Source organism: Osmerus mordax, chromosome 8 (assembly GCF_038355195.1).
Source record: "Osmerus mordax isolate fOsmMor3 chromosome 8, fOsmMor3.pri, whole genome shotgun sequence".
NCBI lineage: Eukaryota > Metazoa > Chordata > Actinopteri > Osmeriformes > Osmeridae > Osmerus > Osmerus mordax.
The window spans coordinates 17649394-17777343 of NC_090057.1; the positions used below are offsets into that span (position 1 = coordinate 17649394).

Consider the following 127950-nt stretch of genomic DNA (forward strand, 5'->3'; position numbering starts at 1 on the left):
ATCTAAAAAGTCAGTGCTGGATCTGTGCAATACTAGTCATTTCAGTGAATCCCCATTTAAGTCATGGTTATCTTTCCCTTTTATCTTAAAGCTCAGCATTTAGCCTATCAGTTAATAAATGTGTGTGGCAAAGTTATTTTGAAGTAATTTTTGATTTTGTTCAAGATGTGAAGACAAAAACATTATTAGCCCACATCAAGTGCAATTAACCATGGCCTTCTTCAGTGTTTTGAATTTTATCCTACAATTTTCAATTGCTGCCACGTTCTTTTTTGGGCTATTATTCTCAATCTCCTGTTGAGAATATCGACCATAGGCTAGCCTGTCAGAACGGTTTCAGACAGCTCATCAAATTACGCTAATTATCAGTAGGCCTAAATGCATATATATATATATATATATATATGTTAAGTAGATTTGGTAGGTCTACAATTTACGCATTTTAACGGTCGTAATGGTTTGACAAGTTGTCTCCCTTGTCATGTTAATTGCAGCAACATTGCCCTTTTTGGGGACAAAAAAACTCAAAAAATCAATTTACGCTGCTGAAACAACACACCTCTGCTGCTTTACGCTATACTTTTCGCGACATAACTCCTCTTTTCGACGATCGCCTGATCTGGGCTGCACAGTCTAAGCTTATTGAGGTCTAGCTTGAATTAGCGTTGCCTGTTAGTGGAACGGAACGTTAGTGGAACGGCTTGAGGCTTAAGTCTAAGTTGACGTTTACCCAAGTGAGACTTATTCGTGTAAGCGTGACTTGCGTTAGCTACGTCATAAATAAATATAAATAAATATAGGGACCTAAAATTTAAATATGTGGACTATCTATAGTAAGGGTACATAAACTCGCAGTACTAAGTGGAATTTGAATTAAATAAAATATACAATAAAATAAAATATAAGTTGCCGTAGAGGAAGGCCGGTTTACCAAATCGCCCAAGAGCAGTTGCAGATGTTGTTGTCCTTTAACTTCTCTGCTAAACAGATTGCGGAGATCTTGGGTGTCTCAAGAAGAACAGTGAACCGACGGTTATGGTATGTGTCAAATGAAGGACTAGTTCAGGAGAAATCTGAATAATGTAACCCCTTTCTCACTGAGCCATACACAATTTTGTTTTTCTTTAGAAAGACAAAAACACTGCAGAATTAACCTTTCTATACATTTCATAAAGAAATCGATATACTGTGATAGAACTCTTTCATATCCCATATCTTTTGAGAAAAAAAATGTCATGCGCATGTACCACATATCTGCCTTGTCACTGTTCCTTAAACGCATTGTTTTGTTTAGAGTTACTACTATGGATGAATGTAAAAAATATATCTAAGTTCTAATATGTATACATTGTCTTCCATAGACAGTACACATTTCTCTTTTAGAGGTCGCTACACGGATCTAACAGATGATGCTCTTGATCTGAAGGTGCTGCTATTTGGAGTATGTCCTACAGGCTTCGGAGGAGAACATATGGCAGGGTCAAATCTGCTGTGGCATCTTGATGGCAACCACAAGCTCATAAAGTAAGTGGCTTGTTTTACTGTGATACGTTCATTTGCCCTAACTGTGTCCCTAGCCAATGACAAGCTGATTATTTTATGAGTTTTGAATTGAAAATGATATTTTCTGCTTCACATGAATGCAATAGAGGTTAGGACTTTTCTTTCTATTAAACACCCAACATGTTGCACAGAAATGTACAGTTACATACAAATCATTTTAGCTGCATTCAAGACATTTATATATTTTTTTGTTATTTATAAAATAAGATGTGCAAGTGAAATCTTTTATTTTCCCTTCCTTCATCTCTTAGGTGGATGATTGTAATCCATGGAGGAATCGATGGGTTCAGCCGACTGGTGGTTTTCCTGAAGGCTTCTAAAAACAACAGAAGTGACATTGTAATGGACCTGTTTTCGGAAGCAGTCGCCCAGTTTGGAGTCCCATCAAGAGTCAGATGTGACTATGGAGGGGAAAACAACGCCATTTGTCTCTTCATGGATGTCTTCCGAGGATCAATCCGAGGGAGTGCTTTAAGAGGGATGAGCACTCCTAATCAATGCATTGAAAGACTGTGGGGCGATGTCTGGAGAGGCGTGACAAAAAAAACGCAAGGTCCTACGTGGTGTGGTCAGGTCTGCTGAGTTTATCATCGGCAGGCCACCACTACATTTACATTACATTTACATTTACTCATTTAGCAGACGCTTTTATCCAAAGCGACTTCCAAGAGAGCTCTTGTGGTTACCACTAACCACAAGAGCAACAAGTCTCTGAGCAAGAGTCATTGTGATCCTTGAGGAAACTAACATCGGGTCAAGCGAACCATTCCTAAGTACCGTTGTACTCCCGGAACAAGTGCGTCTTGAGCCTTTTCTTGAAGGTGGAGAGACAGTCAGTGTCTCTGATGGAGGTGGGGAGTTGATTCCACCACTGGGGGGCCAGACAGGAGAAGAGCTTGTGTTGGGACCGGGCGGTCTTGAGCGGTGGGACCACCAGGCGGTTGTCTGAAGAAGACCGTAGGTGACGGGTCAGATGTGGGTGTAAGGGGTGTAAGGCTGCAGGAGAGACTTGATGTAGACGGGTGCAGTCCCGTTCACTGCTCGGAAGGTCAATACCAGGGTCTTGAATCTGATACGGGCCATGATAGGTAGCCAGTGGAGAGAGATGAGGAGCAGGGGTAACATGGGAGCATCTGGGTAGATTGTAGACCAGGGCCGCTGCGTTCTGAATCCTCTGAAGAGGGCGGGTTGCACATGCTGGGAGACCAGCGAGCAGCGAGTTGCAATAGTCCAACTTAGAGAGGACAAGTGCTTGGACTAGCAGCTGGGTGGAGTGCTCAGACAGGTATCTCCTGATCTTCCGGATGTTGTAGAGGGTGAATCTACACGACCGGGAGACCGCAGCAATGTGGGCCGTGAGGGAGAGCTCGTCGTCCATGGTAACCCCAAGGTTCCTGGCAGAGGATGAAGGGGTCACCGTCGCAGATCCCAGGGTGATTGAGAGATCGTGGGAGATGGAGGGTTTAGCCGGGATGATGAGAAGTTCTGTTTTGGCGAGGTTCAGCTTGAGGTGGTGCTCGGTCATCCAGGCGGAGATGTCTGTGAGGCAGGCCTCAATCCTAGCTGTGATCCCCGGATCGGTCGGGGGGAACGACAGGTACAGCTGCGTGTCGTCAGCGTAGCAGTGGTAGGAGAAGCCATGGGAGGTGATGATTGGTCCAAGTGAGGTGGTGTACAGAGAGAAGAGGAGGGGTCCAAGGACGGAGCCCTGTGGGACACCAGTGGAGAGCTGGCGAGGTCCTGATAGTTTGCCTCCCCAGGAAACCTGGTAGGATCTTCCCGACAGGTAGGATGAGATCCACTGGAGTGCAGTGCCAGTGATGCCCATCTCAGAAAGTCTGGCGAGCAGGATCTGGTGGTTAAGCGTATCAAACGCTGCAGAAAGGTCCAGCAGAATGATGACGGATGACCTGGAAGCCGCTCTGGCAGACTGGAGGGCAGTGGTGACTGAAAGGAGGGCAGTCTCTGTGGAGTGGCCAGTCTCGAAGCCAGATTGGTTGGGGTCAAGCAGGTTGTTAGACAGTTGGTTAGATACAGCACGTTCAATTGTTTTTGAAAGGAAGGGTAACAGTGATACCGGTCTGTAGTTCTGGAGGACGGCAGGGTTAAGGGAGGGTTTTTTGAGTAGAGGGGTAACTCTAGCCTGTTTGAAGGCAGAGGGGAAGGTGCCAGAGGTAAGAGAGGAGTTTAGGACATGGAGAAGAAAAGTTATGATGGAGGGGGAGATGGTTTGAAAGAGAGGGGAGGGGATAGGATCAAGGGGACAGGAGGTGGGGCGATGAGAGAGAATGAGATCAGAGATCTCTGCCTCAGACAGGGGAGAAAAAGAGTTTAGACAATTAGTTGGGTCAGTCATGGAGGGTGAGAGGGTAGGAAAGGTGGGTTTAGGGAACCGACTGCTAATGTCGGCGACTTTTTTCTCAAAGAAGGAGGAGAAGTCGTCTGCTGTCAGGGTGGAGGGAGGGGGTGGGGGAGGTGGGTTAAAAAGGGTGGAGAAGGTAGAAAAAAGTTTGTGGGGGTTTGAAGCAGAGTTAATTTTGTCCAGAAAGTAGAGGGTTTTAGCACCAGTTATGTGAGAAGAGAAGGATTCGAGGAGGGAGCCACAAGCCACTTTACATTGATGCATTTCTCACTAGTCACTTTACACACTGTCACTTTCAGCTATTGGTTGCACTATCAGCAATATTGCACTAACTGTACCCCACTTGTCTTAGGTTAGTATAGGTCTAAGGTTAGTATAGGTCATTATCTGTATTAGAGGTCTAATATATTGTATACTATTTTGTATATTTAGGAGGTTTATAATTTGTTATTATCATTTATTTTAGCTTATCATAGATGTAATCTAAGTACTTATTATGTTATGCCAGGTTGCTTTGCATTATCCTGTCCCAAAGATGTCAGTGCCCAGTCTGACTTTGTGGTGTTCTGTGTACCTGACAATAAGACTTGAAACAGATGTCTACCACTCCTTGTTTACATATCTATAGAGAAAATGAAGGAATCATTATTGCCAACAACGAAAGGCATCTTTGGGCTCTTCACTTCGTTTACTTGCCTCGTATAAAACGTGACCTTGGATTGTTTTGCAATCAATGGAATCACCACCTACTGAGGACTGACAGATACATGTCCCCATATCAGATTTTTGTGCAAGGTTGTCTTGACACAACAGTTGTAACATCAGACTGGTTGCACTTGCCTTTGACTGGCTACAAAGAGTTGTGGTTCCCCTAAACCAATTTCAACCAAGTGGCGAACAGTTGGAACACCTCAGGCAACACACAATCCTTTGGGTGGAGATACAGTTTGGGAACTGATCAGGTCCTCAATGTCCTTTCTTAAATACAGTGCACACACACAACATTTAACTGTTGTAATCACATTGTCAATAGGCCTTGGAATGAGTAAGCAGTCTCAATCACGTCAATGTAATAAAGATTGGCAGACCAAATACAATTTTGTGTGTGTTTAATGTTATTGCATTATGTAACTATGAAAATAGGATACATGTAGGACGAACAATATTCAGCCCTCCCAACGGATCAGCAGATCACATACATAACAAATTCGAAGATGAGTATCATGCCTTTGAAATCCATACATTTAAACAGAACAAAATACATTCATGTGTTCATCTAAAATTAATTTACGACTACATTTAGCCCTCCCAAAACTGATCCGCAGAACCTATTCCAAGCTCCACCTTTCTTTTAAAGTTGTCATAAGTCTGGCCCACAGGTAAGTATAGCACCAGCGCGCACGTGTTTGCCTTTGGGAACGTGGCCAGTCCATCTTCTGGGTAGAGAAAGGAGAGCTCTGGGTGTACCGGAAAAATGCAATATATACATGTTATAATAATAATAATTAAGCCTCTATAGTGCATAGGCGAATTAATTCCTAGTCAAGTCAATAGCCTATATTTTGCTGTAGCCTTGTTTTGTGGTGTGTTCGGCCTCCGACAGTTTAGAAAAAAGCAGAGAACTGATGTTTAAATGTACAGTGCATTATATACACTGCATAATATACTAACCCCCTTGGGTTAGAATATTAAGCTAAGCCTACATAATCTAAATTGACCAACTTTAGACATTTCATAAACAATGTGTTCAACTTTATGCATAAATATATGTGACTCTGTAGCCTACACATAGGCCTACAATTTGAGACCATTTAAGACAAGCATTTCATGACAAACTATTCAGTGTCATTCATTTTACGAAAATGATGCACCTCGACTGGGGAACAGGGATGAATGCAACCATAGCCTATAATGAATCTAAGCGCAGAGCATGGTGATTGGCTGCAATCTACCTACCCTCGAGGACCTGCACACCTCGAGGACCCTGAGGTGAGCGAGGAAGATTGTGGCCGACTCCTCCCACCCTGGACACTCCCTGTTTCAGTCACTCCCCTCCGGCAGAAGGCTGCGGTCCATCAGGACCAATACCTCACACCACAAAAACAGTTTCTTCCCTTCCGCTTCCTCTTCTTGCTTAAAACACACTGCTTTTTGCACTGCATTACAAAATTGTATCTTGTACATTTGTATTTTTTGTAATATTTGTATTTTTGTATTTTTATATTGTAATTTACGGCAACTTATATTTTATTGTATATTTAATTCTATTCTAATCCCACTTAGTACTGCTAGTTTATGTACCCTTAGTATAGATAGTCCACATATTTAAATTTTAGGTATACAGTTAGGTCCATAAGTATTTGGACATTGACACAATTTTCATCATTTTGGCTCTGTATACCACCACAATGGATTTGAAATGAAACAATCAAGATGTGCTTTAAGTGCAGACTTTCAGCTTTAATTTCAGGGTATTTACATCCATATCAGGTGAACGGTGTAGGAATTACAATACATTTTATATGTGGCCCCCCCCCCTTTTTAAGGGACCAAAAGTAATTGGACAATTGGCTGCTCAGCTGTTCCATGGCCAGGTGTATGTTATTCTCTCATAAAGGGAGTTCGTTATTTCATTGACAAGGAGCAGATAAAAGGTCTAGAGTTCATTTCAAGTATGGTATTTGTGTTTGGAATCTGTTGCTGTCAACTCTCAATATGAAGTCCAAAGTGCTGTCACTATCAGTGAAGCAAGCCATCGTTAGGCTGAAAAATCAAAACAAACCTATCAGAGAGATAGCAAAAACATTAGGTGTGGCCAAATCAACTGTTTGGTACATTCTTAAAAAGAAAGAACGCACTGGTGAGCTCAGCAACACCAAAAGACCTGGAAGACCACGGAAAACAACTGTGGTGGATGACAGAAGAATTCTTTCCCTGGTGAAGAAAAACCCCTTCACAACAGTTGGCCAGATCAAGAACACTCTCCAGGAGGTAGGCGTATCTGTGTCAAAGTCAACAATTAAGAGAAGACTTCACCAGAGTAAATACAGAGGGTTCTCCATAAGATGTAAACCATTGGTGAGTCTCAAAAACAGGAAGACCAGATTAGAGTTTGCCAAAAAACATCAAAAAGAGCCTGTACAGTTCTGGAACAACATCCTATGGACAGATGAGACCAAGATCAACTTGTACCAGAATGATGGGAAGAGAAGAGTATGGAGAAGGGAAGGAACTGCTCATGATCCAAAGCATACCACCTCATCAGTGAAGCATGGTGGAGGTAGTGTTATGGCGTGGGCATGTATGGCTGCCAATGGAACTGGTTCCCTTGTATTTATCGATGATGTGACTGCTGACAAAAGCAGTAGGATGAATTCTGAAGTGTTTCGGGCAATATTATCTGCTCAGATTCAGCCAAATGCTTCAGAACTCATAGGACGGCGCTTCACAGTGCAGATGGACAATGACCCGAAGCATACTGCGAAAGCAACCAAAGAGTTTTTTAAGGCAAAGAAGTGTAATGTTCTGCAATGGCCAAGTCAATCACCTGACCTAAATCCAATTGAGCATGCATTTCACTTGCTAAAGACAAAACTGAAGGGAAATGCCCCAAGAACAAGCAGGAACTGAAGACAGTTGCAGTAGAGGCCTGGCAGAGCATCACCAGGGACGAAACCCAGCGACTGGTGATGTCTATGGCTTCCAGACTTCAGGCTGTCATTGACTGCAAAGGATTTGCAACCAAGTATTAAAAGTGACAATTAGATTTATGATTATGTTAGTTTGTCCAATTATTTTTGGTCCCTTAAAAAGGGGGGGGGGCACATATAAAATGTGTTGTAATTCCAAAACCGTTCACCTGATTTGGATGTAAATACCCTGAAATTAAAGCTGAAAGTCTGCACTTAAAGCACATCTTGATTGTGTCATGTCAAATCTATTGTGGTGGTATACAGAGCCAAAATGCTGAAAATTGTGTCAATGTCCAAATACTTATGGACCTAACTGTATGTTTATTGTATTCACCTTCCTGCCAAAGCAAATTCCTTGTCTGTGCAAACTTTCATGGCGAATAAATAAATCCCATTCTAGCATGCAAGGAGATTGTGAATAATTGATGAAAGGTCATATACACATTTATTAAAGATTTGTTTTGGCATGAAAAAGTATTATACTGAAACTTTACAACCACCAAAGTGTGAGTGAAAAAAGAAATGTGTGCGCTATGCCCCATGTATGGTCAGAGGGGATTCAAACATTCAATAGCCTACCAAATAGGCAAAGGAATGCACCAGATATCTGGCCAAAGGTGCTCCTCAGGCAATGCGACTAGCGGCATGGAGATTAAATCTGTTCACAGTCTCAGAAAAACCTCTCTAATTCTCAGACAAAACGCTCTCAAACCAAACGCCATCATTCTCAGACAAAACGCTCTCAAACTAAACGGCGTCATTCTCAGTAGTGATGGGTCGTTCGCGAACGATCCGGCTCTAAGAGCCGGCTCTTGAAGGTGAACGTCGGGAGCTGGCTCGCATATCTGAAGAGCTGACTCTATTTTTAATAGATTAATACAGCCTATAAAAACGAAATTATTATGAAATAATGAATTTTAATTGTATTTAAAATAATTGACTAATTCAAAGAACAACAAAAAAATACTTGTAGGCTTAAAGGCGCACACAATCATCCTCACATTCTGTTCCTGTCAATCCTGCATGAGGGAGGGCCGAGCCAACTCACACACAGTCAGAGAGTAGTCAAAACTCGGAGGAGAGCCATGACAAATCAATGCATTTTTAAAGATATGTGGTTACGGTCGAGTATGATTTCATTTCATAATTTAATTCAAATTGTTTTCACACCCATCATAGTCAAATTCATAGTTAAAACACGTATTTTTTTAAGAGCCGTTCGGGAGCCAAAAGAGCCGGCTCTTTTTGGTGAGCTGAGCCATAGGAGCCGGCTCACGAAAAAGAGCCGGAATGCCCATCACTAATTCTCAGACAAAACGCTCTCAAACCAAACGACATCATTCTCAGACAAAACGCCCTCAAACTAAACTTTGTCAGAATTTTTGTCAAAGCTAGCTAGATGAGGGAGCTGTTGACTAGCTTTCTGAAATAGCTAAAGTAGCAGCTTTTAAAGTGAATGGTGTTGTTTCTGTTAACTGGTACAGCAAGAAAACCTACTTTTGATATAATACGAAATAGTTGTTTTCTGCAAGCTAGTTCACTCGTGTAAAGTAAACCCATGTGTAGTCCCCTGGTTGCCATGGATACTACAAACAAACTTTGCTAAAGAATCATAAACGTCATCAACACGCGGCGCGACGATCTGAACAACTGTTCCGCCAGTACCTGTGGTTGCCATGTAGAATACACGGTATAAATACACGGTATGAATACACTGGTTGCCATGGAGAATACACGGTATAAAAATAAATAAAACTTGCCTGTAAATTAATTAATGTCATGCAGAACTACTGTTAGATACTCGTGTTCTTTAGGGAAATCTAATCTGTAGCTCTGAAGCTCTGATTGGCGCCGCCGTGAGTCAGAGATAGGCTACCTAGCAGCAGTAAGGACGAGTATGGCGAATGGTGGCGACCCACGACAGATAGAGGACCTGTCAGCCTTTTTAAGATTGCAAGTTTGGGAAAACTTCGGTTTCCCATTCAGTTACAGTAGTACAGGCGAGAGAGTGGTGGATAAGACAAGCAAGGTGTGTTGGCGTTGTTCTATGGAACGCCAACTGTGCCAAAACGTCTGAATTGTCGTTGGTGTACAGACGTTACATTTTGTACACGTTTTGACGTCTGTACACTGCCGTTTTTAACGTCTGTACACGTTTAAAATTGGGTGCTACCACTTCATTTGTTTCTGAGGGGAAACCAGATAACGATCATTGCAAGAGAAAAAACCTGTCCGCACTCAACCGATCTTGATTGAATTAAGGTTAAGAAATAGGCTAATATAAATTGGCAGTGACATTATCAACAACTGTAGGCTATTGTAAGCTACTGAAAAAAAAATTGTATACTATATCATATTCACATTTTGAAAAAGGTATACATTTAAATTCGCTAAAGTGGCCACTAGATGACAGTGTGAGAGCACAAATAGTAAGGACAGAGCCTCTGGTCAATTTGATGGGTATACCCAAGGATAAATTGTGGCGCAACAGCAAGACAAATAACATTACAATAAAACAGGTTAGGAATACACAGGGTTGAAGACAGCTGGACAGTACATAGAGTAGCCTTATTCAAGAAATAAAACACGTAATACCCATGGCAATATACAAGTAATATCCAACACAGCACAGGGAATGTACAAAATACTTTTAATGTAATTTAGAGTAAATGAAAATGTACAGGGTCTGTTTTTTTCCCTCTGAATAAGGATGGGAACCTATCAGTAGTGGTGGTGGTTCCCAACCCTGGTCCTCAGGGCACCCCTGTCCTGCATGTTTGAGATGTTTCCCTGCTCCAACACACCTGATTCAAATGAATGGTTATAAGCAGGCCCCTGCAGAGCTGGATAACGACCCATTCATTTGAATCAGGTGTGTTGGAGCAGGGAAACATCTCAAACATGCAGGACAGGGGCCCGTTCTCCGTACGTCGCTAACTCAGTTAGCTGGATTTGATTGTTGACGATTTGTCATTATCTTGGATTGTTCGGTTCTTCGAAGCTCATCCTGGACTTGCTGTCATAGAAACAGGTCCGTAAATTTAAACCTGCTCGGGAGCAGGTTTATTTTATGTAAACACGATTAGATTGAGGCTTTACAAGCAGAGGTGATACAGTAAGTCTGTCACAGACATGTCTTGTCCGTTTTTACTACAGGAACCTGTTGCAGAAGGTGCAAGAATAATTAGCAGAATTTAACATGAAACCGAATTAATTGCTCATTGCGTGAGGCTCCTTAAGCACAGCGCGATATGCTAGCCTATACTTTTTGAGAGGATAGCCTATCGTTTTTTTGTGAGGGTGTCATTTACATAATACATTTGTTGAAACCACATCATATGACATTAAAGATGATAAATGAAAGTATGAAAATAATAAAAACATAGGCCTATAGCTTACTGTAATAAGCGATAAAACGCGTCACTCCTCTACATTTAATTTGGTCTGCTACTTTTTGCCAGCCCTCTTTCTTGGATTTTGCAGACTTTGAGGTGTTCCATGGCGTTCTGATAAAATCTTCAAATCGAAGTAACCTTCCAGCAAGCTGTTGCTCTGTTGGCTCTGTTGCGGAAAAAACAGGGCGCTCATTTTGGCCACGGTGAGCAGCCATAGACTTATGTGAGCAGCCAATAGCAGCGTTGCTGATCAAGGTTTCTACTATCGATACATACCCCCTTTTAGACCAACGTATAACTCAATCCAGCTATACTAATCATAAACAACAAGTGTGTTCGAAGAACCGAATTAGCCAGATCATGATAAGCAAGATGATGTCATCTTGGATGTGTCATTTGATCTCGGATGTAATAAGCGACGTACGGAGAACGGGCCCCTGGTCTATAGGATAGAGACCTGTGTTATGCTGGGTACACACAAAAATGTGTTTATAATTATAGAGGTTTTTCTGAGACTGAAGCCGTTTCGCCTGAGTCTGACGACTTTTGGTCTGAGACTTGACGCCTTTTCGTTTGAGTCTGACACTTGAGTCTTACTTATCATTCACACAGTAACTTAACAAACTTAACACATCGTTGTATTCAGTGTGTGAAAAAACAAAGAGAAAGCAGGCGATCTGCCAGCCCAATTTATGAGCTGGCAGAGCGGACCACCGGTAATTCTCCCGATTCTCCCGATGGCCACTCCGGCGCTGAGCCTTGTGTTCAAACAAAACAAAGCGGTGCATCTTTTAAAAAGTAAAAGTATAAAAAGCAAAATGAGAATTCAAAGTACAATAATTGTGTCCAAGATGCAGTGGACTACAAGTATATAACAGCAGACAATACTCAAGTACTTATTATAATTAAAAACGTATAATTACAGTCCACAAATGATCCATGATCGACCATCAGTAAACGTGGATACAAACAGAATTGTATAGGCTATTTTAAATTAAGCTTGGTCTCGCACATGCATACTGGACAATAGCTCTATCCAAGGGTCATCAGGCTTCTGAAAGGACATTGACATGGACATTGATACATTTCTCTCTAGTCACTTTACACACTGTCACTTTCAGCTCAATATTGCACTGTTGCACTAACTGTACCCCACTTGTCTTAGGTTAGTATATATGTCCTGTCTAAGGCTAATATAGGTCTTGTTTTAGGTTAGTATAGGTCTATAAGGTTAGTGTATAGGTCATTATGTGTATTAGTGTATAATGTGTATTATTGTATATTGTATACTTTATTTTGTATATTAGGATGTTTATTACTATTATTTTATTTTTATTCTATTTTATTGGAGCTTATCATAGATGTAATCTATGTTCTTAGTACTTAAATGTTATGTTATGCTAGGTTGCTTGCGTTGTCATGTCCCAAGAATTTCAGTGCCCGGTCTGACCTTGTGTTGTTATGTGCACCTGACAATAAAAATCGAGACTGAAAAAGCTGTTCTTGTCTTTACTAAAATCAAAACAAATCAAAGGGCAGAGTGCTCTTACAAATCACGAGGGAGCGATTTGACTTTTGGCTAACATAATAGACTCGCTGTTTTTGCTGATGCTGAATCGTCTTTAGCATACATTACATTCATTACCAATGTAACTGAAGTTAAACATGTGTGTTTAAACTTCACCTGGGGAAACTGACTTCACCTTCAGAGGCTCGGGGGCAGCTCAGTCGCTCCAGTCTTTGCCGGGATGCAGTGTCACCGCACCGCAGCAGACTCGCTGTGTGTGAGCGAGACTGTGTGAACGCCGCTCTGCACGTTTGATGCAGTAGCTAAGTATTTGAGGGGCAGGGGGCTAAGAATACATATAAAATTTAAAATTTAATCGTTCACTTTCGGTAAATGTACAGTACAGTTTTTGGATCACCAAAGTTAGGGGGGAAGCTGGGGGGGCAAGGCTCTCGAGTGGGGGGGCAGCTGCCCCCCCTTGACCCCCTGTAGATCCGCCCATGTGTCTACGGGCTCAAGATATAAAGAACATCACAGAGTCTGCTACCCCCCATTCTCCTTCTTCGTTGACTTTGTCCACTGCGAGGCAAAGGCCAGGAATGACCCCAGCTTTATCTTGACCAACAACAGCTACAGTCATCACCGCAACGAAAGGGCTGCAGGGGGACAGGAGAGTGTGAGTGTTACGGTCACAGCCGTGCCCCCCCTGTTGTTTTTGGTTTTGCCCTGCCCTAGTGTTTCTCTGTCATTGTCTTCACCTGTGTCTCGTTCTCCTTAGCGTCATTGTGTCCACCTGTGTGTCATTTGGTTCTGTATTTAGGTTCCTGTTTTGTGTCCAGTCTTTGGCTGTGTCTACTACCGAGCACTTGTGCACTTCGAGCACTGACTTTCAGTGCTTAGGGCGCTTACACTGACAGAACCAGCAGAATTCAGGGCACTGAAAGTACCCGGATGGCACACTGCAAACGGTCAAAAAATGCAGTGTACAACGATGGACACTACTCGCCGTAAACGGGCTCCATCTTGGCTACGTAGACGAAAAGGAGGAGCCCTTTCGGCAGCTTTTCATTTCATTTCTACAATAATGGCGGACGAAATTACTCGCGAGCAGATTTGAGTCCGTCTCTTCCGCCCTAGATTCGCGGGTGCCGCGAGCAGATTTGCGTCCGTCACTTCTGCCAAGTGGTTAACGTAAGTGTTCCATTTGAGACAGCACTAATCAGCAACGGAGTGCACTACAGATGCAAGTGCACTGTATTGCAGGGCACTGTATTGCAGTGTATTTCGTAAAGTGTTCGGTAATAGACACACCCTTTGTCTTGTCTTTACTACCCATGTCCCTGTGAGTACCCTATCTGTTTCCTGTTTTGAGTAATAAACCCCTTTTGTTCGACAATGCCTGCCGACTCTCCTGCTCTTGGGTCCTACCCCACCACTCACCATGACAGTGAGGACCGCCATATCTGTCCTTGAGGGTTTAGGTTGGTTGAGGGGCAGTTCTATGGGCGTATGTGAAGCCCATAGAACACATACGTAGGAAGATGCTGTTGACTCAAAAGCCAGGGGTGTCTGCTCCAGCCGGCACTTTCACTGAAAAGGACTTGTTCAAGTGTCAGTGGAGACAGGTGCAGGCCCTGGCAAATGAGTTCGCGATGGAGGAATGAATACCTCCACATTTTTCAGCCGAGGCGCAAATGGCGCACAGCAACACGAAATCTGCACCCCGGGGACGTTGTGTTGCTGAAAGAGAGTCAGTCCCCCTGCAATGAGTGGCCTATTGGTCTGGTCACTGCCGTCTTTCCAAGCAGTGACAAAAAGGTCCGAAAAGTTTAAATAAAGACTGCATCACAAGACAAAGTAAAGACATAATTTTGAATGAATTTGAAAAATGAATGACACTGAATAGTTTGCCAAATGCTTGTCTTGTTGACTAGAAAAACAAATTGTAGGCCTATGTGTAGGATACAGGGTCAGATATATTTATGCATAAAGTTGAACACGTTGTTTATGAAATGTCTAAAGTTGGCCCAGTTAGATTAGGCCTAGCTTAATATTCTAACCCAAGGGGGTTAGTATATTATGCATGTACATTTAAACATCAGTTCTCTGCTTTTTTCTAAATTGTCGAAGGCTGAAAACACCACAAAACATAAGGCTACAGCAAAATATAGGCTATTGACTTGACTAGGAATTAATTAGCCTAAGCACTATAGAGGCTTTATTATTATTATAATAACATGTATATACAGTCATGGCCGAAATTGTTGGCACCCCAGAAATGTTTCCAGAAAATCAAGTATTTCTCACAGAAAAGTATTGCAGTAACACATGTTTTGCTATACACATGTCTATTCCCTTTGTGTGTATTGGAACAAAACAAAAAAAGGGAGGAAAAAAAGCAAATTGGACATAATGTCACACAAAACTCCCAAAATGGACTGGTCAAAATTGTTGGCACCCTTTCAAAATTGTGGATAGATAAGATTGTTTCAAGCATGTGATGCTCCTTTAAACTCATCTGGGGCAAGTAACAGGTGTGGGCAATATAAAAATCACACCTGAAAGCAGATAAAAAGGAGAGAAGTTCACTTAGGCTTTGCATTGTGTGTGCCACACTAAGCATGGACAACAGAAAGAGTAGAGAGAGTCTGAGGACTTGAGAACCAAAATTGTGGAAAAATATAAACAATCTCAAGTCCATCTCCAGAGATCTAGATTTGCCTTTGTCCACAGTGCGCAACATTATCAAGAAGTTTGCAACCCATGGCACTGTAGCTAATCTCTCTGGGCGTGGACGGAAGAGAAAAATTGATGAAAGGTTGCAACGCAGGATAGTCCGGATGGTGGATAAGCAGCCCCAAACAAGTTCCAAAGAAATTCAAGCTGTCCTGCAGGTTCAGGGAGCATCAGTGTCAGCGCAAACTAATCCGTCAACATTTAAATGAAATGAAACGCTATGGCAGGAGACCCAAGAGGACCCTACTGCTGGCACAGAGACATAAAAAAGCAAGACTACAGTTTGCCAAAATGTACTTGAGTAAGCCAAAATCCTTCTGGGAAAACGTCTTGTGGACAGATGAGACCAAGATAGAGCTTTTTGGTAAAGCACATCATTCTACTGTTTACCGAAAACGGAATGAGGCCTACAAAGAAAAGAACACAGTACCTACAGTGAAATATGGTGGAGGTTCAATTATGTTTTGGGGTTGTTTTTCTGCCTCTGCCACTGGGTGCCTTGAATGTGTGCAAGGCATCATGAAATCTGAGGATTACCAAAGGATTTTGGTTTGCATTTTACAGCCCAGTGTCAGAAAGCTGGGTTTGCGTCCGAGATCTTGGGCCTTCCAGCAGGACAATGACCCCAAACATACGTCAAAAAGCACCCAGAAATGGATGGCAACAAAGCGCTGGAGAGTTCTAAAGTGGCCAGCAATGAGTCCAGATCTAAATCCCATTGGACACCTGTGGAGAGATCTTAAAATTACTGTTGGGAAAAGGCACCCTTCTAATAAGAGAGACCTGGAGCAGTTTGCAAATGAAGAGTGGTCCAAAATTCCGGATGAGAGGTGTAAGAAGCTTTTTGATGGTTATAGGAAGCGACTGATTTCAGTTATTTTTTCCAAAGGGTGTGCAAAAAAATATTAAGTTAAGGGTGCTAAGAATTTTGACCAGCCCATTTTGGGAGTTTTGTGTGACATTATGTCCAATTTGCTTTTTTTCCTCCCTTTTTTTGTTTTGTTCCAATACACACAAAGGGAATAAACATGTGTATAGCAAAACATGTGTTACTGCAATACTTTTCTGTGAGAAATACTTGATTTTCTGAAAATATTTCTGGGGTGCCAACAATTTCTGACAGTGCCAACAATTTCGGCCATGACTGTATTGCATATTTCCGGTACAGCCAGAGCTCGCCTTTCTCTACCCAGAAGATGGACTGGCCAGGTTCCCAAAGGCAAACACATGCGTGCTTGAGCTATACTTACCTGTGGGCCAGACTTATGACAACTTTAAAAGAAATGTGGAGCTTGGAATAGGTTAGAATAGGTTCTGCGGATCAGTATGGGGAGGGCTAAATGTAGTTGTAAATACATTTTATTTTACATGAACACATGAATGTATTTTGTTCTGTTTAAATTTATGGATTACAAAGGCGTGATACTCATCTTTGAATTTGTTATGTATGTGATCTGCTGATCCGATGTATCCTATTTTCATAGTTACATAATGCAATAACATTTAACACAAACAAAATTGTATTTGGTCTGCTCATCTTTATTACATTGACGTGATTGTGACTGTCAATAGGCCTTGGAATGAGTAAGCAATGTGATTACAACAGTTAAATGATGTGTGTGTGCACTGTATTTAAGACAAGACATTGAGGATCTGTTCAAGAACATCAGTTCCCAAACTATCTCTATCTCCACCCAAAGGATGTGTGTTGCCTGAGGTGTTCCAACTGTTCGTCACTTGTTTGAAATTGGTTTAGGGGAACCACAACTCTTTGTAGCCATTCAAAGGCAGGTGCAGCCACCCCCTGGAACTGGCTGCTCGTCTGCTCCAAATATACCTTGGATACCAGTGTGATGTTGCAACTGTTGTGTCAGACAACCTTGCACAAAAATCTGATATAGTGACATTGAAGGACTTTAATTCTTTGTGTCTATTCCAATATGTAATGATGGTATTCAATGACACAAATCTGTGTTCTAGAAAGAGTGGTCTGGAGTCGCAGAGGTCCGATAATATCAGCTTTAATGCAGCAGTTAGAAATCAACACGTCCAGAGCTCTGGGGTTGTCTACGTTTCCCTATCCGCAACAGAGTTTGGGTTGGTTCACGAAGTCCAACTGGCTATCTGTCCCTCCCCAGCATATATTTATAGAGTGCAATTAAAACAGAAAGATGAAAAGAGGGTTGAGCTTGTTCTCTCGTGCATCAGGGAGTTGTTCTTGCCTATGCGTCCCACCTGCTCGGGTGCCATCTCCACCCGGTTTCAAGGTTGTTTCTGAAAATGAAGAGATAGAGACACAAAGAACAGCCTGCTTCCCACACCCAGTGTGAGACCCAATGTTTAAGCCTGAGCACACTTCTAAGTTCATAAGACAGAACTTTAATGAGCACAATGCATAACTTTACTAAGCACAATATATTCTTTAACATGTATCTGGCAGTCCTCAGTAGGTTGTGATTCCATTGATTGCAAAACAATCCAAGGCCACGTTTTATACGAGGCAGGTAAACATTTACATTTACATTTACATTTAGTCATTTAGCAGACGCTCTTATCCAGAGCGACTTACAGTAAGTACAGGGACATTCCCCCGAGGCAAGTAGGGTGAAGTGCCTTGCCCAAGGACACAACATCAGTTGGCATGACCGGGAATCGAACTGGCAACCTTCGGATTACTAGCCCGATTCCCTCACCGCTCAGCCAACTGACTAAACGAAGTGAAGAGCCCAAAGATGTCTTTCGTTGTTGGCATAATGATTCCTTCATTTTACATTACATTACATTTTACATTTAGTCATTTAGCAGACGCTCTTATCCAGAGCGACTTACAGTAAGTACAGGGAAATTCCCCCCGAGGCAAGTAGGGTGAAGTGCCTTGCCCAAGGACACAACGTCATTAGGCACAGCCGGGGAATCGAACTGCAACCTGCAAACCCGACACCCTCACCGCTCAGCCACCTGACCTCCCTATTTTCTATATAGATATGTAAACAAAGAGTGGTAGACATCTGTTTCAAGTCTTTTATTGTCAGGTACACAGAACAACACAAAGTCAGACTGGGCACTAACATTTTTGGGACAAGACAATGCAAAGCAACCTGGCATAACATACATCTATGATAAGCTAAAAGAAAAATGATAATAACACATTATAAACCTCCTAAATATACAAAATAGTATACACTAACCTTAGACCTATACTAACCTAAGACAAGTGGGGTACAGTGCAATATTGCTGATCGTGCAACCAGTAGCTGAAAGTGACTGTGTAAAGTGACGAGTGAGAAATGCATCAATGTAAAGTGGTGAGTGAGAAATGTATCAATGTCCATGTCAATGTCCATTCAGAAGCCTGCTGGCCCTTGGATAGAAACTGTTCTCGACTCACGAGGAAAATGATCCAAAGATCCATATCCGAAGACCCAGTCAAAATGAACGAATCGTTTCTGTTTTTGCTAGCTACCAGTACTAAGCCTATGCAGGGCACGTGAAAAACGATCCAAAGATCCGTATCCGAAGAACCAGTCAAAATGAACTAATCATTTCTGTTTTTGCTAGCTACCAGTACTGAGCCTATGCAGGTCACGTGAAAAACGATCCAAAGACTCGTACCCAGCAGATGAACGAATCGTTCACCTCCCAACCGTGTCTTCGGATCAATGTTTCGTTCTTCTGACAACCGGGTCTTCGGATCAATGATTCGTTCATCTGCCGGGTATGAGTCTTTGGATAATTTTTCATGTGACCTGCATAGGCTCAGTACTGGTTAATAGAGGTAACAGAAACGATTCGTTCATTTTGACTGGGTCTTCGGATACGGATCTTTGGATCATTTTTCACGTGACCTGCATAGCTCAGACGAGGAAACAGAAAGGATTTGTTTACCTCGTTCACTTTCGCGTTTGGCTAGGTTTAGTGAGACGTGAATGATATTCGTTTACAAGTGATAATTATAGGTTTACTTATTTAAACTTTTTTTTTTCTCGGCCACTAGAAAATGAACGAATCGCTCTCTGAGACTACTCGTTACTCCCGAGTCATACTAATGATTCGTTCAAAATGAACGAATCGTTCACGAACGACACATCACTATACAGTGGTCGAAACTTTGTCGGTAGCTGGAGAGATGGAGTCAACTGCCAATTCACTTTTTTTTTTTTACATCATATTGAGAGCTTCGCTGAAATTATAGCAATGATATCGGCCCTGACTGACACAGACATCAATGAAAATGTGTTCACGATCCTCGGCGAGATGGTACAGCATAGGGGTGGGCGAATCGACCTCAAGACCGATAGTATCGATACTAACGTTGGTATCAGTAGCCTATTGAGTGATATTGGCGTGATAAGATCGATACTTAAGTTTCAATTTCTGTTCTCTACATTCAGTACACAATTCCCTTTACATCATAGCGGTTGTAACTTGTGCAAACACCGTCTAACTTCGCTCAAGCTCACTTTGCCCCTCCCCTGCTGTGAGTTGTTGCCGGCGTGTACGTGCAGTAACGCGACTCAGCGGCACACACTAACAGTATTTTTGAAAAAACTCTTTGTCCTGTGTTTTAGTATGATCATAATCATGAACAAGTAATTAAAGGAAAAATCATTAAATGATCATGAAAAATCTAATTTTTAATTTTAATTTTAAATTTGTATTCAAATTTTCATATTGATGTTGCATTCCCTTCATAAATTATGAGGCATTGCGCCCTCGACAAGAAAGTAGTAAACTGCTTTTCTAAGTAAAGTAATATTGCAAATACAGCAATATTGGTATTGGCAGGGGCGCCGTATGGCCCTGTATTTACTCCTTGGTATCGGATCAATACCACATTTTGCAGTATCGCACACCCCTAGCAGCTGCAGAGTGAGGCGATAGAGGATCCCTCTAGATCGAAGAGAGCTTGATCGACTGGTTGAGCCTACCTGGTGTGTAATACTGTTCATTCACCAATCAGAGGCTTAAACCCGCCCCCTGACTTGGTGACGGATTTATTTTACATTTACATTTAGTCATTTAGCAGACGCTCTTATCCAGAGCGACTTACAGTAAGTACAGGGACATTCCCCCCAAAGCAAGTAGGGTGAAGTGCCTTGCCCAAGGACACAACGTCAATTGACATTGCCGGGAATCGAACTGGCAACCTTCAGATTACTAGCCCGACTCCCTCACCACTCAGCCATCTGACTCCCCCATTTTGCTGCAGCAAGTTACACTGGGGATAAATGTAAGGATAAATAAATAAATGTAAGGATAAATAAATAAATGTAAGTATAAATAAATGTGAACACATTAAAACTTAAATATATATATATACACAATGCATGTAACATTTATATATTTAGTGTCTCATTTAATTAGTAATTTATATATTGTGTATGTCAATTAGGCATTTCATTATATAACTAGAGAGGGTACAATTTCTGAGGAAATTGTAGGGTGTGCTTGCTTGCGTCGGTTGCACGGGGGTCCGTTTTTTAATGAAATTTTTACAACTGATATTTCTGTATATTTTATATAAAAATGCATACTTATTATTTATAAAGATTACATAGATTTAAAAGCATTTTTTTGCTGCTCATTTACAACTCAAAATACGAGTGAAGTGTAGAATGAAACAGATGTCTTCTCATTTCCCCTGCAAGAGGCAGCCTCATCGTTGAATCAAAACGAATAAATTTGGCAGACCGGTTTAAAAATTGACCTAATCTCTATGACTTAAACGTCCTTTTAAGTTTTTCCCTTCTCGTGATATTTTCATGCATTTAGCCTACTCATTGCATTCATTCATTAATAAAGAACCCCCTTTGAAGATTATTCTACGACGTTACCGGCAGTAGAAGATGGAATCGCGATTCAACAGTACTGTACCATCTGCTAACTGAAAATATGCCCCCCAAAACGTAAATAAGCTTGACATTTATTTAGTGGAAAATCGCTCATTCATAAAAAGCTCGCTGGTAGCGATCATTGTCAGTAACAACGCAAAATGCGATATAGCCCTGTGTGGAGAAGCTGCCCCGGTAAATTGTACTACTACGGTACAGTACTAGAACTAGTACTAGTACTGCTGTGTTCGTCTTGGTAGCGATTGCGTTGGTTGAATTGGATTTAACGTTCCGTTGTACGGTTTAGGCTGAAATTAATTATTTTCATGAACAGATTGACAAAGTTTAGCTGTGGCAATGAAGTTCAGGTTAGTAGTTAGATAGACTTTTGATTTAAGTAAGGGGAGTGCCGAACATGTTCTGTCGCCGTTTGACTTCCTAAACAGCTGTGTAGATGTTTTTGTAGTGTCTCGCGTAGGCTACAGCGTTGCAGTCAGAGCCATAGAAAAAGTATTTTTCTATGGCTCTGGTTGCAGTGATACACTGGATTGAAACCACAGGTAATGATCATTTCACCCACAAATCGTTTACTTGTAATCTAATGTCATAATAAATCCTACAACGAAAATGTATTTGTGAGGAATGTTTATTTTAATGATTGAAAACAGATGCATCATAGACCACTGTAGTATGTGTTGCCCGGGCAACAGAGGCTAATGTCATGATGCTAATACTTCAGTGACACAGTAGACTACTGTTTCCGAAAGTAGATGTACTTTCTTAATAAAATCAGCTTATATTGTACATTACACGTCACAATTGTGTGTCATATCACAAAGTAAAATGAGTAAATAGTTATCACCCTGGCCTCTTTGCTTGTGGCGTTTCTGCAGCTGCCTTGCAGTAAAGCAGTTAGCTTAGCTATCTCCCAGAAGTTAACGAGCTGCTAAACTAATGTTCTTCTAGAGGTAGTCACGCGAGTTTTCGTGACGTTAGTGACGTAAGTAGCGTCATTGACTGTGGCTAGCAAGTTAGCCACCGTTAGCTTCACTTTTCGCAACAAAAACTTAATTTCCACTTAAACCATGCAACGGAACGTAAATCCCAATAGAAGCAACTCAATCGCTACCAAGACGAACCTTTTGACACCTAGGTTGTCTATGTAGGCCAAATATTGACTGAGTTTTAGGGGGTCAAAAAGAATAATAATAATAATAATATATATGTGAGAGAACAAAGGTTGTGCCCTTGCCGAAGGCAAAGCACACCCAATTAGTCATTTATTTAAGCTTTGTGTTATATAATTATTTATTTATCCAAGTATTTATTTATTTAGTTTTGGCCCCTTTAATCCTCCATAATTACCAGGTTGTTGTTGTCGATCGTTGGCTTCCCAAATTGAAGCAGTCGCCCTCTGCTCCAGCGAACGCTCATCGCCATGATCTCTAACCTGTTAGCATGACAAAATATGTCTAACTACAACAAAGCTTGTTAAACAACTCTTTAAGATTGCTGGCTACAGTAACATAACCACAACGCAATATTCAAAGCCTTATGGTCTAGTTTAGCGGCGTTAATTTGAGCTTGCTCAAACCCTTTCACGCATAGTGATCACTACAGTGGACAGCTATTCAAAACTCTGTTTCTTGTATATGCATGGGTTTTGGTGGTTTAGTTGCACATCAGCCACTGTAGTGGACGCTTTTGCGTCATCCCATACACTGCTATCCATTGGCCAGTTGTTGTAAGTGAAACAACGGCTGTTTATCAATCCGAAGAACGCTAAGAATGTACTTGCGTTCTTGAGAAGAACGTCCTTGCGAGAACAGTCTTGCAAGACTGCAAAGACGGACAATGAATTGAGATGCAGGTTTTCTTGGCTATTGCGCAATACCATGGACTCGCTAGCTATGTTATTGAATAGTCTGAGCAAATTTACAAATGAGCCCTTTCATCAATAAAATAAACACATTTTCAGCGACTACACTGCCCATTTTTCGTCACATTTTAATTCAGATGCTGATTTTCACTAGCCTGGCTCTGCCCTCCTACGTACTTCCGCTCAATTTTGATTTTGCTTCTGTACTAGGTCTGGCCATGAGGTAAGTAGGTCAGATGTCTCAGGTTAATTTTCTACCGGACAATCAGCGAACAGAGGGAGTGGCTGAGAACGATGACGTTGATGTCGTGCACTAGTTTGTGTTGTAGTTCCGTAATGGCGGCGGAGAAAGATGCGAGCGAAGCCATTCGGTCCGTTGTGGCAACGCTGCCGAATATCCAGAAGCTAAAGCCAGAGCAAGAACAAGTTTTGCTGAGTTTTGTTGGTGGCCATGATGTTGTGGCCCTCCTCCCCACGGGGTTCGGGAACAGTTTGATTTTCCAGCTACGGCAGCTAGCTCTGTTACAGTAGTGTAACAGAGAAGGAATTGGCAAACGCTAGCGATTTGTTATGGCAGATCAGAGTGGCTCTGGGCAGATCCAATAAATTTAAACTTCAAAAGAGTGACGCAAGCGGTTCTTAAGGCCGATATATGCTTCTGCGTTTTTCGAAAAACGGACACACGGGAACGCCCTCGTCTCCGTGGAACGCCCTCTACGAGCTCTCCGTCAGCCCTCGGAGAGCCCCGGAGAGCTCGACGTGCACCTCCTGAATTTTCTAACTATCCGTCGTAATTTCGTAGAGCGACGGAGAGCTACGGAGACCCCCCTGGCTGTGATTGGTCAGTATTAAGAAACAGGCGAACAGAATCCTTTGACCGCCATTGCTGTAAGTTTTTACAATTCATATTTCAGCTAAACAGTACATGTAAATCAGCATCTGAATTAAAATGTGACGAGAAATGGGCAGTGTAGTTGCTGAAAATGTGCGTATTTTATTGATGAAACGGCTAATTTGTAAATTTGATCCGACTTCTCGATAACCTAGGTAAATAAACACTCCACGACGACTTACAAAAAACCGTTGCGCCACCTACTCTTCTGGCGGTGAATTGTTTTCAGCACCCACAGCCTACGGAGAACCATAAACGAAGTCTATCCGTCCGTATCCATGCGTATCCGTGCGCCCGCCCATCCATAAACGGAGACGCAGAAGCATATTTCGGCCTTTAATACGGACCAATCACAGCCAAGGGGTATCCTTAAAATGACGGACGGACAGACGGATAGTCAGGAAAATCAGGAGGTGCACGTAGAGCTCTCCGAGGGGCTCGAAGAGGGCACGGAGAGGGAATTCCTCGTCGGAGAGGGCGTTCCCTGAGTCCGTCTCCGTAAAAATGGAGAAGTATAAATCGGCCTTAAAGAACACGAGTTTGAGATGCGTGTTTTCTTGGCTATTGCGCAATACCCTGGACTCGCAGCAGTATGACAACACTGGCTATATCTGCGCAACATTTTATAAACTTTTGCTGTATAGGGCTTGTGTGTTACATTTTTGTCAAATATAGGCTCATACTTAATAAAGTTCAAAACAAACTCAAAATTTGTGTCTGTTATTTCACTCATTTGATAGGATTATGATCAAATGCAGCAACTAGTGTCTGCACTGCACTGCGATGCTAGCTAGGTTATCGAAAAGTCAAAGCAAATTTCCAAATTAACAGTTTCATCAATAAAATAAGCACATTTTCAGCAACTACACTGCCCACTTCGTCACATTTTTAATTCAGATGCTGATTTACACGTACCGTTTAGCTGAAATATGAATTGTAAAAACGTACAGCAATGGTGGTCAAAGGATTCTGTTCGTCTTGTTGGTCCCGGTAACTCCGCCCTGACGCAAGCGGTTCTAGTTGTGGTGCTAGTTAACCCTTGTGTTATCTTCGGGTCATTCTGACCCATCAGTCATTGTGACCCACCTTCGTATTGCGACAAATTTACCTCATACAAAAATAAAGTGAAGCATTTTCTTTTAACTGTCGGGCTGTCTCAGACCCCCCACATTGGAATGGTTAAAAGAAAATTATTTTTATTTGTTTTTGTATTGGGTAAAATTGGGTAAACACAACGATGGTTCGTTATGAACCTTTGGGTCATGTGACCCGAAGGCAGCACGAGGGTTAAGAACCACTTTCCCTGGTTGTGAGCCGGTTCATAAACTGTCGAAAGAGAAATAACTGGTTCGAGATTAAGCACTGGCTTCAAACCAGCACCCAAAATGCGTTGGTGGAAAAGGGGTATGAGACATACACCTGGGGCCTCATTTATTAGCCTGGCTCTGCCCTCCTACGTACTTCCGCTCAATTTTTATTTTGCTTCTGTACTAGGTCTGGGATTTCGGTGTATTAGTCGGTTTTTGGAAACAACATTTTTGTAGGTCCAATCAGCGAACAGAGGGAGTGGCTGAGAAAGATGATGTTGATGTCGTTCGCTAGTTTGAGTTGTATTTCAGTAATGGCGGCGGAGTCACTGCCAAATATCAGGGGAGTCAGGTGGCTGAGCGGTTAGAGAATTGGGCTAGTAATCAGAAGGTCGCCGGTTCGATTCCCGGCTGTGCCTAATGACGTTGTGTCCTTGGGCAAGGCACTTCACCCTACTTGCCTCGGGGAGAATGTCCCTCTACTTACTGTAAGTCGCTCTGGATAAGAGCGTCTGCTAAATGACTAAATGTAAATGTAAATATCCAAAAGTTAAAGCCGGAGCAAGAACAATCTTTGCTAAGTTGTGTTGGTGGCCATGATGTTGTGGCCCTCCTCCCCACGGGGTTCAGGAAAAGTTTGATTTTCCAGCTACGGTGGCTAGCTCCGTTACAGTAGTGGTGAAGAAGTTGGCTAAGGCGAATGCTAGCGATTGGTTATGGCAGATCAGAGTGGCTCTGGGCAGATCCAATAGTCAACAGAGTACCCGCCTTCAAGGAAGTTAACGCTTGTCAATGGAGAGATCCCAGACCCTCTGTACAAATGAAATGTACGAGGGTCTGGTTAGGACCAGGCTACTCATTTATAACCATGTTAGTACAAAACAGGGCTCGAAAGTAACCAGTCTTGCTGTAAACATAGAAATAGGGCTGTGACATTTGTGCGTAATGCACCCATGATGATGACGATTTAGATTCCCTACGGTGATGCTCTTGGATCTATGAGTTTAACTGGGTCCAGGATTAGACAAGCCAAGCTGGACCAGTGCCACCCTGGTACAAATACAAGCACTGGCCACTTTGGGTTTCTGGTTACAAGTGACAATTAGCAGTTAACACTTTTTACCTTTCTGCCTAAAGCCCCTTTTGGAAACGATAATAATGATTCTCAAATTCTATCATATAGCTGGGATATCACAGCATCCCGATGAGCAAGTTCAGTGATGGACGCTTTGAATGGGATTAGTAAATTGAGTAGTCAATACATCAAGTTCCCTTATACTAGGAGAACAAGCAAACATCAAAAGACAATTTGGAGCAATGTCAGATTCAACTGACTACACATGTTGATATATGGGTTCCATATGAAACCAAATTTGTTTGCCAAAATCAAAAGCATGTGCATTCAATAAATGGCTCCTCACCCCATTTTCAAAACCCCTAAGCAGAGAAAATGCTCTACATTGATGCTTATGGTGTCTTTGTCTTGACTGACCCCATACTACACAGATACATCATGTTCACAAGACCTACTGGTGCTGGGGATGGCCGCACTCAGTTAACTTTGATTTGAGAAGTGTGTGCGCATAGGTCTGTCTTGAGGTATGAGTCGTTAGGCATGGTACAAACTGAGGAAACTAAAATTGGGTACAAATGTATTTATTTTTTGCTAAAGTATTGAATGCCAAGCATTGGTTAGGGTCACAACCAAAAACCCAATTGTGTAACAAAACTTGAGAATACCTTTGCATAGACTGGAGAACCTGCAATAAAAATGGCCATCTCTGCAGCAATCCATCAATCAGGTGTTTATGGTAGAGGGGATTAGAAGTCATTCCTTACAAATACATAACAACCTGCCAGAAGTCCTGCACTTAAATCTAATCTGGTTTAATTGCCATGAATGCAGAAAAAACTCCTAATCCAATTTGACAGTGAGTCTACCTGAAGGAAGTCCAGGGGTCTGAAAAGAGAGGCATACTAAAAAAGACCCAGTTGTAGACACCGTTTACAAAAGTACTAAAGGATCTGAATACTGTATACATTTCATGTGTAATTATGTGGTATTGTGTAGGTTAACAGTTGAATAACAGGGGTAGGGTCAGAATACCTGGCATAGTGTATCCAGTTTTTCTTCATTTAGAAACACCTGCTAATCAATGCCTCAAAATGACAATTCATAATTCCACGACCGCTAACCTCAAATCAAATTGCGATGGTATACCAAAAAACATTATTCACTTCACTGAATAGATATTGTAATGGTCTATAAAAACTTTATTTGAACATCAGAATGGGTCCTGATGTGACATGTTCTGTACTGTCCCCTTCTGAAAACGCACGTCTTTGACCTGCCAAGGTGGATAAAAAAATAAAAAGAATAGTTGTTTATTTAACATTATTATTAGAATTTGTTTTACATTTTTAAAGCATACCTTTTGTTTTCTTGTTTACACACTGCTCACTACAGAGTCCATCACTGGGAAACTTGTCATCACAGATGACCACGTCACAATGGACATATACCTTGAGAATTGGTGAAGACGTGTCCATAGAAATAATGTCAATAACTTCACTCATCACCATGTTCTTGTATTGGTCCATTATTAAAAGGGTAGCTCACATCAAACATCAATCTGTACAAAATGTAAATTATTCATCAGTAGAATCTATGTTCAAAATGGTCTGTTGTGGCTGCTAACATGGTGCAAGGCAGTTGCTATGCAATGTACATACTAGCAGCCAGCATATTTATTTTCTCATCACTGGCTAGCATTGTATTGATTTAATTACATGGGAATTTGGTTAGCTAGCTATTGCCAGACTGTGACCATTTTATCAAAGCTTCAGTCTGTGATATATGGTTATTAATTATTACAGATAATGGGCTTGGCATGGGCTGAATAACACCCCTTGGCTCTGATATAACCATATACCATGGCCTGTCGCAAGCTACAATTATGCCATTGTAAGACCAAATCAAATTCTGTAAATTACTGACCAGGTAACTTGGGTTGTCCTCATCCATGAAGGAGAACATCTGGACCTCAAATCGCTTGAAATGAGAGGGGTACTGGACTCGAGCATCCGCTGACACAGGGTGGAATACAACCTGGAATGGGTCTTCTGTGTTCTCACAGCTGGCAGGGGAAAGGGGAGTGGGGAGAGGTGGAGGTCAGAGTTCTGACAACAAAAACATTGGGGAATTTATATTCATCTGGCTGGAATTAAAATAACCCATTAATGATGAGGTTCCATCTGGGCTGGGATTTCCTGTCCTCTTTGAGGGTAGCCCAGCAATACTCCAACTTCAGCACCACCCTAGGATCAGAGTTCATGGGCACCTCCACCTCTACCTCAAAATACAGCGGCTCCCTCAGATTCATTACAAGTGGGAATTCCTCCATCTCTTGGAACAAGTTGTAAGAGATGTCTGAAAAAGGAAAGGTGCCCACTGAGTCAGACTTACAGTAGGTTTTTGTAGACAAGTTTGTCTCAACTAAATAATAATTCAGTACACTTGTACCTTGAGCAAGTCTCATTATGACCTGCAGTTGGCTTCTGGTGGTATGAACATGGGGGTCATTGTTGCGTGGGTTGGTGAGGAAGGCTGCACTGTGCGTTGCATTTACCATGTAGTAGCAGAAAACTTTCAACCTACAGACACCAACAGGACAGGAGTGACGTGTCACAATCCAAACCAATCAACATGATCTACATTGTGTCAAGCACTCACATATATTGTGGCTCTTCCATCTGGACTCCATTTGCTGCAACCGGTTTAGAAGGTAATGAGATTTCATTCTCATACAGCATGACACTGGATATAAACTGCAAAAAAGGAGGGCAAGTTACTGGAAATGACGCAAACAAATCTGCTCATTGCCAAAGACTCCAAGGTCCTACTTGTCTAGTGGTGCCACAGGAGCGTCCAGTGAAAAGAAAACGAGCAATGCGGTCATCGCTGTAGGCTGGTCCACAGGCAGAGTCTTTTAGGGTCAGTTGACTGGGAATCATACTTGGAACAGATTCAATCTTTGCAGCCACTGCAGCAATCGTTCCATTGGCAAAACATTCTATACAAACAAAGGCCAAGTTGGAAAAAAAATCACAAGTATAAAAAGCAGCTGCGTTATATTGAAGGTATACCAGTCAGTGCAGAGAGGAAGCTGCAAGACAAGGAGAAGTGTTGGATGTTCATAGTGACTGGATCTCTCAGAGACACGTGTAGCTTGCTTCGGATGGACGACGACTCAATCACCTGACCAGACAAGAGTTACTCCAGACAGCAAGAAATGTATTATGCAGAACCTCACCGGTTGCAGAATTTCTATGAAACGATCAATCTGCTCAAGTGCACCATACCTCAAATACAGTATCGGGGGCATAGAACGGCACAGTGATAAAGATGTGTGCACCCTCTGTAACAATGCGATACTGCTCAGCAATCTCAGGTGTCAGCAGACGCTGCCCGACTACAATTCTTAAGTTCTGGACTTGATTCCCAGACTTGACAGTGACATGAAAGTTCTCATGATCACAGGTTCCAGTGATATAAGCTGGAACTACAGAAAGAAAGCATTTTAAGGACAAGTCTGTATGATCTACAAAAGAGAATTAAAACATTGCCTCTTAGGTGTATTGGAAGACATTTACCAATTCCCTTCACTGACACTTCTGTAACTGCAGTGTAAGTAAATGAAGAATACTCAGGCAACACCACCAAGCCAAAGACCATGTGAAGAGTGTAGATGACATTCCGAGCATCCATCTATTTAAAATGTAAAAACAATTGTAATGGCATAATTTCACAAATCACCACATCAATCATCATCAAGTAGGCTACATGTCTTCCTTTGCAGTGTAGAGAAACATACCTTATTTAAGACAGCACGGTCAGTGAAGGGCACGGTAAGTGCAATGGACTTTGACCCATTGGGGAAACTGAGTTCTTCAATGTTAAAACCTCGGTCATTACACTCAGCTACAGAAAGGACCCCATCAAGAAATGTGATGTTTATCAGCTCCACATCTTGGAGGAAAGTCCCCAATTCCACCTTGAACACCCCCTCTTCAGGAACAATACCTGAGCAACACAAGAAGCAATATTGTGCGAGATCCTAGCATCAGTCCTGGCTCACCATATGGCAAAATGCAAAACACAAAGACAAAGACTCACGGTCAACCAATTGTAGAGGGCTGATTATAAAGGGAGTGGTGATTGGGAAGAGGACTTTGTATCTAGTGTCTTTAGGAGGATCATCCTCAGTCCACAGAATCTCAAGCATGGGCTCAATAGAGTATGTGGTGAGGTACTGACCATTTTTGACATGGCTCTGCAATGAACACAGGTTATTTATAGTACAAGTAAGCCAGATGCAGGAATTAAATCAAAACAATATATCCCTAAACGAATAACCCATCATCCACTGACTTTAAAGTAACCTCCAACAGCACCAACTGGAATCTGAAGGATAATATGCATCTTGTTCAGCGACAAGGAGTATCGTCTGGCCATGACTTCACCGGGGCTCAGCCTCATGCCTTCCACCCCTAAGAACACTTCCTTGAGCTGGAAGTTGCAGGAAGATACCAGAGGGTCGATGCGCCGGGGCACAGACCAGGTGATCATATTTGGCGTAAAGGAGACACTTCCTAAAATCAAACACCAAATCAGTTTTAACAAAGAGCTCTAGTTCTTTTTGTTTGTTAATCGAACAGGATAGGGAAGGGACACAAGATTAATTATACCTGGTGTTGGGCAAGCAACAGAAGAATCTATTTGAGTAGACAACAATGTATTCTCCAATATGGTGGAGGTTTTGAGCACAGCCATTGGTACCCCTGCTACCTGTAAAGACATCAAAACTAGACATGGGACCATCAACAAACTTGGGAAGTTTAGAGCATACTAAAGGGCTTACATTCTGGAAGAACATTTCTGGTGCGTTAAGTGGGCTTCGCAGAACAAGTCGTGTGGGAGTGTTGGTTATACCATAACCAGTTCTTTGGACTTGGTCAATCTTCATGACCCTTTGTTCCGGAATCGTGAAGACCACTGTAGTGACGCTATAACCTGAAGCAGTAGCAGTCTGTCGCAAGAAAAATACATTAACCATCTGTCATGTCAGGACAGCCTGTGGTTGGAGTAGTGTGAAATGGCTCATTAGTAACCCTGCCCAGGATATCGAAAGACTAAATGTCCCCTTTAATCTGTATTTTGTGGCCTAGTCATTTAAGTGAAACAATACATTTCCCATATGTCATGCCCCAACATTTAAGAGTGCTACCCATGCACAGTCTGTTCCAGGCAATTATAAATATTCAAAAACCCCACTTGTGACACAGCACCAACATATGACAGTAGCAGGCATTGCCTTTCGATTGGCTGCTCTTCGGAAGCGTCCTAGGTTCGTGTAGCTCTTAGCGTTGGACTGTTCTGGCAGGGGGTTGTCGAGGACAGTTCTTCTGACAGAGACCTAGGGATGATGTCACCATGTCCAATTAGTTGCAACCCATTTCAACCCTTAAATTCAAAAGCACGAGCCCGGAGGCTACAGAACCCACAAAAAAAAGAGATAAATTGATACCATTTATAGTTTTTTCCTGAATTCACTTACTTCCATGTAGTTGCGATCGCAGAGAATCTCTCGGAATGCCCAAGGAGTGTATGTACAGGTCTTTTCTACTGCGTATGTTTCATCATTGGTAATGTTGTTCCCTTTTAGTCTGAGGTATGTGACTGTGGTAAATGTCTCATCATCCTAAACGCATGACAATAACGTCATTCAATGCTGTGATTCATGTCTACAAAAGATTAGCGTCATCTTCAGCACAAGGCAGCCACCGCAGCACACCCAACTTTACTTTCCTAAATGCAATTGACAATTTATAAAAAAATTAAGGAAAATGTACTTATTACTGTGAGTTTGTATACCGAATTTTGGACAAAACAATTTTGAAGGGAGGCAAAGACCATGGCATTTCCCATTGAATCCATTTTTACACTGAATCCACACTTAGAGGCCAGGTTTGGTGTCAAGGCCAGGATATGAGAGGCATCTGAAAGTGAGTCAAGGTGACACTGTAGTAGTAATATCATACATTAAAACAACGACTGGTTTGTATCCAACTAAAACAACCATGACAAGTGTCATATAAATGTCAACTTACTCTTTGCATCAACTTCCAGAGCTTTCCCCTTGAGAGGTCCGATACTCAAGCGAAGCATGTTGCCAAGGCAGACGGAGTCAATATCTGAAAAAGGGATTGCTTAAGATTTTTTGTTTTCACCGTAAACTATGCGAGCCTTGATCAGTCAACACGATTGCCTTACTTGGAGAGCGCTTGCTTTGCACTTGTATGCTCACGACTGTAATCATGAGGAGTAACCTGAAAACATTTGTAATTGTCAACATTGTATACAAAACATAAGGTTGAAAAGTATTTACACAACACCAAGCAACAAACCCTATTCCAAGATTACGGGCCATAGCAGTTGAGCTGAACTTCTTGCCGCTTTTGTGTGATTAGAAGGAAATATTGAATATACTCTGGTCGTTTGCAAAGAAATAATCTAGAGAAACCCCTTTTCATCCAGACGTTGTTTTTTATTTAGACATAAGCGAACAGGTGAACTCCATTACCGTTTAATTAGCTGGCTGATCGGGTCCTCCTGGTAGGTTGTCTTTAACGTAATAGGCCCACATTCTTATGAATTTCTATCCATGAAAAGAGCTGTTAAAAATAGTCGGTCTGTTTATAGAGATTCGATTATTTTAGCATAGCTTCTGTCCCAAACTGAATTCAAAATACAGGATGACAATAACCAGTCTTACTGTATACGCCCCCATTCATGCCCCTCCCTAAGCAATTGACTAAAATGCCTGGAGCGTGGACGGTGGGACAGTAAAATTGAGGTTGGAATTGTGGGGCGCGTGCCTTGGTGTCGCGCGCTGTGTCCAATAGTTCGGGTCTATCGCTCATGCGGTGCACAGTGCACTTCGAGCTCATTCAACACCAGACAGTAGGAGACCTCGAGCGCTGCGAAAAGGACTCCAATGTACTTTGACTTCTAAATGATATCAAACATACTTGGTGAGGTTCTTAAATGAATACTGAAGGATCAGGTAGGTGCTCTAAAATGATTTGCTGAGTTGCCGTTCTTTACTTTGTAGCGTTAATTGTTCCTTTTAATTTGTTTGCCCCAAGAACATTCCTGCACTGGTAACAATGGAAATACATTATTACATTTGTGTGTAACAGTCTGCTTGGTATTTTGAATCATTTTAGATACGTAATGTGCGAGTCCAGTTTCAATCTACTGTCAATGTTTTATTTATTCTGCATAGTCCCGGGCCATACTTCGATTCTTGTATTAACAGTCCTATACTTTAGCTAAGTGAGATCGCAGAAAGCTTTTTATATATATATATATATATAAACAAATCTAAGTCAGACTAAAGCCAATTTTTCGTTGATTTGCTCATTTAAATGTCTACAACTGAAGACGAATATATTTATTGTAAATTCAAAAGCAGTTGCATATCTGTGAATGTTATCCAAAAGGATAAATAACAAACGTTGAAAGAAATTTGCTTAAGCCAGTGTCCTTTTTCTCCTCAATAGAACCTTGGTGTCAAGACTAGTTCCCTCAAACTGCTGCACACTCATATTCCCACTACTGTCTTCATATCCATTCAACCTATGGATTTTCAGCAACATGGGGTATGGACAAATCCTCCATCGTTGTGGGAATGAGGAGAACCAGGTCTACCTCAATGTGGGAGGCGTCAGATATGAAGTCAATCAAGAGACAGTGCTCCGCTTTCCTCACACACGCCTGGGCCATCTGCTGCGCTGCCAAAATGAAGAAGCCATCCTGGAACTCTGTGATGACTATAGCCCCATGGACAAGGAGTATTACTTTGACAGAAATCCTAGAGTCTTCCTATGTGTTCTCAACTTCTACCACACAGGACGTATCCATATGATGGAGGAGCTGTGTGTCTTCTCATTCACTCAAGAGATTGAGTACTGGGGCATTCAGGAGCTTCACTTGAGTTCCTGCTGTAGCAATTGGTACCAAGAAAGGAAGGGATACATTGAGGACAGGGACTGGGACATCAGAAGTGATGAGCAACAGGTGCCAAGCTTCGAATCGTCTTTTGAGGAGCTCTCGGCCTTGGATAAGGACATGGCCAAGTTCAAGGGTGCGTGGTGTGCAGAGATCAGGAGTTACGTGTGGCTAAGGCTAGAGGACCCAGGTTATTCATGTGCGTCAAAGGTCATTGCTGTGGCGTCTCTCAGTGTGGTGCTGACTTCCATTGTAGCCATGTGTGTTCATAGTATGCCTGAGTTCCAGCTGGTGGATGAGAATGACAGACCTGTAGAAGACCCTGTTCTGGCGATCCTCGAGGTTGTCTGCATAGTCTGCTTCTCACTTGAGTTTATCATCAGGCTCATCGTAGCCCCTTCTGCCAAAAAGTTTCTAGGGAGTCCCTTAAACATCATCGACGTTGCCTCCATTCTACCGTTCTACGCCACATTAGCATTGGAGACTGTGGACGAGGAAAACGCAGAGGAGAATGAGGACCTGGAGAACATGGGTAAGGTGGTCCAGGTTCTACGACTGATGAGGGTCTTCAGGATCTTGAAGCTGGCCCGACACTCTGTTGGCCTGCGGGCACTGGGTGCCACAGTCCGCCACAGCTACAACGAGGTGGGACTGCTTCTGCTCTTCCTCTCAGTGGGTATCTCCATCTTCTCTGTGCTTATCTATTCCGCTGAGAAGGAAGAGGAGGGCACCGAACTAGGCACCATCCCCGTCGGCTGGTGGTGGGCCACCATTACCATGACCACTGTGGGCTATGGTGACACCTGCCCTGTAACGTTGCTGGGGAAGCTGGTAGCCACTCTTTGTATCATCTGTGGTCTTTTGGTTGTTGCCCTGCCCATTAGCATCATCTTTAACAAGTTCTCCAAATACTACCAGAGGAACAAAGCCATAGATGAAGGCCAATGCCTGAGTAAGCCTGAGAGACAGGACCCAGACCTCCCATATTACAATATAAGAGACCTGTATGCCAACAGCTTCTACCCTTTTATGGGAGGTATCTCCTTCGGGAACAGTGACAGCAGTGCTGGAGATGGAACGGATGCCTTTAGTCTTCAAGACATAGAGGAGGTGTGTGGCACTGACACTTAAAATAGGGCAGCAAAATGAGTCTTGTGACTGTTAACATCATCTGTCTTTACTCGTTTAGAAGCTCACCACACTGGGAAGTACAGTCCAGTTCTCTTCCATCATTACCTCTCTTTCTGTCTTCCTTTCAAAACCTGTTGAAGATGTGTGCCTGTGGAATTTAGTACTCACCAAAATAACTAAGATATAGAAAGTGAGGGACATTCTCACATTTTTGCTAAGAGGTTTCTGCTCATGCTAATGTATCTGGTGCATGTATGGTTTTGAAGTATTTAAGGGTTCTGAGTTAAGGGTGAGATATACAACATCGAAAAACAGAAAATATATATTATTGTACATAAGGGATGTAATGTATTATATAGAATGGTTCATTGCTTTGGGATTGCAGCTAGATGAACAAGCAGCCAACTGCTCCTTAGCTCTGAAATGCAGGCTATAATGATTAGAGACATTGTCTTATACATTTATGTTGGCATGCTAGCTCCCATGGTTATGCTGTGTGGACATACTAATAAAATAAACCCTGTTCGATAAGCCAGATGATTTATGTATTGGTTGTAACATAGTCTGAGCCTTTAGTCTCAATCATTTATTTTAACTGTGAAGCAAGTCATATTGTACAGAAGGATTTTCCTCTATATGTTGCCTGGAGATAGACATGTACAGTATCAGATCAACTTTTTCTACAGGTGTTTCAGCTATGGCCAACATCTTTCAAAATATATATATAATTTGTGTAATTATAACTGCAGGAAACCAATTAAAGGAGCCAAAACTGCAGGGTCAAATAAAGGATATTTAGAATCCTAAAATAGGAAAGTGTTCCATTCTGTAGTTTCCTCTGCAATTGAGGCTAATATTGATTTGCAGTCATCTTTCATCATCTTTGAATGGAGGAGCTGCTGTCCTTGCTGACAGGAATTTGGGAAAATTGTCCAAAGCTGTGGGTCTAAAGATGATGCATTTTGCTTAAACAGCCAAGGACAAAATCAGTAGAAATGAGATCTAGTGAGAAAGAAGGCTATTACTCTTTGCTTCTTCATTAGCACTGTGACATTCGTATGCATCTCTCAACATGGTGGGTCACCACAAGGCGTAATCTACATTTCTGTTTTGCTGATGTCAGATCAGGCACCCTATACATAGAATCAAAGAAAATATTTGCGGCAAACGCCATTGATTTCCCCTCTGCTTAAATGTTTGTCACTGCTTAAATTAATTTGATCTGAAGTGGGGAGAAATCCTAGCCTGGTTCTAACCAGACTCTCGTACATTTCATTTGTACAGAGAGTCTGGGCTCGTTCCATTGACAAGCGTTAACTTCCTTGAAGGCGGGTACTCTGTTGAAGTTTAAAACTATTGGATCTGCCCAGAGCCACTCTGGATCTTCCATAACCAATCGCTATAGTTCGCCTTAGCCAACTCCTTCACCAGTAACAGAGCTAGCTTGAAAATCAAACAAACCCCGTGGGGATCAAAGATTGTTCTTGCTCCGGCTTTAACTTCTGGATATTCGGCAGCGTTGCCACAACGGACCAAATGGCTTCGCTTGCATCTTTCTCAGCCGCTAAGTTGCTAAGATTGAACTTGAACACCATGTTTTCTGTTTTAAATCAGGGAATATTTTCTGCTCTGAGAGTTATTACTTATTGCTAATAGTGTCTCTTATCAAATATAGCATGTGGTACAGTTCTGTGATGTGCTATGTCTCATCCAGATAACAAGGGATTCTTCTCTCTGCCTCAAGGCACAACCATGTATGTGCACACAGCCCTGTGGACATACCCCCCCCCCCCCCCCAAGGATGTGGGTCAACATATACATGGGTCCATATGGATTTTTTAACATTAAGACCAGATTGACATTGTGTCATGCTGAATCAGAGATACATCTCTTTGTTTTGATATCGAGGGCATAACAGGGCAACCTCATTTGGAGTGCACTGTTGTGGGCTTAGATTTGAAAAGAACTTATTGTACAGAATGGAGATATAATACAGATACTGAGAGAATATTGTGGAGACTATATTGTAGTTGAGTTCTGACTTTTGAAAGGAGGAAAGTGGCTTTTAACAAACTTTTCTTGAAGGTGAAGATCACTGAAGGGTATTTCAAATGCAACTACAGTACACATTTTAACATTAGGTTTGTTTCCACGGTGTTAGCAACCCTGCTTGTGCACAAACCATATCAGCCCTCTTGTGATGAATGGATGTGATGGTGCATTAAATTAACATAATGTTTCATTTACTAGAGCTTTAACATTGATTAATGTGCAAGAAGAAACAACTCTGATGGGGTCTCCAGGGCTGCACCACAGTAACAGTCCACTGTTTAGTCTAGATCACTGTTTCTAAATCCTGGTCCTCGGGACCCCCTACCTTAGATGTTTCCCTGTTCCAACACACCATTCAAACAAATTGTTATTAGGCTTCTGCAGAGCTTGATGAAAACCCATTTATTAGAATCAGGTGTATTGGAGCAGGGAAACATCTAAAACATGCAGTGCAGGGAGTCCCGAGGACCTGGATGGAGAAGCATTGGTCCAGAATACCCTTATTCATGCACGATTCTTAACTATTCCAGTTTCCTGCCACAGATCCATGTCAATAAAACATTACAGCTACAGTTACATTGTCATACACCAAGTTTTACAATGTTGTACTGTACATCCACTGTTGTTTTGTCTTATTTAAATGTTGGGAAATGAAGGCAAGCCTGATATCAGAAAAAAAGCTATTATCCTTACTTTCTGATTTTCCCTCAGTCATGGAGGTAAGAACAGGAATTCATTACTGTAAAAAGTGTCCTGAGGTCTGTAAAGTTGTTGACATGGATTTTTTAGATTGCAATATAAAGGTCACTGCAAAAATGAAGGCAATGTGGGGTAGGAGGGTTTATTAATTCAGAAAGAAGGAAATGCAGAGACTTTACAGCATAGCCTGACATAACTGAAACACACAAATCAAACATTCATAGAAGACTGGCGATACTACAATTACTCAAATACTGAGATAACCTTTCAGTTGTTGAAAATGGTTGTTTCACTGAATGTATGCAAGTGGCGAGAGTAAGGCACATTGCAGCATGCACATCTTAATAGTACATGCTGCAATGTATGGTTTCGTTAATGCTTTTTATGCCACAGAGAAAACCCATGGTAAGATAATGGCCCATTTAGCAATGGAAGACCAGTTAGCACAATTATGTTTATTACTTTTTAAAGCCTTAACAAGGTGGTTAGGGATTCTATGGTGTTCTTGAGATGTCATTATAAAAGGAAATGGGAGGTGAAAAATGGCATATGATGGAATCACATTGTTAATTAATTTTTTATTTGATCTGTCACTCTTTTTTAATCTTTTAAAAAAAATGTGTTATATTGATGAGACTACAGCATGCAAACAATCATCAGAACATTGATCTGTAATGTGTTTTGTTCATCTCCCTCATCAGTGGTAATGAGGATTTGTATTTCCTTTTTCATATTTGGCCTTTTATTATAGTTTTTATCTGCTTGAATGCAGAATCATTGATTCAAGTCCTGAGGTAAGGGTGTTTAATATTGGTCCTGGCTTTACATTATTTTTGTACAAAATTGAATGTCCTATTTAACTGGTCTCACCTTCTCTCCTTTAACTGGAAAGTTGAGGGTGGCTTATCTCATTATGCATTTTCTATTAGACTCTTTGGCCACGTACATTTTTCTCCATTAGAGGCATGTCTAGGAACCGTCACCAACTAAATGGATGGAGATAAGAACCAAATCCCCTGTCCCAGGTGGACTCCTCTATCCTTCATATGGTGGGGGGAAGGACACAACAAGCACATAGAAGGCTATACTCATCGCCATCCAGTTTTAATTCCCCCTCTCTTGGGATATTTTATGCTTCCACCAGACTGGTTTAACTATTATTTTGAAAAATTAAAGGGTATAGGAAGTTGAGATTAAAAAAGTTGCAAGGTTGTTGGTTTTTATTTGTCACAGCTGGTATCTTTTCTGTAGCTATATGTAAATGCAACTAAACTGAAGCCAAAGGAAGTACACTAAAGTAACTAGTATGAGGCAAAACCTCATATTTCATAAAATATTTTATTCCTTTGCCTCTGCTGTATATCAAATGCAGGTCATGGATAGACTGGCTATGCAACATATTTCTTACAGTGCAGGCATCAGCCGTCAGGCAAGGTATACTTTTACACACCATCCATCTGGCATAGACAATTCGGCAGTCAATCTGAACGACAGAGAGCTTGGCTGAGCCAGGTCAGGCCAAAGCAAATAGGATGAAAAATATCTGAATGATATGGCTGTTAACTCAAATGATGGAGTGGAACTCTCTCCATGGTGGTCTCATATGGAGAGCAAGGCATTAATGGAGGCTGTAAAAGTGGGTGGCGGCACTCTGGGCCCTTGCTAATGACTCAGTGGAATAAGATGATGGACACAAGTGAAAGAGAAGAGGTGGGGCACATCAAGAGAAACCAGATGACAACCACACCACATCCTCCTTGAGTGGAGGTTCAAGTGATAAAACAACAACCACACAAGCACGAATGAGAAGAGACCACCTAATTCCACCAGCTAAGATAATTCACCATTCGAGTGGATATATTTACAGTAAAGGTTTTCCACGGACAGTCTTTGCACAGTCTTACAAGCAACGTAGTAGCCTACAGCATATCATAAAGGACTGCATGATTGAAATAAGTGAATGTGTTATTTATTGCCTGTAACCCTCCAAGCTGTTTACTTATGATCCATGCATCCATAAAAACTTATCAGAAACAAGAATGTAAAATATCAACACAGGATTTGTGAAAGAAATTTTGGGCCTATGTACAATGAATGTGTTTTGGGAGAAGTTTACAGTTGGTTAAGAAGCTTGATACAATGAATGTTGATTCAACTCCATTTGGTAGAGATGCCATTTGCAGTTTTATGACACCTACCTAGGAGACAGGAAGTCTGGGTGACCTGGGAGAGATCTTGTCACCTGGGGGAAAGAGACAGTTGGTCTGAAGACAATGTGGATTCAACTGTATTGTTATAAGGATTTAACCAATGACAGAAGAGATTTGGTATAGCTGCATGTCTGTAGGATGGACCAATGACTTTTGAGAACTGTCGTATCTATAAAATGGTCTGTTGAAGAATGTTCTGGGGGGTTCAGGGCCATCAGCTGGGTAGTGCTGGTGGGCTGGATTCTCCCGGTTCCATTCTAGAATGCTAAATGGAGCTGTATGGAATTGTCTTTGTGTTATTGTCTTATGTTTGTGTGTCGATGATATTATGTTGATAACGTTATTAAGTTTACATCTATGTCAAATAAACATTAACTCTGTACTTCACCCGACTTCAGCTTAAACGATTGATTCTCTCAAAAACTTCCACGACAGATATTAACAGGATTTGGATTTTGCAACCATACCATGTGGAGTATGCATGAGTTATGTACAGGAGATAGTGTGTGCAAGGAGATTGTTGTAATTGAACACTCAACCTTTTAGAACACCTAATAAACCAATGTAGTGACAAATCCATGACAAGCAAGATTTTCTATTGCTTTTATACAGATAAATACCATTATCTGTACAAAACCATTTTGATGCTACATCAATGAAGGGCATGCCCAATACTTTTAAGTTCACTTGACATAATTAACAGTCCTTTGTTCTCTCACATATATATTTTTATTATTATTTTTTTTATTTCTTTTTGCCCCCCTAAAACTCAGTCAATATTTGGCCTACATAGACAACCTAGGTGTCAAAAGTTTCGTCTTGGTAGCGATTGAGTTGCTTCTATTGGGATTTACGTTCCGTTACATGGTTTAGGCTCAAGTTAAGTTTTTGTGGCGAAAAGTGAAGCTAACGGTGGCTAATTTGCTAGCCACAGTCACTGACGTTACTAACGTCACTAACGTCACGAAAACACGCGTGACTACCTTTGTCAGAACATTCGTTTCGCATCTGTTAACTTGGGGGATAGCTAGGCTAACTATAGCTTTACTGCAAGGCAGCTGCAGAAACGCCACAAGCAAAGAGGCCAGGGTGATAACTATTTACTCATTTTACTTTGTGATATGACACACAATTGTGATGTGTAATGTACAATATAAGCTGATATTATTAAGGAAGTACATCTACTTTCGGAAACAGTAGTCTACTATTTCACTGAAGTATTAGCATCATGACATTAGCCTGTGTTGCCCGGGCAACACATACTACAGTGGTCTATGATGTATCTGTTTTCAATCGTTAAAATAAACATTCCTCACATATACATTTTTGTTGTAGGATTTATTATGACATTAGATTACAAGTAAACGATTTGAAATTATCATTACCTGTGGTTTCAATCCAGTGTATGCAGCGAGCTTTTTATGAATGAGCGATTTTCCACTAAATAAATGTCAAGCTTATTTACGTTTTGGGGGGCATATTTTCAGTTAGCAGATGGTACTGTTTGAATCGCGATTCCATCTTCTACTGCCGGTAACGTCGTAGAATAATCTTCAAAGGGGGTTCTTTATTAATGAATGAATGCAATGAGTAGGCTAAATGCATGAAAATATCACGAGAATGGAAAAACTTAAAAGGACGTTTAAATCATAGAGATTAGGTCAATTTTTACACCGGTCTGCCAAATTTATTCGTTGATTCAACGATGAGGCTGCCTCTTGCAGGGGAAATGAGAAGACATCTATTTCATTCTACACTTCACTCTTATTTTCAGTTGTAAATGAGCAGCCAAAAAAAAATGCTTTTAAATCTATGTAATATTTATAAATAATAAGAATACATTTTTATATAAAATACAGAAATATCAGTTGTAAAAATGTCATTAAAAAACGGACCCCTGTGCAACCGACGCAAGCAAGCACACCCTACAATTTCCCCAGAAATTGTACCCTCTCTAGTTGCTATTATCTTAGCAATTAACAAATGACAGAATCAATGAAATACCACAAAACTATAGTAAATGTGTCGGAAAGTACACGCCCTTTCCCCACAGAGATTCAGTCACATGAATCCAGGCTTGTATAAGACTATGGTCACCTGGGTTCCATTTTAACTTGCATCCACTAGATACTGATGTTCATCAGTCATGTTTTTGAGAGAAATACAAGCACGATTTGGTCCATGAGAACGGTTAATGTTTACTGGTGACAGGCAATCAAGTATATAGCAGTTGCATTATTACTGAAACAGTACCGTTGACACTGCTATGGGGGAGACCAGATACTCCAATAAAGTAAGAGCACAGGATCAAGAAATGTGTCACAGCTGATTTGGAAAGATAGTGAAGAGATACATTTTATTTTAATGCATTATGTCCCCGCATCCCTGTGCCCCCAACATCATTACTTGTTTTTATATCATCGTTGGAAGAACCTTGACACTCAGGTGGAACAAATCAAGTCGCTAAGTCATTTTCCGCTGTCTGTTGTGCTAACTGTCATGACTCAGCATGATTTTTAAACCGATAGTGCAGCTTTTGTTGCAAAGTGTCAACATGAATTACATGTACCATTATTTGCAGTTGATTAGGCCTGTAGTGCAAATGACCAGAGTGCACTGTCATGACTGTCAAGTGTAGTAATTATTCATCAAATAATTGCCTAATGCATTCAAAGAAAATTGCACTCAGTTAAATCACCTCTATATTGCCACAGCATAAATAGAGGCCCTAAATGTCACAGCAACATTGTTGCTAATATTCATGCTACTATTATTTATTTACTATTTATCCATCTTATTAGCTTAAGATTTTCTATTTTCTTCTTTGCTGCATCTAGTGCAGCAGTTGCCAGTCCTTATTGTGACATCAATAATGTATACTACATGCGTTTCCCCAACTGTACACATCTGCTGATGGGAAATCAATGTGACCGTAGCCAATGAGAATGGGATTGTTATCTGAGATGTTGGAATTATATAAATCAATATAGTTTAATGACCCAAAGAGCTCTGAAAGATCAGCACAGTTCCTGTTATTCTGAGCTGACTGTGTAAGTTTCACAGACAGAAAAAGGAGAGAAACAGAGTACACGCGAAAACCTGCACTCTGTTGGCTATGGCATATAAAATTAATAAAAAGGCAAAGTAATACAAACCTGACTGCCAGGCAGATTGTGAAAGAAGTTCCTTGTATGCAACCATTAAAGGGAGTATAAAACCATCCTGATTTATTCTGTTTTCAGGTGGCAGATCCACATTCATAGTGATGTAATGGTCTTAAAAGGCAAACTAAGAGAGTCTTCATATGAGCAGTAGCGCCGTCATGGTCCCCACATTTTAAAACACATTTTAGCCTATAGAAACCAGAGTATACGATTGAAACATTTCATCATAGAAATCCACGTAACTACACACTCAGATCCAGTCACGTATCTCCACACTCTGATCCTGACACTCCTGTGTCAACCCCCCCCCCCCCCACAAGAGGTTGCACTGGGCCAGGTGAGAGTAGCCTGGCTCTGCCCTCCTACGTAGTTCTGCTAAATTTTCATTTTCCTTCTGTACTAGGTCTGGACTTTCGGTATATTAGTTGTTTTTTCCAGCCACATTTTTGGCGGTCCAATAAGCGAACAGAGGGAGTGGCTGAGAACGATGACGTTGATGTTGTTCGATAGTTTGAGTTGAAGTTCAGTAATGGCGGCGGAGAAAGATGCGAGCTAAGCCATTCGGTCCGTTGTTGCAACTGCCGAATATCCAGAAGTTAAAGCCGGAGCAAGAACAATCTTTGAGTTTTCTTGGTGGCATGATGTTGTGGCCCTCCTCCCCATGTGTTTGGGGAAAAGTTTGATTTTCAAGCTAACTCCGTTAATGGTGAAAGAGTTGGCTAAGGCGAACGCTAGCGATTGGTAGTTAAATCCTGTATTTTGGGAGGGCTGACTGTCTTACCTTGCTAGCTAGTTTAGACAAACTAAAGTTTACTTCAGTCTAGAGCGGGGGTACTCAATAGGTGGGCCGCGGTCCGGATCCGAACCCAGACGCAATACAATTTGGACCGAAGCCAAAATCAACATTCTAATTTAGTCATGATCCAAGCGAGTTTTCATTGGTGCGTGATTTCATGCCTATATTGTTTTCCTACTAGATGTGGTCTCCAACGATCCAATCAGGAGCTGTAATAGTAATCACCTTGACAACTCACTCAACGTTGTCCGCAACCTCTGTGGGTCACGCAGGGTGTGTGTGTCATTCGCAACAACGCAGGCTAATCGATTTGCTAACGGTAGCCTACTTGTTTCTTCCTTAGCAAAAATCATGGCGTGACAAAAACCAGCAAAAAGCAAAAAGTTGGTTCCGAAAATCGCAAATTTCAGACAGAATTGACTAACAAATATGCATTTGTGTTGCCGGTGGGGAGCACAAAACCGGGAGTACAACGGTACTTTAGAATGATTTGCTATACCTGAAGTTAGTTTCCTCCAGGATCACAATGACTCTTATTGAGAGACTTGTTGCTCTTGTTGGTTAGTTGTAACTGATAAAAAATTATTGTACTCACTGTGAAATATTTTACTGTTGCTTGCTTTTCTACAGGTTCACTCTTGCACTTTTTGAGGTTGATGTTGTTTAATTATAACTTGTTTAACTACATGCTCTTATGTTTCTTTCCTTTGGCACTTATTTGTTTTTTCTCAATGTATGCTTCATGTTTTGGCTACCCGCAATGTTTGTGGCTATCTCGTTGTTATGATCAGTGAGTCACTTTTGTAAAGATCTCTCTTGGAAGTCGTTTTGGATAAAAGCGTCTGCTAAATGAATAAATGTAAATGTAAGGGCCAAAAAAATAAACCATGGTCCTTTCCGGACCCTAGACTGAATGGAAATTTGGTGAGTGGACCTTTTGAGTTTCTAATTGAGTACCCCTGGTCTAGAGAGAGTAGCCTATTACTAACTTAGGCAATTCAGGCCGATCACAACGTGTTTTGATTTTGGTGTGCCACCCCAAGATTTTCCCTTGACCCATCTGGCCACCCCTTTGAAAAATGTCTGGGGGCGTGACTGTATAACAGGGCACCTTTATCCTTCCAGTAAAAGTGGCAGTTAAGGAAAACACAGACTCGTTTGTTGACTGATTGTTTTACGGTACAGCAATGTTCGGACCATAAAACGGACTCGTGAGCCAAAAGGTTTCAAAAGGTAAGTGTTTAATGTCGTAGTAGAGTTAACAATCTGGCAGAGTTTGGATGGTGAGCAGGGTTTACATAGATCGTTGATTGCTGATCTGCCACAGGTGAGGATGGTTGTTTGTCCCGGGAGACTCCGCCCATGCACACACACACGCACACACAGGGAAAGGGAGGGAGGAGAACACAAAGGAAAAGAGAAACAGAAACAGTGTCACATCCAGGGGCGTGACAGATTGTGTCTATTAAAAAATCTCTAAATCCCAATCCTTAAACCACCCAGTTTCTTCCTCTGGGAAAACCTTTTTCATCACCACAAAGATAAACTGAAAAAGGTCAGTCAGTATACATGACTGTCCTGGGATTGTCAAATCATGCCTGTCAAATCTTCCAAGCATGTTTGTGCAAGCAGACCATCCTTCCTTTTGAGTGGAATCAAGAGCAGAGCAAATTAAATTTATCGCTGTTGAGGGGGGAAATGATGTGATTGCTTGAAACAAACACGCTAGAAGTCAGGTCAGCAACTCTAAATTCAATCAGCAAGTTTTTTATGCTGAGGAACCATGAACTGCATTCACAGTTCCAGTTGACGCGTCAAAAACATGTCTCATCTTTTGTCAGCTTGCTTTTACTTGACTCTTTGGAACTTTGGAATACAAAGCTGCTTCTGTGTGCACCATTGTTTATTTTTACCTGAACTATTGAATTTAAATTTGAATTAATCAAGAGAATTTAATGTAATATTTCAACAACTATCTTCAACCCATAGCTCTGGAGTATGCTGTTCGTACTGTTGATGGATTTACTAGGATAGAAATGCAGCTCAAAAAGCTTATCTAATATTCTCCTATTCAATAAATGTATGTATTCACATACAAAGAGGGGAGTCTTAGGAATGTCTTAAGCCACAGTGGTCCTGCCCCCTGAAGTACAACAATCTTCTTCATCCTTTGTTCAATGTTACCCCCACACTACTAATGGACATCTGGTCAGGGGCCAGAATCGATTAAGAGTCTGTAATGCAGATGGGACATTTCTGAATCCAAGCATCTCATCCCACCCCACCCCACTCCTGCCCTGGCTGGTCTTGGCCTGGACCTGGACCTCTATCTGATGTTTACCCACAATCCATAAAGTGTTGGTACAGCAGCACCGCTATATCAAGTCTGCAGGGGAGGGACAGAGACAGGTGGATGGACAGCTGGGGCGACGGCGCAGTGAACGGAGCTGTGGGTGAATCATGTAGATAAATCAGAAGCTCCGGGACACTAGATCAGTCCCCTCTCTGGAGGGGGATGGCTGGATGCTGATAGCTTTGTGATGGATGGCAGATTCACGTTCGATCAGAGGCGGTAATGCATCACTGGAGAGTCTGACACTAAAGTTGATGGCTCAGGGAAGGGAGTTGAGTCGTCATTTTCTCCCAAATGAGGGCAGAAGGAAACTTACATAGGGGATTCTTCATGGATCACCTGTAGGTGTAGTTGTGCTTAGTAAACTTTCGTACTTGTATTTGTGCTTCTTGTGACAGATCCCATTTAAACACGTTAGACAACTAATAGATTTTGTGGTGTAAAAATACATGTTTTTACCTGTCCAAACATTGTCTTCCTGGCAGTTTTTGACGAGGATAGGTATCAACATGGGAAAACAGTAGTCTGTTGTCCGATTGAACTTCTTTGTTATAGCAGTGACTCAGCAAGAATGACCTTACATACCCTGTCCCTTCCTGATGGATTTGCAAGAGTCAGGGAATTAGGCCTGGAGAGGCCATACTTTTAGTGAGTGCATGTGGCATTGCGACAGCAATAGACACTTCCACAAGGTGGGTCTCATCAAGCCCTTCAAACAGTCATTCAGTTCCACAGCAGAGATATTACCAAAATGAATGAAACTACATATAGTAGTAAGGAGATAGAAAGTTCAAGAGGGGCCTGAGGGCCCAACTAAGCACCTGTTTAGTGTTCATAGGAATTGTTCCTTTAACATTCATAACATTTCCATCTTGAGAACTAAGCAAATGAACTCTGTCGTACGCCCGTACCCGTCCCTCCCCTACGTACAGTTTTACAGCTTTCTGATTTATGGTCTCTACAGAATCCCTGTGCACAGCAACACATCATAGACCGTGACTTTGGAGGAACAAGTTAATTCTACCCCGCAGTATCAACGAGGACAGAGGATGGAGTGTGGGACAAAGTACCAGGTTGGGGACTCTTCTCTTTAAAACATGTACAACATCTCATGTTTTACAGATACAAGAGGGCAAGGTAGCCACACTCTGTCACTGTAAGCACTCCATGCAGAGACATGGCAGCACTGCGCTTGTCCATCTCACTCTGACACAAGAAAGCATTTCAGCCTTGCGTCTCCTGCCAGCTCCTCGTCTGTGCTCTTGATACATTAGAGAGGAGATGAATAGACTGTAGAGCCCTCTGTCAGAAAGTCAATTTGCATAACCATGTGAGAGTTATGCTGCTGACGCCAGCCAAAATGTGGACAGATGCGCTTAATTTAGCTAAGTGAGTTGATATGTGAGGGAAGACCAGCAAGAGAGCTACCTTCACTGTGTATCACTCTAGGATCTGAAGTCCTTGAGGAGAAGAGTCAGAGGGAGAGAGGAAAGAAAAGAGGGGACAGTAGGGGTGACGAGAGGAGGGGTGAGAGGAGGGGAGGAAAGAAGAGGGGAGGAGAACTGAGAAGAGGAGAGAATAGGAGGGGTGAGGTTGGGTGAGGAGAGGGGTGAGAAGAGAAGTCAGCAGGAGAGGAAAGGGGAGGAGAGGAGGGGTGGGGAGCATGGGCAGATCTACTGGGGGGAAGGGGGGGGAGCTGCCCCCCCACTCTAGAGCCTTGCCCCCCCCAGCTGCCCCCCTAACTTTGGTGATCCAAAAACTGTAAAAACAAACTGCCACTATGTCCACAAGTTTCTCAAAACATTGAACTGAATAATACATTTACCGAAAGTGAACAATAATTTATTTTATTTTATATGTATTCTTAGCCCCCTGCCCCTCAAATACTTAGCTACTGCATCAAACGTGCAGAGCGGCGTTCACACAGTCAGGCTTGCACACAGCGAGTGTGCGAGCCACTTTTTTAGTCTCAAGTTTTATTGTCAGGTGCACATAACAACACAAGGTCAGACCGGGCACTGAAATTCTTGGGACATGACAACGCAAGCAACCTAGCATAACATAACATATAAGTACTAAGAACATAGATTACATCTATGGTAAGCTCCAATAAAATAGAATAAAAATAAAATAATAGTAATAAACATCCTAATATACAAAATAAAGTATACAATATACAATAATACACATACACTAATACACATAATGACCTATACAATAACCTTATAGACTTATACTAACCTAAAACAAGACCTATATTAGCCTTAGAGAGGACATATATTAACCTAAGACAAGTGGGGTACAGTTTGTGCAATAGTGCAATATTGAGCTGAAAGTGACAGTGTGTAAAGTGACTAGAGAGAACACGCACCAGGGTGAACTTCAACAACGACAAGCCCTGGTTCTCAGCAGAGCTCAGAAGGTTGAGGTCAGAGAAGGAGGAAGCATTTAGGAGTGGGGATAGAGACACATTCAAGGAGTCGAAGAACAAGTTTAGCAAGGCGGTGAGAGAGGGTAAACGACTGTACTCAGAGAGACTGAAGCGCCAGTTCTCTGCTAACGACTCTGCTTCTGTCTGGAGAGGGCTCAGGCAGATTACCAACTACAAGCCCAGAGCCCCCCACTCCACTAACGACTCCCGTCTGGCCAACGACCTGAATGAGTTCTACTGTAGATTTGAAAGACAATTGGACTGTCCTGATCTACCCGCTCCCACCTAAGAGGCCTCCTCCCTCCCCCCCTCTACAGTGACGACTCTCTCCATTCAGGAGAGTGAAGTTAACAGACTTTTCAAGAGGCAGAACCCCCGCAAAGCAGCTGGGCCGGACTCTGTCTCTCCTGCCACCCTCAAGCACTGCGCTGACCAGCTGTCTCTGGTGTTTACCAACATCTTTAACACCTCCCTGGAGACATGCCATGTGCCAGCCTGTCTCAAATCCTCCACCATCATCCCTGTGCCCAAAAAGCCAAGGCCAACAGGACTCAATGACTACAGACCCGTCGCCCTGACCTCTGTGGTTATGAAGTCTTTTGAGCGCCTTGTGCTGGCACACTTCAAATCCATCACCGACCCTTTCCTGGACCCACTGCAGTTTGCCTACAGAGCCAACAGGTCGGTGGATGACGCCACTAACATGGCCCTCCACTTCACCCTACAGCATCTGGACTCCCCAGCATCCTACGCCAGGATCCTGTTTGTGGATTTCAGCTCTGCCTTCAACACCATCATCCCCGCCCTGCTTCAGGACAAGCTCTCCCAGCTGAACGTGCCCGACTCCACCTGCAGGTGGATCACAGACTTCCTGTCTGACAGGAAGCAGTGTGTTAAGCTGGGAACACAAGTCTCTGACTCCCGGTCCATCAGCACCGGATCTCCTCAGGGCTGCGTCCTTTCCCCTCTGCTCTTCTCCTTGTACACCAACAGTTGCACCTCCAGTCATCCGTCTGTCAAACTTCTGAAGTTTGTGGACGACACCACCCTCATTGGGCTCATCTCTGACGGGGACGAGTCTGATTATAGGTGGGAAGCTGACAACCTGGTGACTTGGTGCAGCCAGAAAAACTTAGAGCTCAATGCTATTAAGACAGTGGAGATGGTTGTGGACTTCAGGAAGAATACAGCCCCACTCACCCCCATCACCCTGTGCGACTCCCCAGTCAACACTGTGGAGTCCTTCCACTTCCTGGGCACCATCCTCTCCCAGGACCTCAAGTGGGAACTGAACTCCCTCACCAAGAAAGCACAACAGAGCATGTACTTCCTACGGCAGCTGAAGAAATTCAACCTGCCAAAGACAATGATGGTGCACAGCCATCATTGAGTCCATCCTCACCTCTTCCATCACCATCTGGTACGCTGCTGCCACTGCCAAGGACAAGAGCAGACTGCAGCGTATCATCTGCACTGCTGAGAAGGTGATCGGCTGCAATCTGCCTACCCTCGAGGACCTGCACACCTCGAGGACCCTGAGGCGAGCGAGGAAGATTGTGGCCGACCCCTCCCACTCTGGCCACTCCCTGTTCCAGCTACTCCCCTCCGGCAGAAGGCTGCGGTCCTCAGGAAAAAACTCACGCCATAAGAACAGTTTCTTTCCATCTGCTACTGGCCTCTTCAACAATGCCAAGGACTCCCATTGACATTCATTCATTATTTAACCCAGTATCTGATTGCACTATTGCACTATGTTGACCACTCATGCGGCTCATTCTTATTTTTATATATATTTTATTTATATTTAAATTGTTTTATTCTTAGATTGTTTAGTTCTTAGGAATAGTAAACTTCTGTACCTTTACTTAATTTAAGATTCGTATATGTTTAGTGTTTGCACCTCCCTGCCACAGTAAATTCCGTGTTTGTATAACATACATGGCGAATAAACCGAATTCTGATTCTGATTATGAGAAATGTATCAATGTAACAATGTAAAAAGACCATTGAAAAATGTATCAATGTCCATTCAGAAGCCTGATGACCCTTGGATAGAACTATTGTCCAGTATGCTTGTGCGAGACAGAGCTTAATATAAAATAGCCTATACAATCTTGTTTGTATCCACGTTTACTGATGGTCGATCATGGATCATTTGTGGACTGTAATTATAAGTTTTTAATTATAATAAGTACTTGAGTATTGTCTGCTGTTTTATACTTGTAGTCCACTGCATCTTGGACACAATTATTGTACTTTGAATTTTCATTTTGCTTTTTATACTTTTACTTTTTAAAAGATGCACAGTTTTCTTTTGTTTGAACACAAGGCTCAGCGCTGGAGTGGCCATCGGGAGAATCGGGAGAATTACCGGTGGTCCGCTCTGCCAATTCATAAATTGGGCCGGCAGATCGCCTGCTTTCTCATAGTTTTTTCACACACCGAATACAACGATGTGTTAAGTTTGTTAAGTTACTGTGTGACTGATAAGTAAGCTAATAGGCTACACTGATTTTAATTTAAATAAGCGCATGATCACAACGTGCATTAAAAAGTGCAGTTTTCAGTTGTTGTGCATGCTCTCTTTCTCAAACACAAGTGCCTGTACCAAGGTTGTTGCCATGGAGACAACCCTAAACCATCATTTATTGTTGTGGAGGGAGTTTAAGCTGATGCAAAAAGAATAAAATGGATGGGAAAAAGATTTTAGGAGGAACTGAAAAAGCCAGGTAAAAAAAGAAACTTCACAAATCTAGGTTCCTGCATGGGTGGGAAAAATATGTTTTGTCAAAAGCCCCGAATCTTTCAGGTAAAATTTTTTGTTTTAATTTCCAGAAAATATAACAATATGAGTCCAACGTAATGTTTATATTACATAAATCTCCCCCCAAAAATTGCACTGAAATTAATGCAAAACATCTTGATTGCGCGCTCGCATTAATGTGAAGGTCCGATTTCACCTCACATCAAACCCTTGACTAGGTCCTAGGTTTGGGTTAAGCCCCGAATGTTCAACAAATGGCTCGGGTCCTGGTGGGGATGGGCTGGTTTTGGCCATTACACTCCCGGGCTGAAAATGGGTCCCACACCGGCCCTGACTGAGCTTATTCCTGTAGTGAATTAAAAACGCTTGTAGTGTGTAAGGGCATGATTAAACAATAACTACCATAGTTTTAAGTATTTTCACATATAGGGATTCCCATGTACCGTTTACCCATGCCACCCTTGCAAGACCTCTTGCCACCCCTTTGCCACCCCATGTAAAATGTTCTAGATCCGCCACTGGTGGGGAGAGGTGGGGCTAGGAGAGGAGAAGAGAGAAGAGGAGTGAGCAGAAGCGGGGTGAAGTGAGAAGAGAGGAAAGGAACAGTGAGGAGAGGAAGGGTGAGGAGAAGGGGAGTCAGCAGGAGAAGAAAAGAGAGGAGGTTTACAGGAGCCAATCTGATAGAGAGTTCTTAGGGGTCAGGGGTCTGTAAAGATGATTGGATCTGTGGTCCATGAAGGCCAGTGAAGACAGGTTTGACATAAAATTGATTGATTATTCAATAACTGCGTTGTGGAATTGATCCTAATGATTCTGAGTCAACATCAATGTATGCATTGCCCGTGAGATCACATGCTAATAAAACATTTAGATGTACAGTAAGATCTGCTTCCATGTTGGCCAAGCAGTGTGACACTGACATTCACTCTTACAGGGCACGCTTTGAAAATTATTCTCCATCTCTGTTGATTAAAAATGCCAAAGGACTATAAGAGCCTGACTGTAGATAACATCACAGCACATTTTTCAGCTTAAACCTCGGCCTTGCTGGACAAGAACAATTGATCTGATCGTTTGTCTTCTGAGACATTCCATGATGATGATCCTGCTTTAACCCTGGTCCCACTCAAGGTCACAGCATAGCGTCTCCTGTACTTCAAACCCTAGCCATTCCTTCAACTTCCAGCCCATCTTTGGGTGTGGTTTCCCTTAATCGGGCCTTATTAGAAGACAGAGTGCTGCACCATGACATCTGATCCTCAGCCTGCTGCCTCAGCATTCCCCAGAGAGAGAGAGCGGCAAAGAGGGAGAGATGGCCAGTTGGAGAAAAAGCTAATAGGTTTTTTGAGGACAACGCTGGGATTTATGGCCAATTTTCATGTAAAAAAAACACCCAAGGTCACACATTTTCAGCTGTGCAAACACCTATTTCCTGGTGACACAATAGCATGACATCTTGGAACCTTGAAGATGAGACAAAAAGGATGGGCATAGATTTACCCCTTTCACCACCCCAGATTTCCCTCGCTCCTGGCAGAGCTGGTTAAAACTGGACTGCATTCACACCCCACTCCTCCTCTCATCGTCTCTCTAAAACTGGTGGAAAACATACAGACGACTGTCTGCCACAGACGTTAGTGATGAGTGTGGATGAAGCCTGTGCCACTTTATTCTCTATCATCTCCAGGCTTCTGCCTTGCGTCTCGTTTTTTTTGTGCTGCAGGGCTACACCAGCATGTACAGCCTGTTACTGAGAGCACTTTGAAATGGCTGAGCAATGCCACCTCTGCACAATCAGAGCCAGTCTTCATCTGCAGCGTGGACCCGGGCCAGGCACCCCTCCGGCCTGTCCTTCTGGCTGGATCCAGCACCACCAAGCCTCTGGCCACGGCACTTTATTGACTCATAGCCACTATACACTGGGACATCTTCCTGGAGAGAAAACACACACACACAAAAAAATATATAATAAAAAATGTAAATGTTACAGTTCAGTGGCTGTATTGTGAGCCAAAACTTAGAAACCATTAGCTGCTACAATGGAAACTACATCAGATGCTCACCTATCAAAAGGAAGAAGTCAGTATATATTTCCTGTTGGTTGTGTAGTAGTCCATCATCTATTGTCGGGTTGGACTAGGAACAGGCCATGTGCTTAACATTGCATCACTACCTCCATCTCCTGGAGGATTGGAGCAACAGCTCTCATCTGGTCATCCTGTCAACAAAGACACCTTGATGCAAGTCCTAAACGGTGACATAAGCATAAGCTACAACTCTACAGAAAACAACACAGAGTGAGTAAACGTTTTAATAAATGTTTCACAATTAAATGGCTGTTCACATGATTAGCGTGTTCAGAATCATTGGATTGCAGTTTTATATATGACTTTATATGACATTCTCATACAGAAACAACATTTTAAAGGTCCCTTAATTGTAATACAAATGTGCAATTTAACCTTTGAGTTAGACAACCTTTCACCATAATATTCTCTTAAAAACAAAAACCCGGAAGAATTTATTAAGATCATATTCAATCCACACTTTTAGAAAAGGGTCTACCAGTACAAAAGAGAAAATTGCTTTAATCATCATATTATTGCAAAGTATCCATAAAAAAATTATATTGACAATTACAAAGAGCAACTATTTTAGGGATGTCCACACATTTCATAGATATTCAATTAAATAAGTGATACAGTGATAGCAAAGCATGCAAGTGCATTTACAAAAATATATTCCTATTGGAAGTAAACCGATAAAACAGGATCTATAAATGTGGAGTGTGGAAGAGTACAGAGAGGCATTTCTCCATTTCATGTCCTCTAAGAATCTTGTTCTTTTCTGTGAGTGAGATTTCGCTTTGAAACTGGTCCTGTTTTTGCCCATGTTTTCCCTTTGTTATATCCGGCTGTTTTCTCTTTCTTTCACGCTCACCTCTCCTTGTTTTTTCAGTGCCAGTCCTCATCATCTTCATCTTCAGCCTCTGAAGACTCCTCGCGGCTGCTGGCCTCTGGCCTTTCTGCCTCTCTAACTCCGCCTCTTGTCTGTCCCTCCTCTGCAGCCTCCCTCAGCATAGCCTCCCTCACCCTGGCCTCATCTGTGGCCTCCCTCATCCTGGCCTCCTCCGTAGCCACCCTCACTCTGGCCTCCTCCTCCTCTTTCAGGCGCAGGGCGGCAGCCTTCTTCTCCTGCTCCGCGTGGCTCTTCATGTGGGCGCTGCGGCTCTTCACCTTGTAGAACACCCTGGATGGCCCCAAAGAACAAAATATAAATCATGATAAAAAGGACAACAATGACACATATTTCTGTACATTTGACCATCTTTAATAAGTTATGCTCCAAGAAAGGCTCCACACGATCAAATATCAATACTGTGCATTAATACTAGGTGTACATTTTGTTTTCAAATGTGAGTGGGACAGCTTTTTGGATGCAGCCATAAAATGTAATTTTATAAATAAAAAGTGGGGGGGAACAGGTTTGCCGTTTTCAAAAAGTGGTTGGGACATGTCCCATGTATAATGAAACCTATGTACCTGATTAACACATACAATGAGGAAAAAAATACTTTATCTCCTGCTGATTTTGTACGTTTGCCCACTGACAAAGAAATGATCAGTCTATAATTTGAATGGTAGGTTTATTTGAACAGTGAGAGACAGAATAACAACAACAAAATCCAGAAAAACGCATGTCAAAATTGTTATAAAATGATTTGCATCTTAATGAGTGAAATAAGTATTTGACCCCCTCTCAATCAGAAATATTTCTGTCTCCCAAGTGTCTTTGATACAGGTAACGAGCTGAGATTAGGAGCACATTTACCTGTATAAAAGATTCCAAACTCTCCACCATGGCCAAGACAAAAGAGCTGTCCATGCATGTCAGGGACAAGATTGTAGGCCTACACTTAAAACCTATCTTTTTACCAAAGCATTTAACACATTTTATGTCTATTTAAGGGTTTGACTACTTTTATTAGTTATATTATTATTTTTATTGATTCTTTTTGTTGGGGGGGGGGGGGGGGGGATTCCCGCAAAGATTGCGGCTTGTGTTTTGACTTGTACTACTGCTTTTATTGATTGTGTTACATTTTATTTATTTTGTTGAGTTACATGTTATTTATATCAGGCAACCACAAAAACTGCGGCTCGAGACACCGCAAAGACTGCGGCTGAAGATACCCAAAGACTGCGGCTGGTGTGTTTTGTATTCCTGCAAAGACTGCGGCTTGTATCATTTATATGGTGAAACTGCAAAGACTGTGGCTTGAGATATCGCAAAGACTGCGGCTTTGCAAGCACCACCTCCAGCTGAACCTCGCCAAAACAGAACTTCTCATCATCCCAGCCAAACCCTCCATCTCCCACGATCTCTCAATCACCCTTGGATCTGTGACCCCTTCATCCTCTGCCAGGAACCTCGGGGTTACCATGTGTGACAAGCTCTCCCTCACGGCACACATTGCCGCAGTCTCCTGGTCATGTAGATTCACCCTCTACAACATCCGGAATATCAGCAGATACCCGTTTGAGCATTCCACCCAGCTGGTAGTCCAAGCACTTGTCCTCTCCAAGTTGGACTACTGCAACTCGCTTCTCGCCGGTCTCCCTGCATTCGCAACCCACCCTCTCCAGAGGATTCAGAATGCAGCAACCCGCCTGGTCTTCAACCTACCCAGACGCTCCCGTCACCCTGCTCGTCATCTCCCTTCACTGGCTACCAATCACAGCTCGTATCAGATTCAAGACCCTGGTACTGACCTTCCGAGCGGTGAATGGGACTGCACCTGCCTACATCCAGTCTCTCCTCCAGTCTTACACCCCCACCCGCCACCTATGGTCTTCTTTTGACAACCGTCTGGTGGTCCCCACCTCTCAAGAGCGCCCGCTCCCAAACCAAGCTCTTCTCCTATCTGGCCCCCCAATGGTGGAATAATTTCCCCACCTCCATCAGAGATACTGACTGTCTCCCCACCTTCAAGAAAAGGCTAAAGACGCACTTGTTTCGGGAGTAAAACGGTACTTAAGAAAGATTTGTTGGTTCCGATTAGAGCCCGACCGATAAAGGATTTTTAAGGCCGATACCGATACAAATATTTGGTGATTTAAAAATTCGATATCGGCTGATGTAAAAAAAAAAATTTTAAATCCAGAAACGCATAACAAAACAAACTGATTTCCCTAACAGTAGTTATTTGTAGTTTACATTTAGTCACTTTTAGCAGAAGTTGTTATCCAGAGCGACTAAGTACAGGGACATTCCACGAGGCAAGTAGGGTTAAGTGTCTTCCCAAGGACACAACGTCATTTGACATGGCCGGGAATCGAACCAGCAACCTTCTAATTAATAGCCCGATTCCCTAACTGCTCAGCCTCTGACTCCTGTTAGTATTACCTAACTAAAATAATATGTTAATGCAGTTTCTGATAAATAAAATGTATAAAAATACAAAGTTAAGATATGAAACTTAGTCATTTGAAAAAAAACTATTAAATTCATTTATCGGCCATTATAAATGCCGATACCTATAGTTTGGAAAATGCCAAATATTGGACGATAATATCGGACCGCCTCTAGTTCCGATGTTAGTTTATTTCCTCCAGGAACACAATGGCACTTGCTGAGGGTCTTGTTGCACTTGTTGGTTAGTTGTAACTTGTTGGCTAGTTGTAACTGAGTTAACTACTTGTTCTCGCTGTAAATTATATTACTGTTGCTTGCTTTCCTACAGGTACACTCTTGCACTTTTGAGGTTCATGTTATTTCAATCAAGTCAATGACAGCCTGAAGTCTGGAACCCATAGACATCACCAGACGCTGGGTTTCGTCCCTGGTGATGCTCTGCCAGGCCTCTACTGCAACTGTCTTCAGTTCCTGCTTGTTCTTGGGGCATTTCCCTTCAGTTTTGTCTTTAGCAAGTGAAATGCATGCTCAATTGGATTTAGGTCAGGTGATTGACTTGGCCATTGCAGAACATTACACTTCTTTGCCTTAAAAAACTCTTTGGTTGCTTTCGCAGTATGCTTCGGGTCATTGTCCATCTGCACTGTGAAGCGCCGTCCTATGAGTTCTGAAGCATTTGGCTGAATCTGAGCAGATAATATTGCCCGAAACACTTCAGAATTCATCCTACTGCTTTTGTCAGCAGTCACATCATCGATAAATACAAGGGAACCAGTTCCATTGGCAGCCATACATGCCCACGCCATAACACTACCTCCACCATGCTTCACTGATGAGGTGGTATGCTTTGGATCATGAGCAGTTCCTTCCCTTCTCCATTCTCTTCTCTTCCCATCATTCTGGTACAAGTTGATCTTGGTCTCATCTGTCCATAGGATGTTGTTCCAGAACTGTACAGGCTCTTTTAGATGTTTTTTGGCAAACTCTAATCTGGTCTTCCTGTTTTTGAGACTCACCAATGGTTTACATCTTGTGGTGAACCCTCTGTATTTACTCTGGTGAAGTCTTCTCTTAATTGTTGACTTTGACACAGATAGGCCTACCTCCTGGAGAGTGTTCTTGATCTGGCCAACTGTTGTGAAGGGGTTTTTCTTCACCAGGGAAAGAATTCTTCTGTCATCCACCACAGTTGTTTTCCGTGGTCTTCCGGGTCTTTTGGTGTTGCTGAGCTCACCAGTGCGTTCTTTCTTTTTAAGAATGTACCAAACAGTTGATTTGGCCACACCTAATGTTTTTGCTATCTCTCTGATAGGTTTGTTTTGATTTTTCAGCCTAACGATGGCTTGCTTCACTGATGGTGACAGCTCTTTGGACTTCATATTGAGAGTTGACAGCAACAGATTCCAAACACAAATACCATACTTGAAATGAACTCTAGACCTTTTATCTGCTCCTTGTCAATGAAATAACGAACTCCCTTTATGAGGGAATAACATACACCTGGCCATGGAACAGCTGAGCAGCCAATTGTCCAATTACTTTTGGTCCCTTAAAAAGGGGGGGGGCACATATAAAATGTATTGTAATTCCTACACCGTTCACCTGATTTGGATGTAAATACCCCGAAATTAAAGCTGAAAGTCTGCACTTAAAGCACATCTTGATTGTTTCATTTCAAATCCATTGTGGTGGTATACAGAGCGAAAATGATGACAATTGTGTCAATGTCCAAATACTTATGGACCTAACTGTATATGTAAATGTGTTAGACTTTTGCCTGCAGCCTTGAGTAAAATAAAAGTTAAGGTTAGCTAGGCATGCTAGTGGTTATGTAGCACTGTGAGATTCATACATCCTGTTTGTAGTCATGTGGCCAGTGGACAAATAAGGCACAAACATGCACACATACCTGGTACACTTCTTGCAGGGAAACACGCCCTCCGGTTCCTGTGGAGGTTTTGGGGGTGCTCGTCTCTTCTTTCCTGCAGACTCTGGCCGCGGTTTGCAGGGAGGAGGGGACTGGGAAGAGACCTTATTCACCAAACCCCTCTCTTTGAGCACTACCACCATTCCAGTCTAAATAAAAAGTGTTGTTCACCAACCGTTGTGCTTGCTACAGTAAATTCCACAACTGTTGAAGGTCTTTATGCAGAACATAAATTAAAGACAAAACTGGGAAAGTAATAAGTGGTAATAAAAATGACTTACGTTCTCATGGGCCTGTAGTGTGTCAGAAACTACTGTGCCATCTTGACTCTGCTCACATGACCCTTCCCACTTCCTGCTGTCCCCCTCTTGATGAGTCAGCATGGGATGCTGAGAGCTCTGGAACATTAATTAAAAACATTATTATTAGGGTTTCTCCGGTATGAGAAAGCCTATTATCATTAGGGTTCCTCCGGTAGGAGGAAACCTATTGTATTTGTTAGTATTCTTATTCTTATTATTAGGGTTCCTCCGGTAGGAGGAAACCGAACCAGCGACCTTCTGATTACTAGCCCGATTCTCTAACCGCTCAGCCACCTGACTCGCACTATCATTGTGTTGATCTCAAATTGTTTGCAAAGTGCTTTATGTACTTGCCATTTATTATTTTATTTAAGAGAAAATACAGGCCAGGGATTTACCTTTTCTAAAATCTACCTCTGTGTGCTGTGATCTTTAATTCCCAAATTCTGCTCAGTAGACGAACCTTACTACTCCAAACATTTAGTGTACATTTAGTTTAAATAATAATTGTCACAAGAGTGACAGGTTACTACCTAAGCAATGGACCTTGAAACACAGTAGTCAAATGGACACATTCAACTTTCTCCAAGTGTGCCTTGCAAAGGGACAATGTTCTTTATCTGTTTCAGGTTGTAGCAGACAATGTGAGGGGCCTGTATAAAAGAACCCTGGAGCTCGATATAGAGTATAAGAGGCTCGATATAGAATATACGAGGCTCGATATAGAGTACAAGAGGCTTTTAATGAAAAAAAACAAGGCTGGATGTAGAAAAACTGGAATATGAGAAGAGATAGTGAATGAATGATCACTGAATGAATGACACTAAACTTAGTTACACTGACATTCTTTTTCTGTGTTCCTAGGAAAGGGAGAACACATGAGGATGTATTTGTTAAACTTTTTTCTACGTTTTGGTCTTTTTATACCTTTTTGTTGTGCCTTTTGAGTCTTTTGTGGGGGTTTTCACAATTTCTTTCTTTCAATGTCCTATTTATTATTTTTGAAAAATGCTATAAAAGTGAATGAAACATCCAAATTCAATAAAGTAGTGAAATGATCATTAATATAACTTGTGAAGATCATTGCACGGTACCATACACATTGTTCTTTTTGGTTTGAAATGTTTTGGTTGAAGGGAACCCAAATTTCTGATATGGAAATAATTAGAAAATGTGTCAAAGCAACCCAAGGACAACATAAGGGGTTAAGGGAAGACACCCCAGTGAATAGGAATAACATATCAACATGACACTGCATAAAGTACCCGTAGCGAAATAACGCAACGCTATGCAAACAGTCTGTGGGACTGTGAGCGCACGGCTTTGATGTGTCGCATTGGCAACATACTGCTCAAGAAGCTGGCAAAGATATGTAATTACCTCAGCTGAGAATCTATATCTTTCATAAAGATACTCATCAGGGAATGCCAAAGGGATTTGTCGGTCTCTAAATATTCTGGCTCTTCTGAGCGCACCTCTCACTATCTGCGCACCAAGTTCCACAGGATCTTCTATGAACGGTGACGCCATTATCCTCAAGAATGAGTTAGTGGGCGGGGCTTTTATACCGGTTGATCTCTGATCTCCAACTTAACCTGCTCCCGACGAGGTTAGGCGTTCAGCATGTGTTACCATGGCGATCTACCCCGGTAACAAGTGATCCACCGTTGTGATACAGAAAACCCTGGGTTGAACCTGAAGTTACCTCGTTATCGCCAAATTTAGATTCGTAGTACAGGACCCTGGTCTTTGGTCAGATGTGTATATATTGATCAGTTGAGCTAAATACTCTTGCCAGAGCCTGGAATCAAACCCGCGTTTTGAGTGACTTTGCATGGGTCTCCATCAGGTCAAGACATTTGGATTCAAGTTCAAGTAATGCCACTGCATTTCACAGTCAAAACTGTTTATATTACATTACATTTTACATTTACATTTAGTCATTTAGCAGAAACTCTTATCCAGAGCGACTTACAGTAAGTACAGGGACATTCTCCCCGAGGCAAGTAGGGTGAAGTGCTTTGCCCAAGGACACAATGTAATTTTGCACGGCTGGGAATCGAACTGGCAACCTTCAGATTACTAGTCCGAGTCCTTAACCGCTCAGCCACCTGACTCCCCCAAGTGTGATGACTGTATTCCTCAACAGATACCATGGGCTTGGACATGGAGTTGGACCAGTTACTATTCACTTTGACTTGATGGGTGTAATCTGTGAAGAATGAATGGCACCATGCAATGGTGAAGGGTTGATTGTAACTGGTGTTGGCAGAATGTGCAGAAAATATTAGATGGCATTGTATCAAGGCCCAATTGGAGAATAAGCCATAGGATATTTACAATTGTAGTAGGCCAATAGATCTGTTTTAAAAGTTCAGGGGTGTAATTTGTTGGATATTAAGCCCGCACCCCCCACTCCAGAGACAGTTGGTGACAGAGAGGTGCAGACCATAAGTGAAACATAGTCATGCATTAAGAGTAGAGTAAAAAATAGAGACTAAATGTGGATGTTGAAACTCTATGCTGTGCTATGAGTTGGTGCAGGTCAGTTTAGGCAGAGGTAGCCTTTTAAACCTCTAGGTTTAAAAAACAAAATCTGATTTGATTGGAACACTTATTTATAGTTGGATTTGACATTTAACAGACATTTAAGTCAATGGAAAGTGTGTGGGCAGAGCGAGCAGTAATAGTTCATAACCTCTACACACTTCTCTGTGTCTCTGTTCGGTGGCAGAAATAGCAGAAAACCAGGAAAATATTAAGCCACAAGTCATTTTGACATTTGAACTATTGGATAAATGTGGTAACTCCTCCGTTGTACACCCAAAAAATATTGGATTAGTTTGAGCACTCGTTGGGCTGGATATTTTTGACGGACCTGGCAACCCTGAACACAGGTGTGATCATAGATATATATAAAGGCTAGATGTCTCGTCCGCGTTGCCGGCCAACCCCGAATCAGAATCAGAAAGGGATTTATTCGCCATGAAAGTTTGCACAGACAAGGAATTTGCTTTGGCAGGAAGGTGCATACAATAAACATATACCTAAAATTTAAATATGTGGACTAACTATACTAAGGGTACATAAACTAGCAGTACTAAGTGGGATAAATATAAGTTGCCGTAAATTACAATATAAAAATACAAAAATACAAATATTACAAAAAATACAAATGTACAAGATACCATGTTGTGGTGCAGTGCAAAAGCAGTGTGTTTTAAGCAATAAGTCATTTGAGTCAGTGTGGTCCCTTGGCCTTGTTGAAGAGGCCAACAGCGGAAGGGAAGAAACTGTTTTTGTGGCGTGAGGTATTGGTCCTGATAGACCGCAGCCTTCTGCCGGAGGGGAGTGACTGAAACAGGGAGTGTCCAGGGTGGGAGGAGTCGGCCACAATCTTCCTCGCTCGCCTCAGGGTCCTCGAGGTGTGCAGGTCCTCGAGGGTAGGCAGATTGCAGCCAATCACCTTCTCAGCAGTACGGATGATACGCTGCAGTCTGCTCTTGTCCTTGGCAGTGGCAGCAGCGTACCAGACGGTGATGGAGGAGGTGAGGATGGACTCAATGATGGCTGAGTAGAAGTGCACCATCATTGTCTTTGGCAGGTTGAACTTCTTCAGCTGCCGAAGGAAGTACATCCTCTGTTGTGCTTTCTTGATGAGGGAGCTGATGTTCAGTTCCCACTTGAGGTCCTGGGAGAGGATAGTGCCCAGGAAGCGGAAGGACTCCACAGTGTTGACTGGGGAGTCACACAGGGTGATGGGGGTGAGTGGGGCTGTGTTCCTCCTGAAGTCCACAACCATCTCCACTGTCTTAAGAGCATTGAGCTCTAAGTTGTTCTGGCTGCACCAGGTCACCAGGTTGGCCGCTTCCCACCTATAATCAGACTCGTCTCCACCAGAGATGAGCCCAATAAGGGTGGTGTCGTCCGCAAACTTCAGGAGTTTGACGGACGGATGACTGGAGGTGCAACTGTTGGTGTACAGGGAGAAGAGCAGAGGAGAAAGGACGCAGCCCTGAGGTGATCCGGTGCTGATGGACCGGGAGTCAGAGACTTGTGTTCCCAGCTTAACGCACTGCTTCCTGTCAGACAGGAAGTCTGTGATCCACCTGCAGGTGGAATCAGGCACGTTCAGCTGGGAGAGCTTGTCCTGAAGCAGGGCGGGGATGATGGTGTTGAAGGCAGAGCTGAAGTCCACAAACAGGATCCTGGCATAGGATGCTGGGGAGTCCAGGTGCTGTAGGGTGAAGTGGAGGGCCATGTTAACTGCATCGTCCACAGACCTGTTGGCTCTGTAGGCAAACTGCAGGGGGTCCAGTAGAGGGTCAGTGATGGATTTAAGGTGTGCCAGCACCAGGCGCTCGAAAGACTTCATTACCACAGAGGTCAGGGCGACGGGTCTGTAGTCATTATGTCCTGTTGGCCTTGGCTTTTTGGGCACAGGGATGATGGTGGAGGACTTGAGACAGGCTGGCACATGGCATGTCTCAAGGGAGGTGTTAAAGATGTGGGTAAACACCGGAGACAGCTGGTCAGCGCAGTGCTTGAGGGTGGCTGGAGAGACAGAGTCCGGCCCAGCTGCTTTGCGGGGGTTCTGCCTCTTGAAAAGTCTGTTACTGTCAACGGAGTCGAACGTCCGCACATGGCGGCCATCTTGCTACAGTCAACTTGCTCACCCATAACATTGTGTTGGTGCTACATGTACATTTACATTTACATTTAGTCATTTAGCAGACGCTCTTATCCAGAGCGACTTACAGTAAGTACAGGGACATTCCCCCAGAGGCAAGTAGGGTGAAGTGCCGATTTTTAAATGGTTTGGTTTGTTATCAACATCAGAGATTATATCGTTATGCCACTGCATACTTCTATTCTATATAAAAAAACAAACATAATTGTTCATAAGTATGCAGTGGCATACCTACATCTCTGACGTTGATAACAAACCAAACCGTTTAAAAATTGGTTGAAAATTGAGCAAGTTATGGTTATTTAAAAAGTACATGTAGCACCAACACAATGTTATGGGTGAGCGAGTTGACTGTAGCAAGATGGCCGCCATGTCCGGACGTACTAGACTCCGCCGTAAGACATCTAGCCTTTATATATATCTATGGGTGTGATGTCATTCCCAGTCCTGAGTCAAAGCTTTTAAAGAATGGATCTCTGCACGATGGGCCTGACCAGAGCACAGGTGGCCATACAGAACACGCTTCAAAGTTGTCACTTTCAAAAGGGTGGAATTTTGACCCCATCAAGCTAAGAGGTCTGAAAGTTGGTATGCATGCGTTATTGCTCATGGGGAACAAAAAAGTCACAAGAACCCATAATGTTGGCAGCATGGGTTTTTCTCTACAGTGACTATTTGTGAATCATTTAAAAAAATTACTTAAAATCAGCCATTGCTCCAATTGTCTTGAAATGTTGTGTACATGAAATACATGTTATCATATCAATTTTGCAAAAGTTTGCAATGTTGAAGAGGAACCCGCCATTGCTGTCCGCAGCTATATTTTTTATATCTTTTTTTTATTAAACATACTGAATAAAAGAACAAATAGAATTTCTTACCATCTTAGCTTTTTGAAATAAAAAGCATGAAAAAGGTTAAAAACATTATTGAACCAATTACCTTGACATCCACAGTTGCCTCTGTGAGCTTTTCTGCTGGGGATTCAGGGGGGCCGTAGGTCAGACTTCCGTTGCGGCCAATCTTCACCTGCTTCTTAAAAGTGTAGTAGAACTCCACACATTGTGTCACGCTTTTTGTCTGCACCTGTAAATACACACAAGCTTAGTTACCTCATACTGCTCTCCAAAGAGTTTATCCAGGCTGCCTGGTGCAATACATGTGGCTATTATATGGGCGTACCAGTTTCTGCACCATGAAGAAGTCCTTCCTGTAGGCAGATATCCCTTTGTTGAAGTAGCGCTTCTCTGCTGGGGTCCAACTATCTGACCCTGAGGGTACATGAGTCACAGTACACTCTATAATTAAATCACATTACGGGTGTCTGAGTGTGTGTTTGTGAGAGTTAGTCAGTGAATGAGTGAGTGAGTAAAACACTCTGAGGCACAGAGAGAAAGAGACATACAGTGCTTCTGGAAAGTATTCACAGCGCTTCACTTTTTCCACATGGTGTTATGTTAGAGCCGTATTCCAAAGTGGATAAAATTCTGATTTTTCCTCAATTTTTTATTTTTTTATTTGAGCAAATCTATTAAAAATAGGATGTACATAAGTACTCACAGCCTTTGCCTTGACACTCAAAATTGAGCCTGTTTCCACTGATCATCCTTGAGATGTTTCTACAACTTGATTGGAGTCCACTTGTGGTTACTTCAGATGATTGGACATTATTTGGAAAGGCACACACCTTTCTATATAAGGTCCCACAGTTGACAGTGCATGTCAGAGCACAAACCAAGCCATGAAGTCCAAGGAATTGTGTGTAGACCTCCGAGTCAGGATTGAATCGAGTCACAGATCTAGGGAAGGGTATAGAAAATGTTCTGCAGCATTGAAGGTCCCAATGAGCACAGTGGCCTCCATCATCCGTAAATGGAAGAAGTTCAGAACCACCAGGATTCTTCCAGGAGTTGGCTGCTCGGCCAAACTGAGTGATCGGGGGTTCTTGGAGGTGACCAAGAACCCACTGGTCACTCTGACAGAGCTCCAGCGTTGCTCTGTAAAGACAAGAGAACCTTCCAGAAGGACAACGACATCTCTGCAGCACTCCACCAATCAGGCCTGTATGGCAGAGTGGCCAGACGGAAGCCACTCCTCAGTAAAAGGCACATGACAGCCCATCTGGAGTTTGCCAAAAGGCACCTGAAGGACGCTCAGACCATGAAAAAACTAAATTATCTGGTCTGATGAAACAAATATTGAACTCTTTGGCCTGAATGCCAAGCATCATGTCTGGAGGAAACCAGGCACCACTCATCACCTGGCCAATACCATCCCTACAGCGAAACATGGTGGTGGCAGCATCATGTTGTGGGGATGATTTTTAGCGGCAAGAACTGGAGTCAGGATAGAGGGAAAGATGAATGCAGCAATGTACAGAGACATCCTTGATGAAAACCTGCTCCAGAGCGCTTTTGACCTCAGACTGGGGCGAAGGTTCATCTTCCAACAGGACAACAACCCTAAGCACACAGCCAAGATGACAAAGGAGTGGCCCAGCCACAGCCCAGACTTGAACATCTCTGGAGAGATCTGAAAATGTCTGTGCAGAGATGCTCCCCATCCAACCTGATGGAGCTTGAGGTCCTGCAAAGAAGAATGGGAGAAACTGCCCAAAAATAGGTGTGCCAAGCTTCTAGCATCATACTCAAAAAGATTTGAGGCAGTAATCACTGCCAAGGTGCTTCAACAAAGTATTGAGCAAAGGCTGTGAATACTTATGTGCATGTTATATTTTCGTTCTTAATTTTTGCAAATCTATTACAAATATTACAGTTTTTCACAATTGTTAACACACAAAAAGCAAAAATTTTGCACAAATTTCACAACCTTAACTTCATGTACCAATTGCTCGACCCAATTTGGCACTACATCACACTCCCTTATCTGCATTACACATCACCTTGTTGTCAAAACACTACACACAATGTTCAGTTGTTGCACACACTTCTCAAGTAAAGTCTCAAAGCATCAACCTACAACACACAAATATTCAAATCTCTAAACACTCAGGTCTGGTGAGCAATTTGTGATCAGGACTGAAACATATAAAGGGCCTTGAGCCTCTGTTTTGTTTAGTGAACAATGGAAAACTTAGAACATATCAACAACCAGAGAAGGAGAGGGGTAAGAGTGAGAGGAGGAAGAGGAGGACAAGGAAGAGGACAAGGAAGAGGGGGGAGAGGATGACAAGGAGGAAGAAGAGGACGACAATAAGAAGGAGGATGAGGAGGAAGAGGAGAAGAAGAAAGAGGAGGAGGAGAAAGAAGAAGGAGAACGGTGATCTCTAATGAGATTCGGGCCACCGTGGTTGACCATGGGCTCAACCATGGTTTAAGCATGAGGGAGGCTGGCCAGAGGGTCCAACCAAATCTCTGCCTCATCACAATCTCATCAAATCTCAATCTTCAACTTGGTGAAGAGGAGGCGCCGGGGCAGAAATGTCATTGGCCAGCGCGCCATTGTTGGAGTCCCCGGCAAGCGTGGTGGGAACATCACTTTGTGTGCTGCAATGGGTTGAGCAGGCCCGTTGACAGTACTGTACTGTTCAGAAATAAAACTTTTTTTGCTGCATATGTGTGCTGTTTTATGTTTGACTATGAAAAAAGTAGGCCTACACTGAGACATTTTACAAAAGGAGAAATGGCTCATCTCCAGAGTCATTGTCATTCATATGGTGTGTTCCATTTCTAGAATTGTGTTTTCAATTTTGCCCTACAGTGTGCTGTGAATGCTTGGTAGTGTGCAGTAAATGCTTAGTCGTGTATACTGTTATGAATGGTATGTGTGTGTCATTTGAAAATATGGCTGTGTGTACCAAATGAGAACACAAGTTCCATTTTGTGAACAGGTAAGAGATTTGAAGGCAAAGAGTCATCTTGCAAAGGGAGTGTCAGGTTTAGCATTTTGTGTGTGAGGTTTTCAGTTTTGTGTGTGCAGTTTTGAGAAAGCTGTTATTGTTTTGAGAAACGTGTGTTAACAATTGTGAAAAACTGTAAACTAACTTTTTTCACTTTTATTATGGGGTATTGTGTGTAGAATGTTCAGGGGAAAAATTAATTGAATCAATTTTAGAATAATGCTGTAACAACTAAAAGTGGAAAAAGTAAAGCGCTGTGAATACTTTCCAGATGCACTGTACAGAGAGAACAAGAGATGGGGACAGAGAGAGACAGAAATGGAAAGATGTGGGTCGTAATGATGTAGCCTGAACTGTTTTTGTAAATGTGTAACTGACACAGCATCTCCCCTTTCAGATAGCTTCCTTGTTCCTAATACACATGTTCCACACTTAAAAACAGAGTTTCTCTACCTGAGTAGTGATAGTCAGCCAGGTGATGGCCTTCAGAGAAAACAGGTTCTTTGAAGAGCAAGAGAGCCAGTGCCTCCTGGGGAAACAGTTCATCATCGGGAGCTCATCCGTTACAACAGTCAAGCTATCATGTTACACAGGTGACATCAACATCAGTCGCCATGTCAGTCGGTCGAGGGTGAGCGACTGTACTTACAAGGACGTCTCCACCACATTCGTGCAGACAGTGTAGTGCTAGTTCCTGGTTTGTGCCTCCACCGTAGAAAACACTTGAACATGCCAAGTTCATCCAATCGTCCACTAGAGGGGGAAAGTGAGCAGGGCAATGTTAAACTGCTGGTCAGGAAGTATGACAGGAACACCAAAAAAGGGTGTGGGGGAAAGATAGAAGAGCAGGAAGAGGTCAAAACTTTATGAGCGTTGAAACTCCATGTCCCATGATTTCTGAGATGTGTTTACATCTGTGCTGCTCCACGTGTTTGGTGTGAAGCTTCTCCATGGGAACCCAGACCAGGTCAGCCTTGGGCTGGTCCATCTGGGGGAGGCAGCGCTCACACAGCTCTGGAACCTCTGCTTGGTACTGCAGTCCAATGTTAATACGCCTGGAGTTACACACAGAAACACAGAGAGCAGGTAGGAAGGGCAACAAGGAATGAAGAGAACAAGAGAGTCTGAGGTACAGACATTATAGAAACCGCAATACTTCCCTGGTGTCTTCTACTTTTACAATTCAACATGTTACGTGTGTAGGTGTTCATGCTACTATTTGTAGTGTGTATGAGGGCACTGATCATGATGTCGAGAAAGCTTTCCAGCACCACAAGATTGGTTTCTAACACTCACGGCTCAAAGCTGACAGGTGTGGGGTCGGTAATCAAAGGTAGGACTGGAGGCGTGATGTCTGAGCTGCCTGGAAAACACAATGGACACAGACTTCTTTAGGACCTCGTCTGGCAAGTCCAGCAAGCCAAATACTAGGAAATAACAAAAGCAGGAACATTTACACCCTGAAGATTAAGGAATCGTTAAATATTTTGGGGGGCTGACTACTTTATAAGGACAGTATGCAACCAGAAAAAAAACAGTTAAAACCCCACACTGATGGAACACGGTGTGATAAGATCTCAAACGCAGACATAACATACAGATAACTTGTACAGAAAGACAGAAGCCGAGGAGAATGATATATTGTGAAAAAAGAGTAGCGTGGCAATTCATAAATGGATTTAGCCTCAATATAATACTTTGGTCAGGAAACTTACAAGAACGCAGAAGACTGCGTGAGGTTGACTTGGGAGGGGGTGGTGGGGGCAGGCTCTGGTTGCCAGCAGCGATTGAGGACAGAAAGGTGGAGAAGTAGAGTCCTGAGCCATCGCGCACGGGGGAGAGGATAGGTGGCGGGGTGTAGGGGGGAAGAACGAAAGGGTGTTCCAGCATACAAATTGGCGAGCGCAGGTGGCTCTGGTAGGGGGTTATGCTGGAGTAGACGGAAGGGGCAATGAAGGTGACCGGTTTGGGAGGTGGGATGAAAAGGGGCTCGGGGCGGGGCCGCCGTTTGGACTTGGACAATTTCCCATCGTCGTCCTGCCCTGCGTCACTCTCCGCATCCTGGTTGAGTGAGACAATGATACAGGGGAATTTATAAATGATTCCAGGAATGACAGCAGACATAATGTGCAAAACAAATACAACCGTTGAGTGGCAGCAAGAGTGAGTAGAGTTAGGGTGATAAACTGTTGCTTACTGCTGGCTTTACATCATCAACCAGTCAAGCTATGCTAAAATGACTATAATTTTCATCACAATCATCAAGAAGTCTCACTGTTTTGTTGAAAAAAGCTAATTATTCTATGGTGATTAGTCATTCCCTGGTCCTGCTGCAATCTTGTCTGGCGAGCGCAGGTGGCTCTGGCTCTGGTGGCTCTTTTCATCCCACCTCCCAAGCTCACCTGACTGAAGCTATCAGACAGAGAGTTCCTAAGTGAGCGACGACGAGCCACAATGACGGAGGGCTGTTCAGGCTGGGGGGGAAACGGGTCCCGCTGGGCCGTACAGCTGTGGTGCCAGGAATCAGTCTGACCCACTGGTACAGAGACGGGGATAACCAGGGGCACCATGCCAGGCTGCCGGCCATGGGCACCATCCTCCTGCTGCACACATAAAGGAGATAAAGTTAAACACAAGGTGAGGTGAAAGACCAAACTAAGATGAGCTACAGAAGAGGAAAAAGAATGGGGATAGGAGAGATAGAGAGATGTACCGTTGTTGCATGATCACAGGCACACACACCACTTTTTACACATGTATTTTGCAATCTAAACACAAACTGACAACATATTCTCAAATGTCATTAAACATTTTAAATTGAAACCTTATTTACATAAGTATTCTGTTATATTCACTTATTTCAGTACTTTGTAAAAGCTCTTTATAAAAGCCAAGCAATAACAACTTTGAATGTAGCTACAGATTCAGCTGGGATGAGCTAACCTGACTCGTCCGATAGACTGTTACACATATCCATCTGAGAAGTTGTCCTTGGAAACTGTTTAGAAAAGGCTAGGCACTCAAAGAATACTTGGCAAGTGACTGGATGTTTGTCACCGTCTATCACAGGTGCCAGTAGTCCCTCATAGGACACTGATTGGTCCGAACCACTGTGGTTCGGACACAAACAAATATGTTGTAGCTTGTCAAGATGGATTCTTGTGTGGTTGTCATCAAGCAGTCTCACAAGGTTAGAGATGTGCCTACCAGACCAATATTTACATTTACATTTAGTCATTTAGCAGACACTCTTATCCCGAGCAACTTACAGTAAGTACAGGGACATTCCCCCGAGGCAAGTAGTGTGAAGTGCCTTGCCCAAGGACACAACGTCATTTGGCACGGCTGGGAATCGAACTGGCAACCTTCTGATTACTAGCCCGATTCCCTAACCGCTCAGCCACCTGACTCCGACCTGACTCATCCAATATATCCCAAGCTCTGTCAGATGGGGGTGGAGAGTACTGGTGAACTGCAATTTCCAGGGCTCTCCAATACAGTTAGGTCCATAAGTATTTGGACATTGACACAATTTTCATCATTTTGGCTCTGTATACCACCACAATGGATTTGAAATGAAACAATCAAGATGTGCTTTAAGTGCAGACTTTCAGCTTTAATTTCAGGGTATTTACATCCAAATCAGGTGAACGGTGTAGGAATTACAATACATTTTACATGTGCCCCCCCCCCCCCTTTTTAAGGGGTCAAAAATAATTGGACAAACTAACATAATCATAAATCAAATTGTCACTTTTAATACTTGGTTGCAAATCCTTTGCAGTCAATGACAGCCTGAAGTCTGGAACCCATAGACATCACCAGACGCTGGGTTTCAGCCTAATGATGGCTTGCTTCACTGATGGTGACAGCTCTTTGGACTTCATATTGAGAGTTGACAGCAACAGATTCCAAACACAAATACCATACTTGAAATGAACTCTAGACCTTTTATCTGCTCCTTGTCAATTAAATAACGAACTCCCTTTATGAGGGAATAACATACACCTGGCCATGGAACAGCTGAGCAGCCAATTGTCCAATTACTTTTGGTCCCTTAAAAAGGGGGGGGGCCACATATAAAATGTATTGTAATTCCTACACCGTTCACCTGATTTGGATGTAAATACCCTGAAATTAAAGCTGAACGTCTGCACTTAAAGCACATCTTGATTGTTTCATTTCAAATCCATTGTGGTGGTATACAGAGCCAAAATGATGACAATTGTGTCAATGTCCAAATACTTATGGACCTAACTGTATATGAGGTACCTGTGCAGGCTTTGGCTGGGCCACTTTTGAAAATTGAAACTTGTGATGAAGGCAATCCAGCATTGTTTTGGCTGTGAACTTCAAGTTGTTCTCATTCTTAATCTTTGCCCTAGCCTGATAGTGTGTGCGCTGGCTTTCTTCAAGGATTTCTCTGTTTGGTTAATATCACTCCCTCAATCCTGACAAGCCGCCTAGTCCCTGTCCTGGTAAACATTTCCATAGCAGGATGTTTCCACCATCATGCTGCATCATAGCGATGTTCTTGGGTGATGAGCAGTAGCTGGGTTTTGCCAGACTTGCATAGATTTTGCAGGTATCTCTCTGCATTTTTAATCAGACAGGATATTTTTTCATTTTGTTCTCAGAGTCTTTTAACTGCCAGAGAATAATTTCCCTCTGGCTCTCAGTTCTTTAAGTGTTGTTTGGCTAACTTCAAGCAGGCTATAATTTGTATTTGAGTCAGAAATGGCTTCTGTCTAGCCACTCTACCATAAAGCCTGGTTGCTGGAGAGTTACAGTACAGAGATACTCATCTGGCATATTGGTTAATAAATCTCAACCATCACTGCAAAGGAACTCTGAAACTTGGTTCGAATGATCTTTGTATTTTTGGTCACATTACTGATAAAAAGCCTCTCTTTTGCCCAATCACTTTGTCCAGCCATAATGGCAACTCAAGAAAGAATGTTGGTGATTCCAAATTTTCTCCATTTCACAGTGTTGGAGACTCTGTCTTCATATGAACTTACTTTCAAGGAACTGGTTCAGTGTTTATTTTTTGTTACCTTCGCATTTTTATTTTATTTAGATAGTGTGTGCCTTTTTAAAAGTCCAATTGCTCCAGAGACAACATGGTTTGTCAAAGGAAATTATAAGGAAAATATATAGTTGAACTTATTCAGTCATTGCAAAGGATCTCAGTACTAAATAAGGAATTTCCTTATTTTGTATTCATTTGAAGACATTTCTGAAAAAGTATTAATCGTGTTCAAATTGTGGTGTATATTGCATAAATGGACAGGATTAAGTTGACACTATTTTAAATTAAGTATATAACACAACTAAATAGAAAGTGGAAAAGGGGAGGTGTTTCTTTCACCCTCAAACTACTCCAGTAGGCCAGCATAGCACTGGTGATTCAGGCCTGGATTGTGAACAAACAGTGGTAGGCCTGTTAGGAGCCAGTTGTGGTAGTCAGGGAGTATGAGCCTGCCTCTGCAGCCCCTCCCTAGTTCTGCTGAATGGTTGGGGAGGTTGTAAGGAATGTGGAGGTGTGGAGACATGCAGCTGTTCAACATTGCACCCAGCACTGCCTGTCTCTGCACACAATTCAGTTCCTTACCTCCCTCCCCAAGGTGAATTGTTACTGGACAAACATGAAATTGCAATGTATTTATTGGACTCAAGCCAGAAGTATTGCAATACTGCTATTGTGTTTTTGTTATAGAGAATGCAAACTACATATGTAGACTAACTACTGATTTGAATGGATGCGTTCACTGTGTTGGGTAGATTTGACCTTCCTTAAATCCTGGTTCGCAAGGTCAGGCAGCTCCTGTCTCTTAGCAAAAAAAGTAATGAAGAAAGCAAATTGATATACCCTCCCAAAAGTGAGATTTTTCTAATAGAAAAGCTGTTTTTCAGGTTGCACCAGTTGGCTTTCCAGTGAATAGGGAACTCACTGTGTACGACCATGTAAATCCACTCATGCATGCACACGTTTAAAACCACTAGTTAGCTAACTGTAAACATCTCTGACTTAACACCACTAGTCTGCTATATAAACTGTAAACTTCTCTGACTTACCAAAAAGTCAAGAAAACAGACCTCACAAAAGACGTTATAAATCATGGGGAAATCCTGCATAGAAACCATGTTCTTCCTTGTGTAAGAGGAACAGAGCTTTGTATGCAAGCTGCCATATTTAACCCTTGTGTTATCTTCGGGTCATTCTGACCCATCAGTCATTGTGACCCACTGTCGTATTGCGACAACTTTACCGTATACAAAAACAAAGTGAAGCATTTTCTTTTAACCGTTGGGCTGTCTCAGACCCCCCACATTGCAGATTAAGAAAATTATTTGTTTTTGTATTGCGTAAAATTGGGTAAACACAACGATGGTTCGTTATGAACCTTTGGGTCATGTGACCCGAAGGCAGCACAGGGTTAAGTGTGACACAATCACTTGCATGGCTACACAAAGACCCAACAAATCTTCAGGAAAAATGTTTGAAAACGTAAAAATATGCCAAATATGCTATTTGTGTAAAAACATCAATGACGGAAATTCCCCGAAAATTTGTACTTAAGCCAAGTCAGATTCGATTAGCATAAGCATAACAGCAACAAGGTGACGTTACTCTTAGAAATAAACATGAAAACTAAAGACTTTGGATTTACCTTGGCCATTTTGGCAGGCTCCATCTCTGAGGCCTTCTGAGCAAGAGTTTCCAGGTTGATCTCTTTCGATGCCCTCCTCCTCCTGCGTGTGCTCTGGATAACGCCCCCTGCTGCTGCCTGTGCCTCCGCAGCATTTACCCCTTCCCCCCCCCCAGACACCTGGCCATTCTGGGGGGCCAGGAGCTCCCTGGAAGCCTGGGTACAGGGGGCCATAGTGGGCGGGCCACCCAGTGGGGATAGCCCGTCCCTGGACAGACGGCGAGAACGACGAGGGAGAACCTGAGGGGCATCAGAGGGCTCTGCAGAGTTTGGGGACACCTTCTGAGGGATTGAATCAGATGTGACTGAGGAGTCACTAAACTGGTTCTCTGTCTCTATTGCCTGCTCCTGGGTGTCCAGTAACTGGACGTTATCATTCTGAGGGGGTGGGCTGGTGCTAGACCGACAGCTCTCAGGGGACTGATAACTCATAAAGTGTTGGTTTTGGTGCCGTTTTTGCTGAAGCTGTGGTTGCGGTACTTCCTGTTGTGGTAAATGGTGTGGTTGCTGTTGTTGCTGCAATTGATGCGCCTGTTGTCTTTGCTCCTGCATTTGCTGCTGACGATATTGTTGCATTTGCTGCAGCTGTTGCTTTTGCATTTGTTGCTGTTGTATTTGGTGTTGTAACTGTTGATGCTGCTGTTGTTGATGGTGATGCTGCTGCTGCAACTGTTGTTGTTGCTGCTGCTGCTGGATTTGGTGCTGTTGCATCTGTTGCTGAAGTTGTAGCATTTGGTGTTGGGTTTTAGGTGGATCACTGTAACTTAGGTTTGGCATACCCTTGTTGCCCTGGTACACCTGATAGTATGCAGATGGAAGGTGCTGCTTCGTAGGTCCAAACGCCAGCTGGAAGGGCTGCAGCATGGACCCAGGCATGTGAGGCTGAGCCTGAACGTCCACACCCTTATGGCCCTGTTGGAAGGCCTGAAGATGGGCTTGGCGCATTGCTGCATTGGCATGCTCCCACTCCAGACCTCTTGCCTGGGCCTGGGCAGCCTCTCTGTACACCTCCAGGGATCCTGGGGCTTGCTTTTCTCCCCCAATCTGCAGAGCTCCACCATCATGCCCCCCCTTTGGGAATGCCATCTGGGTCCTGATGTTGTTCATCCCTCCAATGTAAGAGCCAAAGTTTTGGCCCCAGGTTTGCAAAGGGGCTTCCTGAGACCAGCCAGGGGCCTGTGTAGGGTCTTGGTGCATCCATTTGGCAGTGGACTGGTAGTGTACACGCCCTTGGGGCCCCTTCTCTGGGTTGAAGACAGCTGTGCTGCCTCCAGAATCCATGTCAGTTGAGTCCAGAGCAGGAAGGCCCATGCCGTAGAAGACGTCCCCTGCATGTTGCATGGGTTCCTTCACGGCTGTAGCCCTCTGTTTGACACCCTTGTCCGTATTCAACTTCTGCTGAGGAGGAAGACTCATAATATCACTAAGAAACAACCACCAACCAACAAGTGACAGAGGGGCCTTTTCAGCCTTTATCAGTTGATTAAAGAGGTGAAAGACCAATACAATCTATGAGCCTATACTGCCCCTGTCTGAACAAGAATATTTTGGTTTCTTTGTTTAATTGTGTTAACAGTGAGATTCAGGAGGAAGTCCAACAGGAAAGGGCACAGGGTGGGCCCACACACCCCGCCTCCCGAGGTCAGATCTGTAGTCTGCAGCAATGCTTGATCCTCCTGTGACCCTCATTCGTCTACAGGACCCTGAGAGAAAATAAAAATACATTAGTATGGAAGCACCAATATGTTTAACGCCATGGCCTTTGCAGAGACACATCACAAACAGGGAAATCATAATGAAAGTAAAAGAAAAATATATGTATACATTACTCCAGCATAAATGTTGTTTTCAAACTGTAGAACACAAAAGCCAAAATAAACTAACAAAGTGTATATACATATGTAACGCTATATCTGCAGCTTTATAGCCAAACATAGAATACAACGCTTCCTGACAAATGGTAACAGAATCATTGCATAGGTTAGATACTTATTTAACAGGTTTCAAACGCTTATTGTGTATGTTTGCGCATGCACGTGACCCGAAAAAAACATTTGTATTTTGGCCAACACATACCATCTCAATGTTGCATTGTGCATTTGACAGCGAGTTCCTTGAAACTACTTTGCTCGATCGGCCAAAGTCGACTGCATGCGACTCCATAATGAGATCATGCGCAACAGATGACATACTTCGACAACTTTCTTCGGCTGAGTCTAAAGTAAATACATTTTTCACTGAGAGCATTGAACGCAGGGCATGGTCCCTCGAAAATGTAAGATCCGAAAACCAGTTTAAAAAAATGTGTACAACTACAATGTTGCGAAGTGTAACATTGCACATTTCCAGGAAAACATGTCCACAACTCTTGTCCTCGCAACAATTTACAGCACGTACATAAACCAGTGATGTCGTCATAAGTATGAAAAGTGCGACTTGTTTAAGCAAAGACACATCTTATCACAGATTTGAGTGCTGTGTGCACCAGTACTTACTGCATTAAGCAATTGATTTGATCTATTCAGAGCTTTTGTAAATCTAACATGCTGCGGAAATAATTTTAAGTTCTAATGCCCATGAATACGATGCCTCACCCTTCAACTGCTCAACTTACGTCCTTCTGTTATCCAATCCGGTTGGGTTAGGCCAAGCTCATCTCCATATCTGTGTAACAAATGATCTTTTACAACGTGTCTACTTGACTCCACAGAGGAAGCACTGTAGCTTACAAAGTACTGCTGAGTCGTGGCTTGTTACACTGTTTGCAGTCATTAAAATCAGTAGGCCACATTTGCTACAATTGTTGAACCAGTGCGGGGAGGATCTCTTGGAATGGATGGTGAAGTTCTGGGGGCTTCCCAACATGTACCCTGGGACTTTCCCCAATGCAGTGGCATTACTATTGAAGTGACATTTTATAGGGACCCTAAGATTAATGAACAGCAATTGAGTAGGGTAGTCAATAGTCCCTATTGATTTAGTAACCGAATATTAACGGTCGAACAGTGTCAACATGAACGACCTCAATTTACCAACGTGTCATTACAGTATATGCGCCAAGCGTTGCAGCGGTACTGGACTTGCGTATAGGATCCTATCCCCATCCGTCGCAGTTTTTATGAGATGAGGTAGGCATACCTCACTATTACGTGAATAATATGTAATATATATAGAGAGAAAATCTCAATTTGGTTAGACATTGTGCGTGGTGACAAACCAGGCGTGGGCATCCTCTCCAAAATTCTGCATGGATGTTATCATGCAAGGTACTGTATGGCATGCAGAGTGATCAATCAATGCAGGGAGGAGTTTTTGTTCGTGACGTAACCGTTGCTGTGTGAATGAGAGAAATCTCCCATTCTGTTCAAGCCTGCAATAGAGCTATTAGCTAGTTAGCTAACGTTAACTAGCCAAACATTGTATTAACACATAAGATGGACATTTCAATTAATTTACATTTCGGTTATTCCGCTTGCCCATATATTTGCAATGGTCCAATATAGCAAGGTAGGTACCTAGTCCTGAGTTCTTCATGGGCATTTTTGTCTGCCAATGCCAGTACAGTGACAACACAGCTGGCTGTATGGTAGACTATATTGACTGAAAATAGCTAGTCTAGCTAGCTACGTACTGTGACGTTAACAATACCACACTGCCCTCGTTAAGTTATTTTCAGACATAGCTCTAACACGTTAGCTACTATTCGATATAATATTAGACAATTAACTCGTTATAATTGGCCGACTAGCTATCGTTTGGCTAGGCTACCTAGTTAGCTAGTATAGGTTTGATAGCTAGCCAATCCATCTAGTTTGCAAGCTAATAAAGTGACAATTCTCGCTATTCAACATCGGCTAGCGTTTTGCTAAACAACATGACATCTGACTTAGTGCCTTTGTATTTGATCAACCTTGATTGAGGCAACGTTGAGAGTACAGTACTATCAGTACAAGTTAGCTGGCAAATGGATACCTAGCGTGTCAGTTAGCTAGCGAGCTAGCTAATTTGCTATGGCCGTAAGAGGTCGATCTCAGTTGTAAAGGCAAAATAACGTAAACTTTTATCAAACCCATGTCTTCCTCCTTGTATATGACATATATATTAATCATGCTGTTTAGGTTTAGCAGTAGTGTATAAACCAAACTCTTGTGTCAATGCAGTAAATAAGCACTGCATTGACGTGTATTAAATCAAGCCAGCAACCTTTATTTTAGCTGAACGATGGCTCATCTTGTTCTCTAGACTAGTTCATATTTTACAAAGGAAAATTATTTATTGTACTGATTTATTATGCAATGATTAGACACTTAAGTTGTTAATATTTCCATTTGTACTCAATTGTCTGCTTTTCCCCTGTTTTCAGTGAGAAGCCTGCGTCACTAATGCCAGGTGCAGGCCATTGTCGGGAGCACTCGAAGCACTCAGGATGAGTGGGGCTGTAGAGCAAACAGACATCCTGTCAGTGGCAGACGTGGTCCGGGAGAGATGGAGGGTGGTACGTACATGGCACCGGGAACAGTCATGGTATGATTTCACTCTTGACACGTCTTTCTTCTTATCCAGTTTGAAAACGTCCTGCTCTCCTTGGTGTTTTGCAGGTGAAGAAGATTGGGGGAGGAGGGTTTGGGGAGATCTACGAGGTTCTGGATCAGCTGAACCAAGCCAACGTGGCCTTGAAGGTGGAGTCTGCTCAGCAGCCCAAGCAGGTCTTGAAGATGGAGGTGGCCGTGCTCAAAAAGCTTCAAGGTAAAAACGATGTCCTATCTCCAAACACTGTAGCATACAGACTGGGGTCTTATTATGCTTTTTTCTCCCTCTTGTGTGCAGGCAAAGATCATGTGTGCCACTTTGTTGGTTGTGGCCGCAATGACCGATTCAACTATGTGGTAATGGAACTCCAGGTAGGAACTCTATAACTATAGCTGTCTCTCTAGACACGGCTAGTTTGTCGTTACCAGACAGGGTAATGGAGGTATGGCAAGTAGCAGGTTTGTGTACTTTTAAATCTGCAAAGGATGAGCAATATTTATATAAAGTAAATGAGATCTCCTCACTCAACATAATGATTTGGTGCTAAAGGGGCGGAATTTAGCAGACCTGCGCCGAACCATGACCCGCGGTACCTTCTCAGTCTCCACCACACTGCGACTGGGCCGGCAGATGCTAGAGGCCATCGAAAGCATCCATTCAGTGGGTTTCCTACATCGTGACATAAAACCGGTAAGCAGATAGGAGTTTAGACAGTGGGGACACAAGGGGCTGATGACCAAGGGGGATGATTTACTTTGAGATCAATGACTTCTTTAGCAGCTGAGACTAGAGTGACCTTTTCCCTGCTTATATAAAACCCCAGTCAAACTTTGCTATGGGACGACTGGCCAGCACATGCAGATGTTGCTACATGCTTGACTTTGGCCTGGCTCGTCAATTTACCAACTCCTGTCAGGAAGTCCGTCCTGTAAGTATTTCAACTTGGCTTTGAGGATTGTCCGTTTTATTGTTTAAAGCCATTTTGTGGGTGACTAATAGAAATAAAAGTACATTTAAACTTTTTTTAATGATTTTTATTTCTCAAGACAATAGTCTCTGCTTCTCTTTTAGCCTCGTCCTGTGGCAGGGTTCAGAGGAACCGTGCGCTATGCCTCGGTCAATGCACATAAAAACAAGGTAAGTCTGGGTAATTTATACATCTCACCATTACACTGCCATAACATTTAATGAGAAACGGCGTCCCAAATTCTTGTCTGAACTTCTGTGCTTTCCTCGAGCTCAAATGTGATTGACAGTAGTTTCACAAAATGAGCCAAGGAGGAAAACCTGTCTCTCCAACAATTGGCTAGAACAGGAGTGCTGGAAGTAGCAGGCTCCAAGGAGGATGTTTAAAAATATACAGTGGCGGGCCGTGCATTTCACGCCTAGGCCTTCAGTGACGTCATACTTGGTCCTACCTAAATGAATACACCTCATAATAGCATCAATATGACACCACGGCTCGAGAATCCATACAGAATCACACTTAAACATTACATCACCTTAACATAGGCTAGTCGAGCAACACATAATTTCCGGAGAATTTAAAATCAATAAGCTTGCATTCACAATTAAGAGTAGGAAACTAAGATCACGGATACTTTCAAAACACAAAAATAAAAGGCGATTTTACATTTACATTTTACATTTAGTAGACGCTCTTATCCAGAGCGACTTACAGTAAGTACAGGGACATTCCCCAGAGGCAAGTAGGGTGAAGTGCCTTGCCCAAGGACACAACGGGGAATCGAACTGGCAACCTTCGGATTACTAGCACGATTCCCTAACCGCTCAGCCACCTGACTCCCTGATTTTAAGAGATGAGTCAAAAAGTTTGTCCGCCAAAGTCCACCAAAAGTACGCTATGTAAGCTTAAACAAGTTTTTCCAATAAAAACTGCGCATTGTCGCTGTTTCACATGTCACTAACAAGACAATAACAAAACAAACTATTCATTGAAAATCAAAGTAAACAGATTATTTGCATTTGTTTCTGAGAATATGCAACAGCAAAACAATTGAACATGTTATGCGCCACGTTATTTACATTATAAATTGCAGATGATCCAAATGTATTTGTAAATTTTTAGTAGCCTAACTCGCGCTAACGGAATGCCCTCTTTCTGGCTCTCATGAGTGCTTATCCAATCACAGGACGTGTACATGTAAAGTTTTAAAGCGTAACAGTGCGTTTACACTGCAGCGACGCGAATCGCTTGCCATCGCTCGCCTTCCCACAGTTCACCACGCGTGGGGGCGTATCAAACAGATTAATGTAGAATTGTAGTTCTCTAAAGTCACTGTTGTAGTTGTCATGGCCAAGTGTGCAGACTTGGGTTTACGTACTCGCAACATCGATCAAAATACAACTTGTATACAAAATACAAAACTGTTTAATAGACAAACACGTTGACGTGTAAAAACGTTTTATTATATTACTCAAAGTCTCTGCTAATCTGTCGATACGGCCAGGGAGTTCCAGCCAGGCTACTACTAGCTAGTTACTAGAACAAAGTTACGTTACTAATGTGACGAGAGACTGAATTTGAAAGTACAAAAAACCCACCAGGAGCACCGACAACGTCGGCAAACCAGCGCCTGGCCTCATTCTTTTTATTAATGTCTTTGTACAAATACAGAGACGTATCGTACAGGACTGGATATGCAGCCACACAGGCGATTAGTTTCTCCTCCATCTTAAAAACTGAAAGCTAGAAATGTTTACCATGGTTGCTACGTTACGAGAAACAAGAAAACACTACAATTGGCCATCGCTAGTGAAAATCGCTCCTCATTTGTATAAAGTTGAGGAAAATCTCAACTTGATCGCGTCGCGTCGCTACCCACAATGCACCAAGCAAGCGATTCGCCTGGCTCTTAAATTATGAAAATTGCTTCTGAACTACTGTCAACAAGAGGAACTCTAGGTTCTAAAAACATTTGCGTACAAGTTATAGGAGAGTGGCCTGTCTCGTTGGCCAAGACATTATGTTATCAGTGGGACACCTGCGCGTGCTTACAAAGAAGCGCGATTCAAGGTTCGATGTCAGACAGCGTGAGCCTGATGTCATCCTCCACCTGGAGAAGTTTTCTGTACTTCATTTTGAAGGCAGTCAATTTTGAAAACCGGGCCTCGCACAGATAAGTCAAGTCAAATGGAAGAAGCAATTTTACGGTGGCATCAGTCAACTGAGGATATTCAGTCATCACACTCAACCAAAACGAAGGCAGAGAGCAAGAGCTAAAGAGGTGTCGCAATCTGGTGTCGCTCTTTAATTTGACTAAATGCTCCTCCATGGCAACTTAAAGGGATCCCTGACCCAAGCAAATGAGGTAAAATCCTCAATGAAATAAGGCCTGAATTGTTGTTTCAGCCCTTTAACATGTTGAGCGACCGTATCAATCAAATGAGAGATATTTATCCCTGTCTCTTGAATACAGTCGGCGAAGTTGGGAAACATGTCAACATTTTTATTAATCAGTCGATCAAGCCAAAGATCCAATTTGCCAATTTGGGCCGTGGCAACACCGCATTGACATGCGCAGTTCATTCTCCTGTATGTCAGCTACAGTGCGGTCACGGAATGTGCCGCTCCGGTTTTCGGCACTCACTGAACAGAGGGAAAATGCAGAAGTATTTTGTAAAGGAAACTAATGGCCGCCCCCCTTCCGATCCCCCCCTATTGAGAACCACTGGGCTATCACAATTGATAGTCTACGTTCACTTACAGCGCACGGGAGCCTGCTCTGTTGATTCTGAAGGCCTCAGGCAGATTTCATAGAGCCTGACAACTCAAGCTAGCTGAATTATGATTGGATAAAAGCTCTACCATAATATACAACACTGTCAGCAGCTCAACCAAGTGGATATAATATAACATGAAGAGAACAGACTACGGAGAATATTTTTTGTTTATGTCAGTGTATTTATTGAATGACATTAAGATGGGGGGGAATTATGAAGAAAAAATATATCCGCAACATTTTTTTATAATTTCATTTACATATTTTTTGAGGATTTTCAGGCCAGCAGAGAGAAGGCCTTGCAGGCCCTGACCCAGATTTTATTTTTTAGACCAAATTTCCCTGCCATAGCTTACACACCATGTTTATAGTGGAAAAAACTTAACTTCTGTACCTTTTTAAGGAGAGTTCATTGAGGAGAGCCTGGGAGTGCACATCTATGTTTCCTCACCTGTACATTATCTGGTTTTGCAGGAGATGGGCCGCCATGATGACCTCTGGTCTCTCTTCTACATGCTGGTGGAGTTCATGGTGGGACAGCTACCATGGAGGAAGGTCAAAGACAAAGTAAGAATTGGTGGAAAAAATACTTACTCTAGCTAAATGTGCTCAGCAGGTTCTGTTTGTGTTTATCTTTTTCATCCTTCTTTTCCTTATTTGTCCTGTCCTCCTAATTAGGAGCAAGTAGGTAATCTAAAGGAGACATATGACCATCGCCTCATGCTGAAACATCTCCCGTCTGAGTTAAGCATCTTCCTCGATCATATCCTGACCCTGGACTACTTCACCAAGCCAGACTATCAGGTACTTTATCAGTCACACGTAATTCATTCATTCCCAATCTGTTAGCAAAAAAAGTCTTAGTTTTATCTACAGTTGCAGTTAGAAGTATGTGAACCCTTTGGAAAGACCTGGATTTCTTTATAAATTGGTCATGAAATGTAATCCTGTCAGTCACAAGCAGTCTGCTTCAGTTAATAACACTAAAAACTTGATTAAAATTTGTTTGCCATACAGTATAAACATTCACAGGGCACAGTGGACAAAGTATGTAACCCCCTAGGCAACTAACTTCTCCAAAAGCTAATTGGAGTCAGGAGTTAGGTAACCAAGAGCCCAATCCAGGCCTTGAAATTAACTTTTTTACTTGGTGGCACTGGTGATCCCAACTGAAAAGTTATTAGCACCAGCAAAAATGTATGAGCACCCACCGAATACTCTAATAATTAGGGTTGCAAAGGGGCGGAAAGTTTACGGAAAGCTTCCACGGGAAATTTGTCTCGGGAATTTGGGGAATTTTGAAAAAAAGCATATAACAAGGAACTTCAATGTAGTTGAGAACAAGACTATGCACGCCTAGCTCAGCTGGACCCTGAATGCAGCTGGTTGGGAACATTGTCTGCCAGAAACATAAACCTAAAACGTTCTGTTGTTTTTGAACGTCTTTGTCATCAGTGTTGAGTCTGAACATTTCAGCCCTATGCTTGGCAAGTGTGAGAGCGCCGAATTGCGTAGATGCCAAGAGCGGTATTGCGGTACAGATAGAGATTTCAATTATAGCTCGCAAAATTTTTGGAGCTGTGAACTTAGTTAAAAATGTTGAATTATGAACTGAACTAGTTCATTTTAAAATTTGTGAACTATGAACTGAACTAGTTCATGTAGAAAGTGATCTTTCCCAACACTGTTTGTCATTACCTAGCATATTGATTACTTGGTAAAATTAAGCCATGTTCATTTTAATACCAAGTTTATTTGTATACAGTAGACTAACTTTTCACAGCAGTGAGAGTAGGATTTATGTATGTCCAGTTGTATTATAAAAGTTTGCATGCATGTCTGCTTATGACAAGGTAAATACAGTTAAATTACCCAAAAATGTCCAGTTTATTCCTGTTAATTCACGTATATTCCCGTTAATTCCCGTGGAAAGTTTCCAACTTTGAATATTCCTGGGATTTTGCAACCCTACTAATAATAGTGAGAAATGTTTGAGTCTCATGGTGAATGCATGAGACTTGAGAGCCCTGGATTTATTTTGCGTGCTAGTTAGCTACATTTACATTCAGTCATTTAGCAGACGCTCTTATCCAGAGCGATTTACAGTAAGTACAGGGACATTCCCCCGAGGCAAGTAGGGTGAAGTGCCTTGCCCAAGGACACAACGTCAGTTTGCATGACCGGGAATCGAACTGGCAACCTTCGGATTACTAGCCCGATTCCCTCACCGCTCAGCCACCTGACTCCCTAACCCTAGCTCCTTGTCATGTGACAACGGAGCGCAGTGACAAGGAGTGACTGACGGCTAAAATTAACCAATCTAAAAACTGTATTAAAGTTTATAATGTAGAAGATAAAGTTTAATTGGTTATGGAAAGTTGGATAAAACGGTGGACCGGTCATTGTATCAGCTCACAGCAGGCAAGTACTGTGTAGTAGGCTAATTAGTGAGCGTTTTGTAAGAAATTTAAACAGCTTGCACCATAACAATTATTTGCACTTGCACAAATACTCTAAAATATATTTTGAGTTCGCCTAGACACAATTTTAGGAGCATATGGCGACCAAAATGTTTGCAATTTCAAGCCCTGCAATCAATGAGACAAGATTGAAGGTGTTGGTCAGAGCTGCCCTATAAATACCATTTTGAGTTTGCTATTCACAAGAAGCATTGACTGATGTAAATCATTCCTCAAAAGAACTTCTCAGAAGACCTACAATTAAGACTTCTTGTAAAGCTGGAAAGGGTTACAGAAGTATCTATCTAGCCTTGATGTTCATCAGTGCACAGTAAGACAAATTGTCTATAAATGGAGACCGTTTAGTACTCTTGCTACTCCTCCAGCAAAGATGACAGCAAGAACAGCACAGAATGCTATTGGAGATCAAGAAGATTTCTGTTGAAGGGTTAGTGAAGCCTTCCATACGCAAAACAATAAACTGGATGGATAGATGACTTCTGTGTGTTAATGGGAGGACACCAACAGAGAAAGCCTCAGCTGTCCAAAACCCATAGCTGCACGTCTGCAGTTTGCTAAACAAAGTTCCACAGCGCTACTGGCATGATATTCTGTAGCCAGATGAAAAAAGACAAGGTATTTTGAAGAAACACACAATGCTATATGTGGAGAGAAAAATGGAACAGCACACTTAACATCCAATGTCATCCAAACGGTAAAGAATGGTGGAGGGACATCATTGTTATTGTTCCACTGAACAATAACTTTCCAAGTTTATCAAGACATTTGGCAGGAGAAAGTAAGGCCATCTGTCTGCCAACAGAAGTTGGGTGATGCAACAGGACAACAACTCAAACCACAGGAGTAAAATCAACGAGAGTGGGTTCAATGGAATAAAATGTACCTTCTGGAGTGGCCTAGTCAGTCCTGACCTCAGCCCGATTGAGATGCTTAACCTCAAGAGTGCAGAAACTGTTTTGTGTGGAAGAACAGTCAAAAGTTCCTTCTGACTGTTGTAGAGGTCACATCTACAACTGAAGGAAATGTTTGCTTGATGTTATTGCTGCATAAAAGGGTCAACTAGTTATTGAATCCAAGGGTTCACATAGCGTTTCCAGCCTGCCCATTGAATGTTTACATGGTATGTTATATAAATACAAGAACATTTATAATTAGCTTATCAGTAGTGTAAGGTAGTTTGTCTAATATGACTTTGTTTAATATCAGATAAATGTTATTGCCAAGTTATGCAGAAATAGAGGTAGTTTCAAAGGGTTCAAATACTTTTTCTTGCAGCTGTACTGGTATTTACTTTGTACTATCCGTGCTCAATGCTGTTTATTTGGCCTGTTCTTGATGCAGCTTTTGATGTCCTTGTTTGAGAACGCTATGAAAAGCCACAACGTGTTGGAGAATGACCCCTATGACTGGGAGAAGGGTGATACTGAGGATATGCTGACCATTACTGCCTCAGCCACCACGGCCCAGCAACTCACCCGCCTCACACCAGCATACCTGGGGTCAGTACTGACACTATCACACACCAGCATACCTGGGGTCAGTACTGACACTATCACAAACCAGCAGACCTGGGGTCAGTAGTGATACAATCACTGAGTATACAGAAATCGGATGGGTTTGTTTTAAGGTTAAAGAGATTTAACAGTGTATCTAGCTTACTTTCCACAAGAGCAATGCATTGTTTGGAATCTTAACTATTTGATTACTTTACCTCCTGAAAGTGATGCCACTGGTCAACTTTAGCTGAATCAGCTGCCATATTTTCCTTAATTGACTGGTTCCAAATGTATATTTCAATTTAATCATTGGGATGTGTGTCAAGTAGGGCTGTCCCCACCAGTGTTGTAGACCACATTTTGAAGGTCTTGTCTCGGAATCGGACAAAGAGGAATCAGGATTTTATTTCAAGACCCGTCAAGACCACAATTGCGGGAATATCACTAAATTGCCTGTGCATTGTTTAATTAATTTGTTAATAGGCCTATCATTACTGTTAATGGATGTAAAACGTCACGCTTCAAATGCAACCAATAACTTAACTCATTTCTCATTTGAAATGACCCATCACCCCTCCTCGCACATCAAAAATGAATGAGGGAGATGGGTGAAACAGTGGCTGTCTGAAGATGTTGGTCAAATCTGCTATAATTAGATTTGGTTACCTGAGCCACAAAGAGTTTACAATAACTTCCAAAAGAAAACACACAGCTTGTGTAAATTCTGCAAAGAGACGCTCACTGAGACGGCTGGGACTAGGCCTACATCGAACTTGTACCGGCATTTAGAAAGAAAACATTAAAAAAAAAGTAAGCTAGGCGTAATTGACGCTAGCAAAGCTAGCTACCTACAATTTTCAATCTGCCTCTGTACCAAAACTCTTCCCCCATTACACATCGATTTAGCGAGTATTAATACTGTATGTTTTAGGGCGTTAGTTTCAGTTGCTTGCCAGATTTTGTTTGTGATAACGAGCCAAGCCACATAAATCTATGTAGCTAATGATGAATATAAAGTTGTTACACCAGCGTTAACTCATGTCAGCTTCATACCTCTCCCGACTTAATAATGTTAAGTTAAATGCTGCTGTACCGCGCTCCTTCACTTGGGTGAGAGAGAGATGTGATAGCAGAAATCGAGTAGCCTACTAACGCCTGGGACACACTGGCTGCGAAGCGCCTGGAAGTGCTGCCTTTTTTCTTTTGGTGCCCATGTTATCAAATGGGACCGACCACACTGGCTTCAAAGCGCTGCGATTGCCTGTGATCTGCAGCGATCTAATTTTTTCTCGAGCTGCAGGATGATAAAATACACCATATTAGTTGATATATTTGAATGAAAAAAGCATGTTAAGATTTTACTACATTAATTGTAGACTATTTGACAAGGACAATGTAGATATGGATCAATGCTGGGATATAGCCAATGCCATGTTTATGTACCATGTCGGCGTAAAAGAAAGCTCAGAGTAGCTGAAAGGCTTGGTAACCGGCGCAGAGAAATGTGCGTCTGGTGTGAACAGCTTTGACCCAGTTGTAGCCGATCGTGGCGCTGCGCGGCGCTTCCAGGCGCTTTTTTTTTATTTATTATATCGGCATTTGGTAACAATAGGACTGGTGACACGAGGCTTATTATTAGTAATAGCTAATTTTATAGCGGCTGAATCTGGAATGTCCAGCAGCTAGCTCTACATTGAGTCAGATCGGGAAAATGTTTGTACATTTGTGTTTGTCTAGTTGTCAATCTCCCTTCTAACGTATGTATTTCTTTCATATTATCTCTTAAAACAGTGAGGTAAAACATCACACAAAATGGTTTGATGAAAAACATTGTGACATTTATATAAATAAAAAAAAAACGTTCAAATTTCGATTAGTCGATTTTTAGAAGTGTTCAGTCGAGTCTTGGTCGACCAAAGAAAATCTTAGTCGGGGACAGCCCTACTGTCAAGTCAGCTAAGCCTTTTCTGGAACAAAAACCTGCAGTGTCAGCCAGATCCCTCAAACGCTTGCTACTGTAATTTACACCAAAAGAAGCAGCTGAATGACCTTTGTCTGTGTGTGTGTGTGTGTGTGTGTGTGTGTGTGTGTGTGTGCGTGTGTGCATGCCCCCAGCATGGCCAATGCGTCTGTGCTCCCTGGGGAGCTGCAGAGGGAAAACACAGAGGACGTCCTGCAGGGTGAGCGGCTCAGCGACGCAGACAACTGCCCCCCCATCCCCGCCCAGAACACCCAGGGGGTAGACGTGTGGGAGGAGATGGACCGCAACCGCAACCACAAGCAGACCCAACCTATCGCCAGGAAGGTTAGAAAGTGCACCGACAGAGGGCAGTTAACACACCAGATGTTTTTAGCCCGGTTTACCCCCCTCCCCATGGTGAAACACAACATCTGAACCAGGAAGCTATTTAGTTCTCTGGAGGGACTAGTTCAGCTGCAATACCTTGGCCATGCTCAACACTCCTGGTACCAAACTGGGGTGCGTTTCCCGAAAGAATCGTAAGCCTAAGTTTATCGTAGAGTCCATCGTACGACGGATCTTAGTTGTACGGGCCGTTTCCCGACGCCATCGTAGCTAAAGAGGCACTTGAAAATGCTCGTAGATTAACGAGAGCTCCAGAGCAGTCGTAGATTGCTAAGTGCATCGTAGCAAAGAGACTCAGTGGAGACACACGTAAGCCGACCATGAAAACTACATTAGACTAATGCTGAAAGTTACTTTAGATGGAAAATACGATTATTTTGGTTGTCTTTTTACACCAGTTACGCTGGAACTGGGATATTTGTTAGTGAACCATACAAGTTTAAGTGCCGAAAAAATATCTGAATCCGGTTTATTCTCAAGTAAATTTAGGTTACACAAAATAATTTGATTTGGGGTGTTTGGCACATGCAATAAACAAAGGTAGATTTAACAAACCATTGTCAGTCTTATTCAAAATACTATAAAATTGAAATATGGCTGTTGTAATGTGCAATAGTAACTAGAAATGCATTAACGAAACGCTTTTACGAGTGCAATAACACAACAACAATTGAACATTGAAGATGTTTATTAGAATTATAGGGCTGGTAGCACGCCAACGCTCGGTGGATGAAGAGGCTAGGTGGCAGAGCCAAGGCTGATGTTGGGAGATGGTAGCACCCAGGAAATGGAAGGACTCCACAGTGTTGGCTGGGAGGGAGTGAACTCATACAAAAATCATAAAAGCCATTGAAGATAACTTAAGTCCTGCACTGCAGATTTGTCCCCTCTGGTTGTGGGGAATTGGATGTGGTCTGGGATGTGGCAAAGTAATGCAGTTGTTACAGCCTGCACAGATCTTGACATTGAGGCCTTGGAGAGCCCATGTCCATCTCCAAGAACCTCCAGAAAACTGCCAGTGGCATAGAACCTTACACTGCCAGAAGTTGGGTTGCAGGGGTCAGTGCAAGGACCTCCTTGTTAGCCTCTGCAGGTCTGCTTCTATGTGGTTCAGGAGCATCATGATATCATGAAGTCATCTGACATATCTTATGAGTATCATTGATCAACCATCAATTAAAGTAGAGTTGATTATTCATGTCAGAAACAATGATTCCATGTTGAAGACATGGGGTATTCATTACTTATGTATTTGTCACAATGTCATTTGTGGCCAATATGTGAGAATCATGAGATTGCAAACATGGTCTTGGAAAGCTGTTGGCCTATGATTGCAAGATTGTAGATATCGTCAACACTAGAAAATAAGACAGTAAATATGTTGGATTGAGATGCTTGTATTTGTACATTGAATTATTTAGGCTGCTAGCTGGGACATGCCATGTGTGATACCATTTATATGCATGGTTTTAAACCTTGTCGTTCAATCAAGTAGTAAATGTAGGACTCATGGAAAGTGGAGTACCGAGAAGAGTTAAAAACCAAGGCACAAGTAATTTGAGAAATGGTTGTTTATTGGAATTTGTTCTCCCTGCTCCTGCTCCTCACATGGATCTATAAGGTGAAACAACATGTAAGGATTGGACAGGCAACACTGAATATATGATACAATACACAAATCAACCTTAACTTAATTTAAATAAACATTGTATGCTTAGGCTATAAATTTGACACTACCTTGTTGATTGGGCAGAAGAATAGGCACAGAAATGGAGGGCCTTGTGAACATCTCTTCAAACAAGAGCTTCCTCTCCTCAATTTGGAGACGAGCCCACTTAATTTCCAAGACCTCCTCTTGGTATTTAGCATCCTGTGTCGCAGATTGCAGGGTCCTAACACCGGTGTAAAAGTCAGATGCAGCATAGTTTGCCCGTTCACTTTATTGTCTTTGCCTTCATGTAGCATCATACAATGTACATTGAAAAGTACTAAAATAAGTAGCCTATAATAAATGTAAAGTTTTCTGTAGCGACAACAAAATATTTTGTGTACAGTAATTCGTCAATTACTTTGGTTAACGTTTTAATTTTAAAGTCTTAAAGTTACGTCAGAAGAATCACATTTCAGTACAATGGACAGCGTCTTGTAAGAGACACGTACGATGGTTCTCCTTACGAGTATGTTCGGGAAACGCACGTAAGAAATAACGATGGATCGTTATTTTGATCGTAGAGAACCCTCGTAACAGCTACGATCCATCGTTATCGGGAAACGAAGCCCATGATTACTACACTGTTTAATTTCTGCCATCTAGTTAATTACATTTCTCACTTTTGTGGCTAAATTATTTAGGGAATAGAAGATACAATTTGACTTGACAGATCCATGGAAACTGAAAACAAAACCCCTGCAGATGGATGCCAAAAACTGCAGTTTTTTGTCAGAGTTACTGTTGTTTTGCGACACATTTCTATGAGCTGGTCTTTCTCACAGGTGGTGAGTGAAGATGAGCACAGTCAGAACCAGGGGAACCAGAGCCCCAACACAGGCTCCATCCAGAGCTCTCCTCGCCGGGTGCGCTCCGAGACCATGTTCCTGGACCGGGCGGCCCCGCTGCTGAGGAGGATGAGGCACAGCCAGAGCCTGGCATTTGAGAAGAGGCTGGCCCCCGAGCCCAAACCCACCATTGAACGCTTCTTGGAGGCCTAGTCAGTACCAGAACCGCTCCCTCCTCTGATATACTCCACAGCTTCTCTAAAGCCATTGTCTTCTGCTGCTTAAACAGCTGTAGTTAACAAAATATTTTACTGCAAAGCTGTTTTTATTGAGGCCTGCAGCAAGTAAAGGCTCAAAGAAGTATTGTCAGTAGCAGTAATGATGATTAATAATGTGCTAATGTATGGTTTTGGACTGCAAATGGACTGGTAACACAACTGGATTGTGTGTTTCATATAATCACTGGTCTCGTTAATGGACCTAACTTGACCTGTCGTGCGATTTGTTTCTCCAGTCTGGGTAAGCAGCGACTGGGGCTGTCCCAGGAGAGAGAGAAGCCCATTCCTGAGAGGACTGTAGGGGAGCAGGCAACTTCCTGTAACGAGGACCGTCCAGTGGCAGGGACCCCCGCCCAGGAGGAGGATTTGGGCCCCGTACCTCTGGAGGGAAACTCCCAGGAGTGGGTGATGCTGGAGCTGGAGCAGAAGCCACAAGGAGAGGCCCTGGCCGAGGACCCGTCTTACCTCCCGGAGGCAGCTCCCTGCAGCCCTGTCCTGTCTCACATGGCCATGCCCTGCACCTGGTTGCTGGGCCACCGCAGGCTGCCAGGCATGCTGGGACAGATGCCCTCTGTCCTCCCTCGAGGACGAGCCCAGCTGGAGCAGGTGAGAGCATGCGTCACGCAGTGTGATAATGCTTCCAAACACCTTGTTTGGGTGTTCCTTTGTGTTCTTCTTTCCCCTTCTTAATCTGTGTACTAAAATGTACTTACTGTAAGTCGCTCTGGATAAGAGCGTCTGCTAAATGACTAAATGTCTAAATGTAATCTCTCCTAAACATGTGTTCCATCCCCAGTCTGTGCCCACTCATCTTGTGCCACAGTCCCCAGTACAGGAAAAGAGTACTGCCATACCTCTGGAGGCCCCATTCATGGAAGCAGCCCCAGCAGAAGGACCAGGGGAGGGAGAGGTGGTGGAGCCAGCCTCCAGCCCAGTGCCAAGCCTGGCCACAACCACCCCAGCTCACCTGGCCAAAGACCCAGAGAGTGACTCCGGCCTACCCGACCGCTCCTCCGAGCCCAACCAGCACCCCAGGGCCAAGCCATCTGGAGAGGCCGCCTCCCCTCCTCCCCCCCTACTCAGGCGCAGGGACTCCCCTGCCTCCCCGAGGTCGAGCCGTATCCCGGTACGGGACGCCAACGCCCCCCTTGACCCCCTCGCCCGGGAGCTGGCAGCCGAGAAGCGCCATCGCTGGAGCAGCCCCCTCCCCGGCTCCCCCACCCACTCCCCCTCGCCCTCTCTGTCCTGTGACAACCTGCCCTGCGCCCTGCCCCGGGACCGTCTCTCCTGCTCCGACTGGCTTGGAGAGGAGCCCCTGTCCCTATCCTCCTCCTCTGGCAGCAGGAGCAAGATCCCGCGCCCTGTCAGCTCTCCCCTTGCTCCGGAGCTGGCGGGCCGCTTCCTGCCTCGCCCCCCTCCTGGGAAACCTCCCACCCGGCCAGCTGTAGACACCAGGTAGGAGCACCACTGGACAGCTCTGCTTTTATGTTGTTTCCACCTCATCAGAAGCAGCATCTACTACTGCTATGATTTGAAGTGAATGATTGTCCTGGTCCAAGTTTGTTAACACGTAAACCCCCCCCTTCATTAGGCGTCGCCGGTTCCGGGTTCGAGCCAGCAGCACCAGCGATGCGGACTTCCTCGCTAGCCTAACCCAGCTGATGCAGGAGCGGGCCGTGTTCAGCCCTCCGCCCCGCCCCCGCAGCTCCTCCAATGCCCTGCAGCGATCCCTCAGCTCCTCCCCCTCCCGCCAGGAGCTCCACCAGGGAGGGGCCTTCCCGGGGTGGAGCCGCTCCCCCTCCAGCATCTCAGGGTCCCCCCCTCCCAGGGGCTTGTGGGGGGCCGCGCTGGGTCACCGAGGGGGGGGGCCCAGCCACGAAGGGAGGGGCTCCGGCAAAGTGAGCCGATGACTGGATAGGTGGAGGGGGGGTGGTGGTACAGCAACTAACATGATGCTGTATCTTGTCCATGTATGTACAGAAGGCCGTTTCTGGCCCAGCCTCATGGAAGCATGTGTAAATACCTTATCTACTCAAGGGAATGTACTGTATGAATTGTAAAATGTATGATAAAAAATGTATTTATTTATTTATTTGATGGATGTTTCTCAAAAGTACTTGACAATGTGGCTTGATTCAAGGAATGACTCAAACCTGGAAATTGCCAACTCTTCTTTATCCATTATCTTAACACTACATACTATAAGACCAAAAAGATCTGTACTCCACAGTATTTGAGGGATGTAAAAAAATATTATAATAACTGCTGCGGTGTAGATATGTATCATTAGAACTAAAGAAAAACTGTAGAAAGAGAATTGGAGAGCAAGTAAGTGGCATTCCATATGAACCTCACTATACAAACATCAGCATTAATATTGTCAAGGATCAGGGCATGTAGTCTAATCTAAACTTCATTAGTTTACGCAGAAACTAGTATGTAGAATGTAATGTATTATTCTGACGTATCTAGAAATATTACACATTCTAGCGTATTAGCAATGTGTTTGTATGGTTTTATTTGCTAAGAAAAGAGAGGTCATCGAAAATGTTGGAATGTAAATGCACTCGTGCTGAAGTGTAAGTGCATGGATATCATTGCAAATGACTTGCATTTTTTTTTTGTACAGTGTTGGCTTTAACTGTATTTTTTATCAACTGGTCCATATCAAATATATTATCATGCAGACCAGCGAACAATGTCTTTTTCTAATCATCTTATGACATTAAGAATACACTACAATTATCTTTTGCTGAAATTAATAATCTTTCTTTTCTGACCTTGAAACTTATTTCGCAAAATGTATTAAGTCCTCTAGAAAAACGTTCTGGCCTAACCTACATAACATGTCCATTCCTGTCTCCCCTATATATAACCTGTTTATCTTGAGTCCGAGCCTATGGAATAACCGCCATTTAATTTGCTGGATTGTTATTTTCATCATTTCAGTATGAGCAGAGTTAGTACCAGAGCACTGAGGCCTGGGAGTGTTGTTGACTGCATTTTTGAGGAACAATGCTTAAGGTAGTGAGTATGTGGTTCCTGTTAGATCATGGTTCCAGTCTTAGCTGGTGGTAGCCTGACGGTATCATCACTGACAAAGAAAATATGAGGACGTACAACCCAGTATCACAATGTTGTGAGTCTAAACTTCAAGGCTGCAGAAATTCAGACAAAGACATACTATTTCGATTTCATGTGTGAACCCGTAATCATTAAGCTCCATATACTGCATACAAAGAGCATGAATATTGTTGCCAAGGACTTTGTAAATGTTGGCTGGTAGTTTATTTGTTTTGTACTTATTTATTTTGTTATACTTCGATCAAATATACAGACCAGTAACTGTTTAAATTTTGTATTTCTCATTACGTACAATACTACATGAAAAAAGTTTATTTTATACAATTATTTTTTCTTCCCATTGTTACAGCTGCATTGACACAAACTGACATTTTGATTGCAAGATTAAACAATTCATACAAAACCTTTCTTTCTCAGAAGTTCAATAGACATTTCCCCAAAATGTATTCACTGACTGAGCTTATCAACATGACAGAGGTCCAGAATGAATCTGCTTCCCCTGCATGTGATCTATATTCTCCTTGGCTCCAAATCTTGTTAAAGAAGTTACCACTTTCACACTCACTGATATTTTCACCACATACTAAATCTGAGATGAAAATGGATACTATCTCTAGTGTAGATATGAGAGAACCAATGCAGTGTGGTCTGTGATGCGATACTTGCACAGCCTTCTTAAGGTGAGATGCTGCTGGTTTGTCTTGGCTGTAAGCTTGCTGAGCTGGAGGTCTAAAAGAGAGGGGCAGACTGTCTGGGATCGTCTGGCAGCACACTGATGGAGTCTTCTGCCTTCCCACAGAGCAAGCAGAGCATTGTGTACTCCTAGAAGAACAACACATTACAACGTCATCCATTTTTGTGGTAAAAGCATCCATGGCTAAATGGAACAGTACAGGGTATTGAAAAATGTATACCGTATACATAAAGTGGCTTCAGAAAGTATTTGCACCTTATCACTTTTAGCACCTTTTATTGTGTAATATTTATTTACATTTACATTTAGTCATTTAGCAGACGCTCTTATCCAGAGCGACTTACAGTAAGTACAGGGACATTCCCCCGAGGCAAGTAGGGTGAAGTGCCTTGCCCAAGGACACAACGTCAGGTGGCATGACCGGGAATCGAACTGGCAACCTTCGTATTACTAGCCCGATTCCCTCACCGCTCAGCCACCTGACTCCACAGTCATATATACTCAATTACCCATAATGAGTGAAATAAGTGAAAACATGTTTTTAGACATTTCAACTAATTCATGAAAAATCTGAAACAAGTCTCATTACATAAGTATGCAGACTTCTTGCTGTGGCACAATTTAGTGTCAACTGCATCTTGTTTGCTTTACTTATTGATGAGATGTATCTAGAACTGGATTGGAATCCAACTATGGCAAATTGAATCGTTTGGCTCTAGTTTAGAGAGGCACACACCTGTGTATAAGGTCCAAAAATTAACATTGCATGTCAGACAGGACCAGAACCAAGACATAAAGTCCAAGGAACTCTCTGTAGTCCTCCACAATCAAACTGTAGTGAGGCATATATCAGGGCAAAATATATAAAACCGTTTCTAAAGCTTTAAGTGTTCCCAGGAGCATAGAGGCCTCAATATTAGTATTATTGAAAAATGTTTTCAACAGAAGATTAGAGCCACCAGGAAACTGAGTAACCGTGCAAGAATGTCCTTGGTCAGCGAGGTGACCAATAACACAAGTTACTCTAAGACAGTTTTGGAAGTTCTCTGCAGAGATGGGGGAACCTGCTGTAAATCTCAGCACTCCATCAATCAGGCATTAACTGTAGAGTGGATGAAGGAAGCCACACAAGTAAAAGGGCTGTTGGCAGCAAGTTTGCCAAACAGCATTTAAATTATTCTCTGGTCTTTTGGGCAGTCTGGAAAACTCCAGGCACTGCTCATCACCTGGCTAACACCATCCCTATGATGAAGCATGGTGGGGGCAGCATCATGCTATGGGGTTGCTTCTCAGCATCAGAGAGGCTGGTCAGAACTGAGGGAAGGATGAATACATCCAAACATAGAGAGGTCCTTGAAGAAAACTAGCTCGAGGGTGCCCGCAACCTTAGACTTGAGAGTGACCTGAAGCACGCAGCCAAGACAACAATGTGGCTTTGGGACTAGTCTCTGACTGTCCTTGAGTGGCCCAGTCAAAACGCAGACCTAATAGGTAATGGAGTGTAGATTGATAGACAATTGCACAATTATTATTATTTATTACAATAATAAAATAGCAAATTTATCCATTTATAATTTAATCTCACACATAAATGTGCTGAAGTAAAAAGGGTCTAAACACTGTCTGACTTCCACTGTGTGCATGTGTCATATGTATCACAGTGTTGTTGTTACATTGTGTCTTGTAACAGACCGTTCCTTGGCATTCATTATTAATTTGGCACTGTTATACAGTTAGAACTGTGCACTTCCAGCCTTTGTTTTATCTAGTGCACTTATTTCATCCACTTTTGATTCTTACTTAAAGGACCGCAACTTTTCTGTGGAGGTTGGCAACTATTCATTGTCTAATGCACCAGTTCTGTATGGGGTTCCAGAGGGCTCAATTCTGGATCCTGTTTTATTTTCTTTATACATGCTCCCTCTGTATAACATTTTTAGGAAATATAATGCCTCATATCACTGCTATGCAGATGATACTCAGTGTTATGTACCCTTACATCCAAAGGATGTTTCAAGTGTACAGTGTTTGTTGGATTGTTTGAGAGATCTTAAGCATTAGATGTCTGAACATTTCTTTGAGTTAAACAAAGCAAAGACGCAAGTATTAATCTTTGGCCCCCTCTGCTTCAACAGAGATGGTTGCCAGTAAACTAGGACCTCTATCTGGGAACTTTCATACACATGCTAGAAATGTAGGTGTTACGTTTGATTCTGCATTGACTTTTGATAAACAGATCAATGATGTGGTCAGAAGCTGTTTCCATCAACTAAAGAATATAGCTAAAAACTAAGTCATTTTTATCATCCAAAACTATGGAGTCTGTAATACATGTTTTTATTTCATCCAGATTGCAAGGCTCGACATTAAGGCTTGTCCGCTTGTCCGGGACAAGTGGATTTTTTTTATAGGAAAAGTGGAAGAGAAATGTACTTGCCCCACTGGACAAGTTATATTTAGTCATTTAGCAGACGCTCTTATCCAGAGCGAGTTAAAGTTAAAACTCAAACAAAATAAAATGCCATGTTCCACTCATTGCGTCTATTTTACTGATTTTATTTGACCGAATTCTGCATTAGCAAAACACAAAAAAGTGGCTTTGTCCCAAGATCTCTACAGACCTTTGAGCTAATTTAATGGTCAACACTTGAACGGGGGCTTATTACTTGAAAGAGCAATTATTTACTGTGTCGTCTCTGGGTGTTTCTCTGGGTTTGTCTGGGTCCCCCCCCCCCATATTTCACCAGTCCTGGGGCCTCATGTATAAAGGATTGCGCAGCTTTCATACCAGAAGATGGCGTACGGCCAAAACTCGAAAAGTACCTACGCACAGAAATATTCACATGTATAAAACCGATCGTACGCCAGGTCCTGCGTACCTTTCCTTTATAAATCACAATCAACGTGAGATTGACCGCACGTGAACGAGCCACTGACCCCGCCTTTCCTCCTCCCATAAATGAATATGCAGATGGCCTATAAATGCGCTCCTGAGGTCATTTCTTTGTCTGAATTACCGTATTTCTTCGAATATACGGCGCCCTCGAATAAACGCTGCACTAAAAATTAACGTTATTTCATAAACGCCACAGCGTTTATTCAAAGAAATACGGTGACTGTGAGAACGAGGTTCTGACAACAGAGGTGGAGGCGAGAAAATGTGTCCTGTTTGTCGGCCTGTCATCAGGTATTAGCGACAAAAGAAAGTCGGCGGAGTGGAAAACTGTCACTATTTGTGCCCTTTCTTGTTTTTAACCTGTAGCACTTTGAGATTTAGCTAAATGTAAAGTGCATTACAAATAAAATCATTATTATTATTATAGGGCCATAAATGATGTGGGTTCAGAGAACCGGACCATGGCAGAAATTAAGAAGAAATGGTCCGATGTAAAACTTTAAATGAAGAAACGAGTGGTGGCGCATCATAACAGCATAGCAGCTATAGGGTTAGCGTGACATGCATTTCCTGAGTGATTTTGTCGTTCGTTTGACACCCTCAAGTTTAACAGAAGTTATTAAGTGGTGGTGGATTAAACAGAAGGCTATGGGTTTGGGCATTTTTATGTGATCATCCACATTAATGATCAAACTTTTATTTTTAAGTTTTTTGAATAGTCAACGTCATAAACGTAGTAGTGGAAACTTTATTTTGTAATGTTTGGTGAGTTTTGGCACTTTTCAGTTAGAATTCGCCACGTTACAGAGCCAGACAAGACTTTGCGGACGGCCCGCACATTCTCACGTCAAGTAAATCTTTATACATCACAAAGTGTGCGTGAAAACCAGCGTACGCAAGTTTTTGGTACGTACGCAACGTTTATACATGAGGCCCCAGGTCACTACACTGGCACTCAGTCAAATACAGTATTCAGTTAAAGGCATTATTGTTTGTTTATAATAGTCTGCATGGGTCCATATATTTCTGATCTTCTTTCCTTCCATCAAAATACATCACAAGACCTCCGATCAACCGGTAGTCTTCGGTTGACTGTTCCAAGGACACGTCTCAAACCAAAGAACTTATATTGACAAGAAGTGAACAAGTGAATACAAGAAGTGAATACTTAATGCCCTTAAAACAACACTGCTTTTTGCACTGGACAATACAATCCTGTACCATTTGTATTTTTTGTAATATTTGTATTTTTATATTGTAAATTACTGCAACTTATATTTTATATTTTATTGTGTATATATGTTTATTTTAATCTAATTCCATTGCTAGTCATGTACCCTTAGTTTGCTAGTTATGTACCCTTAGTATAGTTAGTCCTCATATTTAAATTTTAGATTCCTATATGTTTAATGTTTGCACCTTCCTGCCAAAGCAAATTCCTTGTCTGTGCAAACGTTTCTGATTCTGATTAACAATAGAACCAATAGAACGCTCCATTGCAACACCAGTGCCCAGTAGCAGCGATACGTTTCCGCCATTTTGGAGTGAAAGCGACTCGGCAGTAGTGATGTGTCGTTTGTGACGATTCTTGAACGAATAATTAGAGAGAAAAAATAAGTTAAAATAAAAATCTGCCGGGTACTAAAGAATGTATAATACATTACAACACATATTCTAGAACTGTAATCACCAGCTGCATATCAGGCACGGCACTAACTATGATCCCAGTTATTAATATGTGTGGCATTTTAATCACTGAATGCATCACGGGCACTGTGCACGAGTGAATATAACAACAGGATTTATGAAGGAGGCATGTCTTAAAGTTATGTATTGTGCTTATTAAAGTTATGCATTGTGCTTATTAAAGTTATGAAACTTAGAAGTGTGCTCAGGCTTAAACATTGGGTCTCACACTGAGTGTGGGAAGCAGGCTGTTCTTTGTGTCTCTATCTTTTAATTTTCAGAAACAACCTTGAATCTGGGTGGAGATGGCACCCGAGCAGGTGGGACGCGGAGGCAAGAACAACTCCCTGATGCACGAGAGAACAAGCTCAACCCTCTTTTCATCTTTCTGTTTTAATTGCACTGTTTATTATATGCTGGGGCAGGGAAAGATAGCCAGTTGGACTTTGTGAACCAACCCAAACTCTGTTGCGGGTAGGGAAACGTAGACAACCCCAGAGCTCTGTACTTGTTGATTTCCAACTGCTGCATTAAAGCTGATATTATCGGACCTCTGCGACTCCAGACCACTCTTTCTAGAACACATATTTGTGTCATAGAATACCATCATTACATATTGGAATAGACACAAAGAATTAGAATCCTTCAACTGGTGACCCCGACGTTGAAAAGAGGGAGTCCAGAGGGTTCCGGCCCGACCGACGGATCGGGGGAGAGACCCATACACCGGTGCGAGGAGACAGACGTAATCGTCAGAGGCCTCAACATAAAAAAAGGTAAGCAGACACCTGTTAATTCAAAGTACTGCTATTCGGAACTGAGAACCAAATTTAGACGATTACTATGTTTCATCGTACCTAGTCAAACCAACAGTGGTGGGAAATCAACCGTTTTTGTGTTTTGTCCTTGTCCAAGGGGAGGTTAGAGTCCTCTCCAGGGGTTAGAGTCCCTAAACTCGTGGTCTTGTCCAAGGGGAGGTTAGAGTCCTCTCCAGGGGTTAGAGTCCCTAAACTCGTTGTCTTGTCCAAGGGGAGGTTAGAGTCCTCTCCAGGGGTTAGAGTCCCTAAACTCGTTGTCCTTGTCCAAGGGGAGGTTAGAGTCCTCTCCAGGGGTTAGAGTCCCTAAACTCGTTGTCTTGTCCAAGGGGAGGTTAGAGTCCTCTCCAGGGGTTAGAGTCCCTAAACTCGTTGTCTTGTCCAAGAGGAGGTTAGAGTCCTCTCCAGGGGTTAGAGTCCCTAAATTCGTTGTCCTTGTCCAAGGGGAGGTTAGAGTCCTCTCCAGGGGTTAGAGTCCCTAAATTCGTTGTCTTGTCCAAGGGAAGGTTAGAGTCCTCTCCAGGGGTTAGAGTCCCTAAACTCGTTGTCCTTGTCCAAGGGGAGGTTAGAGTCCTCTCCAGGGGTTAGAGTCCCTAAATTCGTTGTCTTGTCCAAGGGGAGGTTAGAGTCCTCTCCAGGGGTTAGAGTCCCTAAATTCGTTGTCTTGTCCAAGGGGAGGTTAGAGTCCTCTCCAGGGGTTAGAGTCCCTAAATTCGTTGTCTTGTCCAAGGGGAGGTTAGAGTCCTCTCCAGGGGTTAGAGTCCCTAAACTCGTTGTCCTTGTCCAAGGGGAGGTTAGAGTCCTCTCCAGGGGTTAGAGTCCCTAAATTCGTTGTCTTGTCCAAGGGGAGGTTAGAGTCCTCTCCAGGGGTTAGAGTCCCTAAACTCGTTGTCTTGTCCAAGGGGAGGTTAGAGTCCTCTCCAGGGGTTAGAGTCCCTAAATTCGTTGTCTTGTCCAAGGGGAGGTTAGAGTCCTCTCCAGGGGTTAGAGTCCCTAAATTCGTTGTCTTGTCCAAGGGGAGGTTAGAGTCCTCTCCAGGGGTTAGAGTCCCTAAACTCGTTGTCTTGTCCAAGGGGAGGTTAGAGTCCTCTCCAGGGGTTAGAGTCCCTAAACTCGTTGTCTTTGTCCAGAGGGAGGTTAGAGTCCTCTCCAAGGGTTAGAATCCCTGAACACTGTCTATTTGTGTGGAGTCAGATTGAGTTTAATAAAAATAGAGAGGAGTGTGGTGTGTTTTTTCCTTTGACCAAGAAGTTAAAGAAATCCCGAGGAGAGTTGGAGAAAGGTGGGGGCTAAAAGAGTCAGTTACGTCGAGATCTTACAAAGTTGATCCCAGAGGGTATACCCCTGGTTTATAAATTGGTTCTAATACAATTGGAAGAGTTATACTAGAGCAAAATTAAGTGAATAGACGGTAAACGCTAAACAGCTGTGTTGGTCAAAGAATGGTTTGAGGAAATGTATGTGAAAAATTATGAGGAAGCAATTGGAAAGTTACATAAAGGATTGGTTTAGAGAGGATCATGGAAGGTTATGAAATAAAACAAGAACGTTTTGTGGATGTGAAGAGATGATTGGTTTAAACACTGATGTTTTGAAGAGGAAACTATGAATATACTTTGAAGGTGTATGGGATAACATTTTAAGTCAAAATAGTAAAATCTAGGGTTTTTAAGAGTTTTGATAAAGGTATTAGATGTAATTTGGTTAAAAATGAGAACGAGAAAATAACTCAATGTACTTTTATTTGGAGTTTAATTATAATTTGGTTTTAAGTTTTATTTGAGAGTTTTATCAGAGCCTGGCATACTGTTTGGGATAAACAGTTAGGCTGTGATAATGTTGTATTATGAAGAGGGTTATTATAACATTCAGTTCTGAAATAATTTGGGAAGACTCATCAAGTCTGATAAATTGTGGTTATGATGGTTTGAGCTAATTGGCTCGTTTTGAACTGCAGCAAAACGAGTTATGAAGTTCTACCTATCTGACCTTTATAGAAAATATAGTTGGGAAAAATGTTTGGTTAATAGCTACATTAAGAACATGATTTGGTTTATATTTCATTTAAGAAGCATACGGATTCTGGTTTGGCATAATGAAAATTGCTTTGATCATATCTTTGATAAAAAGAGCTGTGATTTGGTAAAATAGAGAATCTAAAACAATATTGGTCTTAAACTTAACTGTTTTAAAAGACAGAAAAGGTTTTTTGGAGTGAAAGAAATTAGACTAACAGTTGATTTTCTAAAGAAGGGAACAAAGAAACAGATTGTCATTTCTAGGCATGACTAATAGGAGTTGACTATCAAATGATGATGTATGGTCTTATTAGATGCTGTTACATGTGTTTGCTCAACAATAAGAAAACTGAAGGGTCAATACAGCCTGGTAATTATAGATACAGTATGTTTACTATGTGAATTGAAGTCTTTCCCAGTCCTATACCAGATGCATAACACCATTTGAATTGATTTATTGGAGATCATATGTAATACCACAACTTAAACCTTTCACATAGCATGATGAAGAGGCGAATCAAATGGTTGACCAATTTTATAAAAAATGCTAACTAGAAAAGATATGTCTTCTGCTAAATTCTGTTCCAGGTGAAGCAGTAAACCAAAGAGTGGAGGAGTCAAACGAGGAGATTGGGTATTGATTAAAGTTATCAATGAAAGGAGGGATCTTATGAAAACTTTAAAATATCCTGTCTAATTTCTGGTTTTTCTATTTGTTTCGAATTTATTTTATTTTATTACAATTCTAAAAGCTTGGCTGAAGTTGTATGTATGTGGTGAAGGGGGCCTGTGAGCATGTCCAGGTCTGCCGTGGATACATGGATGTCGAATGTCCACTCTGTGGAGTGACGGTGGGTTTTCCCCTATAACATCATTAGGGTTTTCCCACTGTGTCCAGTGTGTCCTCACCACTTGGCCATAACGCTGCATAGTCTCATCATTATTGTTGATTTGTATGCCAACATTGTGTAATCAGTAATGGGATATTTTTTGTTTTTGTTTTTTGTTCCCTCCTTTCACACCCTAAAAGGGTGTGAAAGGAGGGATTTATTTGAACTTTAAAAATATCCACTTTAAATCCTTAAATGGGTTCTTGATTTCAATATCTGTGTTTAATCATTGGTGTTCGACTGTTCGCATCTCATTTGACTCAGTTACTGCTTGATCATGGATCATGGGAGATAAGGTGATGCTGGGACTGTAACTCTTTTCTGCTTCAGGACGAGTCAGACCGGCGGGTCTGACTACCTAACCCCTGTTCTAAGCCCCCCTTCCCCTGGAGACCCTGTCCCCCCCCCCCTTCTCACTGGATGATCTACCCCTTCCCCTTGGAGACCCTGCCCCTATGCCCCATCAGACCTAGGAGTGGTCTGCCCCCCCCCTTCCCCTTGAAGACCCTGTCCCACCTGCCCCAATGCATCATCCGATGTTCGGAGAAGCCTGTTGTACATTTATGGACAGGACCATTCAAGGTCATCGAGAGAACCTTGCACGCCCTAAGGGTGCTGGGGAAAGGAAGTACGTGGTACCACTGGAGCATGTGTTGTGCTGCTCCAGAATCCAGTTGTACGTTGCAGGAGTTGGTGGAGAAGGGCCAGTGAACCTTTTGCTATTGCTACGAATGTGAGAGTCCGGAAAAGAGGGTTACGACTAGGCCAAGAGTGATACTGCTTGACCACACTAGAATTGTACTGGACTAAGAAGGTTTCCGCTATTTTACTTAAGAGTGTGCTATATCAATATCAACATGACTGTATCAGGTCCCTGTGTAACAGGATCATTGTCTCGGCTGAGGATAACCCGACGAAGGGGTTCCAAATGCCGTTGCTGGGGCTGGCTGACCAGGACGAGGAGGCGGTGGTTGGTCCGGGCTATGTTGATTGATCTCTGGTGTTTTCAGAGATCAAAAGAGGGATTAAAGAATGTATAATACATTACAACACATATTCTAGAACTGTAATCACCAGCTGCATATCAGGGCACTGTGCACGAGTGAATATAACAACAGGATTTATGAAGGAGGCATGTCTTAAAGTTATGTATTGTGCTTATTAAAGTTATGCATTGTGCTTATTAAAGTTATGAAACTTAGAAGTGTGCTCAGGCTTAAACATTGGGTCTCACACTGAGTGTGGGAAGCAGGCTGTTCTTTGTGTCTCTATCTTTTCATTTTCAGAAACAACCTTGAATCTGGGTGGAGATGGCACCCGAGCAGGTGGGACGCGGAGGCAAGAACAACTCCCTGATGCACGAGAGAACAAGCTCAACCCTCTTTTCATCTTTCTGTTTTAATTGCACTGTATATTATATGCTGGGGCAGGGAAAGATAGCCAGTTGGACTTCGTGAACCAACCCAAACTCTGTTGCGGGTAGGGAAACGTAGACAACCCCAGAGCTCTGTACTTGTTGATTTCCAACTGCTGCATTAAAGCTGATATTATCGGACCTCTGCTCCAGACCACTCTTTCTAGAACACATATTTGTGTCATAGAATACCATCATTACATATTGGAATAGACACAAAGAATTAGAATCCTTCAGTACGGGTCTTTGGATCATTTTTCACGTGACCTGCATAGGCTCAGAAGATGAAAGATAAAGGAATTGTTTACCTCGTTCACTTTCGCGTGACTAGGTTTAGTTAGACGTGAATGATATTCGTTCACAACTAATAATTACAGGTTTCGTTATTTTAACTTTTTTGTACTTTACTTACAGTTCAGTGCAGTCATTGTTTGCCGCGATAATTAAATGCTATTGTGAAATGACCATTTCAAATCATACAAACTGTCATGATGCATTATTTTAATGCAGGAATTTGTTTTAAAATAGTATCTGCTGGTTTACATGCACTTACACATAGGCCTACATGAGAATATGATAAATGTTTACCTATGTTGTCACTCCACAATGGCGGCGCGCGAACGAAGCGTTCCCTAGTGACTGTTACCAAAAAAGCATCAGTGTCGCCTCTTGTGCTATACTCTTTGCTCAAAGTGAGGGGAGATCGAGCCTTCTCAGCGGCTGCTCCACCACTCTGGAATAATTTGCCACTTAACATAAAAACTGCATCAACATATGATGGTTTTAAATCTCTTCTTAAAACTCATTTATTTATTGTTGCATATGGCCGTAGGTAGAGTGATAAAATGTTTGTGCAATGTCTGTGATTGTGTCTTGTGTCCTATTGTGTTTTAATTATTCGTTATTGTACAGCACTTTGGCTAACAGCTGTTATTTTAAAATGTGTTTTTTAAATAAAATTGACTTGACTAACTGTGTTGCACTGCATGAAAGCTGCTAAATGTACATTTGGTATTAATGTTGTAATGTTTGAGTAAGAGTATCTGTCAGTCCTGTGACAGGTTTGTCTTTCCATACTGTGCAACTGTCCTTACCTGATATTCGTCAACCACAGAGAATGTGTACTCATGCCGGGCTATCACGTGTTCACAATTCTTACACACATCTGTAAGACAGAAAAGAGGTCATGCAAAGATAATAGTATCATATATAACCATTTTAATACAATAAGGTAAGTATTTGCTGCCAGCACCACATAAGACTCACGGTCATAAGTGACAATCTCCTCTCCATCCTCTTCTTCTGTGGACTTATTACTGATCAAGACAAAGTCCCTTTGGTGGCAGTTGGCACAGGCCAGGTAATTCATCAGATAGGAACCATTCTCCAAACAGATGCTTCCCTGTGTTTGTGATAAAGATGGTCAAGCTAGTGAACAGATACAGTAGGCCTATGTCCCAGAATTACAAATTGTAAGTTTATACACAAGTAGACTTTTATAATTGACCTAATCAGTGCTGGAGAAGATCCCATGATATTCTGATCTTTTGCCGCACTAAGAGCCGTAATGAAACTATAACATCATAGAAAGTGTCTCCCATACTGTTCAGAGGCCAACTAAGAGCAGCTAGCTGAGAAGGAGGGCAACCAACATCATGTGTCAGTCTGGCTGTGTCAGTCTGGCTGCTATCTAGATGACCTCTGAAACACCAGAGGGGATGTGGTCGCATTTCCAGGACTATTGGAGAGATCAAGCCAGCCAATGCACTGGTGCAAGAGTTTCCAAAGTCTTTTTTTCGCTCTGCTCTCCCTTAACAAAGTGGTCTCAGTAAAAGAGGACAAAGTTCTATCTACGAACATTGTAGTGGAGATATTGAATGAGTTCTAACACTGGGCACTAGCTCTGTATTATCTCTGTGTTCACCCCAGTGTGTCGGCCAGAACACCATTAAAGTCCACTGTGTCCACAGCATGTAAGAATAAATGAGCTCAGAGGGTTTACTATTTTCTTTCTTTATTCTTCCTTGTTGCATCTGTATGTGTATGCGTGTGTGCGTGTGTGTGTGTGTGTGGTCTCCTATAGAACAGGATAACAAAGATACAATGAAAAATAGCACAACATGCTGTATATGTCCATATGCATTATATTATCAACTTACTTTTAATGTTAATCATAAACTAAGAAATAACTAAATGGCTTCAATTATAACTTTGCCGTCCTGCTAACGTAGCCTACAACAGGTTTACAATCTACATGGCAGATTCACGGGTCTGGTGAGCCGAGGGCTGAAAACTGAGGTCGTAGGCGCTGCATGAAGTCGAACTCCCCTAGCTATCAGCAGACGAGGTGACAAACTCAAACACAAACTCGCTAACGAATAAGATATAACATAACTGCATAAAAACACAAGAAAATACAATACAAGAAGTAATACAATTGAAGAAATACTCACTTTTCATTCAAGCACAATAACTGTAAAAATGCTATAGCGATACCCCAGACCACCACTGAAAAGCCTACTTCTATTCTGTGACAGTTACGGTCACGTGGGTTGGCTCACCCTATTAATTAAACAATAACCAATCACAACCGAACTAAAATGTCAAATTACTTTGGGGCCTTTTGTACAAACATACATATCACATACATATACACATCACGGAGAGCTAATGAAATAACTCACCCTGTCAGGGTATTCTTTTTGTACACAACCATTGCACATCTCCCCCCTTTAGCGGAATAATTAATTAAAAAGATCTGTGAGTCGGCTACGGTGTGACAGTTTTTATAATTAGGCTACTCTAGCAGAATAATCATCACAAAGTATTCACTTCCGCAATGTAACGACCCGTTCTTCTTCTTTTTTTGATATGGTTGGGAGTCAGTCGCACCCTGCTGAAGGTACCTATGCCGCCACCTACAGTTCAGTGAGTGTGTGGCCAGCAGCCGATCACACCGTCTATTTATTATTAGAATACACCTAAACGGTTGATGGGGCCCGGCAGGCGGGACGGTCCGCAAAAAAAATGGGGTGCCAGTTTCCTCATTTTGGATTTGTTTAAAACGAATGGTTTTACATATTTTTACTTGCAGAAATTGAATAAAATGACCGGAACGAGCCGGGTGCCACAACGGAAATGCAATACCGCCAAGCTGCGAGGGGTAAGGCTGAAGACTTCAAACAAATGTTTAGGATTTTTTTTGATGGAATCAAATAATTGTGATGTTTTCTATTTGTTTTGTCTTGATATTGATCTAAAGAAATCTAGCCTTTTATGACGACTTGCCATAGAAGACTACTCCAAACCTTACAGTTATTGCTTCAAACCGTACTGCTTACGTTGGACATAAGGGGGTGGAGTTATACTTTCAACCATGGCGCCGATCTAGCTAGTTGAGCATGTGAGCTTTAGCTAAAAAGCAGTAATGTATAATTTTTGGTTTGTCAAGTAACCGGTGTCTATTATTTACATGTCAACAAGACTAGGAAGAGTTATAATTGAGACACAACTTTACATTTGTAAGCACATGTTGCAATCCATCCTTACAATCCAAGTTATTACAAATAACAGACTGATACTTACCTAACGTAAGGTTTGTGAGGTATGTTTTGGATATACCTTTCTTGCAATGATTCAATTGTATTTCAAGATGTTTGTCATTCAACCATAACAAGTCGCTTTAAATGATTTTTCTACAACCATGTCAATGTTACAGATTACCTTTTAGAGTTAAGAATGACCAACGTTACCATGAAAAATCCTGCCGCAAAGAGCAACTGTATGCTGTGCAGAATGTCATTTAACAAAACAGTAAGAAGGCGGCTAGCTACTTCATTCAGTTGGAAGCAGTATTGTTTTTATTTAAGTGAAAGACTAAACTTTAATAATAATACATATGTCTGTATCTTACAGAAAGCACATAATCATATGCAGAGCCTGCAACACCACCGGGAACTTGAGGCTGTGACAGGCAGGTAAGCTCCTGCGTTTGTTTCCATCCTCAATTCCCGTTCACAACAAGGCCGTTTTTTCAGCTGTAAACATATTAATGATTTTTTTTTTGGCAACTGAACTAATGTTGACTGTTTGATGGTGGGAAATGCATCCTTCCTTCTTATCTCCTACAGGGACTATATTCATGATTGCCAGGCTTGTGGGACAAGCCACATTGGTCTGAAGTGCTATGCAAGTCACATATCTACACCTAAACACAAAGCCAACATGAAAAAGTTGATTCTGAAAAATAAAAAGCCCATCTTTGTTGAGTGGACCCTGGACAATGAGACCCTTTCAAGAATCAGGATACGCAACAAAGAACTCAGACTCTCACAGTAGGGGCATGGTTTTCATATGTTCATACAGAGCTAGTTATGTGGTTTGTATTTTGTCCGTCAAGTTATTTTGTTTAATTTGAAAACAAGTCGTGATTCGTTGTTTGTCTTTTACTCCAGGAAAAAGAAAAGAAACAAGACAAAGAAGCACAACTTGCAGCAACAAAAGACAATGAAACCTGCAACAGCAGAGGGGCGACAGAAGAACATAACCCCTGGACAGAATCAAAAGAAGGTGAAAAGACAGCAACCTCTGGTGAAGACCCAAACCAGAATTGCAACAAGTCAGCCTGAGCAGAAGGATCAGAATAAGGAGAACAGGTTAGCTGGAAGACTTGGGTGGCTGCTGCCTGGATACCCCAGCACACCCCAGCATCATGGTGGTGGAAAGTCTGATAAACCGGAGAGACTGAGCCACAATAAGCAATCCCAGGCCACCCAATCAACAAGCTCAAAACGAAAGGACCATAATAAATCCATTACTTCAGGTTCTTGCAACAACAAGCACCAGAATAAATTCACCAGAGATGACGACAATGAGAGGTTGTCATTAGCAGGCAAGCTTGAAAAAGAAAAAAATAACCCCCAAGGAGCTAAACCAGTCAACCACACTCCACACAAGTCAACTATGTCCATCAGCAGAGACATGGGTCATTATAATAGCTTTACTGGTAGTGGGACAGACCTGGACTACACCAATGATGACTTGCCTGAAGCTGGGTCCATAACATTTCATATGTGGCCCGTGCCGAACATTCCGGAAAGAGCCCCGGACTCAGGGAAAAGTGCACTCAACACTCCTGTGTCTACCTGTAGATTACATGACCCTAACCCAGGCCCTTCCCAGGTTGAAGACAAAGACATTGGTCCCATACGGAGTGAGGAAGTCACTGTGATGCTCCACCAGATTAGGAGGGCCCTGGGGAGGAGGGATCCATGCAGGGCCTCCAGTGAAGCACAGACTCAGCCGCACAGAGAAAAGAAAACAGAGCTGTCAAAGGCAACTGTGGACCCCATGTCTGACACAAAAAGGCATATTAACGGGGATAGTGCAGCCCAGGGAAGGGTGCCCAGACTCCGTACCCTGGAGCTGCCCCCCTCCCTTAGCAGACATATTAGTGAAGCAGGGCCTCAGCCCAACCTCAACACGGCTTGCAGGATCCGGAACGCCAGCGAATCACGGAAGGGCCATGCAGATAAGGAGGCGGCGCTGAAGCCCACCATGCATAAACTGCTGAGCTTGTCTGGCTCCCATAGGAAGGTCAACTGGAAGCTGTACCAGGAGGCCACCAGGAAAAACCAGCAGAAGGTCAAAGGCATGCCCAGGTGAATAAGTCAGTCTGCCTCACAGTTGGCTGAGAGGCTTTCATAGACTGAACCAGTGAAAAACTGTGTGTGAACGGGGATTCTACTTGATTTTGCTTTAATGTTGTTTCAGGTTTGGGATTGAACTGGTACATCATCTTTCCAACCCAGAGGGCTTGACTGTTGACGAGGAAATTCCCCTGTCTGGGCACCATGACCTGTCTCCTCCCCCAGCCCAGGCTTCACCTGACGGAGAGGGAGCGTCCGGGGCCCAGAGGGTGGAACAGCCCAGAGCAGCGTCAGGGTTCCCTGTCTCTCTGAAGGCAGAGCCTAGCTGGTGTCATGGTGACAATGGAGTAGTGGTCCACAGAGCTGAGAAGAGGAAGAGGTGTAACACTGTGAGCGAGTGTGTCTGTGTGTGTGTGTGTGTGTGTGTAGAAAGATTTACATTTAGTCAAGATAAATGTGTGTGTGTGTATGTTGTGACGCCACGAGAGGCTACACAGCCCTCAGCGGGACAGCTCAAAGTAGTGCGAGGACACCGGGGTCGAACAAAAACAAGGAGTTTATTAGAGGTCTTCAGAATTAACAAAAAAAAAAAAACTTCCAAACTCACATAGGTTGTCAAAAACTTACACGGCGCCTCTTCTTGGTGCAGGAATCCTCCTCCTCTCCAAACCCCACACACCACCTAACTGTGGCTCTCCCTCTTAACCCTTGAGTTATCTTCGGGTCATTCTGACCCATCAGTCATTGTGACCCACCGTCGTATTGCGACAACTTTACCGCATACAAAAACAAAGAAGCATTTTCTTTTAACCGTTGGGCTGTCTCAGACCCCCCACATTGCAAAGGTTAAAAGAAAATTATTTGTTTTTGTATTGGGTAAAATTGGGTAAACACAACGATGGTTCGTTATGAACCTTTGGGTCATGTGACCTGAAGGCAGTACAAGTGTTAAACAAAACCTCTCAGGACATCAGGGTCTGATCAGTCCCAGGTGTGCGGGAACGCCCCGCTTTGAGGGAGGGATGGAGCCCCCGACTCCCCCAGCAGAGGGAGCCACAGCTGCTCAGGGCTGCAGCCACCTCTGGGGAAGGTAGCACTCCTCCAGGACCCAGCCTCTCGTGACGTCAGAATGTGTATAGGCATGTATGTTTGTGTACATATACATGTTGAATCCCCACAGCAACATTTACAACAAAAACTGTTTTTGCCCATTTGCAATAGGATGGCGAACTACCTGGTGTATCTGCTGACCACAGTGGAGAAAGACAGAAGGGGAAATTAAAGAAGGGTATGTCCATATAATGTTTCCCTACTGCTGCTAATGTTAGTTGGGTTAGGCCGTTAGGACAGTGCTAGAAGTATTCAAATCAAATTTATTTGTATAGCCCTTTTTACACGCAAGCATGTCACAGAGGGCTTCACATATGCCCATAGAACTGCCCCTCAACCAACCTAAACCCTCAAGGAAGACAAGGAAAAACTCCCAAAAAACTCTCAACAGGAGAAAAATGGAAGAAACCTTGGGAGGAGCAATTCAGAGAGGGATCCCCTCCTCCAGAGACGGTTGGTGAGAGAGAGGAGCAGAACACAAGCTAAACATAGTCATACAGTGTCGGTGGGTTTTTAAAACACCAAAATCCATTGTTCAACTTTATAGATGTAGGACAGGACCGGGAGACTCGCGACCAGGTCCAGCGTTGGCTGACCGACGACCAGGCAGGTGCTGACAACTCAAACCCCCCACACCACAAGGGATGTGTGTGGGGGGGGGACAGAGAGAGGAGAGCAGGGATTAGAGGATGCCAGGAGCAGATAACAGTTACAGTCATAATAGAATGAGATCCCCACCGGTCAAGTGTGGACTGGTGCAGCAATTTAACAGAGCAAAAAAGGGGAATTTGATGCAACCCCACACACCAAGACAGCGACAGCCCCCCTCATTTGGAACATGAAATCTGTTCATGGGGAAGAGAACTCTAAAATAAGTTATATTTATAGAATAAGGATGGAAGCAACCCGTCCCCCATTGCCTCCAACTAGTAACATACTTACCTTTAACAGTCGTAGAATTGACTAAACGATAACGTTTTTAACCTAATTTTAAATGTCAACAGTATCAGACTCCTTAATTGAGACGGGTAATTTGTTCCAGAGAAGAGGTGCTCTATATGAGAACGCCCTACCTCCAGCTGTTTTTTTCTTAACTTTGGGAACCACCAGATAGCCGGCATCTTGAGATCTAAGTGTCCTTGCGGGGCAATAGGGTGCAAGGAGACCGGAGAGGTACAGTGGTGCCAATCCATGCAGAGATTTGTATGTTAGTAGTAGAACTTTGAAGTCAGCTCTGGCTTGGATAGGGAGCCAGTGTAGAGAGATAAGAGTAGATGTTATGTGATCAAACTTTCTTGATCTGGTCAATAGTCTAGCAGCAGCATTTGTATTGCATACAGTTACTTGGTGTTTACATTTACATTTAGTCATTTAGCAGACGCTCTTATCCAGAGCGACTTACAGTGAATACAGGGACATTCCCCCGAGGCAAGCAGGGTGAAGTGCCTTGCCCAAGGACACAACGTCAGTTGGCATGACCGGGAATCGAACTGGCAACCTTCGGATTACTAGCCCGATTCCCTCACCGCTCAGCCACCTGACACCTGTGTTTAGACTGTAGTCGTAGCAGCACAAGCTGCATCTGTCTAGAACAGCGTGTGACTCTGTCCCTGGTGGCTGTAACTGATGAACTATACTGCAGCAGACTCTGGCCAGGTGGATCAGCTCTTAGCCGTGTCTCTGAAAGAGGAGGAGCTGAGCCGGTCCATGCTGGCTGTGGACGCTTCTCTCATCCAGGCCCGCAGCTCACTGCAGGCTGCCTACACCGAAGTTCAGCGGCTCCTGTTGGTCAAACAGCAGGTGCGCACAAACCTCCTTTCAAGGTCACACCAGTGTGACGTGTGTTGTTTTGGCACGGAAGTTAGTTTTTTAAAGTTTATCTAAACGGAAGCCCTTCCTCCAGGTGATTGCGGAGGTCAGTGGTCTGCGAGCCAGGCGTATTGAGATCCTACAGGGGATGCAAGGTGAGTGTTGGGAAGGGAGGAACATTTCCTGGGAATCACCTTTTTAAATTCCTTTTTCAAGCAAGAATGACAACGAGGCCCAGTGATGTAATTTCCTGTCTTCCACCTCTGATCTGCAGTTGGATACTCTGTGGTGACTAGCAACGAGGACACCGCTACAGCGCTGTCGACCCACAACTCCCCTCCCCCTGCTCCTGTGCTGTCAAACCCCTACGTGGTCTCCTCCATCCTGCCCCCCGTGGCCTTCTCTCCTCCCCTTCCCACCCTGACCGCGTCCCTGCGCACACTGGGCCCCTTGCCCCCCACAATCAACCCTGACCCCCAACACCTTCCCCTCTACAGCTTGCCAAGTCAGACATTGAAACAGGAGTATGTTTTCCCACCCAGTCTGGAAACGGGTAGGATCTGTGGATTATTCCTGCTCACATCTCTATGCTAATAAAACTGAAGCCATGATCTTCTCATTTAATCACGTGATTTTTTTTCTCTGGTTTCAGTTGCTGTCAGTCCGAACCTCCAGAGGGCTAGCCAGTCTCCGTCATCACCCATAACCACACCGGTTCCACCCAGTGTTGCCCAGCTGATGCCCCCCACTGCCCCATCAAACCCAGCCTCCCTGCTAGTCAACCTGCCTGCAGTGTCACCTCCTAACAACCAGAGGGAGGTAAATGTCACCACTGCACCAACTCTCTCCAAGTCTGTGGATGTTCGAGAAGACAAGTTGAGGCTGGAGATGAAGAGAAGTTTGGAGGATTCGAGTTCCTCCGCCAGCGACTCCGAGGAGGACCTCAAGGGGCCCATCAAGGCCTCTGTGGCCTTGGAGTCGCTGGAGGACAGCGACTGTTCTATCCAGATGGTGGAGACCACCTCAGCAAGCCGCATGGAGGAGGTAGTCGCCATCGAGGACTCCGACAGCGAGGATGACCGTGGTTCCCCTGCTCCTCCCCAGGCCAGCTCTACCCCTCCTGGGCCCCTGGAACCATCCATTGTGGAAGTTAGCTCCTCCAGCACCCAGACCAGAGTCCCCCCAGCACTCCTTAAGGGTATCAAGCAAGACCCCCACAAGACGGGACCTTCAGATGAAGAACCTTCTCTGGGGTTTTTTGAAGGCCACACAGGCCCTGTCCATGGACTTCAGATTCACGAAGGTCTGCTATACACATGCTCCGGAGACAACACAGCACGGACCTTCAACTTACAGGTACTGTCCCTGCCATGTATCCCAGTTTAAAAGTACGGAACGTTGTATTACCGAAATAATGTTGATGGAATTAACTGAATGGATGGATGAATTGCACATGTCTTTTCAGAGCAGGCAGTGCCAGGCTGTGTTTGAGGGCCACACCAACAAGATCAACTGCCTGCTGGTGTCGTCTCTGCCTGGTCTTCCGTCTCGCCTCTACACAGGCTCCAGTGACCAGACCGTCCGCTGCTACAGCATCAAAGTACACACATGGCATGCCATTGGGCCTGATATTTCTGTCACAAAGTCTAGCAAATGTCCCATCGTTCGGTCACCCGGACTGCCTTTTCTGTTTTCGGCTCCTCCCAGTCTATGAAGTGTCTGGAGCAGATTTCCCTGTCTGACCGGGTGCTGTGTCTGCACACGGCCTGGAAGATTCTCTACGTGGGCCTTGCCAATGGATCTGTGGTCAGCTTCGAGTTAAAGGTCAGCTCAAAGCCTCGGTGCCCATTTTCAAATCTCATCAAATGGGGGTTTCTTTCGACTTCAAACTCTTGTCCTCTCTCGTGTGTTCTCCTTCCTTTCCTTATTCCTCTCCCTGCCCTCCTCTCCATCCCTGTGTCCCTTGTCCCCCCACCCCTCATTGGGCCGTAGACCCAGAGGCAGCTGGATGTGTTTGAGTGCCACGGCCCCCGGGGGGTGAGCTGCCTGGGCACAGCGCAGGAGGGCTCTCGCCGAGTGCTGCTGGTGGGCTCCTACGACAGCAGCATCAGTGTCCGTGACGCCCGCAGCGGCCTGCTGCTCCGCTCCCTGCAGGGACACACCAAGACGGTTCTCTGCATGAAGGTAGTGGGCATGACCTCGAATGTACTCTGAACAAGGGGTTAGTCTGACTGGGGGAGGAGAAGTTGTCGTACTCTTAATTTATTTTATGTTTTTATTGATGCTAGAAACGGCACCCAGGTACCTCCTGTGGTACTGTAGGGGGATGTCAAGGATATCCTACACACATTTGAATTATCTTGTAAAACTAAACTCTAAAACTCAGGTGTTTTGTTTCAGGTGGTGAACGATCTGGTCTTCAGCGGCTCTAGTGACACCTCGGTCCACGCCCACAACATCCACGTAAGGCTCTTCTAAACACCACCTACTTCTCTAAATCCCTGCTCCTCCTCCTCCTCTCAACCCCTCCTTTTCTCCTGTCAACCCCTCCTCCTTCCCCTCTCCTGCTGGCGGGATGAAGGACATTCTCCAAAAAAAAAAAATCTTCTGATATCATACGCTGTAAGATGTTACCCTGTCGAGATGCGTTTGTCCATTTATTTTTCCTGTGGTTAGAATGGAGAGCTGGTACGCATCTACAAGGGTCATGGACACGCAGTGACAGCATTAGCCATCTTGGGGAAAGTGATGGTCACAGCGTCTCTGGACAAGCTGGTGCGCGTGTACGAGTTACAGGTAAGAGCCTTGTGGTGGTTTGTTCACGTAGCATCCAGAGGTGCACACTAAACAAGACGTATGTTGAGTAGCCAAGCCCTGTTTGGACAGTCAGAAACCAGTCTGACCAACAGTTTTTACATCTGTCTCACTGTGTTGGTATGAATGCGAACACTAAATCCACATTGTCCACCACTTATTTAGCAGATGAATACACTTATAAGTGTTGGAGAATGATTAACCCTTGTGCTGCCTTCGGGTCACATGACCCAAAGGTTCATAACGAACCATCGTTGTGTTTACCCAATTTTACCCAATACAAAAACAAATTAAAAATATTTTTCTTTTAACCTTCGCAATGTGGGGGGTCTGAGACAGCCCAACGGTTAAAATAAAATGCTTCACTTTGTTTTTGTATGCGTTAAAGTTGCCGCAATACGACGGTGGGTCACAATGACTGATGGGTCAGAATGACCCGAAGATAACACAAGGGTTAAGTTGTTGTTTGTGTGTGTTCCTCCCCCTCCTTGTCTAACCTTCTCTCTCTGTCTACCCCTCTCCCTGTCTCCTCCCAGTCCCATGACCGCCTGCAGGTGTACGGAGGCCACACAGACATGGTGATGTGTATGGCCATCCATAAGAGTATAGTAAGTTCATGAAAGGAACTACCCCCCCCCCCCCTTATTATTAGGGTTATGGTTATTAGTATTGTTTTCTTTGTTACATAAAAATGTCCTTGACACAGAGGGCTCCTACATGCTGCTAGAATATGGATCTCATGTACAATTAATGTTGTTGTCTACTCTATAGATCTATACGGGCTGCTACGATGGGACTGTACAGGCGGTGAAACTCAACCTGATTGAGAACTATCGTTGCTGGGTACGACGCTCTAATTTGTCCCTTCTCTCTTAATGTCCTGATGTGTATGTCCACGCTTGTCCCAAAAACAAACGGGTCACTCCAATGAAATGGGTACATTCAGGATAGAACTTTGACGTGTTTCGGAAGAAAGCGTTAAAGGAACCACCTCAGTTGATAATATGTTCAATGTTGTCGTCCTGACCGTGGCAGTGGCAGGGCTGCTCTCTGATCTTCGCCGTGGCGGACCACCTCGTTCAGCACCTGCTCTGTGACCACAGTAATGCACAGCTGCAGAATGTCAAGTGCCGCTGGAAGTCCTGTGACGCCTTCTTTTCTGCCAAACAATCCTCGCTGAAAGTAAGGCGCCTGGTTTCATTTCTTGTGAAAACAAGGGGATACAAGTATTTGAGTTCTCTGGTGTTGTGCTACTGAGCTATGACAACATACATCTCTGGCCTGTCCCACTTACAGGAGCTGCCTGGACACATGCAGAGCCATGTGAAAAAGGACAGCAAGCTGGAGACCTGACCAGGCCAGGAGGGCTGCCCCTGGTAGGGTGGGGGTGGAGAGGGAATAACACAAATTTTATTATACAAATTGTAAATGATATATCCAGTTGTCAGGTTCAATTAGACTTCCTTTTGGAGATTAATTTGGTTATTAAGAATGCTAGCGCTTTAATTTGATCAAATTTCAGGACATTGTTTCCAATATTATAGCTTAATTTGAAAATAACATGGGAACTTTAAACAATGAATTGGAGACATCTGACTGCATCAGAAATTAGTTTGCTTATCAACCGTCAAACTTCACAGCCTTATAACAGAGCTTTGGGTTTTCCATGTACAGGGTTAAAATATTAATCTGGAAGCAATTATATCAGCTATCTTTGCTGCTCCTATCAACACGGCAAGAGTAGACCATATGTTATTTAGTTTGGGAACAATGGGTGAAGTTGGGAATAAGATGACAAGTCCTTATTAGGTTTTGATGACCTGGTTATAATGGAGTTGAGGTATATATTGGTCTTTTTGTGAAGAGTAACCAAAGTTTGGCAACCAGTATTGGTGGGAAGGAACAGACATTTGGGGTTTGCTGTCATGTGACTTAATTCATTTAGTTTGTATACCTGTTGAAAAACTGTTCAATTCATTTGTGTGAATAATTTACTTTTATTAAAGTAATTTGTGTCCACGTTTATTGTATTCAATTTAATATTCAGATGGCATATAATGGGCAAAAAGAAAGGTAGCCCTAAACATCAAGACCATGTTCAAGTCTGTTCCAAAGGAGAAAATCTCTGTCTAATAACCTGCCCAGGGACTGCGGTTTAGCCGGCTGGCTAAAACCGGCACTTTTACTGAAACGTTGATTAATGTGCACTGTCCCTGTAAAAATAACCAAAATAAACTAAGAAAGCCCTGCTTCGATGGAGGACTAAAAGTGCCAAAATGAATTAAATAAATACACCATTAAATAATTGTCAATAATTAAAATAGGAATTAAATACTTAAATGTGTCAAATTCATTAAAATACCAATACATTTTATGTAAAATAATTTTAGTATTTTATGGTCCATTTACAAACGCTAAACAGCGCCCACAGTCGATGGCATTTACATTTCACAACGTGTTGCATTTACATTTCACATTTACATTTCACAACGTGTTGTGTTACAGTGCTTTATTGATTGTGTTATCTGCAGTGTTGGGTTAGTTACTCAAAAAAAGTCATAGATTACACATTAATAGTTACTTAAAATAAAAAACTAATGCTTTACTTGACTACTCACTGCTGAAAGTAACTAGTTACACTACTAGTTACATTACTTTTGGATTACTCCGTGACATCACCTGAGATGCACTTGCCAAATAACAATATATATGGACAAATCAACTCATACTTATTATAATGAGGACAGATCTCTATTTTATGCTTTTTAATACCACAAATCAACCTAAAAGTTGTCAAGCATAACTGGGCTACAGTACTGGCCGTAAGCAAAATGTCTCAAAAATAAAATAATGCTTAAAACTTTAAATGGCAACATTTCCTCTACTATGTATGCTGCTACAAGCCTGTTTATCTCTGCTTTGGTAACCTGCTGATGTTGAAAGTCAAGTCGTGGCTGCATGGCTGGTGTCGGCAACAATGGTAACGGCTATGGAGGATTATAGGGGCCAAAACTAAATAAATAATTATATAACACAAAGCTTCAATGAATGACTAATTATATAATGAAATGCCTAATTGACATACAAAATATATAAATTACAAATTAAATGAGATACTAAATATATTAATGTATTTGTGTGTATATATATATATATTTACGTTTTAATGTGTTCACATTTATTTATACTTACATTTATTTATTTATCCTTACATTTATTTATTTATCCTTACATTTATCCACGGTGTAACTTGCTGCAGCAAAATAAATCCGTCGTCCACGTCACAAAGTCAGGGGGCGGGTTTAAGCCTCTGATTAGTGGTTCAACTTGAATCGACTGCTTTTGACTCATTCAAGATGGCAGCACCTAGTGCGGATCATAGAGTTAATATAACTAGAGGAAGCAACTTTTGTCTTCCAAGATGGCGTCCCCATTCATTTCTATGAAAAGTGCTCAGTGGCGCAGTGAGGCAAGCGAGAGTACGAAACTGGACCGCGCCATCTTTCCACTTCCGACTCTTCCGGTTGCAACTAGCTGTACACGTCATACTTTGCGACAACCAGTCGTGAGCATAGATTTATATGGTTGCGAGCGTGTGAGCTAAGGCATTGCAGTGGCAGAATGGGGTACAAGTCCGATAAGAATCAGAGATATGATGCAAACTTTACGGAAATGTATGCTGTCACTGTATAGTATTCCTTTCACTTGTTTTTTAGAAATAGGCTATATATAGGGCTATTCTAGATGGAACTCATCACATATGTTGTTGTTTTTTCTTCGTGATTTGAGTATGATTTCCAACGCATTGTATCGGATTAATGGATATAACGTGATCTAACAAGACTTGGTAATAATGTAATAAATTGAGAAGTGTGTCTAAAATATAATCTACTTTATTGAACGTGCCTTTGAAAGGGGCATATTAACAGAACTATATACAAGACGTTTCCATCAGATATATAAGTGGGGGTGAAACATAGTCACTGAGGACCTTCATTGTCCCACAAAAGCAGTCTGGCTTTGACACGATCAAAAAAAGAATAATGAGTGTGTTTAACAAAAGCTTCTGAAGACAAGACTAATATTATTTAAATATATATATCATTTTTTTCTCTCACATATATATTATTATTTTTATTTCTTTTTGCCCCCCTAAAACTCAGTCAATATTTGGCCTACATAGACAACGTAGGTGTCAAAAGTTTCGTCTTGGTAGCGATTGAGTTGCTTCTATTGGAATTTACGTTCCGTTGCATGGTTTAGGCTTAAGTTAAGTTTTTGTGGCGAAAAGTGAAGCTAACGGTGGCTAATTTGCTAGCCACAGTCACTGACGTTACTAACGTCACTGCGTCACTAACGTCACGAAAACACGCGTGACTACCTTTGGCAGAACATTCGTTTCGCATCTGTTAACTTGGGGGATAGCTAGGCTAACTATAGCATTACTGCAAGGCAGCTGCAGAAACGCCACAAGAAAAGAGGCCAGGGTGATAACTATTTACTCATTTTACTTTGTGATATGACACACAATTGTGATGTGTAATGTACAATATAAGCTGATATTATTAAGGAAGTACATCTACTTTCGGAAACAGTAGTCTACTATTTCACTGAAGTATTAGCATCATGACATTAGCCTGTGTTGCCCGGGCAACACATACTACAGTGGTCTATGATGTAGCGTTATCTGTTTTCAATCGTTAAAATAAACATTCCTCACATATACATTTTCGTTGTAGGATTTATTCTGACATTAGAAAACGATTTGTTGGTGAAATTACCATTACCTGTGGTTTCAAACCAGTGTAGCTCACTGCAACGCTGTAGCTTACGCGAGACACACTACAAAAACATCTACAGTACACTACACAGCTGTTTAGGAAGTCAAACGGCGACAGAACATGTTCGGCACTCCCCTTACTTAAATCAAAAGTCTATCTAACTACTAACCTGAACTTCATTGCCACAGCCTAAACGTTGTCAATCTGTTCATGAAAATAATTAATTTCATCTTAAACCGTACAACGGAACGTTAAATCCAATTCAACCAACGCAATCGCTACCAAGACGAACACAGCAGTAGTCTAGTACTGTACCGTAGTAGTACAATTTACCGGGGCAGCTTTTCAACACAGGGCTATATCGCATTTTGCGTTGTTACTGACAATGATCGCTACCAGTGAGCTTTTTATGAATGAGCGATTTTCCACTAAATAAATGTCAAGCTTATTTACGTTTTGGGGGGCATATTTTCAGTTAGCAGATGGTACTGTTTGAATCGCGATTCCATCTTCTACTACCGGGTAACGTCGTAGAATAATCGTCAAAGGGGGTTCTTTATTAATGAATGAATGCAATGAGTAGGCTAAATGCCTGAAAATATCATGAGAAGGGAAAAACTTAAAATGACGTTTAAGTCATAGAGATTAGGTCAATTTTTACACCGGTCTGCCAAATGTATTCGTTTTGATTCAACGTTGAGGCTGCCTCTTGCAGGGGAAATGAGAAGACATCTATTTCATTCTACACTTCACTCGTATTTTCAGTTGTAAATGAGCAGCAAAAAAAAAAATGCTTTTAAATCTATGTAATCTTAATAAATAATAAGTATGCATTTTTATATAAAATATACAGAAATATCAGTTGTAAAAATGTCATTCAAAAACGGACCCCTGTGCAACCGACGCAAGCAAGCACACCCTACAATTTCCCCAGAAATTGTACCCTCTCTGGTTTCCTATTGTGGTTATCAGTTAACCCTATCTAGCCGGCCCATTCAAATATGGGTCGAAAAAGACCCATAAGACCCGCCTTAATATCTTTGCCGTCCAATCACCGATTTTATTTCTGAAAACTGCCAGATACTCATGACAAGTTAAGCTCAAAGTACATATCATTGGTTAAGGGGTTACTGGGAGGGGGAAATAAATGTATCGTCTGCAACGGCAGCCATTGTTTTTCGAGGCGGAGCCAGAGCGGAGACCATGGGAGATTGCCTACAGTGTTAGATTTACAGCTTCGAATTGAAATCTGAGACGATATTCTGAGTAAAGACAAGTTTATTAATATGTGTTGTCAATATTGTCAATTAAAAGTCTAAACTTTTTACATACGAAGAATTTGTTTGTGGGAGTGATGCGAGTTTTTTCCAGAAAAAAACTCGCGTTCTGCCGTGTCCGGCAGGACAGGCAGTAATGACGTTAGTAGCACTGTTTAGCCTCGATTTGAGCAGATTTCTAAAAAACTTAGAAAAACAACATTAACTAGCTAGATTATATACACTGTAAGCTAAATGTACATGCCTTGTTTGGCCAATTCGGTCGATTGTGGAAGAAACTCCAACGTTTTTTAGTTATCGAGAGGAGTATCCAGCCATAGCGCTAGCTACTTTTGGGGCAGAGAAATGTAGGTTTCCCCCATGTTTCCACGTGTTTCCATGTAGTCACTAGAATGGTCATAACTTTTAATCAAAATATGATATTTCTAATCTGTCTTCTGTTCCACATTGCCCACAGATGTGTGGATATTCCACCTGCTCAAAGTTTTCCTCCATCTTGTAATTAAAGTGGTTAAAAATGAAGTTGTCTGATGAGGTATGGTGGATGGAGAAGTTTTTGTAAAAAATGGCTGCCTGAAATCACCTTGATAAAATATGATTTGCCTTAAGTAATCATATATTTATTCACATCATAAAAATCCCCTAGTTCTGTTCTTCAATATGGTGTCAACAGTTAAGGTGTATGATTTAATATGAAAATTCATAAAATTTGCATATTAATATGAATATCATATTTCAACAGCATATGGAATGTTTGGAATGTTGGCTTAGGCAGTACTATTAATCTTCGTCTTTGCTCCAGATAGACATGTCAACAATCTATGCTCACGCTTAACATAATATAATATTTGCCATCATGTCATGAACGTTTTTACGAAAAATCAAATCTATTTTAAAATAACGGGAATAAACTATATTAACAACATTTCATGTATGTGTGACAACCATTTGCTAAACTTGCTACAACAGGGCAGGCAACTCAAGCCATTTCTTTCAACTCCAAGTAAATCGGCTATCGGCCAACGTGAACTTTTGTGCTCGTGCCCTGTTAGTATCCGCGAGCTCATTTGCAGGCAAATTCTATTGACGTAAGCAAATAAATGGGGTGCTAGTTTACCCATTTCGGATTGGTTTCAAACTTAGCAAAAATCAGGAAAAATTATTCTATGAAAAAGCTAGTAGTATGAGCCAGGTTCAAGAATCGAACAAAAATTATTGGGGGAGATAGTTTTGTAAATGTTGACTGGAGTTAATAGAATAAAAACGACCGGAAGAGTCGGAAGTCAAACACGAAATGCAATACCACCTACATCCACCGGGGCCGTTGCTTCAAGCCGAGGGGCGAGGGGTGGGGGCTAAGGGCTTGGTGCGGATTCAATGAATGAAATATTGCATGCTACAGTGGTCGAAATGTTGTTGGTAGCTGAAGAGATGGAGGCAACTGCCAATTCACCTTTTTTTTTTTACATCATATTGAGAGCTTCGCTGAAATTATAGCAATGATATCGGCCCTGACTGACACAGACATCAATGAAAATGTGTTCACGATCCTCGGCGAGATGGTACAGCATAGGGGGTGGGCGAATCGATCTCAAGACCGATAGGATCGATACCAACGTTGGTATCAGTAGCCTATTGATTGATACTGGCGCGATAAGATCGATACTTAAGTTTCAATTTCTGTTCTCTACATTCAGTACACAATTCCCTTTACATATTTATCAATTTATTTATTTAGTTTTGGCACCTATAATCCTCCATAAACGGCAACCTTTTATCGGCGTCAGTGTCACTCAGGGTTTGGGGATCCTTAGCTATAGTCTTGAGTTAGCATGTTGCCGTTGAAGATGCTTTGACAGATTAGAGGTTGTGTTCGCAGCGGTGGAGAGGTGTTTTTGGCGTGGGCACAATGTACATTGTACAGTTACGTTTTTGTCCTTTCGCGCAACTAATACGAAGTAATGTGCATACCTCCATCCCTCAAAAGACGTCCTAAGGGGCTCTGCCATTCTTGTTTCGCCTCCTGAACTCTGGGGCTTAGTCAACTGACGAGTGTTAAGCAAACACACGTAGCCTACTGTAAAGGGAAGTTTGTTTTGTTGTTTTTTTCTCCTCCCGATATGCAGATAGCAACAAGCAGAGCCATAGAAAAAGCCTTTTTCTATGGCTCTGGGAGAGAACTGCCACTCAGGAAACTTCCGGGTTCTGAACTGGTTGCAGTTCCACTCTAGTTCCATATGAGGGTGCTAACGGGCGAGTGCAGAATGAATGGAGGTCTATGGAGCTATACTCCTCAAAATCCACTTTTCTCAGGATGTAATTTTTTGTCTAGTAATTTGAATGTTGAATTCCAAAGGAGAGGCAAAACAATACACACTGCTTTTTTTTAATTCGCTATTTTGTCTTAAAAAAACTTAAAATGTAAATTATGTCATACACAATGATGTCATACACATGTCACTTCGGCTGTTTATCAATCCGAAGAAAGCTAAGAACACAAGTACAATCTTTTGAAGGACGTTCTTGCAAGCGTTCATGCGAGAATGGTCTTGCAAGACCGCAAAGACGGAGAATGAATTGAGATGCGGGTTTTCTTGGCTATTGCGCAATACCCTGGACTCGCTAGGTTATCAAAAAGTCGGAGCAAATTTACAAAGTAGCCGTTTCATCAACAAAATAAACAAATTTTCAGCGACTAAACTGCCCATTTTTCGTCACATTTTAATTCAGATGCAGATTTTCACGTACTGTTTAGCTGAAATATGAATAGTAAAAACTTAAAGTAGTTTGACCGCCTCTCCTGACATCTTGCAATGACTTCTGGGAAATCATGTGCGTTCTCGCTGGCCAAGTCACCATCCGATTCATCCTCGATAAAAGGGGCGGATCAAGAACATTTCCGGGTATTTTTGGCGTTCTTGGTGACTTGTGTTCTTTATTGGAACCGTACTTGGGCAATGAAAGATGACGTCAAACGAGTTCGCAAGAACACAAGAACGGAGAAAAACGTGGATTGATAAACAGCCTTCCTTTTTTCACTCGAGGCATCTACAACACAGCTGACAGGTTACGCCTGGGACACACTGGCTGGGAAGCGCCTGAAAGCGCCACGATTATGGAGTCAAATTAGGGTCAATAATATTTTGCATCCGCAAGAAAACATTTGCATCCGCAGAAAAACATTTGCATCCGCAGAAAAATATTTGCATCCGTAAAAGAATATTTGCATGGGAGTGGACAGGTCCTTACAGTGTCTGACATGCTGCCTTGTTGAACAACATTGGTTTCCATGGTCAAAATATCATCACGCCATCACCAACTTGAGATCACCCTGCTTACAAAACTAATCCCTACAAAACAGAGTAGAGAATTTAATACACTTTTTCGAAAAGCTTTATGAATTTTATTATCGAGTTGTCCATGTTGTTGACTCCTACTTGTTATTTAAAAAAAACAATGAATAAAAACTGGAAGACAGAAATCATGTTATATTGTTTATTATTATTATTATGCCCAAATTAAAATAATGTTGCTTCATAAGCAATGCCAGCAAGATTTAAGATTCACAGAATAAGTTTAATATAGGGCACTTTTCCTTTTTTTATGTTGTTGGTCTAAGCTCTCTCACAATGCTTTACATTCTATCTGTATGCTTATACAATGACTGTAGTTCCTACACGGTCTGAAGCTGTTTCAGTAGAGAACTGGCACAGCTTCTTGTGTTTGTTCTAATCTACCAGTTGTGGTCACAGAATGAAGCAAGAAAACAACATGGTTGATGCTTGAAATGCATGAAACCACAGACAGTATCAGTATAAGTTTGTACAAAGTTCTACATGATATGTTGTGCAAAACAATGTGTTGCAATGAAAATATGGGCACAAATCAAAAACATAAACACTAATTTGGCAGATGAGTTGCATGTGAACCACAAATAGCATGTTCTCTCGTCAAAAGTCAGTTCTGTTTTAACAGAAAAGTATCTCAGAGGAAGTAACTCCAGTAGGCTGGTGTCACAAAGGTCAAACTTCATTGGTAAAAGTAAATTTTTGTCTAAATGTTTTGCCTACCATCTCTATTCCACGCACATTCCTTACCTGTACACAATTTGCAAATCACTGTTATTATCCTCTCAGCCTTCTCTTCAAATTTCAGGTGGTTTTGTTTATCAGCCACTTGCATGTTTTTCTTTCAAGCTTTACATAACTAACAGTTTAGTCTATTTTTGTTGCATTATATCGTTTTTTCTTTATTGTGGTTCAAGGAGAAGGCATGCAGCTTATCTAAGATGTGGCGTTTGTAAATCCATTATCTGTGGGTGGGCTATATCCTAATATAGGCTGGATACATGCCTTGCTTCAGTTAATTTCTATTTACATGCCATGTCTCATTATTCTAATCTGAACAAAAGTGATGGAACACCATTTACTAAAGGCAGAGGTCACAGTATTGTAAATAGTTTGTTGACAACCCCTTGTACACTGTGATTTCAGGATGATCATTGTTAATCTCCTGTCATCTGTGATGAAGGGTAAACTATTCTGCCTGATTCTAAGGTTTGTCATTGCTCATTACTCTCAACCTTTCTCAGTTATCTTATGTAATAAGCAGGGCACTCATCCACCCATTCATTTTGTCCCTCAGTTGGATTCAGAGCTTATTATGTAATTTATGTCCTTCATCTACTTCATCTACTACTTTTAATGTGATCCACACAGTATGTTAATACTGACTGATATCCTTGTTACACATATTCTTATAACACTTTTCATATGTCAATTGTTAAACTGTCACTCGTGTTACAGTCTGTGTCCAAACAAACACATGCTTGTATTGAGCATGTGTTTATTTATTTTTCAGTATTAACCCACAAAATGGGTTAG

At 42.5% G+C, this 127950-nt stretch overlaps 6 protein-coding genes across 11 annotated transcripts; 3 read left to right on the forward strand and 3 right to left on the reverse strand.

Annotated features, from left to right (window-relative positions):
• Window positions 1-26909: 26909 nt before the first annotated feature.
• On the reverse strand, window positions 26910-32941 carry LOC136947731 (uncharacterized). Of its 2 annotated transcripts, none has more exons than XM_067241889.1 (21): window positions 32808-32941; window positions 32498-32553; window positions 32335-32418; window positions 32099-32223; window positions 31782-31925; window positions 31539-31640; window positions 31086-31253; window positions 30913-31012; window positions 30596-30816; window positions 30341-30497; window positions 30039-30247; window positions 29818-29932; window positions 29527-29726; window positions 29311-29422; window positions 29068-29237; window positions 28898-28992; window positions 28688-28818; window positions 28399-28594; window positions 28163-28301; window positions 27597-27687; window positions 26910-27512 (listed from the first exon to the last, which is right to left on the reverse strand). In XM_067241889.1, the coding sequence occupies exons 2-21, from the start codon at window positions 32541-32543 to the stop codon at window positions 27439-27441; spliced, it is 2679 nt and encodes an 892-aa protein (XP_067097990.1). In that variant the 5' UTR covers window positions 32544-32553; window positions 32808-32941; the 3' UTR covers window positions 26910-27438. The 2 variants fall into 2 exon arrangements, with proteins under 2 accessions (XP_067097990.1, XP_067097989.1); XM_067241888.1 differs by lacking the exon at window positions 32808-32941 and adding an exon at window positions 32632-32707.
• A 903-nt stretch (window positions 32942-33844) lies between these two features.
• On the forward strand, window positions 33845-35899 carry LOC136947732 (potassium voltage-gated channel subfamily S member 3-like). The gene has a single exon (XM_067241890.1). It carries the CDS (start codon window positions 33884-33886, stop codon window positions 35366-35368), a length of 1485 nt encoding a protein of 494 aa, XP_067097991.1. The 5' UTR covers window positions 33845-33883; the 3' UTR covers window positions 35369-35899.
• An 18235-nt stretch (window positions 35900-54134) lies between these two features.
• Window positions 54135-77130, reverse strand: mideasa (mitotic deacetylase associated SANT domain protein a). 3 transcript variants are annotated; one of them, XM_067241862.1, is made up of 13 exons: window positions 76820-77130; window positions 74705-76446; window positions 70433-70633; window positions 69746-70091; window positions 69327-69393; window positions 68943-69085; window positions 68680-68783; window positions 68484-68559; window positions 65354-65442; window positions 65114-65257; window positions 59461-59577; window positions 59162-59271; window positions 54135-55086 (listed from the first exon to the last, which is right to left on the reverse strand). In XM_067241862.1, the coding sequence occupies exons 2-13, from the start codon at window positions 76157-76159 to the stop codon at window positions 54792-54794; spliced, it is 3147 nt and encodes a 1048-aa protein (XP_067097963.1). In that variant the 5' UTR covers window positions 76160-76446; window positions 76820-77130; the 3' UTR covers window positions 54135-54791. The 3 variants fall into 3 exon arrangements, with proteins under 3 accessions (XP_067097963.1, XP_067097962.1, XP_067097959.1); XM_067241861.1 differs by having other exon boundaries at window positions 59162-59283; XM_067241858.1 differs by having other exon boundaries at window positions 59162-59328.
• Window positions 77131-78124: 994 nt separating this feature from the next.
• ttbk2b (tau tubulin kinase 2b) lies at window positions 78125-95410 on the forward strand. The gene is made up of 15 exons (XM_067241574.1): window positions 78125-78250; window positions 79107-79238; window positions 79342-79489; window positions 79571-79644; window positions 79823-79963; window positions 80097-80201; window positions 80345-80410; window positions 83491-83583; window positions 83695-83820; window positions 86838-86995; window positions 89108-89297; window positions 91851-92065; window positions 92368-92737; window positions 92928-93586; window positions 93723-95410. Exons 2-15 carry the CDS (start codon window positions 79170-79172, stop codon window positions 94039-94041), a joined length of 2733 nt encoding a protein of 910 aa, XP_067097675.1. The 5' UTR covers window positions 78125-78250; window positions 79107-79169; the 3' UTR covers window positions 94042-95410.
• A 99-nt stretch (window positions 95411-95509) lies between these two features.
• On the reverse strand, window positions 95510-108483 carry churc1 (churchill domain containing 1). The gene is made up of 4 exons (XM_067241573.1): window positions 108313-108483; window positions 106895-107030; window positions 106723-106793; window positions 95510-96037 (listed from the first exon to the last, which is right to left on the reverse strand). The coding sequence occupies exons 1-4, from the start codon at window positions 108349-108351 to the stop codon at window positions 95945-95947; spliced, it is 339 nt and encodes a 112-aa protein (XP_067097674.1). The 5' UTR covers window positions 108352-108483; the 3' UTR covers window positions 95510-95944.
• Window positions 108484-108734: 251 nt separating this feature from the next.
• On the forward strand, window positions 108735-119028 carry znf106b (zinc finger protein 106b). Of its 3 annotated transcripts, none has more exons than XM_067242154.1 (20): window positions 108735-108791; window positions 109347-109441; window positions 109544-109605; window positions 109759-109962; window positions 110083-111288; window positions 111401-111665; window positions 112498-112564; window positions 114029-114186; window positions 114290-114350; window positions 114470-114748; window positions 114848-115551; window positions 115661-115795; window positions 115903-116019; window positions 116188-116379; window positions 116596-116658; window positions 116872-116991; window positions 117546-117617; window positions 117781-117852; window positions 118045-118191; window positions 118306-119028. In XM_067242154.1, exons 1-20 carry the CDS (start codon window positions 108767-108769, stop codon window positions 118360-118362), a joined length of 4101 nt encoding a protein of 1366 aa, XP_067098255.1. In that variant the 5' UTR covers window positions 108735-108766; the 3' UTR covers window positions 118363-119028. The 3 variants fall into 3 exon arrangements, with proteins under 3 accessions (XP_067098255.1, XP_067098256.1, XP_067098257.1); XM_067242155.1 differs by having other exon boundaries at window positions 114032-114186; XM_067242156.1 differs by lacking the exon at window positions 108735-108791 and adding an exon at window positions 109068-109232.
• The last annotated feature ends 8922 nt before the right edge of the window (window positions 119029-127950 follow it).

What these genes read in the sequence shown, in the direction of transcription:
- churc1 (XM_067241573.1), bottom strand. Translation starts at nt 108,351, where the DNA reads ATGTGCAATGGTTGTGTACAAAAAGAATACCCTGACAGG. An exon ending in AAAAAGAATACCCTGACAGG is followed by an intron (nt 107,031 to 108,312) that starts GTGAGTTATTTC and finishes TCACAAACACAG; the next exon opens with GGAAGCATCTGTTTGGAGAA. An exon ending in CTGTGGTTGACGAATATCAG is followed by an intron (nt 96,038 to 106,722) that starts GTAAGGACAGTT and finishes TTGTTCTTCTAG; the next exon opens with GAGTACACAATGCTCTGCTT.
- znf106b (XM_067242154.1), top strand. Translation starts at nt 108,767, where the DNA reads ATGCAATACCGCCAAGCTGCGAGGG. An exon ending in AGAGGAAGAGGTGTAACACT is followed by an intron (nt 111,666 to 112,497) that starts GTGAGCGAGTGT and finishes CATTTGCAATAG; the next exon opens with GATGGCGAACTACCTGGTGT. An exon ending in TCCGCTGCTACAGCATCAAA is followed by an intron (nt 115,796 to 115,902) that starts GTACACACATGG and finishes GGCTCCTCCCAG; the next exon opens with TCTATGAAGTGTCTGGAGCA.
- mideasa (XM_067241858.1), bottom strand. Translation starts at nt 76,159, where the DNA reads ATGAGTCTTCCTCCTCAGCAGAAGTTGAATACGGACAAGGGTGTCAAA. An exon ending in ACGCAGTCTTCTGCGTTCTT is followed by an intron (nt 69,394 to 69,745) that starts GTAAGTTTCCTG and finishes TGTGTTTTCCAG; the next exon opens with GCAGCTCAGACATCACGCCT. An exon ending in CCCTGCAAGAAGTGTACCAG is followed by an intron (nt 55,087 to 59,161) that starts GTATGTGTGCAT and finishes GGGGCCATCCAG; the next exon opens with GGTGTTCTACAAGGTGAAGA.
- ttbk2b (XM_067241574.1), top strand. Translation starts at nt 79,170, where the DNA reads ATGAGTGGGGCTGTAGAGCAAACAGACATCCTGTCAGTGGCAGACGTG. An exon ending in TCCGGGAGAGATGGAGGGTG is followed by an intron (nt 79,239 to 79,341) that starts GTACGTACATGG and finishes GGTGTTTTGCAG; the next exon opens with GTGAAGAAGATTGGGGGAGG. An exon ending in CTCACACCAGCATACCTGGG is followed by an intron (nt 86,996 to 89,107) that starts GTCAGTACTGAC and finishes GCATGCCCCCAG; the next exon opens with CATGGCCAATGCGTCTGTGC.
- LOC136947731 (XM_067241888.1), bottom strand. Translation starts at nt 32,654, where the DNA reads ATGGCCCGTAATCTTGGAATAGG. An exon ending in GCGATCGCAACTACATGGAA is followed by an intron (nt 31,641 to 31,781) that starts GTAAGTGAATTC and finishes CATCATCCCTAG; the next exon opens with GTCTCTGTCAGAAGAACTGT. An exon ending in CATAATGAGACTTGCTCAAG is followed by an intron (nt 28,595 to 28,687) that starts GTACAAGTGTAC and finishes TTCCTTTTTCAG; the next exon opens with ACATCTCTTACAACTTGTTC.
- LOC136947732 (XM_067241890.1), top strand. Translation starts at nt 33,884, where the DNA reads ATGGGGTATGGACAAATCCTCCATCGTTGTGGGAATGAGGAGAACCAG.